Source organism: Anabrus simplex, chromosome 4 (genome assembly GCF_040414725.1).
Source record: "Anabrus simplex isolate iqAnaSimp1 chromosome 4, ASM4041472v1, whole genome shotgun sequence".
Taxonomy (NCBI): Eukaryota; Metazoa; Arthropoda; class Insecta; order Orthoptera; family Tettigoniidae; genus Anabrus; species Anabrus simplex.
This window is the reverse complement of record NC_090268.1, coordinates 132,413,380-132,557,558: the sequence shown is the minus strand read 5'-3', so window position 1 is coordinate 132,557,558 and position 144,179 is coordinate 132,413,380. Positions and strand designations below refer to the sequence as shown.

Below are 144,179 nucleotides of genomic sequence, written 5' to 3'. Positions count from 1 at the left end.
ATCCGAATTTCTGCCTTCCAATTTGACGTTAGGCATATCAGAGGTAATGAAAATGTTGTCGCAGACGGACTCAGCCGAATGTTTTCCAGCGACGTCGAGACCCATGAACCGGTCGATAGTTCATCACCTTGTTGATGTATATGTTGATTCCCATAGAGAATCTGAAATATTTGTCCCGAATGAGTAAATTTATAATACCAATATAAATGGTCCGTTATTGGACATTATAAATTTTCCAGCTAACTCATTCTTGGTTGCCAGCGTTTCGCCCTCGTGTGCTAGGGTGGGCTCATCAGTTGGTACCTAGCACACCTACCAATACGCTGGCTAGTGCATACCGTGGAGGCCACTGCATAGGCTACATGCAGCCACCGGCAGTGCCAATGCACTAAGAGACTTCGTCTCATTACCAAAAATTGATGCCTGCTTGGCCATCAGATGATGTATATGTTGATTCCCATAGAGAATCTGAAATATTTGTCCCGAATGAATAAATTTATAATACCAATATAAATGGTCCGTTATTGGACATTATAAATTTTCCAGCTAACTCATTCTTGGTTGCCAGCGTTTCACTTTCGTGTGCTAGGGTGGGCTCATCAGTTGGTACCCAGCACACCTACCAATACGCTGGCTAGTGCATACCGTGGAGGCCACTGCATAGGCTACATGCAGCCACCGGCAGTGCCACTGCACTAAGAGACTTCGTCTCATTACCAAAAATTGATGCCTTCTTGGCCATCAGATGATGTATATGTTGATTCCCATAGAGAATCTGAAATATTTGTCCCGAATGAGTAAATTTATAATACCAATATAAATGGTCCATTATTGGACATTATAAATTTTCCAGCTAACTCATTCTTGGTTGCCAGCGTTTCGCCCTCGTGTGCTAGGGTGTGCTAGGTACCAACTGATGAGCCCACCCTAGCACACGAGGGCGAAACGCTGGCAACCAAGAATGAGTTAGCTGGAAAATTTATAATGTCCAATAACGGACCATTTATATTGGTATTAGTTCATCACCTCCCGAGTCCATACTATCGGAGGTTAATGCCATCTTAACAGATGCTCCCATGCTCTTTAGGGATCTTGAGAAATATCAACGTGAAGATCCGACGCTGGCTCCGATCATGGAAACCCTTTCTTCTGGGGAACATGTCGTCCCTTATGTCTTGAGGAATGGTGTTCTATGTTGCCCGTCGAGGCATGATTAGAAGATGAAGGTTGTGGTTCCAGCCGTTTTTGTGCCAATGATCTTCAAGTACTATCATGAGACCCCATTAGGGGGGCATTTAGGCATCTTCAAAACCCGGGAAAAGATCCGTGAAATGTTTATTTGGAAGGGTATGGATGGTGAAATTCGTGAACTAGTTAAAGCTTGTAAATCTTGTTTGCTTAGTAAACCAACCATGTCCACCAAGGTAGGCCTTTTGTCTTCTCATCAAGCGTCGCGCCCAATGGAACGACTCTATATCGACTATGTAGGACCCTTCCCCCAGTCAAAGGGGAATGCCAACAAGTTCATCCTTGTATGTGTAGATGGTTTTACAAGATTTTCTTGGTTATTTCCGACTAAACTGGCTACCGCCCAGTCCACCATTACTTGTTTAAATTCCATTTTCGCTTCTTTTGGTCCGTGTCAATATATTGTATCTGATAATGCTAAAGCTTTCACCTCCAATCTTTTTCGTAAATTCTGTTTTGATCTGTCCATCTCTCATGTGACAACTTCTGTTTATTATCCTCAACCATCTCTGGCTGAATGGGTTAATCGTAATCTGAGGTCCGCGCTGATTGCCTATCATCATGAAGATCATTCTAGGTGGGACACGTCCCTACATTGGTTAGCTTTTGCCTTGAATTCGGTGGTTCACGAATCCCATAAGTTTACTCCAGCTTCTTTGCTTTAATGCTAGTTGCTTTAAGTCGCACCGACACAGATGGGTCTTACGGCGACGATGTGACAGGAAAGGGCTAGGAGTGGGAAGGAAGAGGGCGTGGCCTTAATTAAGGTACAGCCCCAGCATTTGCCTGGTGTGAAAATGGGAAACCACGGAAAACCATTTTCAGGGCTGCCGACATTGGGGTTTGAACCTACTATCTCCAGAATACTGGATACTGGCCGCACTTAAGCGACTGCAGCTATCGAGCTCGGTCAGCTTCTTTGATGTTCCAAACACGCCGCTCTCTAACCTTTGGTCTCTGAGTGACATTCTACCTGAGACAATAGATCCTGATAATATTAAAGATCTTTGGAAGAAGGCTAAAGCCAATCTTAAAGTGTCTCATGAAAAGGTTAGGGAAAGATATGATCGTTGACGGAGACCCACCAATTTGAAGGTAGGTGACCAGGTGATGGTCAAAAATTTTGTTCCCGTGGGCAAGCTTGCCCCCAGATTTCATGGGCCGTGCATAATCCTAGATTTTCTTACACCGGTTACGTTGTTATTAAGCAATCCAGCCACCGAGAGGATATTTAGGGTTCACCTGTCGCAGGTGAAACCTGTATAACTTCCGCGCTAATGTAGCTGATTGTATATTTGTTTTAACATTTTGGAAGTATTCGGAAGGTTATATATATATTTTTTTTTTGGGGGGGGGGTTCATTTTAAGGCCTTCTGCCCTTGGAATCTGGTTCTTTGTATTTAAGTATTTATTGTAAAACCTTCCCCGAACAGTTAAACTGCCATCCTGTCCTTGCCATGGCCATTACCATGCTCCCGTCTCCTGCTCACATAAAACAGTGGTTAAGTGAAATAAAAAACAAAACCTCCGCGCCGCTGGCCCCTCAACCTCACCACAAAGACTGTACCCTAAAATCATTCTGGTCCAACAAATTCTGTCGCCGAGATTTGAATGTTTCAGTGCCCCCGCAGCCGCGCGGCGCCGTACCGCCACTGAGGTGGGGTACGGGCCCGCCCCTCTCCAGTGAGGCCAACCAGTGTACGGCGAGCCAGAGTCCTCCTCCCGGCCAAGGCTGACGTGCGGCGCACAACCTGCAACTTGCCCGCGGCCTGTAAACGTTCGCCGCGTGTGCGGCGTGCTTCACCACCACTACTCCTCTCATAGTGCGGGCGAGCGGTATCTTAGGGTACTTGAGGGGTCCGAGCGGTCTCCTCCGGACACAAGCAGCGGCGGCTGGTCTGGCCGTCAAACTTAATCAACATTGAATGTACTTAATCAGCTACATGGACATTTAATATCAACAATTACTACATTCTTGGATTCAACTGCAATATTTGGTGGACTTAGAAAATATTTCTTCCCTTTCAAGAATTAAAAGTTTTTCCCTCTGAATTCAACTTCTACAAGCATAAAGACATTACATCAAAAGTAACTACAAAGAATTTTGAAACTGGATCCAATCATTTAAGAAAATTTGGTTGTAAATACTTCTGCAATTAACTTCTATATCAACATCATAACTTGGACCTTATTTTAAAACAAAAGTTTATGTTCTTCTGTGTTACCCCCTGTAGGGACTTTTGGGAGGGGAGGTCTGTACACCTCCGCTCCGCTAATTCAAACTTTGCGCCAGTTGAAACTCCTCTACTGGAGGAAGCCTGAACTCTAACAACCATGTTAATTCTAAAGTTTATCAGAAGATGTCATTACTATAAATTTTGAAGTGTTCTGAACTGTGTCTTTTTCGATTTATATTTGTTTTCTCTAGCAAGAAGTGTGAACATTCTCTTCTAGATGGCACCACTTAAGAACTACAATTGTGCACCCTAGTGCAAAGTGAAGGAACTTTTCTTTGAAGAAATTTAGTATTTATAAGTTTGTTCTTTATTAAATTTCTTTCAGCCCTTGTTTAAGTTGGCAATGTTAATCCGTTCTTTCCGCCAGTTTTGAAATTGGCCAATCGTAAATTTCTGTAATTAATTTTCCACCAATCCTGGTTTTCTTCTCCTGTTTTGATATGTAATCTTTTGGCCGTCCAATAAAAAGCTTGTGGGCGGGTGTTATCATTCATGAAAGGTCTCGAATGTTCCACGAGGGTATATAAACTGCTGATTTTCTGGTCTCCGGGCCACTTCAGTAACATCTATCATTGTGTAAATTATGTAGCAGGGGGCGGGAAGCGCCTCTTTCTTTGGGCAGCGGTTCATCAATAAGGTAATGGCCTTTTAATAACTTCTTTTCTTGCTAGCGCAGCAGTTTAACTCTCGGGGCAGGTTCGATACTTTTTACCATGTAACTTTCCTCTAAAATGTAAAGGACTCTTGGTATAAATTCTGTCTCTTTCAACTACAAATTGGGATAGAGAGTGCCTAACCCTCTCGAGCTCCCATTCATTTTGTTTTGAGGTGACTACGTTTTCATAACTGTTTCCCTTCTACTCGTAATGTCATAAAGTTTTCTATCGTGTCACCTCCGTAGAATGGGATTAGCCCTTGCATAAGCGGCCTAGGGCCAAATTAGGTTTTAATAAAGTGTATTAGGAGTGCAAGTACGCCTCCTCTCAAGTTGGTATTTTGGAGGCCATGTAATTATCCTGTTTCTTTATTGAGTAGGCCTCAGTAGGTTGGGTATTTTTACCCCTGTTTTCATGTGCTTGGAGGTCAGCTTGAAGGTGGAGTTTGGTGTGGCCTTTGATAGGCTTGAACTTTGAGAGTGGGTTGCTCTTTCTTAAATCGGTTTCTGTGTGCCTCGAGCAGGCTTTACTGAGTAATAGGGAGCGAGTGCTCCTGGGCATGATTGGGGTTTTCTGCCCCTTTGTTAAACCTTGTGTATAAATAAAGTTGGGCTCATTGCTCAGGGATTGTGTTTTGGAACTCGAAGCCCAATATACGTTAATAAACTGTAATTGTACATTCTTATTTTGTTGCTATATAACCAAGTTCCTGTTGTACTTGTTAGTTCTTGATCTTGAAAAGAAAATATAACCGTGTTGAATTTTAAATTAACTTTAATTTCGTAAGTTGAGACCTGTTCATCCCAGCACCTTCTTTCAGCTCTAACTACCACGGAGAACTCCTATGGTCTGGTCCAATAGGTTCCAAAATTCTCTAATTCACTAATTTTATTGAAAGTATTTACTAGGCTTTTTCTTTTAAAGACTATCTATCTGTTTTCTTGCATTCCAAAGTATCTTTCTTTGCAGTAATTAAAGAAAGCAGTAAGTCATTTTCTGTGTGATTAAAATTCTTACACTTCCCTTTTTACTGAATTCTCCATGATCAGCTGATAATAAAATAGAACTTGGAGCAAAAAAAAAAAAAAAAAAAAAAGCAAAAAAAAATATAAAGCAGGCACCAAACGAGCTAAATGTGGAACAGGAAAAAATCAAGCAGGTAGGAAAGTTTAAACATCTAGACGAGTGGATAGAACCCAACATGTCTGAGAAAGAAGCCTGTATGTCACACTTGAAATGACATACCATCTAACCAAGAGTGTGTACAATAAAAGATCAATATCCTTGAATGCCAAGTTCAGATACTACTACAGTCATTTGTCCGGAGGCTCTCTATGCAGCATAGTGCCTTGAAATTAACAAAAAATGCCTTGTTGAGAAACTTGAAATCAAGGAAAATCTTGGGCCCCATCAGAGACAAGCGCAAATATAGAAGGTGGCCCAAACATGAGCTATATTTCCACGTGGAATAGGTAACTAATACGATTTGGAAGAGAAGGATTGCCTTCTATAGTCACGTGACAAGAATGAGCCCTGCAAGGTCAAACAAGTGGACCTCCTCCTACTTCCATGATAAGAAGACAAAAGGGGCCTTGTTCAGTGAGGTACAAGAAGATCTACAAGTGGTGGGCATAACACACGATGATATTCTGGAGCGCAACCCACTTAAGAAGAAACTTTAAGACAACAAGAGCTTCCAAGAGAAGCTGAAGCTGAAAACAGGGAAGGCATGGACTGAAGAAAGGAATAACACTGGCAACTAATGCGAGAGTACTGGGCAAATGTTAAATACTGAGGAAGGAGACAATTGAAATGATGTGGTCCTTAGTTGGCTAAAACAACGTGAATGAATGTAATAATAATAATAATAATAATAATAATAATAATAATAATAATAATAATAATAATAATAGTAGGCCTGGGAAATTGTTTTGAATCTATGAAAAGTTGATGTTCTGAGGAAAGGAATATTGCTACAAGACCAGACAAGGTAAGATAATGCAGACGTCACAAAATACGTATTAGGCCCACGGTACTTCTTTATGGTAAAGCCTGTTAGAGAAAACTCACAAAATGCTTTCCAAGAAATTGTAGAAAACTATTTATTCACTACATACGAATTAATTCCCTACAAACAGCTGGTAATAAAACAGCAATGACTGTCATTAGTTGGCTTTAACAGGCCAATTCCAATTGACCATGTCTTCGAGTATTCTTTCAAAGCAGCCAACACTAGCACAGACTTGAGCTCTGAGAGGTAACATTACTTTAAATGGGCAGGCAGTTGTTAAAACTACATGAGTGTCAGAAATTGATGGAGAAAATGGAAACAGGTTTAAACTAGATATTAAAGTTTAACGGGTTTAATTTATACAGTACCAGGTTTAACTCCATTTGGAGAAAATGGCCCTTAAAGATGCAGATGCCTATCCACTTTTTGAGGGATTTTCATTTGTTTTTAATTTCAGTAAGCAATTTCATGACTTTTTCTGTATAGGTAACTAAGCTATCACAAGACAAATATTCACTACCCTTCACTGCCACTCAACACAGAATAAATTTCTAACTTCTGACTACAATACAAAATAAAATCAAAAAACAGGCTCACTGAGTTACTCAACAATCTCACTGCTAACCAGAAAGTGAAATTGAACTTCCCGAGGCTAACAGCTTGTTCCCCGAAGGTGCAATTTACCCTGTGAAGTTGAGGAGTTGTGAGTTTTCCTGTTGTCATGCAACTTTCCCCACCCTCCTCCTGTAGTGAGGTTTCTGATCTATGTTGGAAATCACATTCAAGAAAAATGTGATCGTATTAAGCAGTACTAGCAAAAATTTGTGATGTGCTAAGTGAGGTATTTTTATATAGATATGGTGCAATTTACCCTGTGAAGTGAACTTATATGGTGGGAATAGGGACTTTGAATTTATGAAGTGCTAAGTGAGAAAAATCTTAACAAGGAATGCACTAACGAGGTTTGTTACAAGATGCTTTACGTCGCACTGACATGGATAGGTCTTATGGTGACGATGGGATGGCTAGAAGTGGGAAGGAAGCGGCCGTGGCCTTAATGAAGGTACAGCCCCAGCAACGAGGTTTCACTTTACTCCATGAATGTAATAAACTCATGACCAACGAGGTATGCTGGGGATGTGTCCATTAAGAACAGTTTTGTCCTCTGAAAGAACATTACTTAGAGAAAAATTCCCTAAGCAAGATATAAGAGATGATTTTCCAATGAGACGGCAGGCAGCAAGGTGGGCCAATTTTGATAGGTTTATTCACCCAATCTCATCCAGAAAGCATATAGTATGTAAAGCAAATAAGAAGTGAAAGCCAATATGAATGCGATAAAAGTCTTGTGTCTTAGCACACCCCTGACTGCTTCAGAATTGTCCACACCATGAAAACCTACATTTACAAAATTCAAAGGTAGATTTATGATTCTTTCATTTTATAAACATAAGTTTGTATGAGAACCTACAGACAGCTGTAATTAAGAAACTGAAGTTCATATAAGAACCTATGAATAGCAGTGACTCATGTAAATTAAATACTAATTCTGGGCATGCAAAAGGCTAGAAAATTGGTAAGCCAATGGGTTAAAAATAACATTTCTCTCCATACTAGCCAAATGAGATTTAAAAAAAACAACAAAAAGCTCCTTTTATTTTAACTGAACTGTAAGTGACAATCTTCAACATGATGTAATGCATGGTCAAACTTTATCATGACTCAGTTGAAACAGAAATATAAAATTTTGGTTTAAAATAAGGATGCTATGAAGAAAAGGTTCGTTCTGTTTGTACTGTACTATATAATTCACTCACCCACTTTATGTAATTGAATCGTGCAGTCGAGTAAGGAACTAAGTCAAAATCGGCCATTTTCATTTTATTGCCTCTTTTACCTCACATAACCAAGCCCTATCGTTTGGTAAAGGAAAGAAATAAGTCAGCCTTCTCCTTGTGGGAGAAACAGTGGATGGACATCAGGCATATTGTGAAGAAACGCACTAAGTCGATGACTTAGTGCGTTTCTTCACCACTTGCTATTCATGACTTAGTTCCATTCTTTGCCGCACGTTGCATGCGATGTAGGTATAACAGGGGATATTTCAATTTACGGCGTTGGTACAACACAAAGGACAACATACTGGAGGGAAACAGAAATCGTACGGTACATGGTGGGTATTTCAGTTTGTATCTCGGTGGATGACAAAGTGATCTATGTATTACGTTTGAGAATATGACTCCAAAAAGGAAGGCACAGCCTGAGGGCCATAAACATAGTGTTCTGAAACACGCAAGACTCAGAGGACTGGCATATGTGAATAAACGTGGGAGAGTTGTGGAAGGCAAAGAAACCGGTTCTGACTGCAGGTAAGTAAGGAGCTTGAGAAGTATTACTAGGGATTGTTTAGTAAATAATATTCTAACATGCAACCAAACTTTCTACTCTTGTTTTAGATAACAATACGTATGGTACAGATTTATACTTAGTATTAATAATATGTTATTCTTCTAGATGCAGAAAGAAGTGCTTTGAGATTATAAACGAAGAGGCTCGCATGTCCATTCTTTCCAAGTTTCTTCAACTTCCTAGTAAGGATGCACAAGATTTACACTTGCAGCGCCTCATCGAGAAGAATGAAATTAAGACCAGAAGACCGAGGAATGAAAATTCAAAGCAGCGAGCAGCAAGTTTCACTTATTTTGTTATGGATGGCAACAATAGAAAGAAGGTATGCCGTTCAGCTTTTATGAGCATGCATGCCGTCACTCAGAAAAGAGTATTCCGTATCACAATGCTTCTTCTTCATGGAGAAATTCCCAGGGACAAGAGAGGAACCAATCCAAATACCAGAAAGATACCGGAAGATGTCACTAAACTGATATCCGATCATATTCAATCATTCCCTCTGAAACGGACTCATTACGGAGGGAAAGAAGTGCATTACTTAGATGCCCGCTTAACTATTAAAGAAATGCACAACATGTTTGTCACAAAATACCCGGAGTGTGGAGTCAAGTACAGCTTCTACAGGACTTATTTATTTTATTTCAATATAGGCACCTGAGCCAAGGCTCTTCTTGGTGCAATACAAATAAATGACAATGGCAGCTATATTCACAATCTGATTACAAAATAAAATACAGTAAGTATATAATTTAACATGGTGTAAGAGATAAGATAGGACAAAGCTTCCTAACCATAATTACCATACTACTTCAGGTATTTAGTTAGATTACTTTTGAAGATAGATAAATTTTGTTGAGAATTACAACTACCGATTCGGACGACCACAGATCGATGTCTGCAGCAAGTGTGAGGAGTTCACAGCTAAACTTAGGAGTCCACATATTTGTGAATCAGCAAAGCGTGCAGCTCAGGCTGAATATGATGTTCATAAAAGAAGAAGCAGGAAATTCTACAGGTCTTTGAAAGAAGTTGCAACACTATGCAGAACAAATGACAAAGTGACAGGCCTTGCCTTTGACTTTATGCAAAATCTGCCCCTGCCACACATACCGGTGCAAGAAGTGTTTTACATGAGACAGTTGTGGGTGAATGTGTTTTGTATTCATGATCTTGCAACGGACAAGTGTGTTGTGTATATGTATCATGAAGGCCAAGGAAAGAAGGGTGCGAATGAAGTTGCTTCTTTCCTGAAAGATTATATAGACGAATTTTGTGTCAGAAAATGTTGACCAGTTACACGTTTTCTCTGATGGTTCTCCAGGCCAAAATAAGAACCATACGGTCATAAGACTAATGCTAGGCCTGGCAGCTTCAAATCGATTTAAGGAGATTAGACAGTACTTTCCCGAGAGGGGTCATTCATTCCTACCATGCGACAGGGACTTGGGCTATTTAAGAAAAACATTTAAAAAAATAGACAGAGTTTATACTATCGAAGAGTATATGGCAATTATTGTAAACAGCAAAGCAAATGTTACAGTTAAGTTAGTAGACTCAAGTGCAGTATTTAATTTTGACAAGTGGTGGCCTGAGTTTTTAAAAAAAGTGACTGTATCAGCTGAAACATCGACAAAGAATACTCCTCGTGCTGGAAAGATTGCATTTTCTCCTTCTTCGTTTAAAGAATACAGGTATAGGGCAGAGAAACCAGGAGTTATTGTAGCACTTCCCTTCATAAACAGCATTGTGAAACGTACGTTTCATCTTGGGAAAGGTAACTTTTGCACATTTTCCTTGCAACCAATGGCAGCATATCCAGAGGGTGGGGTTCCAATAAAAGCTGAGAAAATAAAGGACTTGCGTAAACTGTTGAAATATGTTGCGAATGAGGATGCTTTGGCATTTTATTTGGACATTATTTCGCAGCCAATGAATTCCCCTTAAGTTAGTAGTCTCGGCTGTAATACTGTAGTTATTTGGCGCTTCAAGGTCATTTGTATTTGTTTTCCCTGTTTTTTTCTGTTGGATAAACTGTAAACAGTGCTTATGTATTGCATAAAGCTATGTTTAATATATAACAAAGGTTGGTGTAGTTTGTATGAGAGATTTATTCCCAAACTCCAAATTTTTTTCGGTATTATTGGAGAAAGGAACTAAGTCAAAAAAGTTTAAACGGTCATAAAATTTATAAATTTTTCTTGAACATTTTCCTGTTACCTCCATTACATATCTATCACTGGTCTAAATATTATATAAAATAATGGGAACTATTCATTGAAGCGTGTCGAAGAAAATCAGTTTTTTTGCTCTCCTGAAAAGTAGCAAAATCTGACTTAGTTCCTTACTCCACTGCACGATTCAATTGTATTGTAGGTTTGCGATTCATCTCCTTTTTAGAGTTAGTATTCATGAATTCCTGTGCTTTCCTGCACATAATTGTTTAATTACACAAAGCAATAAATGCAGTTCATTGTTTACTTGTGATCTTAAAAATCTTAATTGTGTACGGGACCAAAGCAAACTGAATTACTGTTCAGCTTTGGTTTCTGATTTAAGCTGCCAGTTTGTGCAATATTGCCCACTACGTGAGTTGCACTTAGAATGGCTGTACAGACTTTGAAAATTTGTGTAATTCAAAGGCATGGTCAGGAAAAAGCATGAATCAGGATTTTAGTTTCATGCATTTCTGGGGTACACACATCACCTGGTAGATGCAAACAGAGGGACTACTGACATATTCACTGATTACAGCCCACAATAAGAATGCTACACAGTAACCTTTTTGGTTGGTCTCTGCGAGAGTGGAACATTTAAAGAAATCTGTCACACATTCCCCAAGCCTTCTGACCAGGACTTAGTAATCATAGATAAAGTGGTACAAGACATATGTGAATGGACAACTCACCCTTATGATTAATGTACGTACCAGGATTTCATGGACAACACTAGTCACTTACTGCAATATTAAAGAGAAAAATTCTGCACTAAAAATTTGCAATCTCTAAGTACAAAAAATGAACTATCCACAAGCATTTCCTGAGCATGCTGCTACATATAAAGACCTGGCAAGGGATTCAATGAACTACTGATTCAACTTTGCGCAAACAAAATCCTTCCAAGTCAAATGTGATACTTATGTACTCACACATACCCAAAAGGAATTACTAAAGTAATATCACCATTTTACCACACCTTCTGTATTCATCTTATTCTCTATCATGTGATATCTATTTCCTTACTTGAAAGCAAAGATACATTGGTACAGATTTCAGTCAGCTGAGGATCTTGTTGCTACCACAAGGGTAGCCACATGAGATTCTTTGTCAGCAACTTTCAGCAGCTATATCATCATTAGCAGTCTTCCATAGAGGCCAATGGCAACCAGTTTGAGAGATGATTTGGATATGTATTTATGTATGTGTGTGATACCTTGCAATATGCCATGATAATACCACAATCCACAAAATTATTTATTTATTTATTTATTTATTTATTTATTTATTTATTTATTACAGTCTTGTTTTGTATGGTGTGGCTCAGGCAATAGAGCCTGTTATTAGGCCCAACCATAATCATCATCATCATTTCCCTTTATCCATCTGTAGCCGGGTAGGGGCAAATATGGTTCCTCTTCACTTTCTTCGGTCTTTCCACAACTCCTCCTCCAACACCGTGTCCCAGTCCAGGTTTCTTTCTATAATGCTGCGTTGGATGGTATCCTTCCATCTCAATCGTGGTCGTCCACGGCCTCTCCTTCCTTGGAATTGCATTTCCATCACCTTTAAATTTGTGTTGAATTTTACAACATACTGAAGTTATAGACTTATGGACTGAATGGGAAAGCTTATCATCTAGTTCCTACGGTTAATATTTACATGAAGAAAGTATCTTCAATTATCTTGGATATGTTCTATAGATTATGTTCTTATGTGTAAGTAATGTTTGTAACACCTTCTTTTGAACAGCTGAGTACTAGGAATGTCTCTAAATTCAGCCGGCAGGGAATTCCACAGGCGGATAGCAGCGGGGATGAATGAACACTGTAACTAGTAGTGTGATGGGTAGGGAAACTTAGCAGGGAGTTAGTTAATGACCTTGTTTGGTGACTATTTCTGGATGATAGGTACAGTAAACCAGTGTTTCACTCCATAGAACACTATGAATAACTGACACAGAGTGCAGCTTTCATCTCTCCTCTAAATATAGCCAAGATAACTGATTGAGGTTACTGACTGTATTCTGAAGAAAATATGAAATTAGTTATACATTCCAATCCATTATTGTTATACAAAATTAAAATTTCTTTCCTTTTTTTGCTCCCATTGTGCAGTAACTCGTGAAAATGCATGCCATACACTCTCGTATTTCTTCGTATCAATTTTCTGCACGAGACAGTAGCGTAGCCAGGATCGGCCGATGGTGGGGTTATAGCAAGAAAATGACAGAACAATGAAGGTGCTTGTGCGCATGCAAGACTTGTAATTATAAGAACACTAATACGAGTGAATTATGTTGATATTCAGATTGCAGTACACTACAAAATCTTACATTGAAATACAGATCAAGAACAATACGATCAAGGTCAACAGTTTTACAGCGAATGGTATGTTCAGTTTAAATCTAATATCCAAAGTTCGATGCTTCTTAGAAAATAGATTCAACAGATCTGTTGGTTCTTCTTCTTCTTCTTTTATGATTGCATAGGATCACTTTAGTCAGTCCATCGTTCAGGTCTCTTTGAAGGAATTGCTGGGGCCTTGCGGTCCTCCCAGTACTTCTTCAGACGCTCCGATCTTCGTGCCCTTTCCTCGGTTGAAAATATGCGTGTTGTTGGTTTGTTTCGTGTAAGGGTAAAGTGGAGGTTTGTATTCTTGGGTTTTGTATTCAATTTTATCTTATTTGTGGTGTCTTCTGTTGTAAGGCCTATTTTCTTCAGATCCTCTCTTACTTCTCTGATCCATTTACATCCTGTGGTGGTAATTTTTGAGACGAGATTGTGTTGTACCAGTTGTTTCAGAAGTCTCGAATCCTGCATCCTCATGATATGTCCAAAGAATCCCGGTCTCCTCTTACGCATAGTATCTGTAATGGATTCTAGCTCTTTGTACACAAATTTGTTAGGTATTATCAGCCACTGTCCATCTTTCTGGTATTTTTTGTTGATGTAGGTTCTTCCAATCCTCCTTTCAATTTTCTGAAGTCAGTCTGTCTATGATTGTTTATTCATGTGCAAATGTTTCTGCTGCATATGTAGCTTCTGGTTTTATAACTGTGTTGGAGTGTTTTATTTTTGCATTTATTGATAAATATTTCTTTTTGTAGATATCCCATGTTCATTCTTGTGCTTTAGCTAATCTATTTGTTCTTGTTTGGATTGAGATTTTTTCATTTAGGTTATGTGTTATTACTTCTCCAAGATATTTAAATTGAGTTACTATTTTGATTTTATTACCATTTATGGTAACTTCATTTAGCTGTGTTGGTTTTTGAGGCATAAGTTTTGTTTTTTTAAATAATATTTTGAGAGCAATTTTATTTTGCAATGTTTTGAAATTCTGATATCTGGGTTTTTGCTTCTTTTATGTTGGTTCTAAAGTTATGTCTCTGATTTTTTACTGTCTGTTTCTGTTTATTTTCCTTTTGTAAAATTTGCATTGGGGCTGGAGGTCTAAACCCTAGTAAATCCCGCTTGGCTTTGCCCCTGACAGGAGATGGCAATAAGGTTGAAGATTAAAGGAAGGGCTTGGTTTTTAGTATTACAGATGGATTTCAGAAGCTGAAAAAGAAAAAAATATTCAATGGCTATAACTACAGATACTCTACTAGAGATAATGACAATAAAAGTCTCTCAATTTGCATGATGGTTTAATTGCAAATAATTATTTTTAAAATTGTTTCAAATTAAAAGAAAACAATACTGTACATAACAAAATAGTAGGTACATAATTTAAAACAATTTTGAGATGTTTTTAACACAATAGGTGAACAGTGGAGAAGTTGATTGTAAAGATATCAAAGTCAATCACTTTCTATTTTAGTTATGAAAATTCATTGGAAATGTTTCTAAAAAAAATAAATATTTACTCTGACCAAAAGAAATATTATATGGACCAGTCAAGACTAAAGTCATAAGTATAACTTCAAGAAATCTGAGTTCAGTCAATTCACAGCAGTGTTGAAAATCGTTGTTTCTTTCAAGCAGTAGTGGACAGCAATACTTTATTATATAAATGTTTGGAATAAGCTGGAAATATGAAAACCAAAGTGGTGCAAGTCAGACACACCATTCTGACGGCACCTTTTGTGCTATGTGAGCAATGTGCATTGGGAAATGCATCTACGGTTGTTGTCGCTAGGTATTATTCACTGTGATAATAAAAGGGATTATGATTATTTAGACAAAATTGTAAGTGAGTCAGATATTCTAGCTGATTCTGGATCCAGGGATAAATCGAATCTCTAAAGCTATTTTATAAAGAAAGTATCGTAGGTTATGATTTTCATTTCCGTGTTGACGTATAACTCGAGTTTGAGGGATGTTCCACCATTCGACACATTGTAAAATATATTAAATTAATTGGATGAAGACCGGTTTAGACTCCCTTGGAGGCATCATCAGTTCTTGTTGAATATCAAATCAAGGGGAATCTGATATCAATCACCATTAGGGTTGGCCACGCACAACTCGATTGGTTGACATTAAGAGATCATAATAAAAAATTATGCACAGAATGATGATTGCCTAAAAACACATCAATGGGTTGCAAAACATACACCTTGAATTGTAACGTACACATGGTATGCAATACTTGGAACTTAAAAAGTTCTTAGTTCAGGTTTAAACTGTCGTGTGTTCAGGAACATGGAACACTGGAAACATATGCACTGATTGAAAATATATACAAATTGACATGAAACACATATAATATTGAAACACATGATGCTTTAAGAATGTTCTTGGAACTGTTGGTCTTGTTTCTATCTAATTAAACTGGATGAAATATATACACATTGTAATGAAATGCACAAAAAGATAAAAACTACTTGGCACTTAAAAAGTTCTTGGTTCTGGTTTAAAAACTGTCGTGTGTTCGCGGAATGTGGAATTCACTTGTTGGTCTTGTTTCATTCTATTGGAAACAAATGCACTACTTGAAATACACTCTGACATGAAAATTTATACACTGACATGAAACACCGGTCTTCACCCAATTAATATATTTTGCAATGTGTTGAATGGTGGAACATCCCTCATTCTCTATTACATAAAAAAAGTATGCGAGAGGACTTCCCCTTCGACAGTATTAACCTACAGAGATGCCCGCCTGGTGGTGGCTATGATTGTTAAGTCGTTAAGGTCAGACACCGTGGTTAACAGTTTCAAGTCCCATTGGAGGTTTACAATTTCTAATCACTAGATTGCATTACAAAAGCCTGGATTCAATTCCACACGTCACTGCAGTGTTCATATGAACTGAGGGCATATCATGTTGATGGTGATTCGTCTGCCTCTGTTTTATTTATTTTCAGTGAAACTCGGTTAAGAAGTTCCCGCATAAGAAGTTTTCCCGCCTAAGAAGTGTGATAATCTTGGTCCCTTGATCAGTTGCAATAAGATATATCTATATTTTTCCCGTTTAAAGTGCTCTGTTCTAAATATATTTCCCGGTTAAACAGTTCAGATTTCAGAGCCCCTTGAGATAGGAAACGTCCGCTCAAAGCAGCCCATGGTTAGAACCCTCCAGTCTCCACGCAAGTTGCACCCTGTGTTAGACCGTTCGCGCGCTCGCGGTGTGTCTCTGGTGTCATGGAACCTGTGCGGCACATTCTCTTTGCTGTGCGGGCTTGCCAAAGCCATACAACGTCACGCTATGACAACAAGGACACCAGATGCTCACTCTCACCTTGTGGAATCAAATCGAATCCATCAGTCGAAATTTCCACTCCACCGTTCCATCTAGCGGAACAGAATCGAACGGGATTCTACGTGGGAAACATAAAGCACGCAATGGATGGTTTGATAAAACTTTAATGCAGTAATTTGCAGGCCGCGACAGGGTGAAGTCATTAATCGAGGTGGCCTAAACATTAATTAAAAATCGTAAAATGTATTTATCCGCAACATTACTGTTAATCTACCACAAAATTGAATATTCTAACCTGTTTGATTTTTCGTTCCCTTGCTTATTTCCTTTCAGGCATTCTCTCTTACGTTGTTATTGCAATAATACTTATGGGTCTTGCCGTAGAGGAAATTACGTTTTTGAACTAAACTAATATTTTCCGTGTCCATTATTAGTGAGGTGAACAAAAACAACTTCCCAACTCTATGCAGGAAACAGCCGACTTGCCAGCAGCCAGCTGATACACATGCCGCCAAACAGCCGGCCGAAAGATCCCGATCGCTTACGAAGTTGAACAAATGTTGATAGCCAACTGCGGCCAATTGGGTGTTGGTGGGAGGCACACAGATGCATTGCAATACCATGTGTTGGCATAAAATTGAAAGTTATTTTTAATTATACCTTTATACAAGCTAAACATTGTATTATCGTGTCACTCGTAATTATTACATCGCATTATTAGAACGTAGCACAAGGATGAGGAGACATGAAATAAAATTCTCGCGGGGAAAGAAACTGTTTACATTTAGATGTGCTAGCATTGCTACTGCGCCTTTATCACTCCCACGTAATACTCCAGATACTTTTCCATGCACTCATTTCTGCAACTTCGAACCTGTGTTTCTTTTCTTCATTACTACAGCATGAAGAGGATTGAAGCAGTAAAATAAACTCAATATTGGCTTGGCCATGTGGTACTTGTGAAACAGCCAGAAACTACACCCGTTGCTGTGACAACCAATAGGAATGCAGGGGCAATTTAGGCCTAAGAATAAGTTGCCAGATTTCCCATTTGCTGCTGTTATCCTTGAAGCAGGTGTCGGGGGTGTGAGGAAGATAGAAAGCACATGCTAACAAACTGTAGTACACGTCTTGTCTTTGCGTCTTGTAAGCCTAAAGCTACGGATTGCCAAGCATAGTGTAGCGTCGTAATTAGTATGAATAGGAGTCGGTGAAGTTAGTTGTACTTGTAATATCAATGTACATACGTTTTAAGTGAAAATGAGTGGAACTCAGAGGAAAGAGATCAAGTGAAAGGCACTAACAATAAAAGACAAAGTGGAGATTATAAGGAAAGTGGAGTCATCTACACTTTCCCGTGCTGCTTTGGCAAAGGAGCTCGGGATGCCGCCGTCTACTTTGAACTACATAATAGCGAAGAAAGAAGAGATCTTTACTTCTGCAGGAATACTTCAGCAAATTGTAACGAAGTTAAATCTGAAAAGTACGATGAAATAGAACAAGCTCTACTAATATAGTTTAAACAGCAGCGAAGTTTAAACATACCTTTCAGTGGGACTATTGTGCAGGAGAAAGCTGCATGCAAATTAAGGGTACCTGTTACCGCGTCGAACGGGTGGCTGGACCGCTTTAAAAATCGAGCCGGCATCGCTTACAAAACAATTTGTGGCGAAGCAGAGAGTGTAAGTGCGGAGGAAAGGGAAACGTGAAAGGAAATGGTTCTGCCTGCTAAAATAAGCAAACCTTGCAACGTTTTTATATAATATGTTCCCTTCTCTTATCAAACATATTTATAATACGGTATGTTCAATTACTTTACTTTATCTCTAAAAATATTGTCATGATATTCAAATTTTTATGTTGTGGCTTTCTGTTAACAGCTCTTATAGATCGGCCATTTCGGTATTGTTCACAAACAAGGAAATCTGTTGGCTGTGTGTTTCACATGTATTTCAAAGTACAGAATAAATTTTTGGCCATTACCACTTTTAAGAAGTTTCCTGCTTAAGAAGTTTCTTTTTGCAGTCCCTTGAAAAACTTCTTAACAGAGTTTCATTATTTATTAAATATCTTGACAGTTTTAACCCTATTGTGCAAGAGTATATTAGGGTTACAGTTTTGATCAATTTTTTAAATTATTGGTCATTGACACAATATTAGGAAACTAAATTATTGAACATATGTGAATGTGAACTTAGGGAACTATTTGTAGCAGCAGGATTTCCTGAACGGATCGCATAATGGCTTTGAAAGTTCAACATTACAATTACAGTTTTTCCAGGAAGTGACAGTTCATCTCCAGTGTGGTTTCAAAAATTGGTGCAGGTGATATGTTTTTTTTTCATTAACGTGAGTTCAGCCGTTCCGATGGCAGTTAAGAACAGGGGTTCTATTCCAGTGATGACAAGGGCTGGTTGTGTAGACATTGTGTGATAGGCACGAGAAATACAAAGGATGACCCCTCTCTGAATCTGCAGAAGTGGTTCCTTAGCCCACTGCTTTTCAAGTGTAGAATGAAATGATGACGCACAATACAGTATTAATGGAACAACGGTTGTGTAGTATATAATGCGGAGAACTTCCAAGTTTATTCCCCACGATGGCTTGCAGGCAGTAGCAATGGGCTGAAGAAATTGATTTGATTTAAGCTTTAGTTTATTGAAATGTGGCCTAAAAGTTAAATTCTTGTCCAGTAGGACCCCCAGGTATAAAAGTTGATCTTCTAGTGTGATTTCCTGTTTATTCATCTTGAGTTGTGGCTTTATCAGGTTTTTTCTTCTTGTGAAAACCATAGGCTTAGTTTTCAGTGGATTAAATTGCAGCTTGTTTTTGGAACGTGTGCCACACCAAGTTTGTCCTTGTGTTGCACCATTCTGAAGTCACTCTTGTGGCAATGTCTCGAACGTATCAATTTGTTATATTCCCAAACATGACGTATCTTTAGCTTCTCTTTGACAGATGGCATCTCATGACATCAATATCTGACAAAGTATTTCTCTCTTGCGGCACCCTTTGCCTTCCGTTCTCTGTGAGAGACAATGTCTGATTCGAGGAAGGTGGAAACGTTAAGCTACAAAATAACTGTACTAGATTTTGTGTGGTTTATCAAGCGGATTTATCGTCCACCCTACGCAACTCTCTGCCCAGAGTCAATGATTTTTATTATATAGAATCCGTTGGTTCTATTCTTCGGGATGTACGGTATTTATTTTGATTTTTGGTTTGTCATAGTTATGCTGATCTCGTGTACTGAGACCCTGTTCTACAGGTTTTTAAATTTTCATTTGCTGTAGGTTTTATTGGTTTCTCGTGTGCGTTTGTTTTTTGTACAAATTATTCAACATGTAGGAACGGAAAATAGCTCTGCGTGAATGATGTATGTTTGCCTGTTGTTCTGAATTGAGACAGTATGCTATGTTTTCTTCGTGGTTACGAATGGCTGAACTTGTGTTGGTGTTGCGTTAGCCCTAATGTTGTGTAATTGATGTTCGTCCTAGGAGAGGCGATATGAATATGTCATCTGACGTGGATACTGGATAAAGGTCATGATCATAACGGGATGAGCCTATCTATCATACGGCGATCTTTGGGTTACGACCTGGTAAGTTTTAATCAAGCACGTGGGCCGGCATCTTATTTTTCTCGTAACGTGTCTTGATAGTAATATTCATCTTTGTCCTGCACACATTTGATTACTACACCATACGTGAGTGAGTTGGCGTGGATTTATTTGTTTGAATATATGTTATTTTTCTGTATCACAGGTGTCTATTTTAACACCACCCTTATTTTTCTTTTTATATGCTTGCGTTCTCGGCGTACACGCCGGTTTGATTGTTTATTTTAAAGATTTGCTCTCCATTTTACCTTCTTCATTGTTGGGTACATTTAACGATCTCGTATCTATGGCAGCCTCTCATCTATCATATACTGTCTTTTTACTTCTTTCTAGCCAGGCCATCTTCCCGGTGTTTTGTTTATTGTCTTGGGATGCGGATCCTTAGAGGTTTTTGTTGTGAACCGAGTCTTTTAAAATAAGATGATTTAAACTTGTGTCTGGTACTACCGAATGCTTGTTTGTGTGATTTAAGAATGTAAATGTTTGCTTTCATTTTACGTATCCAACTTCTCGCTTTGGTGAAAGAGGTGCTTCGTTCCAAATAATTCATTACTTCGCCAAGAAAGAGGTATGCTCTAATTCTAGTTGTAATTGCAATTCACAATGTTTCCTTACAATTTTGTTAATATCTACCAAACGGCACTTATTATGGGAAACACAACTGCGCGTTTTAAAGCCCTTACGTCTGTGATACGTAAGTAATCTCTTTTCTGTATTCCCACTTAACTCATTGGGCCCGAGCCACGGAACCGTTCCGTGCTTCGTCTCGGTGGACCAAATGCCGGACCACGGAACTGTTCCGTTGTCTCATTTTACTACGTAATACAACCTTTCCTCAAGAGATGGCAGAGTGGGTTGCATTTGTAATTTGTGTAGGGATTCTTTCTTTGCAATGTTATATGCTCTTTGCTAATATATATCGATAGTGTGCTTGGTAATATTAGTTTGAAGTGGGCTATCTCTCGACTTTGAGATTCGCTTGTAAACAAGATGGCTGCCAGTATGGAACTGATATTTACCGATATATAACCCCTTTTAGAAAGTAATGATGATTAGGAATGTATTTTTTTCAGTGAAATTAGTAGTAATATTAGTATTAGTGTTAGCAATGCTCCTGAAGAACAAATAGATGTGGAAATCGAAGAGGAAATGCTAAAAGAAGGCCGTGTTACAGCTCAGCAGGCGGACTGAGTACGGACCCGTGATGCTAATAAAATAAAATGTTTTACTGTATTCCTTGTTCTGCAGTTTGTGGTATGAAAGCCTTTTGTTTTCATGTATATTTAAATCTTTAATGGTCTTGTAAGTAAGAAATTTCTCACGACATGAATCGACACTATATTTCCTCCAAAATAATCCCAGCGCCAATGCAGTTTCAATCCAACAAATACGCAGGGCTCAATGGGTTAATTTTTGTTCACTTTACATTTTTATTTGAATTCCTATTTGTGTTAATAAATTTACGTTTTTGATCCCATTCTTTTAATAATAATGTTATTTGTTTTACGTCCCACTAACTACTTTTTAAGGTCTTTGGAGACGCCGAGGTGCCGGAATTTAGTCCCGCAGGAGTTCTTTTACGTGCCAGTAAATCTACCGACACGAGGCTGTCGTATTTGAGCACCTTCAAATACCACCAGACTGAGCCAGGATCGAACCTGCCACCCATTCTTTTATTTGGGAGTGCGGATTATCTCCTTTCTGCTTCCTATTGTTGATTGATGAGGTAAGAGTCCAGCTCTGGGCTGTTTTAGCCTGTTCCAACCAGTCCGAGACGTAAGTATTTGTGTTAGTAGGTGTGTGTGTGTGTGTGGTGAGGGGCACAAACCCCAGTCAAGCAGAATATATAGTGCTGTGTTCGCTTGAGTGTTTAAGTCAGCATCATTGTCCACTTCGATTAACGAAAGTGCATCGTCAGCGTAAGGGACAATCTTGCAGTCCGTGGGAAGAGGTACTTTCAGGACGTCATCATACAAGATATTCCAAAATTCTGGGCTGCAGGTAGAACCCTGGGGGCATACTTTGTTGACGTATTTAGTTGAAATTGCTGTTCCAACCTGAAGTTTCACTTTTCTGTTGCTGAAGTACGCTTGAGTGATTTTGTACACATTACGTGGGCATTGCTTTTCACTCAGGAGATACAAAATTTTCGGCCACCATGCGTTATCAAATACACCAGTTATGTCCAAAGAGATTAATAAGCCTATTTTTCACCTTGAGATGATGTTCTGAATCCAATCAATTGCAGAGAACAGTATCTTCAGTAGATTTTTGTGGGGTAAAGCTGTACTGAAATTGGGATAATAGGCCGTGACGAAGCATGTGGTACATAATTCTGTTGATTAATACCTTCTCCAGAATCTTTCATAGAACTGGCAGGAGGCAGATAGGTCTGAAGTACTTAGCCGTAAACTTTAAGGTTTGATTCTCCGTTTTTGGAGGGAACACAAAAAAAAGTAAAATACAGGAAAATGGAAAATCCAGGAATGAAAGAAAACCATAAAAATTTGGCTTAACATCACAAAAGTTAAATATGTATAATTATAATCTTACAAACACTCCTAAACCAAACCACAGCCCCAATGGACCTTTGCCTGCCAAGCCGCCGCTGCTCAGTCCGAAGGCCTGCAGATTATGAGGTGACGCATGGTCAGCGTGAAGAATCCTCTCGGCTGTTATTCCTGGCTCTCTAGACCGGGGTTGCCATCTCACCATTAGATAGCTCCTCAATTAAAGGTAATCACGTAGGCTGAGTGAACCTGGAACCAGCCCTTATATCCAGGTAAAAATGCCTGACCTGACCGCGAATCGAACCCTGGTCCTCCCGGTGAAAGGCAAGCACATTAGATCGTGGGACCAGCTTCAAACATTAATTGCCGGTACGCGAGTTAAAAATCTCAATACTTTATATTCAGTTTTACCGGAGAAACGTAGTTAGTTTCCCGTGAAAAATTCTTTCAGTTCAGCAATTTTTATCAGCGAAACTCTTCGAAAAATCTAACAACGCCAAGCTAAACAATAATCGACCACAAGTAGTTTTTAATTCTCTAATATAAAACAAAACACATTAGATACAAAAGCGCCCAATATGATGGCGAAATCCTTTCTTTTCTTAATCTTCCACTGTAATATGGTCACCAGCATACTGTTCGTAGTCAGTTTCTGGAATCTTGTACCACATAAATTAGGTTTTGAATGTAAGCATCGATTCTCAAAAGTTCTCGAATGCATTATATTCAATTCTGTCCGTCGCTAATCACAATGAAATTGGTAAGAGAAGAAATATCATCAAAACTTCAAAAATTATGGTTATTCGTGACACAACAAACTTTTTAAATGTAACATGCGCAAATAAAATGACTGCAAATTTTATGACATTTTAACACAAAAATGTAAAATTCCCAGTCTTATATTAGACTAAAACAGTAATAGGCAATCCCATGACCTCCCATGGCTTTATGTCTCTATAACATAATTATATACAATAATATTAAAATACTACTAGGTTTGTGTTAAGAAGGAGCAGTTTTGATTCCTGTCTGAAAACCCAGTGACTATACAGTGCCCCGAGGGAAGTGCCGAAAACCTGTTTGGTGATACAATCGAAAAAAGTAAAAATATAACTGTGGCATAATGGGGACGTTTTAGAAGAACTAACATTTGATGAAACTCCTTCCCTCTTCAGGTAGAGCTGTCAAAATGTGCTTTGTCTCCTTCCAATTGCTGTGGCCACTCTCTGCTTTATGATTTCTGAGGATTCTCTAAACAATACTACCCGAATGCAATGCCAAGACAGTCTCTTATACAAGTTCACCACCGATCGCTTTTCCAGTACAGTACTGGCTCTAATTATCACAATCACGGGGCGTTAACGTCAAGATCGATAAGTATGCTGTAGCCGTCTTTTCTTGAGATACAGTTTCTTGAAAAATGCTTGATCAAGGATTTAGCAATGATGGAACTGAAATTTCTGGGCAGCTGATCCGGGAAATCGTTTGTTTGAGGAATGGCTAATGAGGGATTTTTACATGATTTAATTAGGATGCTTGCGGGACCGCGTAATTTGAACAAATAATCCGGGAAAATGTAGTTTCCAGGAACGGATAATTGGGGTTCCACTGTATATCAACCAAGCTGTTCCCAAATTATACCTTCGACAGACAAAAATGGAACCTGCAATGTGGGAAAAATTGCCAAGATTTTGTAAGTTACCTGTTGATATAATAAATTATGAGGTTAACCTATCCTACAAACCACCTCAGATCTGTTCCTATTCTGTTCTATTAGACTCGACACAGAAATTAAAGTTATTTTGAAATATATTTCAAAATAGCTGTTCATAAAAGAATTTTCTTGTCAGATTCTTGGTATGATATGCATTATCACTTCCCACACCGTTTATGGATGCAAGATGTTGGCAACACTGTTTTGACCCTCAACAGTTTTGTTTTGGAGAGAAAATCACTTGCTACTTCGTGACTGAAAGTAACAGCTGGATTCTTGCTTCAGACAACTATGAAAATGTCATTGTTGGTGGAAAGTATTGTCGATAGGGAAGTACATATTAATTCTGAAGTATAACTACACAGTTTTATTTAATCAGTTGTTTCCTTTAGTGCTGTATTCAGTTAAATAGCATTTTTTGCATAATGGGGGAAGGCAGACATTTCTCCATGTAAAGTTGCACTTGTCAGTACTTTGCAAGGAAACTGTCTTTAAGTAAAAAAATCTGTGAGTAGGATAAGTGTAGAATTATATCTACCAGGTAACTTACAAAATCGTGGCATTTTTCCCACATTGCAGGATCCATTTTTGTCTATCGAAGGCATCATTTGGGAACAGCTTGGTTTCATCAAAATGAAGTGGGAAATTGTGGACGAAAATCAAAACTTTCTCCAGAAGCCATTAGAACGCTAAAACTTTGGCTCTTAACAACAGAAAATCAACTTTTAAAGGCTTGAGCATAAAAATGTCAAAGTATGGAGCAGCTGTTCAGGGAGTGTGTGGAGGATTCTGTGTAAAGAAGGTATCAATGTGCAGACTAGGGAGGGAGGGAGGGGGGGAGGGGGGGGGGGGGCGAAAGCAAAAATTACCCCATCCATGGCACAGAAGCGCTTGGAATGGCAAAGGGACTTTAAGGACTGGTCTTCTGATGATTGGGAGAGTGTGTTCTAGTGCTGAAACACATTTCAGAAGTGTTCAAGATACATTGTCGTTGGTGTGGAGAGTAGTTCAAGTTCAAGCGCATACAACAGACTGTGAAGCACCCAACCTCAGTGAGGGTGTGTGATGTCTATCTTTAGAACTCGAGGAATTCATGTTGTAGAGGGAATGAAACAGGACATATACAAGAAGGTTCTCCAAGAACAACTCCTTCCTCAGACCGAAGACTAGTTTGGTGATGGCCCTTTCATATTTATGCATGAAGGGGCACCCTGTCACATGGCCAAAACTGTCACAAAATATTTGAAGAAGGATATTAATGTTCTTCCACGGCTAAGCAACAGCCTGGATATGAATCGAATAGAAAATTTATGGAGCTTCATGAAACACAAAATGATGAAAATGAACATTGCCAACAAACAACAGCTGATAATGGGAAAGGAATCTGTAGTAGTGAAGGACATTTTTGTGTAAATCTTGTAAAGAGTATGCCAAACAGACCTAAATACGTAATTCTAATGTTAATGTTATTGGCTTTACGTCCCACTAACTACTTTTACGGTTTTTGGAGATGCAGAGGTGCCAGGATTTAGTCCTGGAGGAGTTCTTTTACATGCCAGTAAATCTACCGACATGAGGCTGACGTATTAAAATGCTCAGTTGTATGCAGGGATGTAACAAACTTTGTAAGTTGGTTAGGTTATTCGTATAAAGTACAAAAGTTGGTGTCACAAAGACAAAAATGGGCTAGATCAACTGGAGACAGTTCAAAACACCAAGCAACTTATTCGAGGGACTTGCAAATATACAAGTTTCATTAGTATTAGCATATTTCTCAAGATGATTGTGGGAAAGAGAAATAAAATTTTAGTTTAAAAAAAAAAAAAGAGGCTTGAGTCTAATAATTAGAACAGAGGTACTTTCAAATCCTGTTTGGTAATGTTCACTGATTTACTTGCATAGTCTTTTACATTACATAATTCAACTACCTATCATGCTACTTTGAAATTGTCAACTGCGCTGTAGTCTGAAAAAAATATGTCCAGCAGCATGCAAAATGTGGACTTAGCAATTTAACTGATGTTCAATTATCTCTAAACTAAACTTCTTAACTTGCACCACTTAGAATTTTCCCTGTCCATATAATAAATCCTTTGCCTATTATAAAAGTATAACATTTGAACAGATTCCTTCTCATTCTCAAATCTACATAAACTTGACTTGGACTATTCTTTCACAAATATCTCAACAAACCCCAACAGTTTGAAAGGAAGGAATGCACCATGCTAAATAATGAAGTCTTGTGTAGACTGACAGTCTTGACAAAAGCACCAAAGACCAGAAAGTGTCAATTCCCTTAGTAGAAACGTTCTTGAAGTAGCATGGTATTTAAGGGTTCTTCTAAAGTGACGATCTGTTGCATTTCCTTCTCTAGTCCTGGAAGAGATGCTTTTGCTGTCTAATAGAATATCACATCACATATATAACCGCACTGTCGCATCTGCACCTGCAGAGAAGACCCAAGGCTGTGTGGGATGAAATACAACATCAAATACACCAAAGTCTTCTGTAGACTCGTGGCTTTGAAGTCTTTTCAATGGTACAATAAGAGGATTCTGCAGAAGATCACTGAAATAACAAATAAATAAATTAATTAATAAATAAATAAGTTGAGTTAAATGTAACTACAGAATTAAGCTTTTTTTTTTTCACTTTTAAGAACACTCACTTATAAACCATGCCATGCGAGACTATAACACTGCAGTCATCTGAACCTGAGGCAAACAATGGATATCTCTTGTGAAAGGCAACACCACGTACGGCAGTTCCGTGCAACCTCAGAGTTTGATATGGCTTGGTGGACAAGTCCAAGTCAAACCATAGCATTTTGCGATCATATGTTCCAACCAAAAGGTTATCACCACCTAAAACCCACAACAATTTTATTATAAATTTAGTAGAAAAAATAAAATTATAACAAAAATACTGTAAATACAATATAATGAGAGAGACAGGATTTAGAGCCATAATCCCACTACAGTGGAACCTCGATTCTCTGTTTTTGGAGGGACCACAAAAAAAAAGTACAACACGAGAAAATGGAAAATCCGAGAATGAATGAAAACCATCAACAATTTGGCTAAACATCACCAAAATTAAATATGTATAATTATAATCTTACAAACCCTCCTAAACCAAAAAAAAACTACAGCCCCAATGGGCCTTTGCCTGCCAAGCGACCGCTGTTCAGCCCGAAGGCCTGCAAATTACGAGGTGACGCATGGTCGGTGTGACGAATTCTCTCTGACGTTATTCTTGGCTCCCTAGACCGGGGTCGCCATCTCACCATTAGATAGTTCCTCTATTAGAGGTATTTACGTAGGCTGAGTGGACTTGAAACCAGCCTTCATATCCAGGTAAAAATGCCTGACCTGGCTGGAAATTGAACCCGGGCCCTCCGGGTGAGAGGCAGGCAAGAAGACCGCGGAGCCAGCTCCAAACATTAATTACTGGTCAGTTACCCTTGAAAAATTCTTTCAGTTCAGCAACTATGATCAGCCAAAATTCGAAAAATTGAATGACGCCAAGCCAAACAACAATCGACCGCAAGTAGTTTTTAATTCTCTAATCTAATAAAATAAAGCACATTAGATACAAAAGCACCCATGATGGCAAAATCCCTTTTTTTTAATTTTTAAATCTTCAGTTGTTATTTGGTCTCCAGTATATGGTTCATAGCCAGTTTCTGGAAATTTGAACTGCAAAATTATTATTTTTTTTTTGCTATCTGCTTTACGTTGCACCAACACAGATAGGTCTTATGGCGATCATTAACCACGTAAATTAGGCCTACATCAACTTTAAAAAAGTTATGTTGAACTCTAGAATATGGTTTCGAATGTATCGATTCTCAAAATTTCTCAAATGCATTATATTCAATTCTGCCCGTCAGTAATCATAGATAGAAAAATAGATAGATAGATAGATATAGATAGATAAAAGCCTTTATTTTCTGTGGCGAAGTTAGGGCTCTTGGTCCTTTCTTACACTTAGCCACACGCATATTATTTGTTAATACAATGACACTAATTAACTTAAAATACTAAGAACTACAAATAACACTAACTTTAAAGACAAAAATATGAATATATACACACAAAGATGAAAGAAAGAAAAAGGAACTGCCTACATAATACATATTTGAAAAAATACTCATTTCAGTACACAACAAAAGAAATACAAAAGTAAAAATACTAGTAAGCTTAATAAAAAATTTAAATGAAATTCATAATCAAATAAAGTGAAAAAATATCAACGAAAGTTCAGAAATTAATGTTATTTGTGACCTTGAGCTCAGCTGGAAAGCGTGCTCGCTCCACAAGTCAGTATGAGTTGGAAATTATACAAACAATTTAAATGTAACATGCGCAAATAAAACGACTGCGGTTTTTATGACATTTTAACACAAAAACTTAAAAATGTCCAGTCTTATATTAGGACCAAAACAGTAATAGGCAATCCCAAGACCTCCCATGGCCTGTTGTATGTAAGGTGCAACATCAGTTCTGGTCTTGATAACATCATCGTATTCACAACTAAGTATTTTTTATTTTCTACCTTGTCGATACATTAGTTGCTTAAGGCAACTTATTGGTTAAAAGTGGTAGATGTTTCATACTTTATTAACATCTTCAGCCACATAACACTGTTTAGATGAAAAATTCATCTATTGACAAAGTATTAATGTTTTGAGAGAGTGTTACTTGGAATTACTAACAGAGTGGCTAGTTTCACTTTTGCCTACACCCATGTCAACGAATCACTCCCATTTCCGTCAGGCTATATAGCATCATCTTCAGTGCCATCAAGTGCATTGGAAATCCCAGTTTTCATAAAGCTCTTGAAGACTATCACTTCAGTTTATGTTACCCCAAGCCTGAATGATCCAATGGCAGATCAGCTGGAGTGACGGACACTTCAGCTTACCACCAGGCATATGTTCATGGGTTTCAGCAGCCATCCAGTCAGAATACTTTTGCCGCAAATGGTCCTTAAATTGCTTGTTCACCGACATGTCCAAAGGTTGCAGGATCAATGTTAGACCACCCGAAATCACAGCAAGATCGATTTTATTAGTTCTGAGCTCTTGCTTCACAGCATCAACATGGTAGCCTCTAAAGCTGTTCAGCACAATTCAGGATTGCTTTCGGAGCAGTGCACCAAGTCTTTGCTGCCACATGGAATGTATCCAATTGCACATTATTTTCTCGTCCATACAGCCTTTTACGATAGCAAGTACGTGGGTACCAATCGGGGAATGTGATGTTCTCTGGTAATGTCTTACATTTAAATATAACATACAAAGGTAGTTTTTGGCCATCAGCAGTAATAGCCAACATCACCATACAACGCAACTTTTCGATGCTGGTAGTTTTAAATAGAACACTCGCCATTCCCTTCTCAGAAACATCAGTGTTCCTTGGCATGTCAAAATACACAGGGGTTTGGTCAGCATTGCTGATCTGCGAGAGGAGGTACGCGTTCAGCTGCCTTAACTTGATCGCATGCCTGTAAAACACTAACTTTATCAGGGCAGTCTTTAGGGAGTTTTTGGCACAAAGAAGTTTTTCTGGTGCAATGGCAAGTTATTACACCGCATAAACCAAACCACCCAACCGCGACTTGCCTTAAATAAATTTCCCAGAATACCATGGCATCATGCAATTTCCTGTGCTTTTAGTTGTAAAGTTTCATGGGAAACACTGCAACCGTTGTTCCACATCGCTCTCACCTATTTCAGAAATGCTCCCTCAACACCTGGGAACTTGCCCTGTTTTGGACCACAAAATGCACGCCTGGATGAACTAGTGGTTTTTGATTCGACACGCTGTTTTCTCCAATTTCTCATTTGTTTTTCATAAACAGAAAACTCATGGCCCGCTGCTCTGCTACCATTTTCTTCTGTGAATTTCACCACTTTTCGCTTGAATGAAGCCCTAAAGTGTTATTCTTCCCTGTGACAAATATTTACTAACAAGCTCCACAATAGTTGAGACTGTGCATGGCAGTGGCCCTTACTGATTGTTAATGCAGACGTGCATTCTTGCAGCAAACCCGCAAATTGGATGTGCACCTCTTAATCGGCGAAAAAAAAAAAAATGCGAAAATTTCAGTCAAAAATTAGGGATGCAGCTGATACAAGAGTAAATACGGTATAAGTGAAAGAGAGAGATGAGGAAGGGGGTAAAATGCAGAGAAACCCTATTTACTCCCACCAATCTCCACCTAGGGGAAATTATGTTCATTGATCCCACCACTCCTATTCACTAAAAAGGAGAACAGATTGGCTGATATAACACAATGTTTCATATTAATGCAGTACAATCAACTTACCTGAGTGGACTGCCATTGAAGAGATCCATCTAGAATTAGACATTAATTTCTTGATCAGTTCTTGCTTTGCTAAATCGTAGACTCTGACATGCTTCTGGGTCTAAAGGAGGGGAGAAATAAAAACAAATGAATAGTAAAAGATTTTATTGCTATATGAATGTAAAATATACATTCTGAGGAATGGAAATGACACCTGAACTGTCTTAATTATGAGTGAAGATTCAGTGCAACGTGATTATCTTACTTTTGGTAGATGAGATAAATACAAAGATGAAAAATGTGATTGCAAGCATGAATTTCCTGTTCAATCCTGACTAATGGACTTATCTGCTGCACAAAAACACATCACACTTTGCCGAGTTCAGTGTCCCACCTGATTGGATGTGTGAACACTCAGACCATAATGTATAGGGTACTCATGGATGATTCCGTCTGATATTTTCACCAAGACAATTCATACATATACTGCTGTTCTAAAACTGGTACTGTTCACACCTACCAAATCACAGCATTAAAAAGCAACAGAAGCCTGGAATATTACCGGTGAAATCTTTGCAAGTGTTATTCAGCATGCTTTGAGAACCCGGATTACTGCCTCGAAAAACTTCCGGTGACAAAACTGAGAGACAAATGTTCAAAGTTTATTTTAAACCAAATCTCAAGCTGATAGTGCTATTACCATATTTTCTTGCACAATTAATGCTCCTGCATAATAGGGAACATGCATGATCCGGGGTTTTAATTAAAAATATGCTAATCTGATACAAAATTGCATGCAGAATTCAAAAATGTGATCAGAATGTACAAATAATAACTCCAAACATGATAAAAATCTACGAAAATGTCACGTCACGCAAGTACGCGATCTCATTGGCCTGACGTCATCGTACAGGTTGACTGAATTAGCAGACGAAATAACACGCAGTGTGCTGTGAGAAGCAGGATACACTTCGCGTATTTCTACTTTACGTTGGTGTCTAGTATGGTTAAATTCGAGGTCTATACATTGGATAATAATCTGAGTGGTATATTTTAGACTTAAAATTAATCCTGTGCAGACAGTGAGGCAGAAAACTTATAAATGGTGTAGAGTTCCGATGTGCAATAGCACATCGCATACCATCCCAAACAAATTGTTTATAAACGTTCCAAAGACGCTAAAACTAGGGAGAAATGGATTTTGGCGAGCTGGAGAAATGCTGGTGATATATCGGAAAAGTCTACAGTTTATTTTTTTGAAAATTTTAACGTAAGATGAATTTGTTTGAATTTTCAAATCACTTTTCCATGTCAGCTGTTCTAGTGGTAAAACTTTAAATTTTAATGTATGATGCTTTATTTAAATGCTTCAATTACATCTTGGAATATGAAAGTAATAAACGGTGCATTAAATAATGCTGATTATTAAAGTATTCTCCAAACCTAACCTATGTTTTGGGTGATCCATGTCAAGATAATAAATCAAAGGGGTTATGAACCATTTTGACAGCTCTAATTCTACCAATATATCTTGGCATGGGACAGTTATGTATGTCTTTATTGAAGAGCTTAATTGGTAAAGAAATTTAGGCTATATCTAAATACCCTATAATGTAGCAAAGAATAGGCGTGTACATCATGAAAGGAAACGACGTGAATTTAACAAATGTATAACTCTACACAAAACCAATGCTTGTCTGTTGGAGTCTTATAAGTTAACAATGCTCAATTATAATAATTATCATAATATTAATGAAATAAATAACATAATTGCACACAGGTGAAAAGAGTGATGTAGGTGTTTAAAATATAATCCAGCTTAGCCTAAGTTTTAGGTTTTACAAGCCAAGTCAATAAACCGAAGGGTAAAAATACCGCGCGAGTTGGCCGTGCGGTTAGGAGCGCGCAGCTGTGAGCTCGCATCCGGGAGGTAGTGGGTTTTGAACCCCACTGCCGGCAGCCCTGAAGATGGTTTTCCGTGGTTTCCCATTTTCACACCAGGCAAATGTTGAGGCTGTACCTAAGGCCACGGCCGCTTTGTTCCCATTCCTAGGCCTTTCCTGTCCCATCGTCGCCATTATGTGACGGTGTGACGTAAAGCAAACAGAAAAAAAATTAAAGTCACAGCACCCAAAGACATTCCTGTATTGAACGACTAAAATGTCACCAGGACACTTTTCTTTCCTGATATGCTCAGCTTGTTAAAAGCCAAATGTAATTAATGTTATTGGCTTCACGCCCCGCTAGCTACTTCTACGATTTTCGGAGACGCCGATGTGCAGGAATTTAGTCCTGCAGGAGTTATTTTACGTGCCAGTAAATCTACCGACACGAGGCTGACGTATTTGAGCACCTTCAACTACCACCGGACTGAACCAGGATCGAACCTGCCAAGTTGGGGTCAGAAGGCCAGCACCTCAACAGTCTGAACCACTCAGCCCGACTTGTGAAAACTAGATGAAGTCATATTTACCTTTATCATGTTTAACTTTTTCCCTCCACAAAGATATTTAATTCTCTTTCATGGGCCCCGGAAGTGAGTAGGCCAGTTGTCCCAACCATAAATATATATTTTTTTGGGAATGATAGATTATAGCCCTATAGTACTATGATCTTTCTTTCTTTCCTTCTTTCTTTCTTTCTTAATCAGTTTATCCTTCAGGGTTGGTTTTCTCTCGGACTCAGCGAGGGATTTCACCTCTACCACTTCAAGGGCAGTGTCCTGGAACGTGAGACTTTGAGTATGGTGATGCAGCTGGTGAGGAGGGCCATTACCTCGCCCAGGAGGCCTCACCTGTTATGCTCAACAGGGGCCTTGTTGGAGGATGGGAGGATCGGAAGGGATAGACAAGGAAGAGGGAAGGAAACGGCCGTGGCCTTAGGTGCCTGGAGGAGAAGTAGGAAAATACGAAAAACCACTTCGAGGATGGCTGAGGTGGGATTCGAAACCCTTCTACTCAGTTGACCTCCCGAGGCTGAGTAGACCCCGTTCCAGCCCTCGTACTATTTGTTTTCAACTTTCATGGCAGAGCCGGGAATCGAAACCGGGCCTCCGGGAATGGCACACATTAACCACTACACCACAGAAGCGGATTAGTACTATAATGCTACCTATATGTTTATGTTAGTGCTGAAATCCGATTTCTTACTTTACTAATGCTGAAAGCCCGAAAATGTAATGTTATTCTTTAATAGGGGAATCAGTCTAGAAGGAAATGTTGAAAGTGATGTGATATCTATCCAGGTTCAGTTGTTATCCTAATACTATGGGTTACAGTACATTGCACGTATATAAAAGATGCCACTTACAAACTTGCTTTTTATCCGCGAAATTCTGCGGCCACAAAAGTCACTATTTTTCAAGAATGATGACATCTACACATGATAGATTGTCTGATTGTGCTGTTTTGAACCTTTCTTCTGTCATTCTGAAGTTATTCGCGATCATGAATAATAAACAATCGGCTTTAGCAACGGCTGATGCACAACGGCTGGTAGAGCTCCATGCGATACGGGATCGTGACGTCACAGCGCGCCGCTTACGTCAGAGGCCGTTTCACTCGCCTTGCGGAAAGGCACTATTAAATATTTTTTTAATGGTAGAAAACAAGGCAACATACCACAATGTAATACGTTTACGTACTATTTCATTGGTGTACTTTTCAAAAAAAATCTTTTTGAAAATGATGCATGTTCCCAATTATGAATCCCGATTTTTTTGTTTAAAGTGGGGAAAAAGAAATGTATTTGACACACCCATTTACTTGATTTATCGCACTGTTCTGGATGAGTTTTGAAATAAAGATGTCAAGTAGCAGCCTTCCTGTTGCAAAATCTGGCACTCCAAATATTGCACAACTTCCTTTTATCACCCATTATTACTGTTATCAACGGCCACTGCATTACTTAAATTCAGTGAGTGAATCGCTGCAGATCTGACTAGTGATGCTCTATTACAATTTGGTACAGAGATATTTTACAAGTATTTCAGGTATACGCATTTTGTGATTTTAAAGTTGTTTGTTAATCCACAGTGAGCAAGTATTCGAGTAACACTGCATCATATAAATTTGCGTAGGTCAGTTACGCTGAAACACACGGGAACAGGGAACGAGCCCCATGTATTCAGTGTCAGAGTGCAATGAGGGCTACTGGCAGAAAGAGGAAAGCGACCAGTAAGTCTTGCAAGCATTTTGCGGCCCAAAAAGTGGCAAGTTCCTGCAAGTAGAGGACGACTTACTTAAATACGTAATTTTTTAATGCAACGATGGATATGCCGTTTCCCCTGAAATGTTGTATTTTAAAGGCAGCACACAGGATCATTATCTTGGATTTTAAGGTTAGCCGAGACTGAATGATTAATTTTATGAACAGAAATGGACCTTCTCTTTGACGAAGGACATAATTATGCCAAAGAATGCTGAATGATTTCAACCAAAAAGTTACAGTAGAAATCCTATTTAACGTTTTTACAGGGACTCGACTTTTAAACCTTAAATCAGGGTTTTCCTTAAATCGAGGTTTACCTTAAATCAAGGTTTCAGTAGAAGGACACCTTTTCCAGAGATCTTTGCCTGTATTAACATAAATTGTAGAATCATACGTTATTTATACAGTGACAGCAATAAAACAAGGAGATTATAAAGCGTACTTGACGGTGTTAGAAAGGGAAGGGCAGAGTCTGGGGTAGGGCTGTTTAACAGGAATACCATTGCATGAACATAGTTTCTGTTAGGCATGTAAATGAGCGAATGATGTGGGTAGATTTGTCAGTTGGAGGAATTAGGACGAGAATTGTCTCAGTGTATTTACAATGTGAGGGTGCAGATGAGGATGAAGTTGACAAGTTTTATGAAACATTGAGTGACATCGTGGACAGGGTCAACAGCAAGGATAGAATAGCGCTAATGGGCGATTTCAATGCGAGAGTGGAAATAGAACTGAAGGATACGAAAGGGTGATTGGTAAATGTGGGGAAGATATGGAAGCTAATGGGAATGGGAAGTGTTTGCTGGACTTCTGTGCTAGTATAGGCTTAGCAGTTACGAATACATTCTTCAAACATAAGGCTATTCACCACTACATGTGGGAGGCTAGGGGTACCAGATCCATAATAGACTATATCTTAACCGACTTTGAATTCAGGAAATCTGTTAGGAATGTACGAGTTTTCCGGGAATTTTTCGATGATCTGATCTGTAGTGAACTAAGTATCTCTAGGCCTAGGGTAGAGAAAGTGAATTCTGTCTGCAAACGAATAAGGGTAGAAAATCTCCAGGACGATTCATTCATTAAAATGATCATCTCCATCATCACTTTCTGCTGTGGTTAATACCTGAAAGATTCTGTGAACCGAAATAACATCGCTGCAAGAGCAAATAGATTGTTGTTCCGCCATGTTTGTTTACATCACAGATGAACTCCTCAGACGTCTACAAATAGCTCTGTAAGTTACTTCCCAAAGCTATAATCTCTCATCAATTAGTTCTACGTAATGCCCAACAGATGGCAGAATATGTTAGAGATCAAATTTGCATTCGAAAGTGAACCAGGAAACTGAGAAAAAATTAAAATTCGCTTGCGCCGTCTATAGACGGGCGTAGCAGTGGTGGACCAGCCGTGTCAGCACCTCTATAGGCGGGCGTAGCACTCATCGGGTTAGAAATGTTCTGAGCTCGGTAAATTCATGAAGCAGGATGCTACCCTACTTACTAGGATCTCTGGTGGATTGTATATTCCTAGCCGCCTGAGCACAAGGAGGGCCATGACTCAGAATATGTCCGAGATGCCCACTCCCAATCCATAGCAACTGGTATCCTGACTCTCAGGACCACTTACTAAGCCTCTCAGCCGTTGCCCATGCTTCACGAACTAGGACGTGACTACAGTAACCCACACCATGAATACTGATAACATATAAAAACTAAAACGCCAGAATTTGCCCGTAATAACGGATTAATCAGCAAAAGGATTCTCATTGTAACTGAAGGTTATTGCAAGATTAATATATGAATTTTCGAAAGTTATAATAACACTATCATTAAAACAGGGGTTTTCTTCTACTAGAGCGGCCGCGGTCAGATGCGTATCCGAGTCCGACATCTCTTATGGAATAATTTTCAGGACTGGAATTTCTTCCATTAAATGCGGGTTTACACTAAATCAAGGTCACATAAAATTGGGGAAGCAGAAAGTTAATAAAATATCCCCTTTCCCAATAGGAAATGCAGATCAGACGTCAATCAGCTTTGATATGCCACAAAGTCAAACAAACGATACGAAACGGATAGGGTTATTGTACGCACTACTGGAAGCGAGAAATAATGGGTTATTGTAGTAGCTGATGGCAGAAAACTTGCGCCTTATGTTGTTCTGAAATGAAAAAAAATATTGAAAGTAAAACATCTGCGAGGGGATCACATTTGTATCCAAGACCAAGGGAGGATGGACGTCACTCGTACAAGATTGGATTAGAACGGTTTGGGGAAATCGAGCAGGATCTCTCCTTTGACGCCCATCCTGCTTGTGTTGGACAGTTTTCGTGGGCACCTGACAGCAGACACTAAGAAATTAGAAACCACGAAAACCAATTGGGCAATGATTCCAGGTGGATTGACGTCGGTACTTCAACCCTTGGAAGTTTCGATAAATAAACCATTCAAGGACAATGTGTGGAAACACTTATCAGTGCTAGATAGTGGAAAGTGTGCACAAACTTACTTCATCTAAAAAAATTTTGAAACCATTGGTGGAAGTCCGTTGTGAGTCGATGTTGCATGCTTTGAACGCAATTTCTTCGATGGTGATTGAAAAGAGCTTCAAGAAAACGGAAATCTTAAATACATCAGATGGGACTGAAGATGATATTTTATGGAGAGGTGTGAGCAGTGATAGCAGCAGCTATTCTTCCTGCAGTGCTGGTAGCAATGTCGAAGACTGTAGTTTATAAAAGGCAACACTATTTTTTCCCTTTTGCCAGTATGTCATCATTACTGACCTGATTGGTTATTTAGTTAATTTGTATTTATTTCAATTCAGGTTGTATTATCAACTCTTAATGGGAAGAATATTTTCCAGTGTTCATAGTTCAAACCCGTGTGTTCTAATTGCCTGATGTAGGGCCTACACTATTTAACTGTTCAAAAGAAAACTTATCTTGTAATTTTATGCCAAATGTCGATAACTGCAAATGAGCTGAACCCATTTTGTGTATAGTATATTCGATTTATCTTTCTTCTTCTTGTTTTATGACTGCATAGGATCACTTTAGTCAGTCCATCGTTCAGGTCTCTTTGAAGGGATTGTTCGGGGTTTTCGGTCCCCTCAGTACTTCTTAAGACCCTCCGATCTTTGTGCCCTTTCCTCGATTGAAAATGTGCATGTTGTTGGTTTGTTTTGCGTAAGGGTAAAGCAGAGGTTTGTATTCTTGAGTTTTGTATTCAATTTTATCTTATTTGTGGCGTCTTCTGTTGTAACGCCTGTTTTCCTTCAGATCCTCTCTTAGTTCTCTGATCCATTTGATTTATCTTTCATACATAAATAAAATGTAAATAAAATATATATATATCCGAATTCTGTGAATAATTTACACACCCAAACTTTTTGCCTATATTTTTCATCAACAAAAGTGTGTTAATTATGCAAAATAATACGGTAGTTTATGGGAAAAGGAGCCGACCCCATGGTGTAGGGGTTACAGAATTAAAGAATACTTGTGGTCGATTGTTTGGCCTGATGTTATTAGGTTTTTTGAACAGTTTGACCGATCAAAGTTGCTGAACTGAAAGAAGTTTTCAGAGGAAACCGACAAAGTTTCCCCGGTAAAACTGAATGTAAGGTTCGATTCCCGGCCAGGTCAGGCATTTTTACCTGGATATGAGGGCTAGTTCCAGGTTCACTCATTCTACGATTACCTTTAATTGAGGCGCTATTTAATGGCGAGATGGCGACACTGGTCTAGAGAGCCAGGAATAACGGCCGAGAGGATTCGTCACACTGACCATGCGTCACGTCATAATCTGCAGGCGTTCGGACCGAGCAGCGGTCGCTTGGTAGGCGGAAGGCCCACTGGGCTGTAGTTTAGTTTGGTTTAGGGGTGTTTGTAAGATTTTAAGTATACATATTTCTTTTTTGTGATGTTTAGCCAAATTATTCATGGTTCATTCATTCCCGGATTTTCCGTTTTCCCGCGTTGTACGATTTTTTACGGGGGTCCCTCCAAAAACAGAGAATCGAGGTTCCACTGTATGAACTAACATACAAATGTGATAATTTTCAGAACAGTAGCAACCTGACATCCACATTATATTTAATTAAAAAATCACTATCGTATATTATTAGAAATACTTTATGGAAGCAAATATAAAGAGTACTTTTTTAAATTTATTTCAATTGGGTTGTTTAATTAGGGGCTGCCTAGGGAAGACAGAGGAATACATGGTTCACCTGGAAGAATGTGGGTTAAATTTCCCGCCAGGAAATCGAAAAATTTAAGAAACACAATTTCCACTTCAGGAGTGGCACATGGCCCTGAGGTTCACTCAGCCTGCACCAAAAATGATTACCAGATTAATTCCTGGGAGCAAAGGCAACCGGACAAGGGCACATCAATCTATCCCACTAAGTGCTGAGGTTATAAAAAGTAGAAGCCTTTACCTCCCACTCCTCCAAGGGCCTTCATGGCCTGCAAGGAGCTTGCTCTTCTTTGGGTTGTTTTATAATATGACAATTATTATATTTCTTTACTCACTCAAGTCAAAAGCAAGAACATACAAGCTATAGAGGAATGCTGCAATTATAAATGGGAAAATAAATGTCTCAGATTAGATGATCTTCACTCAGAAATGGGCCACTTTCATAGCACTATCACAGCCTACCATTAACTCTTGCAATGTGCAACAGTACGGGCACAGTTCACAGGTGCGCAGGTGTAGCATTATTTGTCTCCCCCCAAACTTTCAAAGATCTGATCCCTATAGGTATCCCCATTTATGTAAATGCACTCTTACATCTCCACACACCGCTCTGAAGTCTGTTGAGTGATCACCAGATTTCCCGGTTGTTGTCGTGTAGGAAGGCTTTCTTTGGCCTTCGTCCACTCTGGTGGTGTAGTGGATTGGCATAGCTGTGTCTTGGGTACCTCAGGTTTTGCAGTGAGCATTGTTATTGTCTGCACGAAGCTTTTCCTTGAACTGACCTGTCTCCTTGGAGGTTGGTGAGCAAAGAGTGGGTGAGCTTGATCCCCTACTGACTGGAGGGGCTATGGCTGCTAGGGGGTGTAGATTTCAGGCAGCCAGAAATTATTCTGTACGACTCATTGAGAGCAATATCCACTTGTTTCGCATGAGGTGAATGATACCATACAAGGTTAGCATACTCAGCAGCAGAATAACACAGAGCAAACTTGGTTTGAGTATGGGCGAACCAATTTGCCCCTACAAGTTTACGAAGTACGCTATTTCTCGGGATAACTTCTTGTTTTCATACAATGTGCCTTGTAAGACAGAGTGCGATCCAAAGTTACTCCTAAATGATTATATAATTATATATATATTTTGCCATGTACATGTAACATAAGTAATGGACTTACACTATGTGATCAAAAGAATCCGGACACCCCCAAAAGCATACGTTTTTCATCTTAGGTGCATTATCCTGCCACCTACTGCCAGGTACTCCATAGCAGCGACCTCAGAAGTCGTTAGACATCGTGAGAGAGCAGAATGGGGCGCTCCGCGGAACTCACGGATTTTGAACGTGGTCAGGTGATTGGGTGTCACTTGTGTCAGAAGTTTGTACGCGAGATTTCCACACTCCTAAACATCCCTAGGTTCACTGCTTCTGATGTGATAGTGAAGTGGAAACGTGAAGGGACATGTACAGTACAAAAGCGTACAGGCCGACCTCGTCTGTTGACCGACAGGGACCGCCGACAGTTGAAGAGGGTCGTCAAATGTAACAGGCAGGCATCTATCCAGACCATCACACAGGAATTCCAAACTGCATCAGGATCCACTCCAAGTACTATGACAGTTCGGCAGGAAGTAAGAAAACTTGGATTTCATGGTCGAGCGGCTGCCCATGAGCCGCACATCACGCAAGTCAATGCCAAATGATGCCTCGCTTGATGTAAGGAGCGTAAACATTGGACGACTGAACAGTGGAAAAATGTTGTGTGGAGTGACGAATCACGCTACACAATGTGGCGATCCGATGGCAGGGCGTGGGTATGGCGAATGCCCGGTGAACGTCATCTGCCAGCGTGTAGTGCCAACAGTAAAATTCGGAGGTGGTGGTGATATGGTGTGGTCGTGCTTTTCATGGAGAGGGGTTGCATCTCTTGTTGTTTTGCGTGGCACTATCACAGCACAGGCCTACATTGATGATTTAAACCCCTTCTTGCTTCTCAACTGTTGAACAGCACTTCGGGGATGGCGATTGCATCTTTCAACACGATCGAGCACCTGTTCATAATGCAAGGCCTGTGGCTGAGTGGTAACATGACAATAACATCCCTGTCATGGACTGGCCAGCAAAGAGTTCCGACATGGTGTATATAGGTAATGTAAGTACCGTATTTACTGTAAATAAAATTCGAACTGAATAATGTTTTCGTAATAAATGCACCAATAATGTGGCTGATAAGACTAACCTGTTAGAAATAAAGGCTGAAGTTTTTATTTTTAACAACTGGCTTTACGCCGCACCGACACAGATAGGTCTTATGGCGACGATGGGACAGGAAAGGGCTAGGAATGGGAAGGAAGTGGCCATGACCTTAATTAAGGTACAGCCCCAGCATTTGCCTGGTGTGAAAATGGGAAACCACGGAAAACAGTCTTCAGGGCTGCCAAGAGTGGTGTTTGAACTCACTATCTCCCAAATACAAGTTCACGGTTGAGCGCCCCTAACCTCACTCGGTAAAGGCTGAAGTAAACAATCTCTTAATTTTAACGCTATTTACTGAAATGAAGATAAAAATGTGATACACCTCAAGATATGGCAGAGTGCATCACTAATTTCAAAGGTTAATTTATATTTTCTCAAGCCTGGTTAAATTTCGGACAGGATATCCCCATGTTAATTTATAGCAAAAGATTATCATTACTCTCTCTTTGAGTAAGAAAACCGAAATGATTGTCACAGAAGCCTCTGGAGTGATACTATTACAGTTTTTAAGAATGAAATTGAACGTACGTGTTCACATAGTATCGGAATTAGAAAAATAACTAACAAGTAAGCCGCAGTATGGAAATCATCCGCGAAAATTCAAGTTTTGAACAAACTTATTGCGGATTCATACAGCTTTTAATGTGTCTTTTTATCAGACTTTTATGAAAAATCGGATATAACAATAATCTGCTATAGTGAGTAAATTTTTCGCCGTTATCAATTCTTGCTATAGCGGACTTCTACTGTACTTGAATTTTCATTGTCTAGCTTCTTCATCACACTGGTTTATAATGTTCCTGATCACTCCTTTAGGTTTACTATGAATCTTATTTCCCTCCTTGCATACAAAAGACACTACAGTGTCTTTACAAAACAGTTACAGAGACCAACAAGGGAAATGAAGAGCAACAACAATAACAAATAAATGGCCCACGATTATGTTGCATGCATTCGATTATCTTCGGTATCGTTTTTTCGCTATGTCCAAAAACGAGTTCTCTCGTCGACATTCGAAGGCGATGTCAGAGTCGATTAGTAATACCCATCGACTGCTGTTCTGTGAAGAAAATTCTAATTGAAAGAGAACATATTTTCGTAATACATGCGTAAATAACGTGTCCGATAACAGTTCTAAACTCGTTAAAAATAAAGGCTGACTAAACGATCACTTAATTTTAATGATAAATACTGCAATCATGTAAAAATGGGATACACCTCGAGATATGGTAGAGTGCGTAATTGATTCAGAGGTTAGTTTATATCTTCTCGCGTCTGGTTAAATTACGGAAAGGTTATTATCATGTAAATTTATAGCGAAAAGGTTATCATTTCTCTACTGGCGCTTAAGTATGTTTTCATCATATGTATAGTACGGTTAAGTTAAGGTGACGCTGTTTGAATAAGGAAACTGAAACGTTTGCCACAAAATACGATCGATAATCTTCGGTACGGTATAGTTTTCTCATTTGTGTATTTGCGAGCTCTCTCGTGGACATTCCAAGGCGATGTTGGAGTTCATTAGTAATACCCAACGACTGATGTTTTCTAAAGAAAATTCGAAATGAAAGAAGATAAGTTTTAGTAATAAATGCGTAAATAACGTGGCCGACAGCAGTTGTCAACTCATTAAAAATAACGGCTGAAGTAAACGACCTCTTAATTTTCATGTTATACATACATACATACATACATACATACATTATCATTATAGACTGTTATGCCTTTCAGCGTTCAGTCTGCAAGCCTCTGAGTTTTATAGTGAAATTAATTAAAAATGTGATACAACTCCATATACGGCAGAGTAGGCCTACGTCACTGATTTCAGAGGATAATTCATATTTTCTCGCGTCTAGCTAAATTTTGGAAAGACTATTCACATGCAAATTTTTAGCGAGGATAAATCGGCTCTACATGCGTTTCAAATATGTTTTCACGACACGTATACGGTTAGGTTAGGTGACGCCATTTGAAGAAGGAAACTCTGGAGTGATGCCATATTTCTCCGAATCCAAGACGACATTTTTTCCCCTCGAATCTCACGCAAAGGAAAATCAAGGGTTGTCTTCCATTCGCGGCCTAACAGGAATGAATACGACTGCCAACTACCGTGGTAACCACGCCGCTTTTCACCCCCGCACGCACACACAAAATTCGTTGACAATAAATGACCGCCTCTTTATTATACGCCGGGCTGAGTGGCTCAGACGGTTCAGGCGCTGGCCTTCTGACCCCAACTTGGCAGGTTCGATCCTGGCTCAGTCCGGTGGTATTGAAAGGTGCTCAAATACGTCAGCCTCGTGTCGGTAGATTTACTGGCACGGAAAAGAACTCCCGCGGGACTAAATTCCGGCACGTTGGCGTCTCCGAAAACCGTAAAAAGTAGTTAGTGGGACGTAAATCAAATAACATCATTCTTTATTATACATCGCTATCCGTGACAGCCGGTTGTACGGTGCCTGTGTGTAACATCACTGGATCTCGGGAAATAGTGAAGAGAGAATCACATTCTACTAGCCTCTACAAAAACGCTTCTCAAATCTGCAGAATGGCATCAAAACATGCGAGCCTTCGAATTCTTAGAAAGGCCATGGCTACTCAATGGCAGAGTTATAACGCGTCTAATGTACCTGACTCTTAGTAAAATTAAGTTTTGTAGACACCAGGAACATTTTCGTGATGGATAGTCGTAAAGATACGTGGAACAGGTATTGCCGGCAAATTTTCAACGGGTTCTCGTCGATACCGTATTATGATGCCAATTTTAAGTTAATTGTTATTAAACACTCGGAAATGTAGAATAATTGTGCAGCAGCAAGAAAATATGGCATAGGCCTAAGTAAAACCAATATTTGACGTCAGCGTGAAGACAACGATAGCTAAAAAAATATGAGTACTGAACAAAAAGAGCATTCAGTGGTCCACAAAAGGACGCTTTAAAGAAGTCGAAAATGAAATTGCGAGGTATGTGCACGAAAACAAAAGGGTCGCATGGCCATACCGTGGCGCAATAACCTCGTTCGTTGACTTTCAGCGTCCGCGATTAGGCCTATACATCGCCAGCCGCTGAAGTTGGCCAAACCCGGCAAGCGAGATGTGTGTGTAGCGGTAGTTGGTTATATCTGACGCTGAGTAAAAGTACCGTAACAGTTTTATAGACACCAAGAATATTTTCCTGGCAGATCGCCGTATTGTAGAGATACATGGAATAGGTATTGCCGGCAAATTTTCAACGGGTTTTCTTCAGTATTATGATGCCAATTTTAAGTAAATGGCCATTAAACCCGCAGAATAAAGAATAATTGTGCAGCCGCAAAAAATGCGTTATAACGAAAGCCGATGTTCGGCGTCTAAAATGCGTACTGTACAACAAAATTTTACAAAGCACTTTTTGAGCCTGATTAAATTTTTTTGTAGGAAAAAGTTTGGTTCGGCATGGATTCGGAGAAGTACGGTACTGTAATTTTTTCAGAATGAAATTAAACACACACTTTTACGTAGCATCAGATTTCGAAAAATAACTAACAAGTAAGCCGTTGTGTGGATATCATCTGCGGAAATGCACCTTCTGAACAAACTGATCGCCATTTCATACTGATTTTAATGTGTATGGGGGGGTTTTCCGACTTTTATACAAAGTCGGATATAACGACAATCCGTTATAGCGAGTAAATTTTCCGCTGTTGTGAATTCTCGCTATAACGGACTTCTACTGTATTTAATTCACTAGTCATGAGTCCCTGTATAGTCATGTATTTTTTTTTTTTTACCAAGCAAAGAAAAAGCTTGTGTTTCAAAGGATACAAATTAAATGCAGCATATAACATCAGCACCATACTTTTAAAGATAGGCCAAATGTAGATTTATGATTTTTGTAACTTTCTATCAAATGAACAGTGTAATAGAAATTAAAATGACACTGGCCATCTGATTCATAGTTTCAACAACGGAAGAAGATAAAATTGTAGATTTTTATAAGGGTACCGGCGTGCAGCAAGATGCTAGATACCCAATAGAATTTATGGCATGCAATATTGCAAAATAAAGAAAAGTTGGATCAACATTAAGTTCAGAAGAGGACATTAGGACATTTTATGCACTAGTAAAATATAAAACAGATGAGCAGTGGAGTGATTAGACAGAGTAGAGGCAACATTAACACAAACAAGTACTGTGAAAGTCATAAAATACTTACTGCAACAAAGAAAATTGGCCGAATAGGATGAAAGAGTACACACTGTACTAGACCCTTTGATTTATTGAAAGGTACTTGAGAGCGGCGCTTGGATAACTGGTGAATGAGCACAGAACGATTCTGTCCATCAGGCATCACAGTAGCAAAGTAGTCACCACGACCATGCCACGTCACCTAGAATTAGAATATGATTTATCATAGCACGCTTTCTCATTGCATAGGATATTTTCACAATTTCAATAATACTGTATTTACTCACATATAACTCGCCAACGTGTATATCTCGCACCCCATTTTTAACAGTTGAAATTGCGGGAAAAAATCCCCAAACATAACTCGCATTAATTTCTGATGTTTTCATAAAGACACGAAAGAAAGTTTGGGTATTCCGTGGATGTGCCTACATTAAATATTGGGACTGTACCGACTGCTGTTACGGTACTTTGTACATGATAGTACAAGAAGAAGCTGCATGTCTTTCTACCTGCAGAATGGTTGAGGCTAGCAGTTGTAACAAAGATACCTAACTCACAAACCCCTGCCCCAAGGCCGCGCATTCCCAGCCAGTCAGTCACTCTCAGCCATCCCTCTCACTTTTCTCTATTTGTCAATATGCTTATTGCTACCCGTCCGGCAGAGCTGATCACGTGAACTGGGAGTGTTTCCCTGTCCAGGCAGTCAAGTGATAACTGTATTAGGTATCGTCCATCTGTTATATTATTGACAAGTACCAGTATTCTGTCTTCACGTTTCATTGTTGTTTCTCAGTTAAGTTTTCTTGCGTAGGTCGATCTTAAAGTTATGGAGAAACGTGGGAGTTATACGGCTGGGTTTGAACTCAAAGTGATAAAATATGCTAAAGAACATGATGACAGAGCTGCTGGTCGAGAATTCAGTGTGACTGAGTTTAACGTTCACTACTGGCGTAAACAGAAAGCTGCGCTAGAAACCACCAGCCGAATATGTAAGGCATTCAGAGGGCCGAAAACTGGCAAGTTTCTTGAGCTGGAAGACGAGTTGCTTCATTATATTACAGAGTTGCAAAATGATGGCTTTAGTATCTCGCATGAGATGTTACATTTCAAACCACGCGAACTAGCGATTCAAGGAGGAATCAGCTATTTGGATCTGAATGTGAGCACTTTTTTGACTAAAAATAAGTGTGAACATAATCGGTGCGTGATATATGCAGGGATTTGTGTGCGTAAGATCGTATTCCCGAAAAAACGTAAAATATGCATTAGGCTATTGAAACAAGTCAACTGGCATACTTACCCTATTCATTGTCACTGCCTTCAATTCCCGAGCTATTCTCGTGTACATCATTCTGGTCACCATCCAACACTGCATCATACTGACTTCCATCCAACGCATTTGCGATGCCTTTCTTCAAGAAACTCTTCACAGTAACGTCTGTTGACACCATAATCCATGCCTGCATAACCCAATCACACACAAGTTCAACTGACGGCCTCTTTATTTTCCCTGCTGGCGTCAGCTCATGCTCCCCTTCTGCCATCCATTCGGCGTACAATTTACGTATATTGTCCGTGAAGGGCTTGTTGATGGAAACATCTAAGGGCTGTAGACAATGTGAGAGTCTACCAGGAATTACAAGATCAATTTTCAATTCCTGAAGACTTTTCTTCGTGTCTTCCACCAAGTTTCTGTGAAAACTGTCCTACACTAGCATTGCTGGGCGTCAAAACAGTGCCCCCGGCCGTGCTCCCCACACCGTACGGACCCAGTCCTGGACAAGAGCCGTATCCACCCATCCTTTCTCTCGAACCCGTACATGAATGCTTTTGGGAAACCTTAGGCACTGTTTTGTCTTTTGAAAATAACGTACGGTGGCAATATTCCGTCTGCGGTTATTGCTAGCATTACAGTGCAATGCTGTATTTCACACCCAGTTGTACGTACAAGCATGCCAGATTCTCCCTTCTTGTTGATGGTGGTGTTGCATGATATGTTGAAGTTTATCGGGGTTTGATCTGAATTGCCAATTTGAGATAAGAGGTAATGGCTTTTCTTCCACACTGCTATCATATGGCAATGAAAATCTATGATTTTGTAGCTGAAATCTCGTGGCATTCTCTGACAGACAGATGTTCACCTTCGCAGACGCAATCCCTTTCATGTCATTAACCTACAGATCCAACCCCGGCTCACTTTCAGATCCGAACAGCTGATTCCGCCTTTGATCGCTAGTTCGGGCGCTTTGAAATGTAATATCTCGTGTGAGATACTAAACCCATCATTTCGCAACTCTGTAACGTAATGAGGCAACTCGTCTTCCAGCTCAGGAAAATTACCAGTTTTCAGCCCTCTGAATGTCTTACGCGTTCAGATGGTGGTTTCTAGTGCAGATTTCTGTTTACACCAGTAGCGAACATTAAACTCACGTCACACCGAATTCTCGACCGGCCGCTCTGTCACCATGTTCTTCAGCATATTTGATCACTTTGAGTTTAAACCCAGCAGTATAATTCCCACGTTTCTCCATAACTTAAAGATCGACCTACACAAGAAAACTTAACTGAGAAACAACAATGAAACGTGTCGACAATACAATACAACAGATGGAAGATACTTAATACCGTGATCCCTTGACTGCCTGGACAGGGAAACACTCCCAGTTCATGTGATCAGCTCTACCGGACGGGTAGCGATAAGCATACTGACAAAGACGGAAGAGTAAGAGGGACAGAAGAGTGTGACTGACTGCCTAGGAATGCGCGGCCTTGGGGCGGGGGTTTGCGAGTTAGGTATTATTGTTACAACAGCTAACTTCAACCGTTCTGCAGGTAGAAAGAAATGTAGCTTCTTCTGTACTGTCACGTACAAAGTACCGTTACAGCTATTGGCACAGTCCCAATATTTAATGTAGGTACGTCGACGGAATACCCAAACTTTCTTTCGTGTATGTACCGTATGTCTTTATGATGTCAGAAATTAATGCGAGTTATGTGAGGGGATTTTTTTTCTGCAATTTCAAATATTAAAAATGGGGTGCGAGATATAAGCAGTGACAAGTTATATTCAAGCAAATATGGTAGAATGTAATGTTTTTCATAATATGACTGAACTATGTTACTGAGTAAGTCTTTTAAACTTTTAATTATTAATGATCAGAAAAATCAAGCACTGAAAAAGCCTTTGAACAAGCCAAAATAATATTAGACTGACTTCAAAAAGGCCCATGACTCTGTTGACCACGAGTTGTCGTTCAACATCCTTCACAGACAAGGTTTGGATAGCAAGATCAAACAGACATTGATAGACACGACATCTAAAGTGAAATTCATGGGGGAAATATCTGAACCCTTTGAGATCAAGACAGGCGTTCATCAAGGTGATGGTCTTTCACTGCTCCTCTTCAACCTAGTGTTAGATAAAAGTCAACAAAGAATGGGAGAAAGAGCTGAAGATACAAAACCACTGGAAGCCAGTGGGACTAGGACAAAGCAAGGATGGACTAGAGGTCAACTGTCTTGCTCTCGCGGACGATCTCGCACTACTAACATATAACAAAACCATTACAATCAGACAGATAGAAGTACTTAAAGAGTGTGCAGCAAAAGTAGGCCTACGTATCTCCTACCAAAAGACTAGAGTTCTTCTGCACAAAATTCGATATATTGGTTTTGAACACGAAATATGGCAAGATCAACAGAGTCCCACACTTTCCTATGCGAATTGCTCGAACCGACCAGAAAAGAGAAAATTGAGCAGAAAACTAGCTTAAAGAAGATTAAGAGAGCCTTATACAAAACACAGGGTATCTACAATAAAAAATGTTTGTCCACTTCCGCCAAATTTCGTCACAATTAGAAATAGCAAAGGACTTCCACCATTATCAATACTTATTTATTGCACTTATTATACTACAGTACCGGTTTCGACCCCCTATATTGGGTCATCTTCAGCTGAACAATACATTCACATATAGATCATGAAGCTATGATTGAAATTACACTGTCTGGGGGATGCCATATGATAACCAATATTTGGTCACGTCCAAATGGGGAATGTCAAAGCAGGAACTGGCGTGTATGTCACTATGTGTGACAATGCAGTTATATGTCTATAATGATATACTTTAGGTCTTAAAATTAGTTTATAAAACACTATCTCCACTTAAAACTAACTTATAAGTATATATGACAAAAACAATATATGTAGGAACACTTCATGCATGTCTTGCGTGTTATTCAGTTCATCGGTTGACTTCTGTGTTCAAGTCTTTTTTCATAGTTGTACACTTGGTTGATGTTTTTGGAGCTTGAATAATATGATTTGGTTGTAAAATTATAACATTATATGTATAAAAGATTTTGTCTTCATATAATTATATACATAGAATAAAAACACTTTCCAAGTTAAAAAAAGAGTACCAGGCGTATGGATACAATTAGGATAAAAATATGTATATTCAGCTCTGCTGTGTGTTGAATCTTGTTGTTTTATGTTAAAATTGAAACATGTTGTCCTGTTACATTCGTAAAATTTTGAGTGGTATTAGATTCAAAGTGGTGGCTCCTTTCCCATCTGTAGCTGTGCAGTGATGTTATAATTATCTGTGGAAGATAAAATTAAGCTGTGAGTGATATTTTATGTTGGAAGAATGTCTAAGGATTGTGTGTGCTAATTTGAATATGTACTTACTGTTATTGGTGTGGTTGAGTTGCGTTTGATATGTGAGCTCGTTGTGTACTGCTTCGTGTTCGTCTTGGGCTCATACCAGCTGCTGTGAGGGGAAGGGAAGGAGGGGTAGGGAGAGTTGCTGTTGCGTGGGTAGGGGTGGAGCTAAGTGTGCCGTTTGATGTTTTTCTGTCGCGTGTCATGTTTTGTTTATTGATTATCTTAAGGTAATAGTTTTTTAGGGCGGGGATGACTGTATTGTTACACACCAAAAGCGATCTGGAGAACCTTAAAGAGGAAAGAAAAATCATCAGAAAAATTATCCTCCTCCAGGGATACCATAGAGAGGCTGTCTAACCTCACAGCAGACATCAGAAAAAAGGCGACTAAAATTTTATGGACATGTAAGCAGACTCCCACAATCTAGACTTATGTTCAGAATCCTCAGATACATCCCGGGGGTCAAGACCACTACACCATGGATGACGCACGTAAAACTCAATCTGGAAAGGGCGCAGGTAGATTCAGTGGACATTGCAGACAAAAACATCTATAGACACAAGATATACAAGTGGGAAGTAATGTCAGAGAATGCAGCACCTAAAGCACCAAGGCCGAAGTGAACCAAAGAACGGAAGAGGACCTTTAGTGACCAAATGAATGAACACTGGAAGAACAGGAAGAACAAGCAGTCATGAATGCTTCATGTGGTCTGATATCTGCCTAATACGTGTGGAGTAGTAGCAATATTAGACTGAACAGATTGTATGTATGTACATCCAGTCCTTACCCCGTTTCTCTACGGGGTTGGGTATGAAGTGAGGTAAATCTTCATAGGAAGGGACAGGGTGAAACATGGTGCCAGCACATAGTAGACTCCTGTCGAATAGCACCAAGGGCTCTGCTTAAGGCTCAACGTCTCCATCCAATGGACAAATCACTGTCAACAGTGTCATATGGCCTCACTCCATATGAACAGTGCAGAGAGGTCTGGAATTTAATCCAGGCTTTTTGAACACAATCTAGTGATTATAAATTGTATACCACCACCTCTCCTACCCTGCTGGCCAACATTCTGATGGTGGAAATTTTTTTGACCAGTGGGACTTGAACAGACTAACCATGGTCTCAGACCATACAGAAGTGATGCCTTAATGATCATGACCACCAGACTGTAAGCATATTTACTTTTATTTAAGATTAACTTTATTTAAGATTAACTGAACATGACTTTCTTTTTTTATTATGGGTTCTTCTTTAGCCAGAAACAGCCTATAACAGCTGGCAAAATACAAATATCAAGATTAAGGTACTGTAAGTCAGGAACATAGCATCAACTTAGGTGCAAATAATACCTGTACCACAATATTCTACCACTATATTTTGAAAAAGAAAACAGAAAGTTTTGCAAACACAATTGGCACCTCAACAAGCCAGTTGAGTACATTTATGTTCTCCTCCAGTTTAAATGTCACAATTTCTACTGTCATAAAAGAAAGGGTGAGAAACAGAATAGCAACAATTCCTACTTTTTTTTTTTAAATCAACAGTTTCAAACCAACAAGGATAGTTAATGAATAAATAAATTAATGTACTTGTCTGATTTCCTTGAAGTGATTGATTATGATCCGGATGCCTTTATCCCAGTCTTCCCCAGTTGCTTGCTCCCACTGTACAGCAGTTTTGACTCGCTCTGGAACTAGATAAAAAAATAAAATTATGATATTAGAGTTTACATTTTAATAACAGATTTATTAAACACACTGTGTACTTTTAACAAAGAATGGTTATAAGGTCTCTTGAGAGTTATCATCGTTTGCATAGAAATTCAGGGAATTTATCCTCTCCTTACAATCAATCAAGTGGTACTGAGGGCAATACAAGCCGCAGAGCGTACAGGAACACTGGGTTGAAGCATGATGGTAACCTTGTTGGTGACAAATTCTGTGGTGAAAGCCATGCGCTGCAGTCCGTGTGAAGACATGTCGGAGTTCAAAGTTGGACTCTTTTCATACATCTGTGTTCATTGCAGGAGTTTCATAAAAGTCTGGATCTATTGCTGCAAGCTTTTGCTGTCTTTGTTCGATGTGGGCCTCATATGCTGGGGTGGATTCTATATTATTACTTATCATTATCTCCCTTATGAAAAAGTCCGTGTCTACCAGTTTGTACACTAACTGTGTCCGAACTGTTCTGTGTAGCCGTAATGCTCTTTTCAAGTAGGTGGCTTTCACAGCTTCCAGTCTCCCCAGGTTGGCCATAGTGAGATGCATCCATATTTTGCTGATGGCAAAGCAGGCTATTGGAGCTATCTTAATGTTAAAGAGAATGAGGGCGGTTTTTATTGATAGTTTCTCAATGCTCTTTATTTCAAATATGGATTTGATCGCTCTATGTGTTTAGTAAACGTCTTCCCAGTTACTTGCAAGGTTAAGCCTAAATAACGATGTGAGTTTACCAGCTCTAGTTTGTTATTGCTGCACTCAAAGACATCTTCTGTAGAGATATTTCCTCCTCACCTAAATTTCATAACTTTTGTTTTCCTGGTATTTATCTCTAAATCATTTCTCAGAGACCATTCGTTTAGCTTACCGAGTCCTTGCTGCAGGGATTTTCTGTTTTTTGATAGCAATATCACGTCATCAGCGTACAGGAACATTGCAATATCTTCCGAGGCCACCTCACTGATGACATCGTGAGTCAACAGATTAAAAAGCACTGGACTAAGAGGGTCCCCTTGGAGTACGCCATTAGTCTGGGTTATAAGTCCAGACCAGCCTACTTTATCACTAACCGTAAATCAGTTAGAACTTAGTATATCTTCCAATAAGTGCAATAGTGGATTCCCTGGTCCTAAGATAAAAGACAGTTTCCTAAATAGAATGGTTCTGTTAACTCCATCAAACGCTTTAGTATAATCCATGAAGATAGCGTAAACAAAGCCTCCAGTTATGCTTGTAGCATCCCGTATGATGCTAAGTATCCTCTCAATTGCTTGGATTGTTGATCTATCAGCAGTAAATCCATATTGTTCTTCTGGTATGTACATCATGGCTTCTGGTAGGATGCGATCTAATATTAACTTGGTAAATACTTTAAAAGTAGCACATTCGAGGGCTATCCCACGATAAGAATCTGGTGAGTTCTTTGGCCCTTTTCCTTTATATAGCACCTGGATAGATTCCCTCCACCTCCAAGGGATTTTCCTCTGTACGATGCATTCATTGAATATTGCTGTGTATACAGTATATAACTACAGTTAGAGAAACTGATTCTTTTAGAAGCTCATTTGTGAGGTTGTCCGGACCTGGCGCTTTTCCTTGTTTACATCTTTGAAATGCGTTCCATACTTCTTCCACTGTGATTGGCACGATTGGATCCTGCTGTGTGGTTCGAGTCTGTATGTCGGCCATATGGGTCCTTTGATATATACTTGAGAAATGCTCCTCCCATATTTTCATCGGTAGAGTGGGATTCACTTTCGTTCTGTAGGGTTCAAGTATTCTATACGGTTTTTGATTCTGCGACTACTATTGTCTACAGCTCTTGCTTTACAATGAAGTCTTGTCGCTTCTTTCTGATTAATTCTTAGTATTTACTCCTTTCTTCTGAATATTCTTTCAGCGTTATTTCTGTTTTGTGTTCTCTCCTTCTGTGGAGTTTCTCCAAGGTTACTTTCCTTTGGGTGTAACAATCCTCGTCAAACCAGGGCTTGCTTATTCTTTTCAGGGGCATCTTTCCCGCTGAGTTAAGTAAGGTATTTTCTAGTAGGTCTAAGGCCTTATCGATATTCCCTCTAGATAGACATGAAGTTATTGCGTTTTTATCTACTGACTGTTCCAGTAATGCTATGTTGATGTGTCGTGCGGCCCTTTGTTGCTTAATGTCAATGATTTCCAAGTCATCTATTTTGAAACTAGTATGTATTGGAATGTGCTTTCTGATCGGTAACCAAATGTGTTTCTGTTGTAGTATGTGAAATTCGTTACCTCTGAAGAATATTAAGTCTATGACACTCAAGCCATTGTAAACTATGTACATTGGGAGTTGTTCTTGGTTGACCAGGGAAAATCCTCTTCTTTAAGGGCTTCGAAAACAGTTAGAGCCTTAGGGTTGGGTTTGTCCAGATGGCAATTAAAGTCCCCTGTTAGTAGTATTGGCATGTTATTACTCACTTTCTCTAAAGCATGCAAAATAGTTTCTATGACAACTTCTGTAGAAACGTTGGGTCTTATGTACATTCTGATTATTCTGATTACAGCAAAGTGTCTAAAAGTGACGATCACGATGTTGAATTCTGAGTATTCACTAACTATTTGACCCATAGACGGCTTGTAGAAACAGGATACTCCTCCTGACGGTCTGCCTTGATGTCCTATCGTTGCCAGTGAGTGAACCGAATAGTAGCCCTTGATGCTGACTGGTTCCAGGAGGAAAGTTTCAGTTAGGATTATTAAATCTTGAACTAATATGGATATCTCAGGAGTGCGCATAAGTGACTTGAGGCCTTCCGACGTTCCATAGGAGGCATGTAAGTTCAATGCTGTCGGATACGAAAGGAGCGAAATGTCACATCTTCTGGCCAAAAATCAGGGCTGAATATTCTCTCCTTAAACTTGATGGGAACTCCAACCTTAAAGGCTTTGTTTGATCCTTGGGTGGTCAACATGGAACATTCGGTGACTTTATCAATACCATTCTCCTTCAGATATTGAGTGATGTCAGACGCAGTTGTTTCGCTGCTAAAGTGACCCACATATATCCATACATTTCTTTCTGCTGCTTTCAGTACTCCAACTGTTGCAGTACCTCTTTGAGCATCTGGTGGTCTTCTGCGTCTTGATTGCACCTGATGGTCTGGATATTGATTGTATTGTCCACGTGTGCATCCAATGACTGTGCTCCATGGGGCTTCCTCTTTACCAAGTTGTACAACTACCTCATCTACATCCGCCTCTCTCTCTACGCCGACTGGCGCAGTAACTCTTTGGATGTCTGGTGAATTTCCGATTTTTTATTGCAATTCCTGTTCTGGATATTGACTATTTTGTCTACGCTTAAGTCCCATAGCTGTGGGCGTCCCTTTCAACAAATTGGTCACCTGTATCTTCTGTTTCTGTCACCAAAGTTTGTGGTGCAAATGTGACAGCATTTAAGGAACTCCTACGTGTAGACACAGCTGGTGACTCTGTCAATATTCTTCTCGACTTCTGATTTTCCTGTATTCTCCGAGCGTCCAATTTCTTGTAATTTGCAACGTCTGTTTGTCCTTGAGGGCGAGTGATTTTGTCCATTTCTAACGCTATTATTTCTTGAACTTTTCCTGTAAGTAAAGTTTCCATATATTGCTACATATGATCTATAGCAGATTGCATAGATTCCATGGATCTTACAAGTTTATGAATAAATACCTCTTGATCCTTCATTTGTCTCATTTTTGGCTTACACTTGTTACATAACCATGTGAGTTTACAATTAGCCCTTTTAAGTGTGTCAAATTCGGCTTGAGTCAAGCCCGCACACTTCCTGCGATCCCATTTCTCACATGCTTCGCATTCCACCGAGTCCTCATCGTCTTCAAAACTACGCCTACATATTCTGCAAGGCTCCACTAGATCACTCTGTACCTCTACGTCGGGCATTTTCAGCGTTCGGTGAATCTAGTTGACCGTGACTTCCGTGAGAATGGCGACTGTCTTTTAGTGACTCTTTTGTTCTAACCTGTATCGGTTTACGATATCGTTTCTTGTGGCCTATAAATTTAATTCATAAATACCAATATATCCACTTGTGCCTTAAATATTGCTAGTGTACTTACACACAAATAAAGCGCTGTATCGGAAAGATAAACGACTTTAGAAGTACGTAATACTGCAGTTCGCTTCTAACGCGTCCGCCATTAACATTTTAAAACAGGGGTTTACAAGAATATGACCAAAACTCTATCCACACTACAAGCAGTGTAACAGCCAGTGGTGACGCGTGACGTTTTGAAAAGTGTTACCATATTCCTTCTGAGAGTAAATCTATCTAAATCGTCCACACCATCTTTATTCCAAGCATTATTTTCTGAGGAAAATAGAATACATGCTCAACAGTACTGAGCCGTACCCTGCCGGCCCATAATAATAATTAGAGTATTATTTGACCCAATATGTAAAATTTATTCACAAAAGTTACAGTCTAACATGTTAAAGCATCGTAACCCAAGATAGTTGATACCGGATGTTGAGCAAGACAGTGAGTCGCTGGATATTGCTTCATATTTCCGTATGACCGTGAGAAAGGGTGGCGTAACTAAGAGTTGGCAAGGATCGACACGTGTATTAGATGCTGACCAAGCAAGATATTTCAGCCAATGGGAACTTAAGGATTTGGCAAACCTGGAGGCCACACCCCGCCAAATCTTAATTCCAGGATGACCAACGTGCTCAGTTGCTAAAGTCAGTTTCTGTCGGAAATTGGTTTTCCACAGTTTCAGAAGTCAGATATATTTGGAAAAAAAATATAAAAATTGGTGGAAGCGATTTGCTAGTGTTTGAGCTGTGTTTTGTGAATATATCACAAATAATATTGTGTCATCATATACGACGAATTTTCTGATTGGTGGTTGGTTCAGACACCTGGGAACCCCAGTATTAATATGGCGTCACCGAAGCCTCCTCAGTAATCCTAGCTCTGGAGAGCGTCACTCTGTGTTAAATGCTTGGATAGTGCGGAAGCACAAACTCTGATTGGTGATCATGATTAACGTGGTGTTATTCCAGTAACAGTAACTGGTTCTCAATGATACTTTAAATTGTGCAGTTGGAAGATTTTACTGTTCTTGAGTAAATGGAATAGTATAATTTTGGCAGAGTTTACTTTCAATATATAAAGACAGTGTTTAGTGACCGCTGTGTAACAAGTGTAGTGGAAACGTGCTATTGTTTCACTACTTCGCGACGGACGCGTTTCGTGAGAAACTTCTGTAACGAACCGTGTGCTGCTTTTCAAACTGTATTTTTACCCTTTAAGTGAAGTGTGTATTAAAAATGTATCAGTGTGCTTAGCTGATCTTGTAAAGAGAAAGGGTATTTCGGCTCGTAGCATTAAGCAGTGAAGATATTGTCAACTGAAGTCTTCTGTGTTCCAGTGAATTATTTCCAGCAAGATGATGGATACGCCTGCAGAAGAAGGAAGTGCATTCCCACATGTTAATACTGTGATTAACATGGTGTAGATCCCTAAATCAGCGGGGATGTAAGCTGCTATCCTGGTATTTCGAGAGCCGTCGATTCAGTTAATGCGCATGTGTTATTTATGGCATGATATGTAAATTATGTTAAGGTACTAGGGCAGTGTAGATAGAATTTTTATTTTCATGTAAAGTAAGCCTGACAGCATGAGTTTGTTTAATTTTGTTACTATGATAGTTTCGGATACGAGAATAATGCATGTTTATTTTATTTTCATTTTGCTTTATGATTAGATGTTTGGGAAAATGAGGGATTGATAGGATTAGTTGTTGTTTATTTATGCATGCTACTTAGCGTAGGATATTCCGAGTTTTCATTAAATATATGCTAGAAGGGCTAGATTGACAGGTTCATCTTTATACAACGTTAAACACGTATTAGTTCATTTTATTTCGGTTATTCAGAGAGACAGGTATAGCTATTCTGCATGATGCATGGTTTTACAGAAGCTAACAGAAGGAGCTCCAGAACGTCGTTGTTAAAATAAGATCTTTGAAGTTAAGTTGGATTCTGTTTGCCTGATGGTCTGCAAAGGACACGAACTGCGTCTCATTATGTGGAAGGCCAATGGGATTCATGAGAAATAATGGGATAAAGATTGCATGCTGGATTATAATGTATTGGTGCAGGCTGATTGTATGCCTGACAAGATAAAAAGTATTGTGCAGATGTGTGTGCCTGCCTAGTGTCTTCTGAGTGTATATTGTGATCAGAATGGACAATGTTAATTCCAGACTATTGAGTCTGATGTTGTTAAATGGCCCAAGCATGCTAAGAAGGAATGAATATACGTGAGTTTCCGTGTAGCCGATGAAAGGCGTTATCTCATGGCAAGCTGATTCCTGGCCTGTGTTTATCTGTAGGTGTGAAGGAGACGGTATTTCCTTGTGGCGGCCTCGGGAGACAAAATCCAATCTTTAGCATAGTGGAGTTCAACATTTCTTTTCAGCTCGTAATCTACCCGGAAGTACATGACGGATAACCGCGCTGTTGAGCGCTCAAATGCAGCAGAAGGAGGCAATGTTGCCCATTGCCTTCTTCATGATATCAAGGGTTATTTATATGTTTTTCCCTTACAGGATGATATTTTACATCGTTATTTGTGATTGTATACCTTGTCTCGTTGTTTTTAAAGGGAACAGCCAGAGTGCTGAAATATTGTTGGTTTATCTAGTTCTGTCTAGATCTTTTGCAGTGAGCCAGGATTCACATTAGAATCAGTGTAGCATTTAAGATTTTACTCGATATCCGATGTATATATATGTGTTTAGTTTGATTATTTGTATTGTTGTAAATACAGTATAGGATGTGCCCCTAGTATTTTGCATAACTTACATAGCGTCCATTGCGTCTTAATTATTTTTCTTTTCGTCGTAACTTTTCTTTATAATGTAACTTTTATTTAATTGTAATTTCGGCGACTCTCGGAATTAACTTAACTTTTGAAACTGTATCGTTGGGATGCAATAGTGTGAAACTCCATACGGAAATACCACATGTCAGTGTTTGTGTACACTTGTTGCCATAAATTATAAACATTGGATTATTAGAAGAAGCTCAGTCTTGATGTATATAAGTGTTCTTTGTTGAAATTGATTTTGATGTCAAATTTGGTATTATCATTCAAGTAACGTTCCAACTTTGACTTATTTCTAATATTTTGAGTTCATTTTTTTACAATTTTTTTTTTTTTGGATTTACTTGTTTTCTCATGATATGATCGGGGATATTTATCAATAAATCCATCTTACCCCCTATGATTGTTTCTCATTCGTGTTATATCTCCATTTCCTGTCATTGATTGATATTTAGAGTAGAACTTTGACTTTTTATCCTGACCCAACCGACAACCAACCCCCTCTCTGCCCAACCCTGAGTTAGTCGGATGTTCATACAGGAATGGAGGCATCGTCCTAGAGGGTATTTACCCCTGGGTACGGTATAGTACAGTTTATTAATTCCTGCACAACCACGTAACCAATCCAGATCTATGTACCACAAGTCACAGCTGCACCATCATATGTCTCTGCTACTAACTTTTCACCACACTGTTATTCTTGTAACATTCCAAAGAGAGGTTTAGAGAGAGAAGCAGCAGAACGCTCACCGCTTACATCACTGAATCTCAAAAAGCTCTTGAATTTCGCCTTCGGGACTAACATATCTAAATACAGTCGAAAGACGGACTCTGTTAGAAACGCCTGTACTTTCATCCAAAATAACAGAAATAAAGTTTGCCTTGTCTTTAATTTTGCTGGTCATAAAAGTAGCTATGGCGTCTATAATATCATTTTGAATGTCAGATGGAAGTCCTGAGAACACTGTAGATGTTTCTAAGTTGTGCCGAAATGTCATCTTTCTTAGCTATTAATGCTAGTAACTCCCTGTAATTAGCTCTGTTATGAGATTCTTCAGTTTCTCGAGGACCACTGAAAGGTAATTCTTTCTTTGAAAGAAAACACACAGTATCTATTAAAGTGCTCATAATATATGTGTTTCTTTTTACCCGCTCATTATGCTCGTTAATGTTCTTTCTGTGAGCTGTACTCTAATCTGGACCTTCCAAACTGAATCATATCGGTAACAGCGTTGATGTGTGCTTGAGACACTTCATGGTGTCGCTTTAAAACTCTAAAATAATATAAATTGTCCAAACCATCTTTATTCCAAGCATTCTTTCCTGAGGAAAACAGAATACATGGCAAACAGTACAATTTATTCATTTTTGCACAACCACGTAACCAATCCAGATCTATGTAGCACGAGTCATGGAAAAATAGTACTATTCTTTTCAATTCCTTGACTAAATTTTTAAGAGAAGGCATGGGTCTAGCTTTTTCAATTATCTTTTTTCTTTTCTTCAAAAGTTCTTAACGAAAATGGAGTGTTCATTAAGCTTTCTGTTATACATGAATATTCTGGGCCTGCCAACTCACTTATTTTTGAGATGGAAGTGACAGCACTCATGTTTAATACGTTGTGCAGTACTACAGGCTATCCTTACCTAACAAAATAAATATAAATGCCAACTTTTACAAGGAAAGACACCTTGTATTATAATAGAAAACAATAACAATATAAAAATGCACTGTTGAGCGCGGCAGGACAAACGGACGGAGCAGCTTAGCATTGATGTTATGAGCTTTTTTTTTCCACTTTCCACAGTGGTAACACGACTGGAGAATGTAGCAGGATACATCTCAGTGTCGAGGGGATAGGGGTCTTGCTTAGTGCAGGCGCAGTAATACTCGTCTAGCTGATAGAAGAGAGTCAAAGCGTAACCACTGCATGGAGTGGTAACAGTCTCTCCCTCAGCTTTGACGGTGGGAAACTGCTGCAGTACAGTTCTCGCGACACGTCCAGGCGAAGAAACAAAAATATTAAATATTAAAGAATATTCGATTTTTACAATTTCAAACTTACCAGTGAACAGTGGATACTAGCACGCTTCGCCACTGGTAACAGCATCTACCTACCACATCAAAAGGAGAAGACATTTTGAATTGGACCATCCTTTTATTGAAACAGACAGCTGAAGACAAAATGTTGATATTTTCCGATTTGTATTTAGACACTCATTCTTCATTTCTTGTAGAAAATGTACAATTAAAAAAAAGCTCAATAAATGCAGGAGAGGCCGTGGACGACCACGATTGAGATGGAAGGATACCATCCAACGCAGCATTATAGAAAGAAACCTGGACTGGGACACAGTGTTGGAGGAGGAGTGGTGGAAAGACCGAAGAAAGTGGAGAGGAACCATATTTGCCCCTACCCGGCTACAGCTGGATAAAGGGAAATGATGATGATGATGATGATGATGATGAAATGCAGAAAATGGGAAGAATTGATGAGGAGAGCACTAATCTACTTGAAGATGGCAATACTTGAAAATATTGAGATTGTCTTTGTCTCCTTTTTCCACTGCTCCCGCTTCTCATGCTGACTTGTCATTGTGTTCATCCTAATATGTATTCCTTCTCATGACCCCCCCCCCCTCCCTCTGGCACTTGCTTGTTCCTTTCCAATGAAAAAAAATGAAAACCTACAACCTGTTTTCCATTCATTGACCGGGTCAGGGATGTGATGAATGAAGCAGATATAGGCTATTAGTACGATGGGGTCGCCACTCCCAAAGTGATATATTAATGACTGATAAATGCTATGAAATGAGAATGGAGAGTGTTGCTGGAATGAAAGATGACAGGGAAAACCGGAGTACCCGGAGAAAAACCTGTCCCGCCTCCGCTTTGTCCAGCACAAATCTCACATGGAGTGACTGGGATTTGAACCACGGTATCCAGCGGTGAGAGGCCGACGCGCTGCCGTCTGAGCCACGGAGGCTTTGTTCCTTTCCAATATGTAACTATAATTAACTCTTTCACCCTCTAATTTTGTTAAACATGCAACAGTGATTTGAAGATGCTTTCAATAACAACGGAGAACTATCTGGAGAGCTATGCAAATACTTTTTTTTTTTTATGTACATTTTCTAAAAGAAATGAAGAATGAGTCAAAATAAAACTTCACATTGAAAATATTCAAAAGACTATTCTTTGCAAAGAGCCCATGCAGTACAGATTGATGGGACAAGATTTCGTTCCGAGACGATGCAATTTTAGATTGGAAATGAGCCCACTGTTTACCTTGAAATCTCAAGAGTGGGATCCCTGGAGCTAGGACAGCAGAAATTATGCATGAATTTCTTACACCTCAGTTTTGGGACCACTGTAGTATACAGTGGCATAGCAATATTAACCCATTTGCATCCTATTTAAATACCGTAGCAGTTCACTGAGAAAACACATTTAAATCCCGCACTACGGCACACACTGTGAGGATGTGGGCCATGGTGAAGTCAGCACCACAAAAACACACTGAGGGGTCTTACCCCTTTAGCAGATAAAAGCGCATAGATCTTCAATGACATATCCCCAGCCTAAACAAAACTACGGCCTCTTGGGAGGTCACGTGGTCTCGCTGTATACTTGCCCAACGTCATCATTTGTATTACTTTCCATGTCATCGGCACTAATATACGCATCACTCAAACTTGAACTAAGACCTTCAGGGTCTATTTCGTCATCACAAACATCACTGTCTTCATAATCACTCTCTAAAACACCATCTATTAGCTTTCGCATTCCATCTTCATCAACACCAACACATCTGCTTGACGCCATGATTGCAACTGACATCAGCGAAATAACATGAACAAAGATTCTTTTATGTCTTGTTCCAGAAGTGTGTGATAACCTGGAGCGCAGGAAATAACTGAAGCCACATGTCTAAACTTCAGCTCAGAATGCATACAAGTGGCATCTGTGAGTTAGTAACTGAACTACATATATTGATATACAGCAGTGCATTGCCGCGAGCTGAGCTCATCATTGGATTCATATGCCACGAATAACTTTTGCGAGCTAGGGTCGTCAAATGATGCAATTGGGTTAAGGTGGCCAAAATAAGAAACAACATTTTTCTGATATTATTAGCCATATCAAAAAACTGTACACAATAAAATTGGTGTAAAATATAATTTCCAATCTTTTATGTTTCACATGCTTTTATCGTGAGGTGAAAAATACAGGAAAATTGGTATAAAATATAATTTCCAATCTTTTATGTTTCACATGCTTTTATCGCGAGATGAAAAATACAGAGATATTTGCATTTATTATATTTTTCACAAACTTCCAAATTTCTCCAAAAATATTAGTTCTATATTAAAAGTGTTAAAACAATAGTTATAGAAAACTAGCAGTTACCCGCGGCTTCGCTCGCATGGATTTCGTAATTTGTTAAAAGTAATCGTTCCTCAGTACTGTACCAAGAGATTACCTGAAAATCCCTAAAGAATAAACGCTCACCGGAAAATTGAGTTTCATATACCCCAGAAACTCTTCGTAAATCACGTTTGTGATATTGCCTTTTGGGGCTAAGATGAATATTCGATATAGAACTGTACATGTGAGAAACGGTCTTCTCTCAAGTCGAAAAAAAAAAAAAAAAAAAAAAAAAAATCATGTTTCTCTATTTATAAAAGAGATTCCAAATACCTATTTTCATGCCTGTAACATCTTAAGTTTTTGAGATATAAGTATCCCCATAAAAATAATTCAACCCCTTTATCTGTCCTTCCCCCATCGTCATCCCACTCAAGTGGATTTCCAAAAACAAAACAAAAATACACGTTCCGTTATTTTCAAAGAAGATTCCAAATACCAATTTTCACGTCTGTAACATGTTACGTTTTTGACATATACTGTAGATATACTGGTACTCAAAATTAAAATTCACCCGCCTTTTCAATTCTTTTCAACCCTTAAGTGAATTTTCCGAAAACAAAAAAGTACTTGCTCCTTTATTTTTAAAGGAGATGCCAAAAAAACAGTTTTCATGTCTGTGACATCTTCAATTTTTGAGATATAGGTATCCTCATAAAAGGAATTCAACTTCTTCACTTCTTTCCACCCCTCTCCCCCTGAAGTGGACTTTCCAGTTTCTTGATTTTTAAAGGAGATTCAAAATACCAACTTTCACATCTATAACATCTTCAGTTTCTGACATATAAGTATAGATGCGAGCTGAAGAGAAGACTAGCGGGACGTGAGGTGGGACACGGGGGAGCAGCTTTCTCTCTCTGTCGTCTCGGCTATGGCTCTTCCTAAAAGTATCGTCAGCCAGCCAGCATCCAGTCTCCCTTTGATGATACAAGTGGCCAGTCAAACAGTTTGTTAGCGTCGATCTTGTCTGTGTGTTGTAAGTGTTGAACAGCGATTTATATATTGAGGCTTACCTAACTGTGTTATAAAACATTTATGTTATTATAGTGCTACTTTGTATTACTATTATGGAACCCTGGCGGAGGAAAGGAAATACTATCCACAGCGAAGCTAGGGAGGTTATCAGACATGTTATCCAAGAATGTGATGAAGAGGCACGAGAAGGGCAACTGAATCACTTAATGTTGTATGTTGGGTACTCAGCCCGAAGGCTGGTTTGATCCTCTACAGCTCTACCAACAGCTGTCATAGATGGCCTAGGTGTCACTGAAGAGGTATACTAGGGAAGTGAGGAGTGAGGTAGTTTCACTTAATGAGGCAAACTAATTTGTGTGTATCTAATTACACAGGCATTTCAGTGAGCACAGCGAGTAGAATTCGCAAGGAAAGTACAGCAGCTGGCGATACGTCACTATCAACACCAGAGAAGCATCGCCCACAGCCCGAAGAAAGAAAAGTGCAGTGTGATGGCTGCCAAATGCAAGATCTAGTGTGGTGTAAGAGCATCAAATATCTATATATATATAAAGGGAACTGTGCTTTGTTAGCGGCTTCCTGGCAGTATTTATGACACTGTGGCATATATTTACTGTGTGTGAGTGTTGCCTAGTGAATTTGTGATCATTTGATATTGATTTTTAACGTAAGTCTATTGTGCTTTTATGCCACAGGCGATAGTCATCTTGTTTTGCCCTCAGTCCACAGACAACATTACTAAGAGAGACACTCGATATAATTATTTACTATATTTGCATTGCCCTAAGTGTCAGCCATTTTGTTCTATCTGCCATCAATGCCATGGAAACTGTGACAAAGACGGAAACTATGCATGCTCTTATCGGCGTTGCCAAGGAACTGGAGTCTACACCTGTTGGCACCATTACAATGGATGTATTTTTGACGGTATGGAGTAGGCTGTACAGCCAGTGACTCCACACCGAGTGTTAGGCGGCGAGAAATAACCTGACACTCTCAGGGAGCCAATGGCTTCGGGCAGATGAGCTCCTTGAGGAAGGGTGGTGATCCATCAGTGGAGGAAATGCCACTGGATTCCACTGAAAACCTGATGTCAGGCAGTAGCGCCATCAGTATCGACTTGATGCACCGAGCAATTCATGCTCGAGCTGCGTCAAGAATGGGGAGACTCAAGGGTCACCAGAATGACTGGTTTTTCGGCTATGGTACTGCGGTTTGGAAGAGAGAGGGACCTCAATAAACTATTATTCCCATGAACACTATCATGATACCTGCTTTAAATGGATCTAATTCGTCATGTGACCTGGCTGACAACCGGCGCTTTTGCGGTTCCAGGCTGCAAAGTGTGAAATGTGCTACTGGGCATGTGTATGTAGGCAACCAGGCTGCATATGCGAAATTTGCGACCCGAAGAACAAAGCAGAATGTGGCTACTTGGAATGTCAAAGGACTTTTAGCTTCAGGAAAACTTCTCCTATTAATACAAGAGCTGGAAAGGTATAATATAGGAGTGGCCGGGCTAAGTGAAACTCACTGGAAAAACAATGGCCATTTTAGAAGAGGTAATCATTGGGTCTACTTTTCTGGAAATGAAGAAAGATGATGATGATGATGCTTGTTGTTTAAAGGGGCCTAACATCGAGGTCATCGGCCCCTAATGGTACGAAATGAAACGACAAAGTAAAAGTTCAAAATTATCCACTGACCAAAATAAAAAATGACATGAAGAATGAATGAACGAATGAATGAATGAATGAATGAACATAAATTTAAAACAATCAGTGGATCCGACTCAAAAAACTATCATAGTTAATAGTATTACTGACCAAGGGACCACTTCCAAGGCAAATCGAGGATGCTTGGTGTCTAAATGGGTCCAAAATACAAGTCAAAGGCCCCTCAGAATGGTACTTATCGCTAGTAATGTAGAACCATGGTATCTGTCCTGTTGCGGTACTAATCAATGGTAGCAGAGACTTGCGGTATTCCACACATTATTGTACTACTAAAAGCTTATGAAATTCGACATTAATACAGACCTATGTTTTTCTCACTCTGCGGCGCCATTCACAGGCAGCGCAAACCTATGATGTTCATCACATAAGAGTACTAACCACAGGGACCTCTCCCTATCCCGTGGTGTTCCTCATATAGTGGGTACTAATCACAGGTAAGGCAGGTCCATGGTAGCTATCATCCCATGGTCCCGCTCATATGGTGGTACTAATCACAGGTACTGCAAAAGCCGACCGCGCGGTGCTCCTGTGTGCTACTAATCACAAACCTATTTCGTACCTAATATAGTGGTACTACGCACAAGTAAAAGTCACCCTTGGTGTTCTCCGCGTGGTGGTACTAATCACATGTAGTTGCATGGTTCGAATACAACCATCCCTTGGTCTCCCCTTTTAGTCGGCTCTCACGACAGGCAGGGGATACCGTGGGTGTATTATTCGTCTGCCTCCCCCACCCACAGGGGGTGTGTGTTTGGTCCGCGAGAGGTATTTTATTTCCCTCAAGTCCGCCGGCAAGCCGGTTAGGACCCCCCTATCCGCCACCTGGGACGCGCCACGTGGGAGTATCACCTCTCCCCCTGCTACGCCTGCGTAGCAGGTTCGTGGAATGAAGAAAGAAGCAGTAACGGGGTTGCAATTGTGATCAGTGACAAACTGAATGGCCTCTATCAAGATCTTGATGCTACTGTTTCAGCTTTTCCAAGCAGAAACTAACTATTGTTATGGGAGACTTCAATGCCAAAATTGGTTCAACACAACATGATGAGCATGTCAGAACATCAATAGGAAGATATGGAATTGGAGAAAGAAATGAACGGGGGAACAGGCTTCTTGAGTTTGCAATTCAGAACAGGTTCCCTATAACTAATACAGTCTTCAAGCATCACATAGGCACATGTACACATGGACTTTGCCTGATGGTCAATATAAAAATCAGATTGACTACATCCTGATCAGTTCAAGATGAAGGTCTTCTGTAATGGACACCAAAACCTGTCCAGGTGCATTATGTGGCAGTGTTCATCAGCTTCTTAGAACAGAAATAAGAATAAAACTTCAAACAAAAGTTAAAAGATCACACAGGATACCACAAGTAGTTAATATGTCGTCATTCAAGGAATCATTGGCGCAAAGAGCCTCCATATTACAGGATCCAGTAACAACAGCAGAAGGGCTGTGGAATGTGACTCAAAACTGGATAGAGTCCTCTTTGAATGAATCTCGAGTACCAAACACTAGAAGGCAACAGTGAATCTCTGACTTGACTCTTCAGCTTCTAGAAGAAAGAAGGTACGTTAAAAAATCTGGCATTAACACTAAAGAAAAAAGAGAGCAAATGTTTGATCTTGATAGGATTCAGTCTTCTTGTAGAAGAGATAAGAATAATTTCCTTAGTAACATTTGTTTTGAGATTGAAGACCATGCAAATCAAAACCACAGCAAGGATCTTTTTGACAAAATTAGAATAATCACTCAAGAATTCAAACCATATTCCTGGAATGTACAGAACTCACAGGGTAATGATGATGTGGATATAAAGAATGTTCTGGAAACATGGAGATTGTACTGCCAGGATCTGTACAGTGAACAATGTAATGCACAAGACCAAGTGAAGATAGACAAACAGTCAGATCCTGAACCTGACATCCTCCGAGATGAAGTAGAAATGGCTTTGAAAATGCTGAGAACTGGCAAAGAGTGTGAACCTGATGGAATAAGTGCAGAAGTCTTCAAAGCTACAGGCGATGCTGGAATTGAAATGCTGTTGAAAATCTGCCAAGCAATATGGAATTCTAGAAGCTGGCCCGAGGAATAGGTACAGTCAATCTTTGTCCCAATCCACAAGAAAGGATCGAGGAAAAAAATTTGGAAATAATCGCCTAATTGCTTTGATTTCACATGCCAGTAAAGTTATGCTTCATATCCTGCATAAGAGACTCCGAGCATTCCTAGAGTATCAAATTCCTGAAGTCCAGCCTGGATTCATGAAAGGAAAAGGCACTCGAGAACAGATCTTAAGCCTAAGACAAATCATAGAAAAGGCTAGAGAATTCAATGTTCCGGTATGCCTGTGCTTTATTGATTACCATTCAATACTGTCAAATGGAACCATCTTTGGAAAATTTTGGATGACATGGGTTCGCCACTCCATTTGATTGATCTCCTCAAGTCCTTGTATAAGGAAAATACAGCCACTGTGAATATTCAAAACAAACAGTCTCAACAGTTTCGTACGAGGGCTGGAGTTCGTCAGGGATGTAGCCTGTCACCGTTACTTTTGAATCTCTATGGTGAAATATGCAATGAGAACTGCATCAGTATATGTACCGTACCAGTATATGTAGTTATATATCATCTTCTTATTATTATTATTATTATTATTGGGAGGAAGGAAGCTTGTAGTTTTCTGTAACCAATAATCACACTATCATAAGCGATGGAACCTCATATTTTACGTGAAATCCGAACCACCGGACGTGACTTTCACGTCGAAAATCACAGATGCATTAATCGGGATTCGAACCCAGTCCGTCTTGATGGTTGTAAGCAGTTTGACCGCTGTGCCATCTCGCCCCTTCTCTATTATTACTTGCTGCGATATTAAATATACGTTTTATCATTCAGTGATCGTATTTGATGCGGAGTTAAAGATTTATTAGCCCCTCATGCCATGTTGCCATAGCGCAGATTCGCATGTGTAATCCCGCAACGCTGTCAAGTAAACACGCGATGATCGCTTTTAAATATATTACGCAGACATTACGCAACTTACACATGTGGTTTTTTCCACAAAATGTACATTTGTCCTTCTTGTAAACAATATATTAACATTACTACTAAAAGTTACCACAATTCGCAGAATTTAGAAAAAACGTAAAGGTATGTGAAGTTTAAAGTCCGTCCCATGTAAACACCGATCGCTACGTTTAAAAGTTTATAAAATCTTATACATCAGGTTTATAATAATGAAATTTGTGGGGATTATTAAGTATCATCTAGGCAATATTAGGCATAAATCTCAATTTGTTTCGGTGGTAAGTTTCATATATATGTTAAAAAGAAATGTACAAATGTAAACACGCGACGCCTGGAATTGGCCGTGTGCTACTTTTCTTTATATGTACTTTTATTTATAACTAGGTCAAACCAGTTCCAAGTCCCTTAGAAATGTCTGGCAAAGGGCATCTAAATCACTTCAGAATGCTTGGCAGTGAATGTGTTAATAATCTTAACAACACATGCCAGGTTTGTCTACAAGTATGCAAGAATTGCACTATTTTAAAATGTTATCTATAAACATTCCAAGGTATGAGCTGATTCCACTTCCTGTGCTCAAATGATGTAACTCGTACAATAAGCTCTGAACTATTAGGTAGAGAGAGATAACATGCTGAAGAGAGGAAAGCGCGAGGACAGAAACTTCCTTTTAATCACTTATGAATGTGCAGACAGATAGATCCATCAAAGTGAGGGAAGGGGTTAAAGTGTAAATCATACTGAACCTGTGTATATAAAAAAATCAAACAGTTCCTATCATCACTTCAAGAGCATTTGGGTTAACTAACTCCAAGGGCTCCACAGTACATATTGATGGACACAAAGTACAGCAATGCAGATGTGTTGCATGCAGTTTGCCACAATCACAGAACTCTGTGTTGGTTGGGAAGTGCCACTTCTGTAAGATCCCCTGGGATCTGCTTACTTCTATGCTTCGTCTGCTTAAGGACATCTAGATCGTCCATTTTGCTGTGTGGCTATGAGCTAGCTAGGAAATGTGGAAGGAGCCTCTCCTAAGAGTACGCTACACCAGACCTTCAGGTATCTCCTGGGCAATGATAATATACTGGCTGATTCTTCCTCTCCAGAAGTACTACAGAAATAGGCTGCAGTAACCAATGAGAGATATGTAAATGCCAGTACTTACAAAGGGACTAAATTAATATATATTAAGCCCACTTACTCAACACATCCTGTTCAGGAGGATCCTCTAAAAGTGAATCTGTCTTCTTGACTACCAAATGGTCTACGAGACCAGGGTTCACCAACAGTAGTTTACGGTCTGCAGCAATAGCCAAGAGAGATAGAGCCTGGTTGGGACACCAACTCACACTTCGAACGACTCCTCCTGCAGAAATGGTCTTCATGCACCGGCCAGTTGACACTTCCCAAACTGCAAAGACAAGGTTGTTTTTTCAATTCATAAAATGTACATTTAGTCTTCAGTTCTGAAATGCAAAATGGTCTATAATTATGATAGCTTCTTAATATTACAATATGCAGGGAGACTCACTGTAGTTTTTCACCACAAATATCTTCCGACTAGTTTAAGATAGTGAAAAGCAGTTTTTGTGAAGATGAATAACAATAAGAGGCACAGGAGAAAGCATGTTTTAATAAGCACTGAGTAAGTGATGTCAAGTCTTTTTCCTGAAAATGGAACTATACCGATTTCTGTCGCATACATAGTGCGTCGTAGATAGCGTAAGGCTTTAATAGCTCAAACGTCAAGAAAACAAGGGCTATGAATAACTTGTATCTTGAGATACAAACTCTACAACCTCCCTACATCTTCCTCGTTGACATCGGTTGTGAAGTTTGAATGTATATACCCCTTACTTCCTTAGTTCTGAAAGTCCATATTGCTGCTAGATGTGCTGCAATAGCCCCAGAAACATTGACAACAGTTTGAGGATAGGTGATGGTGCATGCAGAAGCATGTTATACTACAATAAGGTCATCTCTTCCAACACACACTCTAAAGCATCATTATGAGGCACGTAAATACACACCACATGGATATTCTACCCTTCCAGAATAATTAGGTTCACGTTTTCTTTTTGCACATAACTTTAATAGAAGAAGGATGTTGATCTCCACAGCCTGAAACTTATTTATTAATGTAAAAAACACGCATCAGCTCTCCCCTGTGATATGGCATGTTTATTTGTTACTTTAAAACATTCTCGGTGACTAGTTCAATGAGCCATGCAACCTTCACTTGCGACTTACACATTCAGAACTTTGAAGACATGGGGAGGGCGATGTGTCACAGGTTGTTTGTATGTGCACTCTCCTCAGAGACAACAACACAAGGTACGAGTTATATGCAGCCCTTGTTGTCTTCACCTCTGGGCAACTAATTTCCGACTATGACAAATTTGATAATGCACACATTTTAATACCTCTTATCGCCAGGGCTACACGTCTGACTGGAAATAATGTGTATGTGAAAGGAACGGTTATTTTTACATATGAATAAAGGAAGTTGGCATCGCTATCTTAGGGCTTATTAAAGCATGGGACACATTGCACATTCCTTCAAGTGCCTCTTTTTGTTTTACATTTAGATGAAATACCCCTATTTGCTATCTTCAACTAGGTAGTCAGAAGATATCAGAGGTGAAAAAACTTTGGTGGACTTCCCTATAAACACTGAAAGCATGAAAATTATTTCCATTAACCGTAAGTAGCAAGTGTACAGCTTGGGTTACACTAGAGAATATAACATACAGTAAAACTTCCTTTATACGTTTCACACTTATATGCTTTTTCAGCGGTCTGGACAAAATCCTATACATATTACGACGAGTTATTTCATTTATACGTCTTTCACTTTTGAGTTTTATGCTGATACTCTTATATTCTAAGTCCTTGAAGGCAAAATGCTTCGTTTATACATTTACAATGGTTTCAGTCTTCAAAATCGCAAGAAATATTCTAAACACAAACTTATGATTCGCACTGTACTTCTATTGGAAATCGTACATCTATGCGGATGTTTGGTAGTGTGAGCGACCTGGAAGCTATTTTCGAGCTTACTCTTTGGTGTTCTGTGCTTCAGGAGTGACCAGTTTTGATTAGCATCGTGAGATTCGTGAGTAGTGACAATGGTATTTAAGGTAGACTGAGCAGTCCCCATTTTCTTAGCAATTTTAACTCTTCTCATGTTGCCACTTTCCTTCGCTACACTCAAAATTCGTAATTTTTCAGCAATCGTAATGCTCGTTCTTTCACTTAGTACAGTTTATAGCATTCTGAAATGGAATCCATAATGTGAAGGAACATGAAATGTACAATCGATGAAGGGATTTCTGAACAGAATGCAACTGAAGAATGTGAAGATCCCAGTGGAAGATTGTTTATTACAGTGGTTCAGGCAACAGAGGGCAGAAGGCATTCCAATCAGCAGATCAATGCTTTGCGAAAAGGCAAGTAAAGCTATCAGACTTGGTGTCGAAAATTTTAGTGCTACCTCGGGCTGGCTACACGAATTTAAGGTTAGCCATGGTATCGGCAGTCATAATGTGTGTGGGGAAAGCAGAAGTATCGATGTCGAGACTGTGCAAGATTGGAAGGAAAATCGTTTGAAGGAACTGAACTCTCGATTTGCTCCTAAGGACATTTTCAGTGTGGATGAGTCAGGCCTTTTTAAAATTTAATGCATGGGTGAACAATGGCATTCAAAGGGGAAAAATGTCATGGTGGAAACAAAGCAAACGAGTAACAGTTCTGTTATGTGCCAATAGTGATGGAAGTGCAAAACTGCTTCCATTGACAATTGGCAATTTTCAAAGCCACATTCTTTTAAAAACATTGCTACACTCCCATGAAATACACCAACAATAAGAAATCCTGGGTCACTGGAAATTTTTCCTACGAATTGCACGAGTGAGCTGCAGCCGCCCGATCTTGGATTGATACATAACATAAGTTGCATTAACCTAAGATACTGGTGCAGCAAGCAATCAGATGTGTACACTTTGGAAAGGACGAAAGGAAGCTCAAGATATTACAGGTAAGATTTCTCTCATTTATTTCCTCTTTTCATATGTTTACTCATGTTTATATGAAATATTTGCCTAGGACTTCGCACAGTACCATGCATTAAGGGCCGTTTCACACTAGGAGGCAGGAATCGGCTACCAGCCGCCCACGCTTGTGGAACATTATTTTAAATGGAGCTCTTCACACAGGGTTACTCTGTCTTGGTGACCGGCCTTGAAGTAGTTCACTCACGCTACCGGCAGCCAAGGCAAATTTTGCAACCCCGACTGGCGACTGCTGGTAAACTATCGTTGTGCACTGGGGTCTTCACATTCTTCAGTTGCATTCCGTTCAGAAATCCTTTCAGCGATTGTGCATTTAATGTTCCTTCACATTATGGAATCCGTTTCAAAACACTATAAACTGAAATTATATTCAGTATGAATGATGTCCAGCTCCTTGGCTAAATGGTTAACCTATTGGCATTCGGTTTAACTCATTCCACGGTATGCACTAGCCGTGTGTCTTTGTGGGTGTGCTATTTACCAACTGATGAGCCCAACTTAACATGCTGGGGCGAAACGCTGACAACCAAGAATGAGTTAGCTGGAAAATCTATAATGTCCAATAAAGGACCAACTATAGTGGTATTATAAATTTACTCATTCGGAACAAATATTTCAGGTTCCCTATGGGAATCAACATCTGTATAATCTGATGGTCAGGCAGGCATCAATTTTTGAAAATGAGACAAAGTCTCTCATAGTACATTGGGACTGCCAGTTGCTCCAAGTAGCCTACGCAGTACCTCCATGGTATGTACTAATTATGTGTCTTGGTGGGTATGCTATTTACCAACTGATGAGTCCAATTTAGCACACTGGGGCGAAACGCTGGCAACCAGGAATGAGTTAGCTGGAAAATTTATAATGTCCAATAATGGACCAACTATATTGGTATTATGAATCCTAGGTGTCGACAGGCTCTGCTCCATTCGCTTGTCGCGATTTAACCTATATTCTTTGAGCACGCGAGTGTTGTTCTTTGTTCACAAAGTTGGCGTTCCTTGAATGTTTTGGTCTTTAAAGGTTATGACATATTTTAATGAAGTGTTAGAGTTTTTGTGTTACAACTTCATCCTTTGCCGTTTCCTGTATTCGTTGGACTAATTACATTCATTCCAATGACTGGGTATACCGCTATTAGCGAAGCCCATTAAATTATGAAGAACAAGAATTACATTTGTTTCACATGTGTGTATGTTCTTTACCATGTGCATATTCTCTGTTCACGAGGTTGGTATCGTGTTCATTTAATGGTTTAAGACTTTGTGTGCTTTGCTATTTTTTAACGAAGTGTTTGACTGCCTTGAGTGTTTGTTATAATTTTATGTGACGTTCAGTGATCCAGGTTCCTTCCGATGTTTCAGTAGATATCAAGACATTTGTTCTCGGACATTTTCATACACTATATTCCTATTTTAGATTATCATGAATAAATCCAACAAGAAACAGTACTTGATTCAAAATCAAAGAAGTGATGATGAGTTAGTTGTTGGCATTCAGACTTCGAACATAGTGAATGATCTCCAGGATACAGATAAATCCCTTTTCTTTTCATCAGTGAGAAACTACTTTCATACTGCCTGTGACTACATCATGAACAAGTTTTCCAATCAAGGATGATGTATTAAAGCATGCTCAGGTTGCTAGGTTAGACAAAATTGGAGATGCACAGTTTTCTTCCATTTGCTCTTTCTTGGGAAAGTTTCCTATCATGTTATGCAAGGAAGAGAATGAAACTACAGATGAGGTGGTGAGTGAGCTTCAGAGTCAGTTCACAGGTCTTCAGGTAGATGACACTGGTTGCAAATAGAGATGCTGCAAGTGATTCCAGTTGGGCACAAATATAAAGAATTCATGGAGCCGATGGACTTCTTAAGTATAACTGTTTTTCTAGAGTAATGCTCTCTATTCTCACCATACCCCACAGCAATGCAGAATGTGAACGTGTTTTCAGCCTTATGAAGAAAGAGTTCAGATCATCCATATCCAATGAATCTCTGTAGTCTATTTCTATTTTGAATACCAGGAGTTCTGGCCCCTGTTATGACAAAACATTTTCTCAAGACTTTTTTGCAGGAAGCTAAGAAGGCCGCAACTATGACTTTAAATTTGAACTAGCGTGTGATTTGCAGTGTGTATTATTTCTTGCCTGTGTTACATTAAACAAGTTTTATTGTGCAAAGCCTTTTTCAATTATCACATATCTGCTTAATTTATCACGGAAGACCTGTCATGTATGCTCCAAACTAACATTCACCACGTCTGCTGCTGTTTAACATGGATTTCTTCTTGATTATGTTCATCTACAAATCATTGGCCTATGATGTAAGTAGATATGGTTTCATTGAAGTATCCTGTTAAAAGCATAATTTATTGTATTTTGTAGCATTGTACCACTGTTCAAAAAACAAAATATGAAGAAATGTGAAAATTACAGAGGTATAAACCTATTAACACATGGCTAAAAATAATGGAGAATGTCATAGACAAAAGACTAAGGGTATCGTTGTAAGTCGCGATTTTATTTTACGTAAATAAATATCAAACAAGAACACGTTCACTTCCTTCTTAAATTACTTTATTTACACTGTACGTCACAACACACAATTACACACAGTAGCAAATGACACTATATACAACACTCAATAGCGGAGTACCCTGAAGTCGATTCTGACAAGTACAGATATCAACAACACTGACGCACGCACTATAACATACTCTCTCTTGAATTCCCCGCCTCACTCACTCACTCACTCGAGTCCAATGATCTGACTCCACCTCGGAGCCCAACAGTCACTCCCAGATCCATCACTTGCCTGAGTCCCAAGAACTAAGATCTGTGAACTTAGAACTGACTTTACTGACTGACAGCTCGATATTTATACTACTCGATCAACCGTCTAGAATGATCGACTTCTGGAAGAGTTCTTACAACACTCTAAGGGACACACTCGAAACATCGATCGACCAGCTAGTCAAATGGGTCCTCGAATGTTCCTTCGCTATTTAAAAATGTACATGAAAATATCTACAACATTCGTAATGTCTCTACATGTATCTGGATAATAAAAGCTTACAGTAAGTTTCCAGAACCCTTCATATATACCAAATTATAGTACAATAAGTCTAACATACGAACATTATGGAATTTTCTACTGCTTTCGACTCTATAGATTTTGAAGTTATACAATTTTATACTACATATTTCCAGAGAAACCATATACTAGTCATGTTTAACACTTAATAAAAGATAATTTAGCATTAAATCGACTATAATTAAAATATATTAAACATACTAATAATAATGTTATTTGTTTTACGTCCCACTACTTTTTAAGGTCTTCGGAGACGCCGAGGTGCCGGAATTTAGTCCCGCAGGAGTTCTTTTACGTGCCAGTAAATCTACCGACACGGGGCAGTCGTATTTGAGCACCTTCAAATACCACCGGACTGAGCCAGGATCGAACCTGCCAAGTTGGGGTTAGAAGGCCAGCGCCTTAACCGTCTGAGCCACTCAGCCCGGCATTAAACATACTAATTGAAGGTTTTACACCAATTACGATGGTGTACCTACGACAATTATCCCCCCTAAAAACCTTCAATATCAACCCTGTACATTCCTTATTCTAGGTCTTAAATTATATCTAGGTGTCCTTACATCTATTTCTATGCCTCTCTTAGTCCTCACTATTCAAATTACACCTAGACTACCTCAATCACACTGTCTTCTCGTTGGCGTTGTTGAAGTTCACATACTGCAGCTAGATAGTTCAATCGATGGCCACCACCTTCCCGTGGGGGTTCCGCTGGGTCTGGCTGACGGTGTCCCTGTTCTCCGTAGCAAAGATCCGCACGTCCTCGCGTGGCAGTTGACACTCCACTGACTTTCCCCTTGGTCACGCCTTTGTGCTCTGCCACGACGTACGCGTCTTCGCAGTCCACCGGTGTGATGCACGGGAGAGGCTCGCACGTTGTGGTCTTGGTCCCGTTGAGTCTCCTCTTTTTCCGGGGTGCTAGATTAAACGTTCCTACCGGCATATGATTTTGTACCAGGACTAATGCATACCTGCCAACTTTTAGAAACCAAAAATAGGAAGATTTTTTTATTCCTGGATTTCATCACATATATTCCACCACGGTCTAGGTGAAAAAAGGTCAAGATAAAAGGCATACATATCTACAGTTACAATGCGAATTGACCGTTAAATTTCAAATCTTAAACTACCAAAACATAAAAATGGTTACAAGAAAATGTACCTTATCATTATCATTTATGACACTTAAACGAATAATAATATTTATGTCACACCGACACACGCAACAAAATGCATAATATCGTATTTTCTCGCGTAATTAACGCACTTTTTGACGAAAAATACAGGCGAAAACTTTGGATGCGTAAATTATTCAAGGAATTAAGATATTTACAATTCATTTACATTTAAAAGATGCATCAAATATAATATAAAAACACAACTGGTTCAACTCGTTTGCGGTTATCGTCATTTGGCGTAAAATTCCGGAGTGAGATTTTTCCTGAAAATTCAAATAGGGTATATCAGGTAAGTTAGACACGTGGGATTGAAGTACCGACTGGAAAACATTCTTCCCATTACGAGCTGACAATACGACCTGGAGTGAAAACATGAACTAATAAAAGTACAATTCATGTAATGCCATAACAATGACATACCGGCAAAAAAACTATCCAACACGAGAAGGGCCGGGCATCGAAGGAGGGACCCTGCTACATTACCCCAAACCGTTTGTATCCAATCGTGTACGAGTGACGTGTCCATCCATCCTCCTTCTTGAATACGAACGTGGATCACTCGCGGAAATTTTGCTTTGGGCATTGTTTTTCGTTTTAGATCAATGTAAAGTGTAAGCTTTCTGAGATCAGCTGTTATAGCAAGCATTGCAGTACATCGTTGTTTTTTGCTTCCAGTAGCGCGTACGATAACACTGTATGATCCTTTCTTATCGATTGTTCGACTTTATTCCTCACTTTACGCTTCTCAATCACAAAACGATGAAAATCGTTTAAATCGTTCGTCATTTTTTGGCATGATGATGTTCTTCGCTGAAGAGGAAGTCCATTTCTCTTCATAAAATTAATCAAGACTCGGCTAACCTTCAAATCCGAGACACTGATTCCATGTGCAGCGGTTATTTCACATTCTTTAAAATACTGCATTTCGTGAGAAATTGCTTATCCAACGTTGCGTCACAAAATCATATATTTAAGCAGATCCTTCTCTACTTGCGGAAACTTGCCGCTTTTTGGTCCGCGAAATGCTTTGCGAGACATGTTGGCCGCTTGACGTGCACTTCTGTTACCGCGGTAGCCAACGTTTCATTTGGGCATTGAATACACGCTGCCCTCTTCCCGTATGTTTCGGTGTAACTGATCACCGCGAGTTAGTATGATGCAGTATTACTCGAATACTGTGGACTGACAATTTTGAGATCACAGAATGTCCCGTACCCGAAACACTCGTAAAACTAGTGCCGGCTAATAACAGGACGTTGCCCTGTATCTGGAATGCCCGCTTTCGCAATAGGAAGCCTGCTACTTGAGTAGATGACATCTTTATTTCGAAACGCATCCGGAGCTGCGTGATGGATGTTCGAAGTTGTGGGAGCGTCATATACGTGAACATTTGTTTTTGTCCACTTTGGACCCAAAAATATTGGGATGCGTAAATTATGCAAGGGCGTTAATTACGCGAAAGAATATGGTAGTTTCTTTATCAGACGGTAAAATGAACGGAAAATTATAGGTATCTCTGAACACTTGGAGATAACGTTTGTTATATTTTTGGCCTTAACGAGAAAATAAACTACCTGAAACTGTCACCGACACAACCCACTTAAAAACATTCAACTCATTAAAATGATGCACTTAAATACGCGAAACTACCACATACAAAACAATTCTATATGTCCCATACATTATTAACATACGACTTTGGCAGTGGGGGAAAGCATGCAAATGCAAGAAAAAAAGGGGCCTAAAACTCCGACGAAACTACACACAGAAACGATGTTAACAGCGCGCGAACAACAATAATAAACTCGTTCTTTCATCCCGATTAACTGAGTCGCTAGCGCGCGCCAGCCTGTCTTGCTTGCAGAACAATTGCCGCCCCGAATCCCCAGCTGTATAAAGCGGACACGCTGCTGTGGTGAGCGGGAAACACGATACACGAAGGCGCAGGACGAAATACTCATGAAATAAAGCATCAAATAAATACTCTTGAAAATGAGGTTTCGTAAATTACACAAACACATAAGAATTTATAGTAGGGGAAGAGTATTGGCCGTACTAGAAGTTATATTGGTCAAAAATAGGAAGAAGTAAAAATAAATCGGAAAATCGGAAGACGAGTTAAAAACCGGAAAGTTTCCGGGTCAATCGGAAGGGTTGGCAGGTATGCTAATGTCTTGGTTACGTGGCACCCTCGCTTGTCGGTTGCCGTCGCCACAATGATCCCGTCGTCCCGTGGAGTTGTCATTTCACAACGCCGGAGCCGCCATCACTGCTTGCGGGCTTCACCCGTGTCTCCAAATTTAGCCAAATAATTGTATAAAGGAAATAAGTTATAATATGTCGCATAAAATATGCTACCAATTTTAATCTAAGGTTTTATGGTGTACACCAAATTTTAATAGTCATGTAAGAATATGTTCAATTTTTTTAATATATATATATATATGTTGTAAGTTATGTTAATATTATACTTAGGCCTTGTCACAAAGTTTCCTATGGCTGATGATGGCATACAAATAATGCCGAAACCGGTCCCAATGTTTGAAAGGTAATATGTGATGTGTTAATGACGTCACATTGTTTTTGTATTGAAAAGGTGGACATAATTATCCTCAATTTATAGTGTATCTCCAGAGCTGCTGTGCTTTCACACAGGGCACTCGACTTTTCCGCTAGGTCTTGGACTACGGACTCCACCATCGCTGCAATGATCCCGTCGTCCTACGGAGCTGCCATCTTCACGACGCCGGAGCCGCTATCACTGCTTGCAGGCTTCACCCGTGTCTCCGGAGCTGTCGTACTTTCACACAGCGCACTCGCTATTTCCGCTGGGCCTTGAACTACGGACTCCACCGTGGCTCGTACTTCGTTGTCCAATGACTTGATTTGGTCCTTTATTCCTTAAGACTGGGCCTCGATTTTCCACCCGAGTTTTTCAGACTGGGTCTCAATTTTCCGCCCGAGTTTTTCGTATTGGGCATCAATTTTAGCCGAGTTTTTCGGACTGGGCCTGAATCAACACAGTTAGTTGTGCGAACATACTGCATACCCGATCGTTGGTTTCTTCCTCCAAGGTGACTTCGAAGTCGAAACTGTCTGAGTCCTCTCCGTTGTCTATCAAATCCTGGCGCAGCATCTCTTGTAAGTTCGCTTTTCTTCCGGCCGTCGGTAAACCTTGGGATGTCAGCGCTTTCCGTAACACCAGCAAGCTCATTTGGTCGATCTTCATTGCTGAAGTCTTGAAGCGTCCTGTCACGGTCGCCAATTTATCGTTCTATTTTATTTTACTTAACGTTAAGAATTTCATTCTTCAGGTTCCGTATTGAATCAAGATTCACAATAAAGAAAGAAAAAGATAATATCCACCTTTTCAATACTATATATTACGTGACAATTTTACATTTTTGTTAAATCATCACGTTTTTTTGTACATCTGGTACCAGTTTCAACAAGATTCCATGTCATCATCAACCAAGAACAAATTACACAAAGACAAAATACATTGATCATGACTCCCATAGTAATATCAGAATAATAGTTCAAGAAATATACATGATAAAGCTAAAATGATATTTATATATACAAGGTGATTGTCAGCGAGATAAAAATGGTTGTTTTTCTATAGGGTGTACACCTTAGTATTAGTAATAAAAGATTGACTGGTTAAAAGAAATTAATTCTACTTGTAGCAAAAAACAATTGTCTGCTTTTGATCTATGTTGCTTCTACATGTTGAACAGTCGGATTCATTTTGTAAGGCTTTATGGTGATGTTTGACATATTAAAAGAAGTGAACAAACACTTAAGTGTTCCATATGAATAAGTGCACAAGTAAAATTATTCCAATGGGGCTGCAACTTGGACTTAACAAATGAAGAATTTTAATGTATTGTCCAATGTAACCAATGGATTAGTTGTCACTGCAAGTTGAAATTGACAAGCAAAGTGTCCATTAGAAAGTTCTATATATCGGTTTGTACTCTGATATGTTTGTTTATATCGTATTAAGGAGTAGGTTGAATATAGTAAAGTAGCCGAGGTTCTTGTTGAATTGGTACTTGAAGAAAGGCTCTTATGATGCGAGTTGTAAATACATAAGTTGATCTAGAAAGGTCCTGAACCAAGACGGAACCTCAGGTGCCAAGTTGATAGCAGATGTAACAGGGAGGAACTGACCTAGTTCCTCCCCATTACATCTGCTCCCCGTTACATCTGCTATCAACTTGGCACCTGAGGCAACATGCTCCTGCCATAATCCTCGTATCTACGCCTCTACGTGATCATCTACTTTCTATGTTGATATCCTAACCTGCTTCTGCGATCTATGCCTCTACACGTTCATCTGCGTTCTTCGTCAACGTATGAATTATTTGATGTTATTTTATACTGAACATTGTGTGCTCACCTATCTCCCATATCTCCGTCTGCTCCTGCAATTTACTGTATACTGACTGGTCGTCTGCTATCTACCCTGTACTACCTACGTCACCAGTATCGAGAGAGAGAGAGAGAGAGAGAGAAAGAGAGAGAGAGAGAGAGAGATATATCCTTGCCCATCAGGCATGCTTTTCATAGACTTTTTTGGAGGCCTTGATCTATGTTTTAATGGTTTTTCCATTATTGGAAAATTTTTCTTACCTTCGGCAGGTTACTCATAATTTCAGGACTTGTGTTTTGAAAACCTTAACTGTGGACTGAGAGGGATCTTTGTGGGGATGACTGTTCAAAGCATCTGATACTAACAGTAACGGGTGAAAGTACTTTTTTAAGTTACGCAGTCGGAATCGAACTTTTACTCTCCTTTCCTATCTTCAGTTGTTACTTTCATCCTACCTCCCTTCTTTGATATCTTTAGCTATGTTTTTAGGTTTTTATAAAACACCCTGGAGGTGATGAGGAATAATGTACGCACAATTTTTTAAATTGTTACCTTGGCTAGTTTGTTGTTTCATTGTCTTCTCTATTATACTTCCACCTTCAAGGTGAATGTTGTAACTCCTGTTTTTTCAGAAAAGGGAAATTAGAAAAAGAAATGGACTTTGTCCATGTTTACCTGTGATATATCAAATCTTTTATATATATATATATGAATGTTGTGGGAAGTCATTTATTGTTCATGTAATACAGTTGTTAATCCTTGTTATCAAATGGTGGCCACTTTTCTTTGTTGTGTACCTACCACGGACCTATTCCTGTCCTTCCCAATGCAGCTTCCTGTCACTCTGCTCATTTACCGTTGTATTAAGCTCTTACTTTCCACATTGGTGGAAAAATATCTAATTTCCTCCATGGGAACTTAGAATTTCCATTCGAAATTGCTAGGCGGGCATTAATTCCATTGTGGAGTTTTATCTCCCGTATGCAGTTATCAGACTGTGCCTCTTAAATAGGCTTCTGATAAGTTCACCTGCACACACCCAGCATCAGTGGGTAGGGTCTGACACATCCCACTCTGATGAGTCTAGTGTCAGACCTAAGACGAAACGCTGGTTAATAGAGCAAATGCCTGAAAAGCCATACAACTAAATTTTTATCCGAGCATGATATGTCAGATAAAGACGGCATTATCACTTCATTTTTCTTAAAGGAGCTGTATCGTCTTCAGAAGAATCTCGTAGTGAAACCGGTCCGGAATTTAGCGAGGAAGAACGTCGAACCAAGTTCTATTGAAAAGATGAATGTACTCTATGCTGTGCAAGTGTTCTCACTGCCAGTCACAGCAGCTTTGCAGTTCCTAATGGAAAACTCATCGCTCCTGACGGCAAGAGTCGATTTTTCGGAGACTGGACCTACTGTATGATTTATGAAATCTGTGTATAAATTCTTCAGTGTCCATGACACAGGCGATAAAACACAGCACTTGAGGCAAAATAATCCGGACAAAATGAGGTGGTTCTCTCCAGCAGATGAGAGTCTCCAGTGGCTGAAAGACGATTTCTGTCAATATCTTGAAGAGATACAAGAAACATCCAAAGCTCTCAATAAAAAGGGACTTACCAAATAAACACATCAAGCTACACTAGAGTCCCGTTAATCCGAAAGTCCGGTTAATCCGAACTGAAATATTCAATTTAAAAAAAATTATCCTTATTGAAATGAAAGAACATATTACAAAATGAAGATTTACTTGCATTTTATTAGTCATACTTTACTACAACAACTTAATGTAAATATAATTACACGTCATTCATAAACCATCAATCACTGGTCGTTTATTTTTACAAAGTCTGTTTCTTTTGGCATAGTGATTGGAACCTACTCGAAAATGCAGTGTTAAACCAGCTTCTCATAAACATCACATTAGTGGGCGTAGCAGCGGAGTGTTGCTCGATGTAGCATATGGCAAGTTCTATGGCGGCGGTGCATCTGCATGTGTGTTACCATATTTTAGCAGTTTTAGGAGTTTCCTCCTCTACGGGTTCTTAACTACCATACTGTAATTTTATATAGTATTTTATTAATGTAACTGCTAAAGAATGGACATTTCAAATTATAGTACAGTATGTACTGTACTGTACTGTACTGTATTGTAGAAACTATTTTCCTCAGACGGTTGAGGCGCTGGCCTTCTGACCCCAACTTGGCAGGTTCGATCCTGGCTCAGTCCGGTGGTATATGAAGGTGCTCAAATACGTCAGCCTCGTGTAAGTATATTTACTGACACGTAAAAGAACTCCTGTGGGAGAAAATCCTGGCACCTAGGCGTCTCCGGAAACCGTAAAAGTAGTTAGCGAGACATTAAAACAATAACATTATTATTAGATAATATTTTCCGGTTAATCCGAAAATTTTGTAATCCGAACAGACTCCGGTTCCAATTAGTTCGGATTAACGAGACTCTACTGTATTATTTTTACTACTTTTTCATGTATTGTTCATCTTCTACAGAATGGATTTTTTTATGTGCTGACACGGACCTTTTCAGGAGATCCAGTTGAAGCCATGTTTAGTGCTATAAGAATGGGAGAAGGGTGCAATGACATGACTGACTCCCCGGGCTGCTTAGAATTCCAAAAAGAAAATTCTGAAATCCGGTATTTTAATGTCCGCCGATGGTGTTAACCTTATCCGCAAGCAAAATTCAAAATTTTCTGCCTCAGTATCCTCTCCCGGACTTGACGAAACAGAACTAGTGTTGCTCCCTGAGTACGTACTTGATTTACTGGAAGATGTTCGTGAGCCCCGTGAGTCAGTGTGTATCACTTTGGAAACTGCTTCCCAGGCATTGGTGTATGGTTATTTAGTGCATATAATCAAAGAAAAAACAGAATGCAGCACATGCTTGAATATCGTTTTCACCTCAGTTAATGCATCCCCATTGATGAACTTAATCAGACAATCGAACAGAGGAGGCCTGTGCTATCCCCAGCCACGCTTTATTGGCCTAATTATGGAGCTACAGAAATTTGTTGAGGCGGCTCTACCGTACTGCAAGAAATCTGCAAGTCTGCTCCAGACTATAAAAAAACTATGTTCTACCTTCTTTGTGTCAGTGTAACATTTTAAAGTGTTTTAGTAACAATAAACACCAGGAACTTGTGTCAGAAACCTTGGTGGCCAAATTCATGAAACCTCTACTTAGTAATGTAGGAAAGTACCACACAAAGTTTCCAGGTGTTCTTGTTCGTCGAAACCTCTTTCTCGAAAAGTCCTGAAGCTATAACTCTCTAGAGCACCACTTTATAGGTAAAATTCTTTAACTTTTCTGTTACTTTCAGATCTTAAATTTTGTTTGTATGCTTATCTAGTTGTATCCACGCGATAACTGGGGCTGTCTGGTGCTGCCATCTAGTGGCAGATTGTTTGTAAGTCGTGTTACACGTTTGAATATGGAATGAGCAGGCAGTATAAGCAGCCATCGGATGCAGATCGAGCAGACAGTGATTTCTTGCTTCCCAGGAAGCTAATTTAGCGATAATCAATATACTATATCTTAGCTTTCGATATACAGTATATCGAACAGGTATAAAGTCGACTGTGGCATCGATCATCAGACTTCATTGCCGCAACTCGTCTCAAATCTCCGTCGTTAACTTCAAATGATGCAATTCCAAATAATTTCATAAATTATTTTGCGATTTTGCTTAAAACGTAAATAGTTTCGCGATTTTTCACTTTGCAAAAAACAGGTGCCTCTGACAATAACTATATTACAAACGAACTAATGGAATACCTGTTACAAGAAAATCGGGAAGAAGAAATAGATCGTAGAACACAAGGACAGAGAATTCTCCTGCACAAAATTCATGTGATTCAGTTACTGCCTTCGTTGCTTATAAATACTACGGTATATACTGTACAGGGTGAGGTAAGGACACTTTTCCTCAAAATTCATTCCTTCTTTTCGCATCTGTTCATGCATTAACAAACAAACATACAGGTGCCATTACTTGCACAAACAAATACTTTATGTGCAAGAGGTAGGAGTTTGCAATAATGCTGTTTGTGTTTCATTTGCTTCCTATGTGGGATTGTCATTATTCAGTGTGTTAGGTTGTGCCTGTAATAAATGCACATGTCCCTTGTAATGATGTACAAAATAATCAAAGATCAATGTATTTTTGAGCTATAGTGTTGGTGGAAACACAAACACAATGTATGTGATAAGAGAATTCAAGCAGATCTTTCCTAGTGTTCAATCACACAATGAAAAATTCAAACTGAAACTGAGACCATTGACCAAAACTTTTGCAAGGCCTACATGAAGGTGACCCACACCATCAGGAGTTCTGTGAAAGATTTCTCATTTGATATGAAACTGATCCTGACTTTTGGAAAACAATTGTATGGATGGAGGTCAAAGGTTTGGATCAACTAAATGGTAAGGATGAACTTTCAACATACTATTAATGTTCAGTCCAATCTTATATATAAGCATGGCAGCTGGAATGACTTTGGCTGATAATGAACAGATTTTATTAGGATTTCCTTCTTGTTTGGCTGAAACTATTCGCATACCTTTAAATTTTGCTGAAGGTAGATCAGAATTTAAAGAACCAGCGCATGTAAACAACATGCATAAAATTAATGTCCGTTGACCAGTGTGTGGCACATGATATAGACATTATCTTCAGAATTGTAAGCTATAAATTTCATTTTTCTTCCGTACTAAACATTAAGTAAATAATCTTATTAAATATTATTTACTTGATATATTGTCAATTTATTTCTTATATATATCTTCAGAATGTGAAAGTTGTGCTGCTGCACAAATCACCTGCAACCTCTCGATCAGGGTATCATATGAAGTATAAAGCAAAGCAAAGCAAGCAAAGCAAAATCTTCATTTTGAACAAACTTTGTACAGAAATGAGCATTCTAAGATTTTAACTCTTCGCGGGTGACAACATATGTATAGAAGAACCTCGATAATTCGAAATCAGTTCATTCAAAATCCCGCCCAATTCGAAGAAGCTCTCGTTCCTGGAAACATGAGATATGGTTTTTCATGTTATTTAAATTGTTTAATTCAAAATATACGTTTAATTCATAATTAGAAGTACAATGTCGGCCCCATTACCGAAATTCAGACTTTTAATTCGAAACTGCCTTTACATTTCAAAACAATAGTATGTTACAGTGTAATTTAAATTCAAAATTTATCCTCATCATGATAGAACACGCGTTCCGGAACGAGCAGGGGTAGCTTTCCGCACATACACTCACTTTGGTACCTCTACAGTGTGCTTCATAATTGCTAAGTTGAAGGAAATTGGAATTCTTTTGTATTCAACCTTTTAAGGAACGCCGTAATATCACGCAGCAAGCAGTGTGCGAAAAAACAGATTCCGCTAATACTGGCGATGCTGACAATTGACGAAAAAGCGCGGCTCATATAATAAATTCGTAGGCACCGAACAATATCATCATTGCCGATGAAAATGCATTGCTTTCTTTTAATGCAGAGCCCAAACTGTCTTATGGTTTTAAAGGAGAAAGTGCCAGCCGGGGGAATCGTACAAGGGTGGGGCTCATTGTACTGTGCTGCAATGCACACGGAAGCGAGAAAATTTATCCCCTCGTCATAGGAAAGTTCATAATACCAATATAATGGTCCGTTATTGGACATTATAAATTTTCCAGCTAACTCATTCTTGGTTGCCTGCGTTTCGCCCTCGTGTGCTAAGTTGGGCTCGTCAGTTGGGACTTAGCACACCTCCCAAGACGCAAGGCTAGTGTATATCGTGGAGGCCACTGCATAGGCTACTTGAAGCCACCAGCAGTGCCAATGCACTACGAGAGCTATATCTCATTTCAAAAAATGCGTTGGGCATTTTCCGTACAGGTACGAGACATCTAAAAATGCAAACAGTACAGTAATCCAAAAAATAAAGCATTTGCACAGGGGAACCAGCATAATTTACCCTCGTCTTTGAATTGTGTGATTTTTTTCTGCTCAGAGATGGCAGGAGCTGTTCTCTCAACTCTTCCGGTAAGGGAAATCCCTCTTGCTGAGTTTATTCTCCTGTTGGTGGGACTTACATAATACATACTTTGCGTGACGCAATTTTCTCATGTATGTACTTCTTGCATATTTTTGCGTTTTTGCGGTAAAATGGCATCGCAAAAACAGATCCGTGATACAGATAGTGTGTCAATATTGGATTATTTGGTCGAAGAAGTGTCTGATTTATTCAAGTGCATTATTTGAACATTGTAAATGCACCTTGTTGGATACATTTTGGAAATAGTTTTTTTCCATGGCATTTGAAAGGTTTAAACTGTGAATTAAGGTGATTGCATGCAATAATGGGTCTTAGAATACTTTGTGACACGTCAAGTGTTTACATTTCTGAAGTACGAAAGAAGTGCCATGGCGGGAAATCGTATAGGGATAGAGTCATAGGAAAATTCGATTAGCCACGATGTTTTAAGGGCATCGGGTACTTTCTGTGTAAGTACAAGACATCTAAGATGCATACAGTGGGTACATTAATCCAATGAATAAAGCACTTGCACATGGGAGCCAGCATAGATTCCTCCTCACCTTTGAATCATGCTTTTTTTTTCTTTCTTTCTTTCGTTGCGTGAGGTTATGTTTGTCAGCGAGTTATCCGAGTGCATTATTTGAATACTGTAAATGCACCTTCTTGCATACATTTTGGAAATAGTTTTTATTTTTCATGGCATTTGAAAAGTTTAAACTGTGAATCAAGGTTAACTGCATGCAGTAATGGGCCTTAGAATATTTTGTAATGCGGCAAGGGTTGGCACTTCTGAATGACGAATTTGCGGTTAATTCGAAATCACGTAATTCAAAGTCCAATTTTTTAGTCCCAACGACTTTGAATTAACGAGGTTTTACTATATATGGTCGACTTTTCCTACACTCCGGGCGAAAACATATATATATGTTCCGTTCGAAGATCGCGGGTTTATTAGCCAAAGAGGTACCCAAATATGCTCAGAGATGGCAGGAGCTGTTCTCTGAACTCTTCCGGTAAGGGATATTCCTGCAGGATCTTGCCGAGTTTGTTCTCCTGTTGGTGGGACTTCTTACGTATTTTTGCGGTTTTCCGGTAAAATGGCATCGCAGAAACAGACCAGTGATACAGATATAGTGTCAATATTGGATTATACGGTCGAACAAGTGTCTGATTTTAGTGAAAATTCTTTCCCCAGTTCGTCTGAGTGCAACAACGACGCAAGTGACGCTGACACAGATAGCGACAGAGCGGATGTAAGTAATAGCGACCTGGGCCAAAAATAATATTCCCATTCATAATATTGTACAATATTTTCATCTATTTATTGAATATTTGATGATATTCTCAGTGAAACTAAATTACATGGAGAATAAAGAAAAATACAGGCAACATCGACCACAAAAAAAAAAAAAAGCAGAATGAGAAATTGGCATCACCCAACACTGCGTGACATAAAGGCATTTATTGGTGCCATCATCAACATGGGGCTTCACCCCTTGCCAGATGTCCAAGACTCAACGACCTGGGTTAACAAAATGCAATTTTTTAGTGATTTATTTTTGGTTGCCATTTGCTTTACGTCGCACTGACACAGATACGTCTCATGGTGACGATGGGATGGGAAAGGCCTAGGATTTGGAAGGAAGCGGCCGTGGCCTTAATTAAGGTACAGCCTCGGCATTTGCCTGGTCTGAAAATGGGAAACCACGGAAAACCATCTTCAAGGCTCAGTGGGGCTCTGAATCCACTATCTCCTGATTACTAAATACTGGCCGCACTTAAGCGAATGCAGCTATCGAGCTCGGTTAGTGATGTTTTCTCCCGGGATGAAATTTTACTTATTTTCTGGAATCTGCACTTTGCTCATGGGGAAGGAAATATGCCTCTGAAAAAGGGTGAACACATACAGGATGTTCTAGAGAAAAGGTATTATTTGTGTACAGTGTAGGTTCAACTGCTATGACTATTTTCTGAGGGATTTTTTCACTTTTGATGGAATAAGACAAAATATTAAACCAAAATATCTGAAAGAAGTTTTTTGTACATATATTTCATAACAGCAGACTACAGTGTACTTCAAGTTAACCACTGTCACATCATAAAGTGGAGTGTGCCTTGTGCCGCTCTTTCAATGAAAAAATGATATTACGATTTTTATTTTGCCTTCAAACTGCTTCAAATTTGGATTTCCACTCCTAAACATGGTATGTGATATATTTAGGCATATTTTCAGGTTTTAGTAAATTTCCCAAAATTTTGCAGGTATTTTAATTTTTGAAATTTTCTTTGCCGCCTACAGCCATAAATGACCGCCGCCCGCGAAGGATTAAATTTTTGGCGAAGGTGACTTATCCCATCCCGTATGTTGAGTGTGGAAAATAATGTTATTTACTTTTGTCCCACTAACTACTATCTAATTTGACGGTTTTGCGAGACACCGGGGTGCTGAAATTTAGCCCTGCAAGAGTTCTTTTACGTGCCAGTAAATATACCGACACGAGGCTGACGTATATGAGCGCCTTGAAATACCACCGGACTGAGCCAGGATCAAACTTGCCAAGTTGGGGTCAGAAGGCCAGCGCCTCAACCGCCTGAGCCAATCAGCTCGGCGAGTGTGGAAAACATAAGCACAGAGACAATGCAAGTGTGAATACAGTAGTATATAACATACTAAAGGTCTCTGGAAAGACCACCTCATCCTTCCTTAGAATTTTAATGCTCTCATTCCAATATTGTCCTTGGAGCCAATGAAGACTCCATGTAACAAAATGAGTCAAACACACGATATACTCACTCTTGACAGTCATGTCATCTGACCCAGACACAATGAACTCCCCTTTAGGCTCCACAGTTAAAGTGCGGATCATGTCTGTATGGCCCTTGTATATTATAGTATTGGCAGTAGGGAAGGGCTGCAAATCCTTTGGATCAGGCAGCTTTGGTACCAGTTCTTCAGGTTCAATTGTTAACTGAAAGAGAAGACAGTAATAAGAATTAGTAGGATGTCATTAAAAAACCATAAGGAAATAAATATATTTTAAAAATCATATCACTTACTCGCATTTTTCGTGCTCTAGGACACAAATACAAATCCATACATCGAAGAAAACGCTCCTTAATGTAACGACTATATGCTGGGACTTGCCGTAACGATGAGTATTTCTGAGGAATGAAATGAAGTTTCCTCTTCCAAGGAGTAGCCTTCAGCTTTCTCCATTCCTTCAACTGAAAAAGAGAGATTTTTTTTACTACATTATCAAGCAATTCGTCTTCTGAACCTACGGTGAATCCTCATTCCAAAGGCTGGTTGGATCTCTAGTAGTTCTATCAGCTTGTATAAAGAGCCTAGATGACACAAGAATAATACAATATGAAAATTCAGAGTGAGGTTGTTTCCAATATTGCTTTCTCACCATGCCATCAGTGTTATTAGTGTGTCAATCTCCCTGAACACACAGTGAATTCTCATTTGCACGTTTTTGAAGGGATTATGTGTCATACGCAGGGGGGAAAAAATCAATTTATTGTGTGTTTAGGCTGGTGATGTGATTAAAAAAAAAAAAGACTGACTAACCACAACACTGTTGTCACATTCTGTGTACTTGGTAAAGGTTATGTTGTCTTCCTCCCCCACATCGCACTAATTATCTCCTTCCACTATGTTTTCACTTATGGGCATAACACCATCGGCGACAAGACGACTACTGAGCAAGTTAGGCATGCGGTTAGGGTCGTGCAGCGGTTAGCTTGCATTTGGGAGATAGCCGGTCCACTGTCAGTAGCCCTGAAGATACTTTATCGTGGTTTCCTCATTTTCACACTGGGCTGTACCTTAATGAAAGCCACAACTGCTTCCTTCCCACTCCTAGCTCTCTCCTATACAATCGTTGCCATAAGACCTACCTGTCGGTGCGACATAACACACGTTTGAAAAAAAAAAAAAAAAGGACAATGAAAGCCTGGTTTATCAAAACAGTTCCTTAGGATATTTTCATGAACTGAATTTCAAGTGGATTTTATGAAATGCATCGTGTTCAAGTTGTTAGTTTCTCATTGTGGAATGAAGAGAAGCCAACCCGCATTTCAACACACCTCTTTCCACAATTTTGCTTTCCTAGGCGAGAGGCTGCAGATGACTTGTGCAACAACACAACTTTCACATTCTAAAAATATGTCGTATTGGTAGGATGTGCTGCACACCGGTCAACAAACAATAGGATTTTACGGTGTTTTAGCACCCATCTGGTCATCCAGCCCACGTACAAATTGCTCAAATACTGTGGCTATTACCCATGCTTTCGGATTTGAAGTGTACTTGCATGGAAATTGCACATTTTTAAAACAAAGTGGAATCTTTACTTTCCCTACTACTAGGGGAATCAACTATTCCGTTTCACTTCCACTGCAACAAAACAGAACTGTCTGTCCTACTGTAACATTTCTCGCCCTCGTCAGTTACAGGTGAAAACATCATTTGGACAGTAATCCTTAAGAAGCGACTGCAGTGAACACTCTCTCTCTCCCCTCCAGGTTTCTATGATCCCTGGGTTCATGGTAACAGCCTCGCCTCGCATACATCTTTATACTACACTAGATTATGCCTATTCTTAACACATTGTGGACGGGAGACAAGTTAACTCGTCTGGCTGGCCGAGCATTGTGGACGGGAGACGAGTTAACTCGTCTTCACAAGACTCGTATGTTCGGTGACATCTATCGAAACTTCCGAAATTAGCTGCTGGTCAAGATTTCTAGAATTTCGGTGTTGAAGCTTTTGTGTTATTCCATGATAGCTTTGCGTTACATTCTTCTTCTGTTTTATGATTCATTTGCTAAGTTTTCCGACCACATGTTTACATCGTTCAAGGAGCCATGTGATGGGTAAGATGGCGCTTCCCAGACTGAACACGAGCTTAGATGCAGATGAGAATTTTAATTATATCCAGATAAGTAACCGGATTGCCCCAGTGATGTTGATGACCGCGAGTTCGACATTGAAAGATATTCTAACAAAAGTGTTTCGGTTGATAATGATGTACGCCCTCCAAAACAACGTGACGTAGAGGTGGTCGAGAACGAAGCTGAAAGTGATATTGTGAGCATAAATGGAAGTATATGCCTAATAATTCTGATGAATGGGTAGAAAATTATAGTTCACCGACTTTAGAGGATTTCCCAGGAGTTCCTGGCAAAACGGTAAGACTTGATGAACTTCAAAATATTGAGTAGTAGGGCTTACTTTTTGTGATGATTTCTTTGAACTTGTTGCTGAGCATATGAAATTTTATCACGAGCAAACTTCTTCATCACACAAAATATCCCCTAAGAGCTTGAAGTGGCCTGATGTAATGATACGACACAATGATTTTTTGCTTTGTTTACAATGATGGACAGGTAAAAATGTCGTATTGGAAAGACTACTGGTCAACTGATACCCTCATTTAAACCACCATATACAGTGTGTAGAAATATATTTGAGCAGATATCACACCAGGAAACGTTATTAAGACTCTTACCAAAGGTCTCCTGTAAATTTCACCATAATCAGTACAAGGTTAGTGAAGCTCGACTCATTTGTTTATGCGCATGCACTGTAGCAATATATTACACAGAAAATGTCCGGCCACAGGGATTGTGCAGTGTGATGGTCACCCGGTCCGCAATGTGTTAAATCTATTAATCCAAGACTGTAAACTTGAAAGTTTGACAGTCACACCTGCTGTGCTATATGAACTGCTGAGCTTGAACCACGGTTCCATGAAAGTGGTATATTAGATGCATGAGCATGTTTAATCCACTTCAGTAACACACTTTCCACTTTCATGCATAGATTTCCTTTTTTCACTTACTCCTTTGCAAGGATGTTTAATGTCTTTCCACTTGCAAAGTATAGGTTTAGGATGGATGGAAGAATATTCAATTTCCATGCAATATCCACATGCTTTATGCGAGGATTATGGTCCACTTCTAGAATGAACATCAGTTTTTCATCATCTGTTGCAACTTCTTTTTATCTATAATTAAAAACACTAAGACACTGAATGAATTAGCAAACACAACATACATCAAGTGGAACAGTCACAAGCTGCTCTCAGGTAGAGGGACAAAGTTCAAAATTTTGTACTCGCCTCTTGTATGATGTAAAATTTTTCCTTAGTTTTTGACAGCCTGAGGGCTCTGTACTGGATGAAGAAGTAAAAGTAACACTGTCTCTCCCTCCCTCTGTGGGAAGAGGCACTTTGAGGATGTCGTCATACAAGATATTCCAAAATCCTGGGCTGCAGTTAGATCCCTGGGGATATCCTTTGTTGATGTATTTAGTTGAAATTGCTGTTCTGACTTGAAGTTTCACTTTTCTGTTTCAGAAGTTCGCTTGAGTGCTTTTGCACAGATTACATTGACATTGTTTCCTGTAGCTGGCTGAATGGTAAACATTGCAGCCTTCGTTCATAGGATCCCAGGTTCAATTCTTGTCAGTGTCCAGTTAATTCACCTCAATCAGTGACGGGGTGTTTTGTCTTAATATTCACCTCTTCATTTGCATACAATTTATCACACCACCAAACACTACAAAAAAAAACACACAATAGTGAATACATCCCTCTACGTAGGTTTGGTATCAGGAATTGACCGTAAAAACAAGCTAAGCTTGCAGATAGTACCAAGCCCAAGTAACTGGGAATAAAGCCAAGAAAGAAAGAAAGAATGAAAGAAAGAAAGAAAGAAAGGCTACCTTTTTTTTCCCCCCTTTACATAATTTTCAATGAAATTTTTCAAATCAATTGATTTGACCTCAAGATCCTGCCAAAAATGACGAATCTGCATTCTACTGTACAATTACTGTAGAACAAAAATACCTCTGAACCACCCAGAAAGGGAAGAACAAAGTGAACATCTAACAAGAAAACTTTCATATACAAATGTAATGAGCCATATTTAATAGTATAGTACACTTAGAGAAGACAGTGGGCTGAATTCATAGATAGCACTTATAAGTGCCTCTTCTATGTAAGCTAGGTTTCATTTCATATTACTTACTTAAGCGTCCCTCCTTCACACACTTGAGAATCACTTATGTTGTTTGGTAGCAACATGGAAGATAAGGATTTTGCTAAATCTGTTGCAATTCATACACATAGACCTAATGCTTTCCGTGCACCAAAAAGGTATTTGAGCCACATGGAAAATCCTGTCAAAATGGTTTGTGACTAACAATTTAAAAGAAGGTTCCAATTTACTAAACTGACAGTTATGAACATTCTTGTTCCCTTGGCTGTCAGGACAAACATATCCTCCCTAACTCACCATTAATGGGAATATTAGTTGCTTTGAGATTTTATGCCACCTCTTCATTTCAGGAGAGTATTATTAATTTTATTACTAGAGGACCCGCGCTGCTCTGCAGCATTCGTTATAAATAGGTCAGACGACTCGTCTTGATATGCCTATCGTAGCCATATTGTTTTGCCTGCCCTCATCAATGGTTTTATGAACATTTAAAGGAAGCGTGTTATGGTACGCCGCAGTTCGTAGTCAGAATCCATCCATTCCGATGTTGGTTTGTGATGTTAAGTTTGGTATTGCGTCGTAGAAGACAATGGTATTTTTAATCGCAGTTCTTCTGTATATTGTGAGCTCATAGGTTAGTTGAAGCCTTTTTTTTTTTTTTTTTTGTGTCAGGCAGAGAACGTTTTTAAAGATACAGGGCCTTCACTCTTTCTCGTATAGCTAGGTTATCCTTTGATAGGTGTTCCCAAGTAATGTCTAAGGCGTATGTCATGATGGAGTCTGTTTATACGAAGACCTTTTCTCTTAGCAGGATGTAAGTTATTAGGAACGCTCTGCCATTTGTTGAATATATTTGGAAGTTGGGAAGGGTTAGAGAATCAAAGAGTATCTAGCAGGGAATAGTATTCTTCCGTGATCAGGCTTGACAGGTAGTATTATTATTAGCGTATGGCAATGTAGGCTACACAAAACAATACAAAGATTAAATATACATGAAGAGTAAGCACAAACTATTATAAACATAATTACGAGATATACACATTATAACATTGAAAACAATCATGCAAGCAAAAGGGTTCAAAGAGTTAGATCCACATTCTCTAGCCATTGTATGGCCTCAGCAGAAGCCACCACAAAGTCCTGGCTGCATGCAATGACATTACTTAAGATAAAAATCGCACATATCAGAATACAATGAAAATGTTAGTCGCTTAGCAACCTAAGTACAGAATGTATTGCGGATTAGGGCAGGCCTTCGCCTGCAATTATTAGAGTGATGATTTAATGATTTGATTCTATGATTACTCAAAGTTGCCTGAACTTAGAGATCTATCATTGTCTCATGATTCAATGCCAATTCTGGAGAGAATAAAACAAAAATGAAGCAGATCGGTCCAGTAGAACGGAGGATGGATTCGCCAAAGCTGTTTTTAGATAACTTTTAATATATGGATTATTATTTGGCTTAATTAATTGGAAACATATTAAAAATTTATAAGTTGCCAAGTAGGCCTAGAGAATAGTAAAGAACACTATTGACTTATCTTGAAAAATGAACTTAGAAACAAAGTTACAGTATTACAAAAAAAAATCCGGTTGGTTTGTACAGATTTATATCAGGTTAGTCAAGTCAACCATTTGTCAGATTGCATCAGTAGTTTCTGAAATTATGACATGCCACATCATATTTCCTTCAGACCAGATTGTATTATTTTCTTTTAGGCATTCTGACAACCAAATAAGTATATACTATTTTCTAACCTCAAAAATAGCTACAAATGGCGTGTGATGTCTTTCGATAAACAAAACACAATTGGAAATATACGACCCAGGAAGCACGAGCACAATATACAGCATTGCCACACCTCCAGTGAATACTCATTGTACAAATGTGTGTGCTCTGTAAGTGTAGTGTATGAAATGTAAACTCATATAAGTGATACCTTATTATTTAAGGGTTTCACGTATGTGTAAGTGCTGTCTATGAATTTGGCCAAGAAAAACTTACCTCTTTCTTATCAAAGAGATATTCTGGAGGTGGATTATAAGATTCAGCATGGCCTGGCAGATGCCTTTTTGGGGCTGGAATGTGATCATGAATTCTTCGCATATGCTCGGCTGTATCATCCGTTTGCCACAGCATATAAAACTTTGGCTCCCGTTCTTTCTCTTGATGAGGCTTGATCCAACCCATTTTTATAGCATGAACGATTTTACCAACCTTCTGCTTCTCCACTTTGCTTGGTAAAAATGAACGTTTATGCTCAGGAAATTTCCGAAGGGGAGTTTTCATTACCTCTGAAGTGAACCATTCAATCCATGGCTGAAAAAACAAGAAGATCCTTCTCACCACATGAGCAAAAAACCAGCATTAAAATAATGACACATGCAAACATACTTACACCATATTCTTCATATTCAGCATCAGGTATTTTCTGAGACTGCAGTCTCTGAATGAGTTCTGCATCAGCATCACACAGTACAACATCTTGGCCAGTTTGTGGATCCTTAACAGTCCGCCTGAGATAGACGATAAGTCAATTATTACAATGAACAGGAAATAACCTCCAAGTCTCCACAGTGTACTATATACTGAAGGAATGATTACGTATAAAATCAGAAAACTCAAAATTTAGATTTCTATGTCATTGCTCTTCGTTAGGTAGATGATATCAGCTTACTTCTAAAACTAGTGCACACAGGAATATGAAGTAACACTGGCATTTTGCTTATATTTGTGTCATGGGAATCAAGCAATTATCCTCTAACGCAGGTATTCAGACTCAAATTCAGGCTAATAAAATTCCTACACTGGTTAGAATATTCTACAACTTTAAGGTTTTCAACTTCTGCCATATGAAGTTCATATGTCTTGCAGAAGTTATTTAACTCTTTCCGTCTAACTGCGAGCATAGCGCAGCGGCCGAAATTACGTTTGGGCCGCGCTGCGGGCATAGCCCGTAGTAAGGTTTCACAATTCACTAAAAATCGAGAATGAGATATGCACGCATTCTGGTGGTTACATCGTGTTTCTTCATGTATTATTTACGAGAGTATTTAATCAGATGGCAGTATTATATGTCTAAGTCAGAGAATTTTTGATATTTTCGATCAGCATGCATCAGTAGATGTTGTACCTTAGTGAGCTCTAAGACAGGGCTTCTCGCAGTAAACATGTGCTTGACGAAAGTGATATTTTCGATATTTTATGATATAAGTTTATGCGCAAATAAACATTTTATTGACATATGAATTCGAAACAACTTCTTACATCTCATTATGATTGGAGTTCATTTTACGGCCTAGCGCATGTTCCCGCGTATTTCATATTTGCGTGAATACGTAAGATGGTCTACATATTAGTCAAGTTGTCTGTTTAGAAGACTGTATTTTCTCTTTTTCAGAAGTCTTTTATAGCAAATGGAACAATAATTTTACATTTGAGTACCTTTTGACAAAATTTATCAATTAAAATAAAATTTCATAAGAGCTCCCATTTTCATTATTGTAATTATTACTATTATTATTATTGAAAAATTATTATTTTTATATCGTACTCATTATTGTTGTTTTGTAATTGCAATGCACAATTTATATTAGCAAAATAGGGTAAATATAGCAGTATTTCAAAAAACTGTACTTGCTTAGTTATCTGTCAAACCTTTCCTCCATTCGCAAAACATGGTATAATATGTAAACAATTTTAAAATATCATGTGATAGTTGACATGATACAAACAGCACTTTTCAAAATTAGATGCTCAAACAAGCACAAAGATAAAAGAATCGTGCAAATATCTCCTACCGGTACAGAGATATTATGTTTTAAAAATCCTTGAAAATGCCCAGTCCAGAACGTTTGTTAGGGATATTAAGGCCCAGATTGGAATGGGTTAAGAGATCCAGTTCTTTTATAAGAACAGCAAGAAAATTTAGTATATTATTACTGATTTTCATTCATACAGTGGAATCCCATTAAAACATTCCTCAATAACATGTTTTTCGTGTTAATCATGTCTAATTATAAAAGTCCCAGTCCCAAAGCACTAAATTTTATGTAAAATATTGCTTTAGCAAGTTTTCGTGCTCCTGCTTACTACGTTCAAATTTTTACTTTCTTCATTCAATATTTTGGTAGTCCTTATGCATTTGTCAGTCCAGTTGGACATGCAGCCACGACATGAGTGCATGTTAGTGATGCGATGTGTGTTAGGGTGAGAGAGAATGCTTAATTACCCTTACAGACAGCTGATACCATGCATTTTATGTTATAAACAATGGAACATGCCCTGGAGCATTGACGTTTCATGACGTCCCACACATTCGGTTTTCTCCGCTAGAATTCAGAAACGAGTCAAGAGAACAACCGTGGTCTACCTTCACATCGCTTTGTATTGTACAATATTGGAGCGATTGGCATTTGAATTCTGTTGTGGTAGCTTTCACTTCTAAGATAATACAGACATCGGTATTGCTCATTAAGTACTACAAGTTTGATCTCTGTTCCACTCCAACAGTATGTACATTCCTGTAAGTGCCAACAACCTCATTAGAGCGGCATCGGTTCAGATCGTTTCACTTCGGCCAAGCATGGCGCGGGAGCAGTCAAAAGCTCAGCTCAGTTTAGCAGCAAATGTGCTCCCTGTAGTGTCACCTATTAATTCAGTGATGATAGCTTGCCATATAGCGATATAGTATTTTTGGCTATTTTTATCTGAGCATTTGTTTGCAATGGAGAGGAAGAAAGTAAAAGGACAGTAAAGACAGTAAAAAACTACAAATCCTTCAAGATGTGGATCGCAGTGTGAAAATTAAATATTCCTCTGTCAGCTTTAAATAAAATTGTTAGCAAACGTAAACTGATTGAAACTGCTTTTGAAGAAAGGAAAAAAAGTGCTTAAAGTAAACTTAACTGCCAGGATTAGTTTCCAGAACTAGAAAAAACTGTTCTAAAGTGGTTTGTGCAAGCGTGAGGTTCAAATGTGCCAGTAGACTGTACTGTGTTTTGAGCTCAGGCAACACTTACTGCACAGAAGATGGGACTTAATGATTTTAAAGTATCTAATGGCTGGGCAGACAGATTCAAGAATCAACATGACCTAGTTTATAGATGTGTGCGAGGCGAAGCTGCTGCCCAGGATTTCGACACTACACTGTACGAAACTATTGAAACACAGAAAACTACAACGCTTCCTGCAATTTTGAAAGACTGTACTCCTGACGATATTTTTAATGCAGATAAAACGGAGCTGTTTTTTCATCTTCTTCCAGATAAAACCCTGGATTTTAAGGGCGCGAAGTGTTACGGTGACAAACTTAACTAGGAAAGGCTTACAGTTCTCCTGTGCTGTAATGAAAGTGGAACTGAAAAGTTGGTACCACTGGTTATTGGACAAACAAGCAAGCAATCCACGATGTTTCAAGAATGTGCAATCTTTTCTATGCAAGTACCCTTCTAACATGAAAGCGTGGCAACTTCTGCAGTATTTGAAAATTTCTTACGCGCATGGGATGCAATGCGTGGCATTGATCAGTGCCCCACTCATTTCCCAAATCAAGATTATTTTCCTCCCAGCAAACTGCACGAGTAAGCTACAGCCATTAGACCAAGGCATAATACGGTGCATGAAGTAGAAGTATTGTAAGAGGCTGGTACAGAAAAGATTGACTGCGGTGAAATCTACAACGAGAAATATCACTGTCTTAGATGCCATGCATTTCATTAAAGCTGCCTGGGATTCTGTGGAGCAGAACACTATTCGGAACTGCTTCAACGCAACCGGATTTTGTCGTGTTTACACTGATGACATCATGCTAGATGATTTTTTCTGAGTGAAGAATGACACCGAATAGCAGGAGAGATCACTTTTGAAACATATATCAACGTTGAAGACCATGTTCTGGTGTGTGAAACTATGACAATAGATGAAATACTTGAAGAACAGAAGATGGAAAAAATGTCAGTGCAGGATGAAAGTGATGACGAGCCAGATCCTGAGCCAGTTCTCACGTTGTCAAAAGTGATAGAGGCAATGGACATAGATGGAAGGCGCAAGATCCAGGCTGTAGGGTTAACGAGGAAGAACAGTCCACTTAAGTTTGTGAGCTCCTGTCAGGTGCGCAGACTTGTGTGAGGTCTTGCATTGTCGAGGAGAAGGAGAAGTTAGTTTGTATTTTTGTGGCTACGAACACAAAGTCGTTTCTTCAATTTCCTTAGAGTAGCACAATACACTTCAGAGTTGATCTTTTCTCCATGAAGGAGAACATCGAACAGAATAACCCTTTCAGAGTCCCAGAAGACCGTAGCTGTTGTATGTCCGGCGCTCTCTTCTCGCTCAGCCAGCCAGCTGCACGCGCGCCTGTGTATCATTCTGCTAGCTTCGACGCGCAGCCCTCAGTGCGCGTGCCTGACCATCGAGTGTACTATAAATAGGAGCTCCCTGTCTGCTCACTTGCCCACTTGCCCCGGTGTCCAGCTCCAGAATACACCCTACGTCGAGCACGGAGGCTACTCCTCTTGAAAATGTGCTTCGACCAGGTGGACTGAATTTCTGGCAGTACGAGGTTTCACCTCTGGTCACCGTTCCCTTACCTGTTTCCGCTGCCTATGTTCCGTAACTCTTTGACAAGCCATTTTCATTCCCTAATCTATGCAAGCTCCCTTAGTTTCGCTAGGTGGAATTTCTTCAATCAATTGAACTTGCTTTTTAGGAATTCAGGCACTTCAACAAACAAGGACTCTCATGAACATTTATGTTAGTGTGCCAGATAGTTCTCGACTATCAACGTGTCAATTCACAAAGACTATCTTTTCAAGATAGAAGTGTATATAAAGACTGCAAACCTGTACATATTGTATAAAGACAGACTTTTCTCAAGATTCAATATTCCTTTTTGCTTCAAAATAAATTTCTGTTATTTGTATAAATATCATAAAGTGAAGCAATAAAAGTTGTGTTCTGTAAACTTCAACCTTGGTTACAACAGTAGCCATGACTTTACCAGCTGAGGGTACAATTTTGATCTTTTTCTTTATGGGAGAGTTGATGTGGCACCACTCCATGGATTGTCATTTTGTTTCTGGTTCAAAGTGATGAATCTATGTTTCATAGCCTGTGACAATGTTTGACAAGAAATTGTCACCTTCAGCCTCATAATGAGCAAGCAATTCCACACAGATGTTTCTACTTTGCTATTTATGGTCTTCCATTAGGTGTCGAGAAACCCAGCGGGAACAAAGCTTTGAATACTGCAACTGGTGGATAAATGTGTCAGCACTACCAACGTCAAGTTTAGCAGCAAGGTGTTTGACTGTGATCCAACGATCACCTCTAATAAGGGTGTCCGCACGTTCCAACTTTGCAGGTGTCACAGCTGTGTGCGGCCGGCCGGCACAGGGGAGATCGGACAGGTTTGTTTGACCTTGTTGTGATGTGACGACTCACCGTGGTTTTGTCCACAGCCAGGTCTCTGTAGACATTCTGCAAGCGCCTATGAATATCTGTGATGCCCTGGTTTTCCAGCAAATGAAACTCAATAATTGCTCAGCGTTTGGCACGTACCTCTGTCGCAGACACCATTTTGAAGGCTAGTTATAGCGCTGCCACCTAGAGGAAATTAATGAAACTGTACGAGACAAAGCGGGAATATTCAAAGATGTCCCAAACAAAATTCCAATTTTTTAAAACTGAAATTGGCCGAGAAATAAATTGTGTTGCATTATATATTGAATGTCCTTTGTATTATTAGAATTGAAGTTCATATACTGTAATTCATTTTTATGTTATTTATTCCCCCTGTAAGTTACTGACATACCTATGTTGATGTTGTGACTGTAGTAGTGCATGTAACTAATTCTTAAGGTCGGCAATTTCACATGCATATCTATGACGTACCTTTATAAATTATTGTTACACGTTGTAAATACAGTATAGCATTTTTGGTAGTAAGTTTTCCCACTTTTGATGTCCAATTTTTTCAGTCCATTTGAAAATGTACTACTTCTTTGTCGTTTAGGCCTACTGAAGACCACGGGGCTCGTTATCTACTCTTCGGTCAAGTTGTTGCTTCCTTCTTTCAATACTTCATTTGCCGACTACGAATGTCCACTGTATTTTTTCATAATCTCTAATCAGGAACATCTCCAGTTAATCTTACATGTATGATTTTCAGTGGATGATATTTATCGTTTGACTTTTAGTCCTGGGAGTGTTCGAGAACACGTAAACTAAACTGTTACCTTGTGAATAACTGTAAGCCTTAAACTCTAATTCCATTAAATTTCTGGCCAAGTAGTCTTAACTAGTAAAGTCATGCTCTATGAAGAACATCCTAAGTGCTAATATTGTGTAATGGAAATCTTAAAAAGGGCGAAATCAATTGGAAAACTAAGCCTCAGATTACTAAAGAAGAATCACTGACAGCTGAAGAGCTTTTCAATGCAACTGTAGCCATGTCCAATTAATATCCTGTATACTTACTTCTGAGAACAGTTTCAGTAAACAGGATACATATAGTCCTGGTTTAATATTACAAGATATTAAAATATCCAGAAATAGTAAATACAGGAACTAAATATATCTCACGCTAGGTGCAACAAATATTCTGTCACTCTAAATATTTGTACAGCACTGGGTGATCTACTGTCCCATTGGCCTTACAGTGAAAGATAACAGAAGTAAAACAGTCACCAAGATTACAATGGGTTGAACAGCTAACAGTTGAGTCTATGCATTGATCAGCTACAATTCAGCCAGTTCATCCATCTTTTATCATCATAGGCTCAAGAATTGGGATAAAGTAAGTTGGACACCATTTGTGATGCAGATCATGATTGTCACTTAGCCATTTTGGTGTTATTTCCATACAAGGTCCCAAAAATACAGATTAAATCTGTAGTTAAAATTCCTTTTCTTTATTCAAAAGTTTAAGATATAAAAATTCTGATGTACTTTTGTAGTAGACAGGCGGATGAATTCATATCTTCTGATTCATATACTGATGACTGAACAGATCAGTTAGATATAAATAAAAACATGGCATACATTCATAAAGACAAAGAAAGATAGGAACATGAAAAGGAACACATAATAGGATACATATGAGACAAGTCAGTATGGGGAGACTGAGCAAAAGAAAGAGGAGGAAAGGACATCTTTAAATAGATTGGCTAGCTCTCTTGTTTCTGTCCTGTAGAGTTTTTCATGTTTGTCCTTGTCTCTTCATTTTATTGCTTCCTCATCCCACACTAACCTACGAAGGTAATCCCTAAAATAAGGTCTCCTATTTTTTATGAATGCATAGACCTGTTTATTTCTATGATGGTTTACATCATTTTACAGCATGAACATTTAGCTATTTTTCTACATAATCACCATTTCGGTCTATGCATTTTTGTAGACGCTGTGACAGTTTTTGTATGCCCATGTCATATCAGTTTGCCACCATACTGTTCAGGAAGTTGTGAGCGGCGCTTCAGGAAACCTCGCCAACCAAAAGTGCAGAGATCTTCCAGGGTGATCCACCAATCTTCCCGCATGATTTGCTCAACCTTCACGACTGTCTCGATGAAAATTGACGATCTCCTGCTCCTTTGTTCGTTCATCGTGAATTTCAGTCTGTCCGGCTGCAAACGCTCTACACCACTTATGAACATTTTTGACATCCATTCATGACTCACCATACATTCATAGGATATAGACTTCATGGTTTTGGTCCGAATTGAATTGTGATCACAACAATGATTATTAAATTAATGTCGTAACGGTCCACCTTTTCAATACTATAATATGCAAAATATTTGAATTACATGTAATAATTATTATTGTTGTCACCTACGCTTCCGTCAATTGGCGATGGATTTCAATCGGTTCAGTACCTTTCGCGTTCAAAAACCGAATAACTGCACGCACTCAGCGCAGCATGTGCATGTTTATGTGCGAGTGTGGGAAACACTCTTCACAATATTGTGACCAACAGCCACACGAACAGAGTTCTGTATTTATAAAAAGATACACCTTATTTTTGGGATTACCATCGTATTTCGAGTTCCTTTCTATATACAACTATCTGGCACTTGTTTAGCTCTTTCTTTCATATACATACTGTACAAACATAAGGTTTTTAATTAAATACATTCTAAAATAAAAATGGACATACCAGAAGTTTGGATCCTCCATTCTTCTCAGGAAATTATCCAACTCGTCACCTCTTTCTGGTTTCATGATCTTCTTTCCCTCCCAATCATATCCAATGTGGGGATAATCATCATACCAACTCATAGGAATATTACCCACTGTATTTCGAATGTCCTAAACAGTAAATATTACGTATCATTATTAAGGATATCACTATGAACTAAATGCACAGAAATTAAATTTTAAAAAATACATATAGAAATCTGTGATGTTTGATTTCAGGGGAAATAGAACAAAATACTAATGACCATCAATGTAAATCAAAGTTGTGCCTACTTTTATAGTAGATGGCTAGGTGGACACACACAACCTAATACATATACAGTAAAGCCTTGGATTCCAAGCATAAACCATTCTGTAAACATGCTTGTAATCCAAAGCACTCTTACATCAAAGCAAATTTTCCCATACAAAATAACTGAAACGCTGATGATTCATTCCACAACTCAATAATATGTATTGATATAACATGATTCACATGGGAAGCAATTGCCCTACATATTCTCATCTTTTGGAACATGTGGCCATTGCTTTTGATACACTCATGACTCCCCTTGCTACATCCAGAACCTTTAGTTCTTCTTTAATATTGTTTAATAAGGCGATGTAGACTTAGTGTAAAATCTCATGATATCGGGCAAAAGTATACCTTGTTCATAGGCTACTTCTCGATTATTTTCCTTCTTAACTTTCACCATAATCATCTACTTTTTCTTACTGCCTTCCTCTTCAATTCTTTTCTTCTCAGGGCCCATTGCTGTAGTAAAATTTGGCAGGGTTGCCTAATCCATAGCATGGAAATCCTCTAATCAAGCTCTAACAATCTTCAGCTTTTTAACTATTCAAACTCCTTACTTCTAACCTCTGACCCTGTTGTTTCCCCTCTGACAGACATTAAAAACCTTCAGAATCAGAGGAAAAAGAATACCCACAATTCCACAGCATGAGGGAAAGGGGAGGAGTAAAGAAATGACTTAGTTTTGGTCAACTGACTGTCAGCAGACAGATCAGTACTACTCGTAGTGCAAAACTTCACTCGTTTATCAAGTTAAAATTCATTTAAAATTTTTGCTCATCTTGCAAAACACTTTTAGACCAACATGCTTGCAATCCAAGGTTTTACTGTACTTCCTTATGATTCAGCACAAGGTACCAAAAATAAAGACTAAATCAATAATTTACTGCAATTTTGTACTTTTTGATTAAATTTCAGATTGATATCTACAATTTAAAACAAGGTACATAAAAATTATCTCAAATCGTCACCATACCAATACAGATTACACTTTAAATTTTTTCTTACGGATAAACGCATCACCAGAATACAAAATACAAGAGAAAATGCTTGAAGTGATGAGTCTCTTCTGCATATCCATTAATCAATAACCAGGAGATCCAGCCTCAGTGGCTAGCAAGCTGATTTGTAAAGGCTGCGGTTCAGTATGTGCAATAAAGAAAAGAAAACCTTCTCACGTGCATGTGTATCATTACTTAAGTAGTGCTAGATATTTCTGGCATTTTCATATTTGTACCAACATTAATTTCTACGGGAAAGCTCTAAACTAAATTTTCTCTTCAATAAGTTGTGTTCCAGCTCTTTCTTTTTCTAGTCAAGAGCAGTCCTTTCTACGAGCCTGAATGGTTGTGCCTAACTCCACTCCCAGGAAGAATGTGTCAATTTTGTTGCCAAGTTATAGGTAGAAAAAATATGGATATGTGAAGGTCATTACATGAATAAGCATAATCTGGGAAGCCACTATTCATTCATACTCCGGGATGCTACCTCTACCTACTAGAATTCCCCTAAGTAAATGTCACAACTGTTAAGAAGGCAGGAACATTTTGGTAGTGGTAATAAAATAATAATAGAGGTAGCTTTTTCTGAAAACAAATAAAACACTGCAAAATTCACTTTGAGTTCAGAGTTCTTAAGATGAGACATGATACTTCAACGGGCACAAAGAATGGCAATAACAGAGTCTGTTGTTAAACCTACTGAACGGAGTTTATCTAATGCATAAGTGAATGGTGGGTACAAGACTTATCTGAGAAAAAGAGAATCTGGACGAGCCTCAGACTACTACTATGTTAATCACCTATTGGCTGAAGAGCTATCCGTTTTCCTACACACTTACCTGCTGTTTCTAATATGAAATATCTATATGACCTCAGTGAAAATACTACATCAGTTAGAAACCAGTCCAATTTAGACACTGAGCAGCTACAATTCAGCCAGTTCATCAGTACTTATCATCACAGGCTCGAGTAAACTTTTAAATTAATATCTCTTGATCAAAGAGTGCCTAAAATTTGAAAAATATTATCCATCATTCACTTTACTGTATGACAATTTACAGAGTCTTACCGAGTTCATCTGTTCTTGATTTACTAATCTAAAGCCTTCTTTGTCATGGGATGTCATTTGCCTATATTTCTCTGCCTTTTATTTCATTCTCAAACCTTCCATCTATATATAAGATATTTCTTATTCGCTCAGTTAACACCTGTTTACTTCTCAGACTTTTCACCACCGACCGGGTTGGCCGTGCGGGTAGGGGAGCACAGCTGTGAGCTTGAATTTGGGAGACAATGAGTTTGAACCCCATTTTTGGCAGCCCTGAAGATCGTTTTTTGTGGTTTCCCATTCTCACACCATGCAAATGATGGCGCTGTACCTTAAGGCCAAGGCTACTTCCTTTCCACTCCTAGCCCTTACCTATCCCATCGTTACCATAAGACTTCTCTGTGTCACTGCGGTGTGAAGCCAATTGTAAAAAAAGACCTTTCTCCAACCTTCATAAGCCCCCATTAACCACCCATTACGATTCCAATTATTTCCATTTTATTTATATCACAGACTTGCCAATCATTCTCATTATTGATCTATAGTGTTCTGCCAATGCTAACACTTTAAATATTCACCATTAACATTTGGTTTTCTACAACTGTTACTCTCCTTAGAATTCAAATGCACCCTTCCATTACAATCTAACTGTACCCATTGTGTCCATTCTTTTGTATTCTGATCACATAGGTGTGCATGGTAAATTGCTATTCTAAGTCTTTCTCCTATGGAATTAAGAGCGGTTAGCTCGGACTTGGATTGGAGCACGGGAACTGCTGGAGTTGCCTATGGCAAGGAAGTACATTAAAGGCCGTTCACCCATGAAGGTTGCAGTCCTACACATGTCCCTTTCAGTTACTCACTTGACTGTGCAGCATAAAGTTCTCAAAATTCAATCTAGGTGTTAATATAAGGAAAGATCTTCATTGGCATAATCACATAAATGGGATAGTAAATAAAGGGTACAGACCTCTGCACATGGTTATGAGCGTGTTTAGGGGTTGTAGTAAGGATGTAAAGGAGAGGGCATATAAGTTTCTGGTTAAGACCCCAACTCATGAACTGGAAAAAATCCAAAGAAAAGCAGCTTGATTTGTTCTGGGTGATTTCCGACAAAAGAGTAGCGTTACAAAAATGCTGCAAAGTTTGCGCTGGGAAGACTTGGGAGAAAGAAGACAAGCTGCTCAACAGATCTTTCTAGAATTCTGACATCCCCTTCTCAAAATTCTCTCGCATGATGTTAGCACTCCGCTGTGACGTAGTCCATGTGTCCTTGACCGCTCGACCCAGTTCCATTCCACATTTCCCTCAATGGGACGGCCTGGCTATTGGCTGATAACTTGACCGTGCGTATACATGAATAAAATGCAAATTAAACCAAATATCCTTTTGTTCTCCTAATGTACCATTCGGATGGGCACAATATTTAGCCTGGTTAGCAAAGATTTTGTATTGCAGTGATATCCAAATCACATTAAATTAAAAGGTTGTGTCTCTCCTAAGGGAATGTTTTGTATTTTATCTTCTTCCCTTATTTTATGGTTAACCCTCTCTTCTTTCTGTCTTGTTATTGACAGTGGATCCATCTATTTCATATATATTTCACTCGTGTTTGTTTTCTTGCATGATAATTTGTAAATTTAAGGTAGTTGTCGGTTCCTGCTTAACAGCTGGAGGTATGCAGAGTAGTTTGAACACCATAGCTGAATACTATAATAAATTAAAATTAATACGGGAAGTATTAAAGTAATGATGTGTAAAAAGCTAGCTATTTATGAGAAGGAATTTACATTCAAATAGAATATCTAGATCTTTTTTTATTGGAGAGAATATACAGTGGGCAAATAAAATTAAGAATTCAAAATGGAAGGCCTAGAATCAGTGTCAAAAAATAAGGTTATAGGCAGCAGAGTTCCAAATATGGTTCATAAAAATCAAGATAATGTGTTTAATGCCGTAGTGAAATGAAGATGTTGCGTGGGGAAGAAGTTTGGATAGCAGTGCTCAATTTCTCAAAATAATAAAATGTAATTGGAAACAAATAAATTTATTTTGAAATGTAACAATGTTGTTTGAGATGGTAAGAATTTTCACTAATGTTGAAAATTTTGATTGATTTACAGTTATGTATTATGATTCACCTTTGATGCCTGGAAGTGGAATACACAGACGATAATTTATTTTTTGGTTCATGTGTAAAAATCATAGGGAAGTTCAAGAAGTATAAGCACTTGTAAATATTTTTTTTCCTTCACTCAAGAAAAAGTTAACATTTTATTTCGAGAAATGTTCTTTGTGTTCAATAAATGTCCATTTATTTCGTTTTTGTGTAATTCTTGTGCCAGCCACCACCTATCCTGCCACCAAAAATTGCCCTGCGAATATAAATTTTATTAAAAATGTCCTGATATAGCAATTTCGGCTCTACGAACGTTCCACCCTTGGAACTCTCATGCAGCCGGCTGAGCGACTCTGGAAAAGGGGATCTTTTCCTTTTTGTTTTTTCTTTTATGCAAATTAATATTATTATTTACAATTAATAAAGAAACAAATACAATACACTTTAAATTCAGGAAACTCTGGATGAGAGTAAGTGCAGGTATAATTCAAATTTACTACAAGTGTCATGGCAGTTTACAGCAAAAAAGCTTGCAGTTTAATAAAAATGTTACTGATTTTACATCGTACAAACTACTTTGGAGAGGCCAAGGTATCAGTATTTCATCTTGCAGGAATTCTATTATGTACCAGTACATTTAACAACACATGGATGGTGTATTTGAGCACACAATATACCACTTAAGGAACTTACCGGCTTGAGCTAAAAAAAAACAAACAGCACTCTAACGTCTGAGCTAATAAGCCTGATGACGGCAGTCTCACAATATATTCCGACATTTTAAATAGTTTGGTTAAAAATGCCTTTAGAATGAATTTACAGTGGATAAGTTGAAAGATTTAAGTATTCTTTAAAAAGCAGATTGATGGCTTAATACTACCGAGTCAAATAACTGAAATGAAAAATAGTGTGAACGTATTACTTTGAATCGTTCTTGTTCAAAATACTAAAATAAGAAGGAGAAATGTATTCATAAGTGTATTAAATCAATATACCATGACTAGCTGAGTAGCTCAGGCAGTTAAGGTGCTGGCTTTCTGAGCCCAAGTTAGTAGGTTCAATCCTGGCCTAGTCCAGTGGTATTTCAAGGGGCTCAAATATATCAGCCCCATGGCAGTAGATTTACTTGTACATAAAAGAACTTGTGCAGGACACAATTCCAGAACTTCAACATCTTCGAAAACCATGTAAGTAGTAACTGGGACGTAAAACCAATAATACTTCTAAATAGACCATGTTTCTTTAATCTAAACAACCTAACTTTGACCTGGAATACAAAAATACACTATACCAGAGGCGTCAACCTTTGAAGTGGATTATCAGTAATCGCCTTCCGCCCCCGAGAAAAATTTCATGTCAAGTCCAAAGCATAATAATGATACTCCTTTTGCCCTTCCTTCTAGCAATCTATTCTAAAGTAGACTCTGAAGCATCCCTCCCACTGTGATGACATTTTCGTCTTCTGAACCATAAGCAATTCCAGTGCAGATGTGCTTAATGTAGGCCTCACTTCTTTCTCAATCTTTCTGTCAACTATCAGGTACACCTAACACACTTAACACAGCAAATACAACATTACTGAAGGATTTATAGTGGAGAAGAGCAGCGCCTGAGCTCCTTCATTCACAATGAATTTTACAACACTTATGGGTAGCAAAAAGAAGTCACGATCGAATAAGTATCATTGCCAACTCACAAGCATTGAAATGAGGACGATTTAGGAGAAAGGTTCGAAAGGATTGAACATTTTTCCTTCTTTTCTTTTTTACCGTAGAAAATTAATTTCACAATTAAGTATTTATTATTTTCCAGCTAGTCGATACAATGATAATTGTCAGCTTTTCCGTAATAATTTCCCTTTTGACCGCAATTCCGTAATCGCGAGGTGAAATCCGTAATAGTTAGCACCTCTGCTATACATAAACTACAATTTCAGTTATATCTTACAGGAACAAAGAACTATTATATTTACAAATATTTAAAATCTACTAAGTCATAGTCAGCAGAATATTTTTCTTTCCTGATATATATATTAACCTGAACTTCAGGCCTGTCTGGAATGCTAAAGAATTCAATGCAACAACCTGAAGGCACTTTAATAATAAGAGAGCTTAAAATACACTAAAAATTGGCTGTGAGAATGTGTGAAATATTCTACTTGTTTAATCTCAAATTGGTAGACTGATAGATATTCAGGTAAGAGGACATTAACACAGAAGACAGCTGTCCTCTATAAGAGTAAGGGAGTCGAGTACAGCACAAGAAGGCTAGAAAAACAACACTTCAGGTTTTGTGATCCCAGCATCACTGAAGTTCAGAAACAGCAAGAGTTGAATGAGGAAGGTTTCTGCAATAGCTTGGTAGAAGTGGAAACTAAGGTGAGATTCAGCAAAGGTTCCGTAATCACTCTCAAAATGTATGAGCTCCAGATAGATAATTTACAAACTGTGCAGATTTCTAGTTCCCTGTCTAGTCTAGACAAGTTTCAATAGAGTAAAATAATATATTATTATTAGTCCACCTTTTCAATACAAAATGAAAATTACATAGGGACTAGTTTCGACCTAGTAATAGGTCATCATCAGCCTGAAGTAAATTAAAGCGTAAATATCGAAGAAAACATAAACAATGTAAACACAAGTACAGGCTTTTTAAAGGTACATACCATGTGGGAAGTTGAGTAGAGATATATTAAAAATAAAAACTCTTCCAATTGACGAAGCACTGAGCGGAAGTTATGTAAAGTTCGGTGCGCCGTATATTATAAAAGACCACTATGCACTAAATGATGTAATAAAGAAGAATAGTAGGATGAATGCTGGCTTCTTCTTAGCTGTTGTATATTCGAAGAAGATTACGTCGTATTTTATAAGGTATTGATAGACGTCAAATTACATGGATGTTGGAAAGGCTCTTCAGTTTTTTGGAACAAGGCAATTGTTGCGCGTGGAGGCTTAGGAAACCAGAGAAGTGCTATATTATGTTAAAAAATAGAGATCCTTAAAAAAGTCCCGTGCGTCGTATAAATTGTGGAAATGGAAATCGAAAAAACTTGGTTCTTAAGCGATAATGTTGTTCATTCAGAGATCAATTGAAAATAAAGAATCGTAACATTGTCTTCTCAAGATGTTTATAAACTAGAATAGACGATGCGAAGTATGATACTAGGAGAAAGCTCTTCTGCTTCTGGAATCTTGAAGGACGATGGATGTTTCACGAGGTGGAATAACATATATGGAGTTAAATAAAGGTGGATATAAATTCGCAGTTCAATGCGGACCATAAATTTGATTCTGAATAAAAGACAGTAAGATTTTTTTTATATGTCAAAAGGATCTCTATTTTTTAACATAATATAGCGCTTCTCTGGTTTCCTAAGCCTCCACGCGCAACAATTGCCTTGTTCCAAAAAACTGAAGAGCCTTTCCAACATCCATGTAATTTGACGTCTATCAATACCTTATAAAATACGACGTAATCTTCTTCGAATATACAACAGCTAAGAAGAAGCCAGCATTCATCCTACTATTCTTCTTTATTACATCATTTAGTGCATAGTGGTCTTTTATAATATACGGCGCACCGAACTTTACATAACTTCCGCTCAGTGCTTCATCAATTGGAAGAGTTATTATTTTTAATATATCTCTGCTCAACTTCCCACATGGTATGTACCTTTAAAAAGACTGTACTTGTGTTTACATTGTTTATGTTTTCTTCGATATTTACGCTTTAATTTACTTCAGGCTGATGATGACCTATTACTAGGTCCAAACTAGTCCCTATGTAATTTTCATTTTGTATTGAAAAGGTGGACCAATAATAATATATTATTTTACTCTATTGTAATCACAGTTTAATACGGATCTATCATTATGAAACTTATTTCTTTTAATAGACAAGTTTCAACCATTCATATGAGAGACCCAAGGTGTCAAATGCTGGTTTGCTGCATAAAAATTTTGTGCTGGTAAGCTTGATTTCTAGATCCATTTGACAAGGTGGAATGTGAACTATACTAAGGCCCACGGGAGTCAGAGTCTGACGTTTAGTGCCTCCAGCGAGATAAAGTTTACTAAGCCCAGCTCGAAAATGGCCTGTAGCTATGGCAACGACAACAGCGGTGCCACATTTAGGGAAGCCATCACCACATGGGTTGGCTTGCACTCAGTCGCTTCCCCCTGTGGGTGGGGGCAGTAGAATAACACCTACGGTATCCCCTGCCTGTCGTAAGAGGCAACTAAAAGGGGCTCCAGGGGCTCTGAACTTTGGAACGTGGGTTGGCGGCCATGGCGCCCTTAGCTGAGTTGTGGCATTGCTTCCACTTACTCGTGCCAGGCTCCTCACTTTAATCTGTCCTATCCGACCTCAATTGGTCAACTCTTGTTCTTTTCTGACCCCAACGGTATTACGTATGGAGGCCTAGGGAGTCTTTCATTTTCACGCCCTTCGTGGCCCTTGTCTTCCTTTGGCCGACAGCTTCATTTTTCGAAATGTCGGATCCCTTCCATTTTTCCCTCTGATTAGTGTTATATAGAGGATGGTTGCCTAGTTGTACTTCCTCTTAAAACAATAATCACCACCACCACCACCTCTCAGTCGCTTTTGTGATATTATTCGGAGTGGGTCTGTGTTAGATGTGTTAGCCTAGTTGACGCTACTTTATGTATTTACATGTTGGTTTTCTAAATATTATTTTCGTTTTAGTAAGTTAATCATCAGTGGCAGGTTGTACAGTTCTATTCTGTACTGAACATGTGCATTCGTTAAGGTTATTGTCAGAAACTGATGATTTTGTTGGCGATTATGAAATCTCATATTTATCAGCAATGATGTGTTCTGTCTTAAAGGCTGGAATTGTTAGCATGAGCTTAGGAACGGGTCAAAGTTTATTCAACTGCATTAGCAAAACTACGTTTTATTAAACACTCAGCCAGTATGAAAGGGTGATATGCCACAGATGAAGGTAATTACGACAACACAGCATACTTCGTAGTTACTGCTTTTGCCACTCAAATCTCAGACTTCAACTCTCGTAGACCCAACTCTACAATAATCTCACTATTTCCACCCTTAAACAAAGATCTACTATTGAATATGCTTTAATACACTTACCTCACCTGAAAACACTTGCCTTTTTTAATATGTTTCTGATATGTGGATACCATGCATATGAAAAACAGATTACTATCACTCATCACAGCCATGTCACAACACTTCAAAATTTACTGGAAAACCAAATAGAATAAAAACAGGAAGTTATATAAACCTGTTCCTCACAGGTTAAGTAAATTTGGCAACTGATAAATATCAATTTAAGTTGAAACAAAATATCAGTTACAATAATTAACTTCCATCATTTCATTTCCACACAACTGAAAACCAGGCTCGGGAAAATATCATTCGTCCCCACTTTTATCTGTCCACCCATGCACCCCAGTGCATAGCATGTTGTTTCACATCATTCTTTACCGGTTCATCCATCATAATTAGTAGTTATGTCACTCATTTTGGCATCCTTTAGACATGTATTTTATTGGACAAGTCATTTTGATTTAAATTTTCTTATATTATTGTCCAATTTTCCACTTTGACTTCTTAATACTACTTATCTTCACAACTCAATTTCCTATCCTCTTTCCACCAGCATAACACACGCTCTGGCAGTACACTTGCTATCCCTCTCAGCAGGTCAGCAGCATTCAGCCGTTCCTTTGTTGCAAATGGAGCTAGAATATGGAATTCTCTCCCCCACAACAGTAGAGCCATACAATCCTTAAATTCCTTCAAGTTGTCTTGCCGTGAGCATTTCCTCGATGTGTGCCGCCAGGCTGAATGAATCTGGTAGAGTGAATGTGTGTATGAATGTACGTTTACTGTGCTTAGTTTATTTAGAGTCAATCAACTTTTAATTTGTAATGATAGTTTAAGACATGACTAAGAATATTTATAGAGTTTATGTTATTTTGTTTCATATTTTGTTTCTAGTTTGAAATGGTAGTTTTAAGATCATATTTTGTTTCTAGTTTGAAATGGTAGTTTTAAGATAAGATTATGAATATTGCTCTCAGATGTACAATGTTAATGAAGTGTGGTTAAGTGTAAGAGAGGACCACGAGTCCTAACTTCGCCACTACAAATAAAGGCAAATATAATAATAATAATAATAATAATAATAATAATAATAATAATATAATATGGAAGTTCATTTTTCCATTCTCCCTACTCTTGTTTCCTATAAAGAAGGAAAGATAGATAGATAGATAGAAAGAAAAGAAGAGCTTATATTAACGTCCATGTTAATGTGATGTTTCTCTTTTCTGTATCACATTCTTAGCATGTTCAGTTATGAATTGTAAAGCAATATGAAGTGACTGTATTAATTACAACTGCAGATTTTTACTTCAACATTTAGAAGTGGCAGGGCTGATATCTGTTTTAAAGGAAAGCACAATTAGATAATTATCACCTCAAAATTCTAATAACAGGTGAAAGAACAAAAGATCCAACCTTACAACGAATGAAGGTATTGGCAAGAGATGAAAATGAAAGACTTCTTAGCTCTCACAAAGCTAATATCATACAGGATAGAAAGAGAACAAGAGCTGGCCATGGAAGGTAAGATAGGAAACATGAAAGTGACGAGTCCGACCCACCACACACTTACCTGAGTACTTGGGTGGTTTCCCTTTTTGGTAGTTTCTTACAATAAGCTTTGAATTAAAGCAATAAATACCGTTGAGGCAACATACAAATTAAGAGCTACTTATGCTAGGGGAAAAACAGTCTGTCCATACTTCTTTCTATCTTTTTGCCTTCTTTCAACCATTTTGTACCGGGAGGTACACCTCAACTCCGCTCATTCAAAAGAAGCACCTTAATGAACTCTATCTAGCCAACAAAATGTGAAACTGCTGCAGCATGAAGTTGGGACGTTAATCAGAAGATGTCACTACTGAATAATTGAGAAGTTTGGCATTTCTAAGTTTCCTAAACTGATTAGATTTATTTTGTTTTGCTGTACATCAAGAAGTTTGAACATTTCTCAATAGATGTCATTACAAAAACTGAGGTCATGCACTCTGGTACAAGGTAAAAGAATTTGTTATTGAAAGAAATTTTGTGTTTATGGGATTCCTTCAAGTAAATTATTTTCATTTTATATATATATATATTTCAAGGTTTGCAACACTTCCTTCTCATTCTGCCAGTTTTGAATCTGGCCAACAGGAAATTTCTGTAATTATTTTTCATCCTACCACAGGCTTCTTGTTGGTTTTTTGGGTGTAACTTTTGATTCTGCCAATAAAATCGAGAGGGTGTATGCGGATTAGTCCAGAACCCTTTAGAACCGTCCCCTCGCGTATATATGCTGTGGCCTTTCCTGCTACCTTGTTTCTTGATCGACGTATTTCTGAGAGTGTGTGTGTGTGTGTGTGTGTGTCTCTCTTCGCCAGGCACACCAGCAGCCAAGGTAATGACATACATAGATACATTATCATTATAGACTTATGCCTTTCAGCGTTCAGTCTGCAAGCCTCTGTGAATTTACTAAACGTCGCCACAATCCTCGATTTGCAACTAGTGTTGTGGCCTCATTTAGTTCTATACCTCTTATCTTTAAATCGTTAGAAACCGAGTCTAACCATCGTCGTCTTGGCCTACCTCTACATCTTTTACCCTCCATAGCAGAGTCCATTATTCTCCTAGGTAACCCATCCTCCTCCATTCGCCTCACATGACCCACCACCGAAGCCGGTTTATGCGTACAGCTTCATCCATCGAGTTCATTCCTAAATTAGCCTTTATCTCCTCATTCCGAGTACCCTACTGCCATTGTTCTCACCTGTTTGTCCCAGCAATCATTCTTGCTACTTTCAAGTCTGTTACTTCTAACTTATGAATAAGGTATCCTGAGTCCACCCAGCTTTCGCTCCCGTAAAGCAAAGTTGGTCTGAAAACAGACCGATGTAAAAATAGTTTCGTCTGGGAGCTGACTTCCTTCTTACAGAATACTGTTGATCGCAACTGCGAGCTCACTGCATTAGCTTTACAACACCTTGATTCAATCTCACTTACTATATTACCATCCTGGGAGAACACACAACCTAAATACTTGAAATTATCCACCTGTTCTAGCTTTGTATCGCTGATCTGACATTCAATTCTGTCGAATTTCTTACCTACTGACATCAATTTAGTCTTCGAGAGGCTAATTTTCATACCATACTCATTGCACCTATTTTCTAGTTCCAAGATATTAGACTGTAGGCTTTCGGCACAGTCTGCCATTAAGACCAAGTCGTCAGCATAGGCCAAACTGCTTAATTTCCACCTAACTGAATCCCTCCCTGCCATTTTATACCTTTCAGCAGATGATCCATGTAAACTACAAACAGCAAAGGTGAAAGATTACAGCCTTGTCTAACCCCTGTAGGTACCCTGAACCAAGAACTCATTCTACCATCAATTCTCACTGAAGCCCAATTGTCAACATAAATGCCTTTGATTGATTTTAATAATCTACCTTTAATTCCATAGTCCCCAGTATAGTGAACAGCTTTTCCCTCGGTACCCTGTCATATGCTTTCTCTAGATCTACGAAACATGAACACAACTGACTATTCCTCTCGTAGCATTTTTCAATTACCTGGCGCATACTGAAAATCTGATCCTGACAGCCTCTCTGTGGTCTGAAACCACACTGGTTTTCATCCAACTTCCTCTCAACGACTGATCGCACCCTCCCTTCCAAAATGCCAGTGAATACTTTGCCTGGTATACTAATCAATGAGATACCTCGATAGTTGTTGCAATCCTTCCTGTTCCCTTGCTTATAGATAGGTGCAATTACTGCTTTTGCCCAATCTGAAGGTACCTTACCAACACTCCATGCTAATTTTACTACTCTATGAAGCCATTTCATCCCTGCCTTCCCACTATACTTCACCATTTCAGGTCTAATTTCATCTATTCGTGCTGCCTTATGACAATGGAGTTTATTTACCATCCTTTCCACTTCCTCAAGCATAATTTCACCAACATCATTTTCCTCCTCCCCATGAGCTTGGCTGTTCACAACACCACCAGGATGATTTTCTTTTACATTGAGAATATGTTCAAAATATTCCTGTTGTATGTCCGGCGCTCCCTTTCTCGCCCCGCCAGCCAGCTGCACGCGCGCCTGTGTATCATTCTGCTAGCTTCGACGCGCAGCCCTCAGTGCGCGTGCCTGACCATCGAGTGTAGTATAAATAGGAGCTCCCTTCCTGCTCAATCGCCCACTTTCCCCGGTGTCCAGCTCCAGAATACACCCTACGTCGAGCACGGAGGCTACTCCTCTTGAAAATGTGCTTCGACCAGGTGGACTGAATTTCTGGCAGTACGAGGTTTCACCTCTGGTCACCGCTCCCTTACCTGTTTCCGCTGCCCATGTTCCGTAATTCTTTTACAAGCCATTTTCATTCCCTAATTTACGCAAGCTCCCTTAGTTTCGCTAGGTGGAATTTCTTCAATCAATTGAACTTGCTTTTTAGGAATTCAGGCACTTCAACAAACAAGGACTCTTATAAACATTTATATTAGTGTGCCAGATAGTTCTCGACTATCAACGTGTCAATTCACAAAGACTATCTTTTCAAGATAGAAGTGTATATAAAGACTGCAAACCTGTACATATTGTATAAAAACAGACTTTTCTCAAGATTCAATATTCCTTTTTGCTTCAAGATAAATTTCTGTTATTTGTGTAAATATCATAAAGTGAAGCAATAAAAGTTGTGTTCTGTAAACTTCAACCTTGGTTACAACACAACTCTATGGCGACGAGGTAAAAAGGCACCAAAATACAATTCATCGGCCCCAGTCGCCAACTCTATGGCGACGAGGTAAAAAAGCGACACTACACTTCATCGACCCCAGTTGCCAACTCTATAGTGACGAGGTAAAGCAACAAACTACAATTCTACGGTCCCAGTTGCCAACTCTATAGCGACGAAATACACACGAAGCCAACACTACAATTCAACGGGCCCAGTTGTCAACTCTACGGCGACGTGCTAAACAACAACGACACTCCAACCAGTTCTGACACACAGCTTACCTTACTATTTCTTGCACGCATCTCGCAATGGCTACTGCGGAACAACTCACTACGATCTTCCAAGCCTTACAGCAGCAACAACAACAGTTTATGCAACAACAACAGGCAGCATTAATTCAGGCTATTCAAGCTATTTCTATCTCTACACAGCCATCAGCTATTCCTCCGTTCTCTGCTTTTGACCCGGCTAAGGAAGAATGGTCAGTTTATTTAGCCCGCTTGCAACAGCATTTCATCTGCCATTCTGTCACAGATGATCAACGCCGCCGCGCACTATTTCTTAGTTCGGTTGGCAATGCTACGTGTGAATTACTACGTAAATTAAGTCCAGAAGAACACTTATCTGAGGTACCCTTCACACAGCTCTTGGCCCGTCTCACGGAACACTATGCCAAAGCTCCTCACATAGTGGCTGCTCGCTATAAATTTTTTCAGAGCAGAAAGCAACCCCATCAGACACATACTGAATGGATAACTGAATTGCGTGGTCTAGCTAAACCCTGCCAGTTCATCTGCTCCAAGGACGGTTGTGGTTCATCCTACACTGATTCTCTCATTCGGGACATGATAATTTTACATACTCCTGAAGACAAAATACGTTTTGACGCTGTCAAGCACAGTAACCCTTCTTTAGAAGACGTCCAGCGTATTGCTACGATTTATGAGCTTACTACCAAGACTGCCGCAGCCATAGCTTCTCCACACGAAGTTGCACAAGTCTCGCCTCAGGCCCGCAAGTCCTCTGCTACAGTGAACCGTACGGATAAGGCGCTCTCCACCAAGCATTCTCGCCAGGTTCCCTCTCGTAATGCTACACGGAAGCCCAATTCTAAAAGCACCTCGAAACTTCTGCCTTCCTGCCGAGGTTGTTTCAAGCATCATGAACGTCGTGACTGTCGTTTTTTCAAAGCTACTTGTCAACGATGTAATAAACTTGGACACATTCAGACTGTCTGTCAAAGTTCGCTCCGCCCTGCTAAGACTACTGCAGCGCGCCGGAAGCATATACAGCCCCGCCAAGACATGGAAGTTGATCAGATCAATCTTATTCTTCCCACAAAGGATTCTCACAAAATCATCATTCCTCTCTCATTCTCTGATCGATCTGTCGATTTTCAATTAGACACTGGATCACCTGTCTCTATTATTAACCTGACTACCTACCACGACTTAGGTTCACCTTCATGCTCTCCAGCTGACATCCAGCTCGTGACATTTAACAAGAAGAAAATTGACATCAAAGGTCAAATTAAGCTTCAGGCTAGTTATAAAGGAATTCAGAAGGCCATTCCTCTTCTCGTAGTTAACAACTACACTGCATCAAACATTATGGGCATGGATCTATTCAACTTATTTGGTTTCCAGATACATGACAACATTAACGTCGTATCTACATTGCATCCTACTTCTGACGTTACCGCTCTCCTAGCGCAGTTTCCTGAAGTCTTCGACTCTCAGCTCGGAACAGCAAAAGACTATACAGCTCACATACAGCTGAAATCCGGAGCTAAGCCTCGCTTCCTCAAAGCACGTCCAGTACCCTTAGCACTTCACGACCAGGTCACGAAAGAATTAGAAAGATGGATACAAACTGGAATTGTAGTACCAGTTACTTCTAGTCAATGGGCTACTCCACTCGTGGTAATCAAGAAACCTGATGGTAATGTTCGACTTTGTGGCGATTTTCGATCTACAGTCAACGCACAACTCGACACCGATATTTTTCCTATTCCACGTCCAGAAGACTTATTCCGTCGTCTCTCTGGTGGACAATTCTTCTCTCGAGTTGATCTTAAAGAAGCATATCTCCAGCTACTTTTAGACGAAGAATCTAAGACATTTTTCACACTCAACACTCCTCTCGGACTGCTCCAGCTCCAGCGGCTCCCATTCGGTGTTTCATCCTCAGCGGCTATTTTTCAGCGCTATTTGGCTCAACTCACCGCCTCCATTCCCGGTTGTGCTAACTACCTGGATGATATTATTGTTACTGGAAAAGATCATCAGGAACATCTAACCAATCTCCGCCTTCTTCTCCAGAAATTGAAAGACAATGGCCTACGAGCGAATCTCGCTAAATGTACCTTCTTTCAGCCTCAAGTTCACTACCTCGGACATATACTTGATAAGAATGGAATTCGTCCTAGTCTACAGAATGTCTCCGCGATAGTAAACATGCCAGCACCTCAGAACCTCAAGCAGCTTCAGTCCTTCATAGGCAAAGCGAACTATTATAATAAGTTCATTCCACGCTTCGCTACAGTGGCAGCTCCATTAAACGCTCTACGTAAAAAAGGTGTTAAGTTTCAGTGGACTCCGCAATGCCAACAGGCATGGAAAACAATCAACAACGCCTTAATTCAAGCTATACAACTCACTCATTTTCAGCCCGACAAGATCATCACGCTAGCTACTGACGCTTCAGACTATGGTGTCGGTGCAGTTCTCTCCCAGAAGGATCGTCATGGACAAGAACGCCCCATCGCCTTCGCTTCGAAAACACTTAATGACCATCAACGTCGATACTCACAGATAGAGAAAGAAGCTTTAGCCATCATCTTTGGTATTCGCCGTTTCAATGAATATCTTTATGGCAACCATTTCCTGATCATTACCGATCATAAGCCTCTCGTACACTTATTCCATCCTGGTAATAAGATTCCAGAGAATTCCCTCAGAAAGCTTCAAAGATGGTCCATGTTCCTTTCTGATTATTCCTATCAGATTGTATATCGAGCCACATCCCAGCATTGTAATGCTGCTGCCCTCTCCCGCTTACCCGTTGGTCCTGATACTGCCTTCGATTCTCAAGAATCTGAATGTCTTCAGTTGGACATAGAACTTGAAGATACTGTATACAGTTTTCCTATTGATGCTACCTGCATAGCTAAAGCTACGGATAAGGACAGTACACTTGCTACTGTACGTACTTACATCCGCAACGGTTGGCCTCTTCAGAGCACACTTCCTGCCCACATGGCACCTTATCATCGTATGCAGCATCGTCTCACGACTCGTGCCGGAGTTGTACTACTAGAAGCAGGCACCATCTTCCGAGTGGTTATCCCACTTAGCCTACGAAAACAAGTTCTCGAATTATTACACCAAAGCCATTGGGGTATCTCCAGAACAAAGCAACTCGCCCGTCAACACTGCTACTGGCCCGGTATTGATGCCGCCATCGAAAAGCTAATACGTCATTGTGAACAATGTCAAACGAATCAGAACGCCCCGTCTTCTGATCTTGCTTCATGGCCTCCTGCTACTACTCCATGGGAACGAGTTCACATCGATTTCGCAGGTCCTTTCCTCAATTCCATGTGGTTAATAGTCATCGATTCACTGTCAAACTTTCCATATGTAGTGGATATGCATTCGACTACTACAACCGAAGCTACCATTCGTGCTCTCCAGAAAATCTTTACTACAGAAGGTTTACCGCAAGTACTCATTTCGGACAACGGACCTCAATTTACAGCTACTGCTTTTCAGAACTTTTGTACACATAATGGCATTCGTCATATCCTAGCACCACCTTTTCACCCTCAATCTAATGGTGAAGCTGAACGCTTCGTACAGACATTTAAAAGAAGTATGAAGAAAGCTGTCTCTTCAGGCTTAACTAAAGACCAAGCCTTGCTCCAACTCTTAAACAACTACAGAACTCTACCCGGCGCTGATAATATCACTCCTGCACAGAAGCTCCATGGACGACCTCACAGAACTTTACTTTCTCTGTTACAGCCTCTTCCGGCCCAGCATAAGACCTCACCAACGAAGTTCTCCCTCAACGACAAGGTCTACACCAGGACATTCAAATCCAACCCACTCTGGATACCTGGAGTCATCTGCAGATCTTTGGGTCATCGTCTATACGAGATACAGACTACGGAGAAACGTATCTGCCGCCATCAAGATCAGATACGTCTGCGCTACCGCCCCTGTCCTGCTATTGATGCTATTGCTAAACCAGATAAATCTATTGCTGAACGAGCCTTAGATCATTTAATAACAATGGGTTCCTTTCAGGACGAGACAGCGCCACTCCGCCCAGTTCCAGCTCCGGACAATACAACAGTGCCATCAGCAGTTCCGCCCCAGCATCGCAGTCGCCGCCAGCGCCGCAGCCGTTTCACGCCGTACCGGCGCATTTAGGAGGGGAGGGTGTTGTATGTCCGGCGCTCCCTTTCTCGCCCCGCCAGCCAGCTGCACGCGCGCCTGTGTATCATTCTGCTAGCTTCGACGCGCAGCCCTCAGTGCGCGTGCCTGACCATCGAGTGTAGTATAAATAGGAGCTCCCTTCCTGCTCAATCGCCCACTTTCCCCGGTGTCCAGCTCCAGAATACACCCTACGTCGAGCACGGAGGCTACTCCTCTTGAAAATGTGCTTCGACCAGGTGGACTGAATTTCTGGCAGTACGAGGTTTCACCTCTGGTCACCGCTCCCTTACCTGTTTCCGCTGCCCATGTTCCGTAATTCTTTTACAAGCCATTTTCATTCCCTAATTTACGCAAGCTCCCTTAGTTTCGCTAGGTGGAATTTCTTCAATCAATTGAACTTGCTTTTTAGGAATTCAGGCACTTCAACAAACAAGGACTCTTATAAACATTTATATTAGTGTGCCAGATAGTTCTCGACTATCAACGTGTCAATTCACAAAGACTATCTTTTCAAGATAGAAGTGTATATAAAGACTGCAAACCTGTACATATTGTATAAAAACAGACTTTTCTCAAGATTCAATATTCCTTTTTGCTTCAAGATAAATTTCTGTTATTTGTGTAAATATCATAAAGTGAAGCAATAAAAGTTGTGTTCTGTAAACTTCAACCTTGGTTACAACAATTCCCTCCACCTCTCCAGTGATTCCCTGGGATCTATTATGAGTTCACCTGAATTACTCAAAACACTGTTCATTTCCTTTTTACCTCCCTTCCTAAGATTCTTTATTACTGTCCAAAAAGGTTTCCCTGCTGCTTGACCTAGCCTTTCCAGGTTGTTACCAAAATCTTCCCAGGACTTCTTTTTGGATTCAACAACTATTTGTTTCGCTCTGTTTCTTTCATCTACATACAACTCCCTGTCTGGAGCCATTTCTGATAAGCCTTCTTTTTACGTTTACAAGCTGCTCTCACTTCATCATTCCACCAAGATGTTCGCCTTTTCCCATCTTTAAACACAGTTGTTCCTAGGCATTCCCTTGCTGTTATTTCTCTGTAGCCACCTCCGCAGACTTATACGAGGGGAAGGTTCAAATTTCTAATTATGTAACCTTCTGTTTTCTAAAATGCAAACCTCATTTCGGCTAATGTAAAATTTCATAAATTCTTAAAACTGTAAATCGGGCATAGAGAGTGCGTTAACCTCTCGAGTTCCCCTTCAACTTGGTTTGAGGTGACTAAGACCTTGTAATTTGTTTCTTTTCTGTAACACATTAAATTAACTTTCATTCGAGTCACCTCAGTAGCTTGGGACTAGCCTCTGCATTATCGGGCCGAGAGCCCAATTAGGGTTTTAAAAGGTACTTAGGAGTGCAAGTGTACGCCTCGATTCATTTTGTGTTCGGGCCAGTAATCTAACCTGTTCTTTTTCCACGAAGGCCCAGTAGTTTGGGTAATAGATACCCCTGTGTAAAAGTAATTTCAATTGTAAATTGTGCTGAGAGGGGCCAGAGATTGTAAGATTTTTTTGATGTAATGTTGCCTTGAGTAGGCTCTAAGAAATTTGTTATTGTTGGAGAGCATGTAAGCTCTTTTCTAAGTTTTCTGCAATATTGAGGGGTGCCTTTGGAAGGCCGTACTTGTAATCCTTGGAGCAAAGTGCTCTTAAATTGGGATATTCCCGTCCTGGTCTAAACATTGAGATTTTGCAGATTTTGTAAATTGGATCTTGTAGCTCAAAAACTAGTAAATTGGGGGCTTGAAGTCCAAAATTGTTAAATTCCCTATTCTGGGGCTCTCTAATTTCATCCCCAATTTGTCATTGTTATTTCACAAAGTGAAAAGTTGTGAAGTTTGTTTTTAGAAAAGAAATATAACCTTTATTTAAAGTTTTAAATTAATTTTTGATATTGTAGTTAGACCTATTCTACCCAGCACCTTCTTTCACCTCTGCGCTCCACAGATACCCCGGAACACATTTAACAGAATCAAAAACCACGATGTAACATTATTATACTTGGCCATATGAAGGAGCTAAACCTGTGGTTGAAGTGTGGCCACTAGGGCATGAACAATGTTTGTAATAGGTATAGTATTTAATTAAATACAATTCAACAAATTTTAGCCAATATGATATTAAAAAAGTGAGCCTCAGATTACTAAAGAAAAATCACTGATAGCTGAAGAGTTATTCAATGCTACTGTAGCCATGTCCAATGTGGTCTCCTACATACCTAATCCTGGGAACAGTTTCAGTATGTAGAACACAGACAGTCAACTGATCTAATCTTTCTGGCCATTAAAATGTCCAGAAATAAAAAATACAGAGACTGAACATATCTCATACTAAGAGCCTCAAATATTCTGTTACTCCCAATATTTGTACAGCACAGTATGATTCACTGTCCCATTGGCCTTACAGTGAAAGTTCAAAAAACAAAACAGTCACCAAGATTACAATGGGTTGGATTGCTAACAGTTGAGTCTTTGCACTGAATAGCTACAATTCAGCCAGTTCATCCAGCATTCATCATCACAGGCTCAAGAACGGACATCACAAAATTTTGGTTGCAAATCAAATATGTATAAAAATAATTATATGAACAAAGAGAGATATGTTGCTACTATTTCTGTTTACACATAAAGATGGTATTATTAATTATATTTTTTACAATAAGGCCCAGTTTCTTCAACTAATGTTAACACTGCTGTTACGGAGACTTAAAGCATAATTTAACAAAATGGTCATCTCATCAAGAATTGTTAACTCTAACAAATTGTTAATACTTGTGTTAAATTAACATGGCAACAGCTGCTAAAATTTCAAAATGTAGACATGTAGAAGATGTAAGTTTGAAGCTTTACTGCTGTATGAAGACTACTTATAAACTGAGGAAGGCAAAGGACGACCCATGCAAAGAAAAAAAAAAAAAAAAAAAAAAACGACTTTTTAGAGTTGTCAGAAGAAATATTTCTAATTACCAAAGCCATAATGAACAAGGTACCAGAAGATATTGCAAATAGGTTAGAGTTTCCAACAGATTGAAACTTATCAGTGTCTCCCGTGCAGCAGTTGTTTATAGATTTTACAAGGAGAGGTCAGACCCTGCGTCCAATCGATTCCAACGAGCTAATTAATGTATCTGTTGGGATATACTCAACAGTAACTTGTGTATAAGGGTTTACATCAATACGCTTTCGTTTTTTTTTTTAATGAGTACAAATGTCATGATGCTTCGGACCACGTGGGGGTCATAGAACACTAAAAGGTGAACACATTTTACTTGAACTTGTCAGGTCCACAACCTAATAATTTCCAAAAAAAAAAACTGATGAATCCCCAGATTCTAATACAACGCGTATATAATTGAGAGTTGCAACACACACAAGTGGAGCAGTGGCCGAGCGGTCATCGTACTTGTCTACGATCCGTGACGACGTGAGTTCGAATCCTGCCTTCGCTATATTTTTTAAATACAAATTAAATTATTTTAGGGAATGTGAAGGTAAAAATGCGAATAAAAATATTGAGCAAATTGCAGTGGAACTTTATTTTCTATCTCAAATTTATATATAGGCCTACAGTAGAATTCCATTAGTCTGGCATCCAACAATCTGGAACGCCCGATGGTCCGGCACCATTCTAGGATATTTTAATGTTATTATCTTTTAATAATGATCTCTCGTGAACAATTTGATGCATTATTTGTCAAAACCAATGGAAGTGTATTTTTTATTATTTCAAAGTTAATAGTGCAAGTGTATCTGATACAATCCATTTGTTATGCATTGACTTGCTTAAATATCTCTACCTCTGGAAATATTCAGACTAGAAGGCTGTGTGCTATACTGAGTACTGGAAAGTCAACCATATGATAAAAAAACAGAATTCAAAAATTGAATGTATGGGCCACGTTCAAAAACGGATGGGAACATGCCTTCAAAAACCGAAGCAGACAGAAGGAAAAGAGAAATTGTAGATGGAAAGACTCAATGTTAAAGGAAGACCCTCAGATAAAAACATCGATGAACTCCGGCATTATAATGGAATGGCAATAAGAAACAACACGTTTGAAAAGAGGAGTGTGTTATTAAACTAATGCTTCTGCTGATTAAAATTTTACCGAAAAACACTGTGTTACAGCTGTTTTCGCTTTAGGCCTTAACCTATATCGTAGTAAGAGGTACCGCCCGATAGTCCAGCATTTCCGCTAATCCGGCACTGGGCCAGTCCCGAACGTGCCGGACTATCGGACTTCTACTGTATGTACAGAGAAGGAGATCCAGCAGTAACTGTGAGAACATTTAGGCCTATATTAATTTCAGGTAGGAAATAAAGTGTACTGCAATTTGCATACTATTTTTGTTCCAATTTTTATCTTAATGTTCCCTCAAATATGAATTTATTTTGTACAACAATTATAGCTCACGTCTACGAGGTTTGCAAACAAGTACAGTGGCCCCTAGACCACCACTCCGTTTGACTGTCACGTAACTCCAAGTATATATGCGTTGCATTGTCATCAGGGATTCACCAATTTTTCAGAAATTATTAGGTTGTGGACCCGACATATTTAAGTAAAATTGGTTCGCCTTTTAGTGTTCTATCACCACCACTTTGTCCAAAGCGGATCCTGTGTAATGACATCTGACCACTTTTTTCTTCCTTTCTTTCCGAAAACGAAAGTGTACTGACAAACCCTTACACACGAGTTACTGTTGAGTATCCCCCTACAGGTACATTGAAGCTCAGTGAAATGGGTTGACTGCAGGGTCTGACCTCTCCTTGTTAGATATTATGCTTGAGACACTTTTCATGTAATTATAGGTGACTATGTTCACGAGTGCATGACAAGAGTGTGTAGAATTCTGCAAAGAATTCCTGCTGCCATTACAGCATTAACAAGGCATTACATTATTTACCTCGCAGTAAAAGAATGCCCGAAAATAATTCAAGACACATCAATTATCACATTTTCCCGGTGATGTAGGAGCCTTAGATTGCACTCATATAAGAATAAGCTATATCAAATGTTGTGATATAACATTCCGTTTTATCATTTTTTTAAAGCACACTCGCATACTTTCAAATTAAAACTATAACAACATTTGTCTCCCATTCATCACAACGCCTTTGTTGCCTCTTACTTTACATGTTTACGTCTTAGCGGTCTTATGTAAAGAAACAAAAGATGCTCACTCGCGTTCAGAAATCTCACGGAAACATGCTAATTTGTCTTTAACAATTGTTTTGTAACAAATTTGGAAATGTATTCGTGAAACAGGGGACTTTTAACCGAAGTGTTAAATTAATAACAATTGTTAGTTAACATTTGTTAAGTATAATTTAACATAGAGTTGAAGAAACTGGGCCTAAGCTTTGTACTGTTTATATTCCTTCATCATCGAGATTGAACTATGCCACAGTATGATATACCCTATATAAAATGTGCAAATGTTCTGAGTGTATTACATTCCTCCTCATCACAAGTGTGAATACTCAACTGAATACATAACTGTTTAACATAGAGACATAAGATCAGAACAAACTGTTAACTTCAGAACCAGTAGCACAAGTACTCTCATCTTGCTAAAATCTCAAAGCATGAGCAGACGTATTTATTAATTTGACCAACCTACAAATGGTGCAGTCACCTTATAATTACATCCTGAACCTTTATTTTAGCTTCTTTGTACAAGTTAATTGTTTCATTAGTCAGTATAATGGAATTCATTGTTTTCTAAATGTTTGGAATTAATCTTTAATAACAGTTAATGTAAGACAGGGAGGAAAAAGCCTAGATACATTGTATTGTGGTTGGCGATGTTGGCAGAGGGCTCCGCCGGACAGACCATACACGCGCCTGCAATCTTCCTTCCCCGGACAAGCCCATATTTTCCTTCCAGGCTCCTCCCCGCACACTTGTTAACTCTAGGAACCTCCTGCCTCAACCAGAGCGCCTCAAGACTAAAGAGAAAACATTGTGCTTGCTGGACAGCAGCCACAGTCTGAAGCCTTTGCCATATCTTTGAAAATAGAAATGCAAAATATTTACAGCCAAAATAATAAAGATAACATTGTATAACTGAATAGCACACCACCATAAGTTTGAATTTGCTACATTTGTCCTTTCCATGTAATCAGTTACAGAGTGAAATTATGTTTAAGTGTCTTTGAAAAGACGGCAGGGCGGCGCCCAAAAGCCCTTCATGCACCAACTGCCACAGCATGGTGTTAATGTACAAGCAGTGAGCATAGAAATGACATGTTTATCCTCATGAAGCCAACAGCCAATGAACTGGTAAGCTGTGGTTTGTACATTGGCCTGTGTATAGGTTTCCTTCATTTTATGCAAACTTAAACATACCAGTGTTTTATTGGTCAAATGTGACAAAAGACTGGACTGTGTTCACAAAATGAAGCCAAAAAAGTAAAAGATATCTATGAAATATGAGGACTTGAACTACGAAGCCTACTCAGTCTAGCACTCGTGATACTTATCCCACTTGGCTAGCGAACAGATGTGCAAAAAGTTTGTATTAAGCCGTAAACTCTCTTCCAACTTGCTGTTTCATAATATTATTGTATCATGGTTTCAAGCATTAATAGCACATTTTACACAACCTAATCACTTGGCATGACCTTAAACTACATCCTTTGTTAGAAGAATATAAGATGACTGATTGAAAGAATGTCATTATTGGAATAGTCTTGGTGTGAAAGGTTTAGAGTCCAGTGTGTGCTTTGCAAGATATGCTTGCAGTGAGTTGTTACCATACGTGCGGCACGCAGAGAAATATAAACCATCACGACTAAGGTATATTCCTGGATTACATATCTTCAAAAATTTTAAGGGACAGCTGGTTTACCCTGTTTATTACCTATATTACTTGCTGAAAAACATTGATGCTCCCAAGATAATTTATTAACTGCAGTAGTATTTTTAAGGTTTATGATCACATACATTCCTGGTCTTGCCAGCAGTAGCTTGACCTCAAGTAAATGTCTGCAAACCTCAGAGTCTGCCTTCAGAATTTATTAATGGTCTTTGTGAAGCATACACTCACCAGGAACTACCGAAATGTAAATTGGAATGGGAAGAACTTCGGGATTTCGGGAATATGGGGATGAACTCATTTCCCTTTTCCATATCCTGTGAATATCACAGCCTGATTGAGGTTTCTCTGGAAAATCCTTATACACAAGAAAGTGCCATTACAATGCTTAAGAGCACTCAAATTCTACAGCAGTACAACTTGACATTCAAACATATTTTGTGACGAGGAAGTCCAGACACAGTGAGAGAATTGATAAACTCAGTTGTAACTTATGGTGCAATAATGTGTGTGTGTAGGCACCAAAAATCAATGGGAAGCCACTTTAATACAAAAGAGAAAAACCCAGAAATCCAATGAGAACTTGATTATTTAGTAAGAAACCACTATACTACCCCAATGAGAATGAGTGCATACCCTTATAATCAAAGCATGCCATAAACAGTAGGCAACTGGCAAGCAGACAAGCTCATCTACTGTGCCGACAAGTTACAGGGAATGGCACATTGAACTATGGTGTGGTGCTGAGCTAAGAGAGCTCTGTATCTCAAAAATGATTTTCTGGATCCTAAGGATACAAAAGTTTCGTTCCTCATGTGGAAACTATTAATGTGTCCGACTCGTTGGCTGAATGGTCAGCGTACTGGCCTTCAGTTCAGAGGGTCCCGGGTTCGATTCGCGGCCGGGTCGGGGATTTTAACCTTCATTGGTTAATTCCAATGGCCTGGGGGCTGGGTGTTTGTGCTGTCCTCAACATCCCTGCAACTCTCACATAACACTATCCTCCACCACAATAACATACACAGTTACCTACAAATGGCAGATGCCGCCCACCCTCATTGGAGGGTCTGCCTTACAAGGGCTGCACTCTGATAGAAATAGCCACATAAAATTTAAAAAAAAACTATTAACGTAATATAATTTTGTGCGACTATTTCTAGCCTGGTGCAGCCCTTGTAAGGCATACCCTCCGACGAGGGTGCGTGGCATCTGCCGTGTATAGAAAACTGAGTGTTATTGTAGTGGAGGATACTGTGTGTGGTATATGAGTTGCAGGGATGTTGGGGACAGTAAAAATAGCCAGTCCCCAAACCAAGGGAATTAACAATTTAAGGTTAAAATCTTCAACCCAGCCGGGAATCAAACTCAGGGCTCTCTGAAACGAAGAACACTATGCTTGACCATTCAGCCAAGGAGCCAGACACTTAACATGAACTTCATTTAGCTGTACTTAGGAGGAGGAGCAATAGCAGCAGCAGGAATGAGGTGGGGAGGGGACTAGACACTTTTGCAGTAAGAGAGGTAAAACTTTACTAATGAGGGTGGAAAAGAGAGGTTAGGAATTCAACATGACCCGGCCTGCATGACATCATAACACACTACACAAGGCTGCTAACTAAGGTGCAGCTAGTGACATAATCATTGGTCTTCTTTGATTAGATCAGAGTTGTGCAGCTGAGCACCCACTGAGACTAGCCAAACTGCAGCTGGGTTTGCTTGACTTAAATGCGGGCAGCTTACATGCCAAGCATATGTCACTAGTACCATTATATAATACTGTATATCAAATATAAATTGTACTGATTATGAGGAACATCCACCAATCTTATTTTTATTTATTTTTCATAGTCAAGCGAGAGAGCGAACACAGTCAGCATGGCACAGCAGCACTGACGTTCGACTGCGACTAAGAAGTTTTCAATACCAATTTTTCCTCGCACCATTTTTAACTAAATCGACATTTTGCTCAACATGGCTTTATTTTCTATGATTACACATTCAAAGAAAAATGACACACAGTCTCATGTTACAATGCACAAAGATAGAGACAGTGTGCAAGCTACAATTTATAATTTCTTGGATGAGAATGACAGAATTTCAACTACTACAAAAAAAAAAAGGAAAAAAAAATTACAATCATGTTATTCGTTCAGCAAACAGCAGTCCGGCTTCTTGGGTGAATGGTCAGCATACTGCTTTTCGATTCATTCGTTTGTGCCTCAATTTCGAGCTCTGGTACCGCCACAATGATTCAAACTGATTGCCAGATCCCCACCCCAACCCCCCTCCAAACCATTAATCTTCATGGCCTATGCCGTAACCTCAATGTTACTGTGGCTCAAGCATGCACACGCACATGCACACACTGATTACCTGCCCGCGTATATGCTGCATGCCCGCAGGATGAAAAGCCCAGCGTATGCAAGACTGGGTTAGATAACTGGTTAGTGACAAGCAAAGCGGCTGCCTGGCCACTAGTATCCCCTGTGACGGTACTGGCTAATGACAAGACCATTGGTCTGGATAGGTTAGACCATTGGCTAGTGACAAGAACATGAGATCGGCACATTACACGTTTAACAGTGGACAAACCTTAATTTAATGAACACTGACTAACCCACTATGGCAACGGATGCAATGTACTCGCTGCTAGAAAAAATTCATAGAATTGCTCTTCGCATGGGTGGCAGTATTTGAATAAATGTTCTGCCAAGTAGCCGATGAATTGGTTTTTCTTATGGCCTGATGTGGGATTTCCTCTTTATTGTGTTTGTGTGCACTGCTAGATCCCCCTCCCCAGAGACATTCTTGGTTCAGTTCGAGCATGTGTCCACTATCAACAGCGACCAGAAATTCAACTGATTCATCTTCAAATGCAGAGGCACTGGAGGTAGTTGTAAGCCTTCCGACAGTCTGAAATTATTGTAGTCCTGGCCAATACGTATTTCCTAACAAGTTTCAGTAATATTGCACTGCTGCAAGATTCCACAGGCACAAGAAAGAACTTTCTATTGTTTCCCTATTCTACACCACTAAAAGACAAATGCTCTGCAATAAAACAACCAGTTACATAATGCTCTAAAACTAGCTTTAGTTCCTGATGGATTAACAGGTACAGGTGCCTGTTTCCCAGTAACTTAACAGGCTATGGAACATAACACATTTATGACGAAAAGGTTCTCCTCCAAAAACATACCCGTTTTGGCTGAGTGCTTGAACTTGCATGCACATTTCTAGCACATGAAAATTATTTTATTTATCCACACTTTAACTTCGAGATCTTTGCCAAAATGTGTACCTATGTGAAACATGAATGGCAAGTTGGTCATAACCAGTTTGGTTTTGGAAACGGACTGGGAACTTGCAAGGCTATTTTCTCTTTGAACCTTTTGACTCTGTGATGCCTGGATATGAATGTAGACGTGTATGCATGTGTCAAACTACCGGAAAGCTTTTGAATGCGTATCTTGTGTAAAACTTGCTGAGATGTCAAAACTACTGCTGTTGATCTATGCCTAATCATTCCGGTCTACTGCAACCAAACAGCAGAGATCAAAATAGAGAGATCCACAACTGAGGACATAGCTATAGAGAGAGTCACGTTACAGGGCTGTGTCCTGTCCCGTCCCCTATAACATCTACTCTGAGGTTGTAGTCAGAGAAGCTGTCGAGGATGCTAACTTAGGCCTCAGGATCAATGGCAATTATCATTAATAACATCTGCTGTGCTGATGATATGGTTGTGTTTGCCAGTAGCCTTACTAATCTTCAAATTATGATTAACACTGTAAGAATCAGTGCAGCATTTGGTCTGTTCATAAATACTATCTACATCTTACGAGAAGTCGTGGCAGCTTGCAGGTATGGCATGAGTAACGGATACTACACTAAGCTACAAACATTAGTCGTGAAAGACAGTGCCATCTCTCTGAAAGAGATTTGTGTGTTCATTATTAAACTTTTCATTATGCAGTACTTGCAGTAAATGTGTAACTAAAGCACAGTTGCACTACCAATTTGAAACTTTACAGCCACACCTTAGTTCACAAGAATCACCACAGACAGAACCAATGTTTCTTGTCACGCTTTGAGACTTGAGATTGGCGCATGCACAGCAGCCATATACACGATTTTTGGTTGTAAGTCTAGTGCTGTCATCTATTAACAGTACAGGGAAGCTGTAATGCCTTAAGGCAGGTACAGACATGCGTGCCAAACTCTGTAACGTGCACTACGTCGCTTGCTAATGTTAAATGGGGCAAGCACATCTCTACGCGCATCTTCTGTGGTGTTTGTCGAGATGTGAACCGTCAGTTCCGATCGGTAGAGCTGTGAAGTTGCACTTGGCAGGTTTCGTATTTAAAACGCCGGGTAAAAGGAAATAAAGTGTGCTTTTCGAAGGAAAGAAGGGTGTACCAAAGTCGTATTCGTCAGAAACAAAAGTTAAAAGTTTTGGATTGCTATGAGAATGGTGAGCGTATTGTTGACATTTAGTGTGTTTTGGGACTTAGTGAAACCACTGTGAGAACTATTCGTGACAATGCGGAATTAATTTGGAAAAACTGCTCAGTCATCTACTAACTTAGCCTAAGTGTGACTAGAGTGACCAAAATCTCGCTTGGAAGCGATGGAAAGAATGGACTGGATTGAGTATCACAACCAACAACACATGCTATTCAAGCTAAAGCCAAGAGCTTGTATGCAGAGTTTAGTTTTTTTTTTTTTTTTTTTTCAGTGTTAAATTTTTAAGTGTATAAAGTGCGATAAAATGCGTTTCAGAAACATGATAATGGTTATTTTTTGTAAAAATACTAAGAATCACTGCTATTTTAAACTTAGTATGTGAGTAAACGGTAACATAACTCTATATTTTACATACTGTACATAGGTATAAAATAACTCTTGATTTACGCGAATTTGGTGTCCACAACAATTCCTCGGAACGTAAGTATTGTGTATAATGATGTCTACCTGTAACTTAAAAGCTCTCCAGTCTGTCGAACACACAGATTAAATATAAATATACTAAAACATAGGCCTACCCGTTAAAAAAAAAAACCACGTTATTAAACAAGGGATATATCTAACCTGTGTGTTCGACAGACTGAAGAGCTTTTAAGTTATATTTAACTGAGTTGACACTGGAATGTATGGCTTCCTTCTTAAATTTTTGAAAACAGCAAAGCAGCCCTTCCTGCACATCAACGAAATTTTTCAGCAATTCCAAGAATTAAATCTTATCCAGGATTGGGTAAACTAAAAATATGTTCAATAGTATGAGGACTATTCATCAGCAGAGATCTCAACCTTCAGTGATATCAGATGTTGCAATGTTTTCCCTGTCCTTCTGTATGGTTTTGAATGCTGGACACTCAGCCCTCTGTTGAAGAGGCAGATTGAAGCCTTCAAAATGTACTTTTAAAGAAGAATGCTCCAGGGTAGAAACAGAAGACTACTGAGGAAGTTCTCAACTTGCTAAATAAAGAAAAAGCTTCTAACAATAACAAGGAGCGAAAGCTCAGGTACATTGGGCACATTATGAGAGGTGAACAATATGAAATTCTCCCCACTCATCACCAAGAGGAAAATTGAAGGACGAAGGTCTATAGGGGAGACTGAGAAATTCGCGGATTAAAGACTTGTGCCGGTGTCAAAGAACTTCTATAGAAATCTTTCAAGCCCCTATTTCATGGGTAATCAATCAAACAGATTACCAACATTCATAGGGAGATGGCATCCTTAACCCTCTCCAGGCCGATGATTCCAATTGGAATCATTAACTTTCATACTTTCTGTGATTTTACTAAGTAACTCTTTGCCAGATATCTTTTATTCCTTGGAAGTTTTGGCTACATGTGTAGAGATGAGTCAAGCTGTCAGGATGATCTACACAAGCATTTGTGAGTAATAGCAGCGAATGTATTGTAATACAGTAAGACACCGTTTCTTAGGTCACACGGGTCCTATATTTACAAAATTTAGTAACGCTGAACACGTAACGCATCTAGTAGATGAAGTGGTGCGAATAAATTCACGCCCACGACGTGGAATGGGCGTCTTTCAAAGCTGACAAATGAAAACGAATGTTCGTCCATTCCTGGGATCGTAGTATGTAAGTGAAAATGGTTTGTAGAGGACCCGCTGCAATCGCTGTTGACGATTAAGGTGCCAGATACCGTACCATCTGGACTACATTTACTAAATAAAAAACATACCTATCAACCCAGGATCGACCTCTCGACCTCCTGCACGCTAACCCAAAACTCTATCCACTGCTCCAACTGTACAGCATGACTATTTCGTGCTGACAGAGGTAGTTACCCTACATGTGGTTGCAGTGTTGCCAGATTGCCACTCTTCAACGACCTTTTTCTCCTGGATACACTCGCAGGACGAACGTTTGTGAGAGACATGTTTTTATTGCTGGCATGTGAGGAGTAGCGCTGCGACACCCGAGTGCGCGAATTTCGCTTCACCCTGTATATAAGGTTGTGGATACTGCAGTTGTTGCATCCGGCACAGACCATGACATGAACATTCAAACTTCACAGTTTCATTATTTTCACAGAAGGAGGCAGCCGTGGGCCACAAATGATGCGAGCTCAATTGGAGATAATAGCAAACAGCTCTCCAGCTAATCGAAACTATGAAAAATTGATGCATTTCAGAGACAGAAATAGTCAGTTTTAATTTTTCTATATTAAAAAAAACACTTCTAGGGTCAGGTTGGAGAGTCCCTGGCAAGCATTAAGGAAGGATCATTCCTCTGTACAACTCAAGGTAACATTTCACATAATTTTTGTATAATTTTCGGTAAAAATATAGAGTCCAACCCGCAAGGATTATAGCATGTTAGTTTCAGTGCTGCTATTCTTACCTAGAAATGATTCTGGAGGAGAGATGTGTTCATTATGCCTGCCAGGGTCCAACCTACCCGCCCCTAAAAGTTTATTTACTTTTATAACCTAAAGTAGTGGTCCAGGCTCCATTGTCCATTGCTTCTGCCAAGGATCATGGGCACTGGTCGTTGATACCAACCACTGCAAAACGGAAAAAAACTAAAGAGGTACGCGAATTTTGAAAGTGTCATGGCGTTAGAGAGTAACCTTACACTTTCTCAAATCCTCCTTTAATCTCAGGGTTTACAGCAAGAAAAAAATGGTTGGTTATGTGAACGAATCCGATCCATGAAATGTCACTGTAATATTTGTCCCAAATGGAAGATAATAATTGCTTTTACTGAAAGAAAGTGTAAAATCTGCAGTAAATTACGAAATACCATCGTTGCTAGAGAAACATGTATACGTACTTACGGGCTGTAGACAGGGCTCCCTTGTGTTGCATTCCGCTGCTCGTGCCCATCTTTTGTTTCTTGAGGTCCAGGGCTTGCATCAACGAATGGGAGTGCTATGTCTGTGAATTCTCATTATCTTTGTCCATGTGCCTAGCGCGGGCAGTTCAAACAGCAAAATAGCATGATCCCCGGACGAATAAATATATTACTGTTTTGTTGAAAGGAAAATAGCATGATCGCTAGACCAATAATAATGAATGTAGGGCACAAAACGAATGAGCAACATGAAGAAAACAACACCTAATTAATTCAAACAACTTCAGTGAGCAAAGAGATCACACACGAAAGTGTTAGACAAACAAAACATGTATGGAAGCACTGCAATTTATTTTTACAAATTGCTTTACGCCGCACCGACACAGATAGGTCTTCTGGCAACGATGGGATAGGAAAGGGGCAGGAGTGGGAAGGGAGCGGTCGTGGCCTTAATTAAGGTACAGTCCCAGCATTTGCCTGGTGTGAAAATGGGAAACCACGGAAAACCATCTTCAGGACTGCCGACGGTGGGGTTCGAACCCACTATCTCCTGAATACCGGATACTGGCTGCACGGAAGCGCTGCAACGCAGCAGAATAAATATTTGTAAGGTAGTAAAGTATGTATCCATATTATTCTCTACAAGTAAAATATTTCATACTTTTTCTTAATTTACTGCAGATTTTACATTTTATTTCAGTAAAAGGAATTATCTTCCATTTGGGACAAATAATACCATGACATTTCGTGGATCGGATTTATTCACGTAACCAAAAAGGTAATTTATCAGCTTTAACATACTTTTGCACATCCAGACCACTGTCATGAGAACTGTGCCCATTATAATTTTACCTTTTGCAGCCCAGCACTCGCTACATTCAGCTGCGCGTGGAATGACTGTCATTTGTTTACACACTCGGGAAGGATGTTGTCAAGAAGCGCTCAGCGCTGCCAACCTCTGTACTTAGGAACTAACGAGCGGTACTTCGATAGCTGGTGGTGGTGATTATTGTTATACTGGTTAGACCTTACGTCTGGATTGGTTCTTGCCGTGCAGACGGTTAGGATCTGGGCAAGACCATTGGTCTGAATGGTTAGAAGCCACGAAGCGGCAGGCCCCTAGTTTCGTGAGGAAACACGACTGGTCTGGATGGAAGACAATTGGTCTGGACGGTTAGGATTCTTGCCGTGGACAAGACGATTGGTCTGGACGGTTAGGATTCTTGCCGTGGACAAGACCATTGGTCTGGATGGTTAGAAGCCGTGAAGCGGCCCTACGCCCCTAGCTTCATGAGGAGAAATGATTGGTCTGAATGGTCAGGATTCTTGCCGTGGACAAGACCATTGATCTGGACGGTTAGGATTCTTGCTGTGGACAAGACCATTGGTTTGATGGTTAGAAGCCACGAAACGGCCCTAGGCCTCTAGTTTCGTGTGGGAACACGATTGGTCTGGACATGCGGACAGTTAGCATAGAACCTGGACAAGACCATTTAAAGTAAGTATTAAATTAACTTACTGATGTTGTGTATTTCACATTGTTTCCTTTACATGGTGTTTTTTCATTGTGCTTTTATTCAGCCGGGGTTGGTAACACAATGTATTTATCGGCATTGAAAGCAATGATGTCACATTCAGTTCACGTTGACCAATGAGAATGCAAGTAGTTACTTTAGCCATGGCCGATGGCGGGTGCTGCTCTTATTAGGTTATAAAACTAAATGTACTTCTGTGGGCGGGACGGTGGGTTCCTAGACATCGCAATGAACACATCTCTCCTCTAAAAGGAATTCCAAGTTAAAATTTGCATTTTTTTTGCTTTGTTATAATGTCAAAAACTCTGGGCTGTGGAAGGAAAAATTATACCGTGGCCCCTTCTGGGCCACCCTCCCTTCGAGAGGCTCTTTCATATCGCCGCAGCGCATACTGTCTGCACAGAAAGGACAATCACTTCGCATGCGCCACAGTGATGCCTCGTGTTACTAACATTGCGTGGCGGACTCTATAGTTATGACTAATTTTCTCCTACCTAAACATGCACCTCTGCTAGTATAGTGGAATGTTCTCCTTTATGAGGAAGAATGCAATTAAGAAAAAACTGTAAACAGGAAAATTATACATGGCTGACAGAGAAGTAGGTAAAGCCTTGGTACCCTTCCCATGAAATATACGTTTCTTGTCATTCAAACATGCACTGTGGCCAATAGAAAAGAGCCTCTCGAAGGGAGTGTGACCCTGGGGGCCATTTCTGTGACAGACATTGGCCTGGACACTAGCTTACTACAAAGTGAAAACAGACTAAAGATAAACTTAAGTTTGAGATCAGCTCACATCAAAGACAGACTTATCACAATCATCACATGCCATGACAGTTTCAAATTTTGCAGTTTAGTTTTCTATCAATGTGGCAGCCCAATAGTCTGTCTCTATTGGCGACAATAGGAAACGTATCTTCAAAGCTGGTCCAAGTTGACCAATAACACAGATAATGGTCATATTTCTCAGATTGACACAGTCTCCGGTTCAGGAATATTTCTAAGGACAGATTGTTGGGTCCCTGGCAAGCATAACAGAATGATCTCTCCTCTTAGCTACTTCAGGTAACATAAAACATCACTTTTCTATGATTCCCAACATGCAGGATGGGTACCAAAACACCACCGAGAAGTATAAGTACTTAAAATGTATATGAATTAATATAAGAAATCATTGATGTAACTACAGTCAAAATCTTACCTCTTCATCAGATGTATCACTCTTGTATTCATCTTCATCATTCTTCCCTACTGTGGATGCGTTCCTTGATATCACAGATTTTTTAGAAGAATTTAAATTTTCACTTTTGGTTTTTGACTTTCCTTTCGTTGACGTTACATTTGAAAGAGAACTGATGTCTTTCACATGTCTGGACTTTTCACTGTCTGATTCCTCTCCATCACTTTCATCTTTCCCACTGTCTACAGTCTCCTCTTCCTCCTCTTCTTCCACTTCATCACCACTAGATTCATCTTCTTCAAAAGAGAGTTCTTCACTTTCTTCATCTTCCACATCCTGAAATACATCACTTTCGTTGCCTGATTCTACATCTGATTCAGCTTCGTCGTCCGAGCTGTCTTCGTCCACGTTAGTCACACCTCCTAACAAATCAACGTCCTAAAAAAATTAAAAAGACAATTACATTACAGGGATACTTTACAAAAATCCAGTTCATGTTACACAAACTTAGGTTAAACACGACGAATATTTGTTAATCAAAGCAAAAGTTCCGGATAATTTAAACACACCTCATCATCCTCTTCCTTTTCAGAACTGCTTGAAGGAGTGAAATTTGTTACTGAATGTTTGCGCTTCAGTTTAATTTCCTTATTCGGCACAGCCATTCCGCCATGTGTTTTCATAATTACCATGTTTACACGCAGAATCAAGGAATAAATACACGAAAAACAGAATATAGATTTATGAAACACATGTTGACAGAATTACAACCGGTCGAACATTAAACGTAAAAAAACCTATTACTGACGATACTAAATACTCTGATGCCTTCTTTTCATCCTAACAGAGTATAGTGTGAACAAACACCATACATCAGTGCATTTACCCATTCGCCTTGTAGGAATCAAAGAAGGAAGAGTCTTGTCTTGTCCGGCGGATATATCTTCTTCTTCTTTCGTAGTGTTGTTGGGCGCTGCACACACGCAATTTACGCAGTCACCAATTGTATACTCGCTTGAACACTTTAGTCTCTATGTTTTATTATTATATGGAAAGGACATTTATACGATTAGACAATTGATTATTAGTAACAAGAAAAGGAATGTTGAAATTACGTAGAGCTAGATACATCACATTGAGGAATTTCAAGTGTGTGTGGGAGGATTCATAGACAAATATTACACTGGTTTAAGTAGTCCGTGATGGCTAGTACAATTTCCGGTGTGGGATTGGATACCAGGCATGAGACACATGTGGGAAAGGCAAACTTTTGTTCTAATAATCTACGAAAGAGAATATTTTGTTGTGAGTTAAATGTTTTACATTGAAGAATAATGTGATTAGCATCCCCAATAGCGTTACCACAGTTACATAGCTGTGAGTCAGTTAATTGTATTTGAAATTTATAAGCCGGTGTTAGTACATGGTTGAAACGAAGGCGAATGATAGTAGTAACATGCCGACGTGTGTAGTTCCCTTTAGCAAACCATGGCCGTAAACAGATAGAAGATTGCACACTAAAATAAAAACCACCCTTAAAAGTCGCAAATCCTTTCCAATCGTCCTGCCATTCCTGACATAGTGCTTGTTTGATGGGAGGTTGAATATCAGTAGCGGGAAGAGCGATGTTACATTTGAACCCATTTCCTAAAGCAGCGTCTTTGGCAAGAAAATCGGCTTTAAGATTACCATGGATATTAGAATGTCCTGGAATACAGACCAACGTTATATCCTGATGGTTTTGATCTAGGTTAAATAATAGTTTTTTTAATATTGAGTACATACCACGAACTGTGATTTTGAGTTGAATGTATACATTTCAGAACACTCAGGGAATCAGAAAATATGATGGTTTTGGGTATAGCATGAAGTTTGACATATAATAGGGCCTGCCGAATAGCAAATGCTTCAGCAGTGAAGACAGAAGCATGTTTGGGGAGTGAGAATTTACCGGATGTATTGGAGGAAGGTATACAGTAAGCTGCTCCAACACCTTGGTCATTTCGAGAACCATCCGTATAAATGCTTAAGATATCCTGGTGAGGAGATAGGCATACTGGGAAGGGAAAAGAAATATTATGAGACGATTGTATACGTTCATGGGTATTGAATCCGAAATGGGAGATAATAAGTTGTGGTTTGTACAATGATATAGAGTATGGGAAAGAATAATGAGGTAAAGAGGGACATTTAATGACTTGAATGTTATAATCCCGGATGTTTTCAAAGGCTGTTAAGAGAGCAGGTGGTTTTAATTTAGTATTAGGGTATTTTTGAAAATATTCCGAAAGAAGTTGTAATTTAGGAAATAACAAATAGGAGGTAAGCGAAATTTTTCTTAGTAAGAACTTATTTGCTAGAAACTTTCTACGTAAGAACAACGGCATTTCTCCAGTTTCAACCAGCAACGCATTAGTGGGGGTTGATTGCAATGCACCAATACATAGTCGTATCGCTTTGTATTGAATTACGTCTAATTTATGAACAAGGGTGTCAGCTGCCATGTTAAAAAAGAAGCAACCGTAATCTAACCTGGATCTTATGGTATTCTTATATATTGTCAACGCCATGACTGGGTCCGCCCCCCAGTTCCGCCTGACGATAGCTTTGAGAATATTTAAAAAAAGGTTTGTTGTATAAGATATGGATTCAAAATGATATTTCCATGTTAACTTATTATCTAAATATATACCTAAATATTTATAGGTTGTACGAATTGGAATGCTTAAAGTACTACTTTGTATCGGTGATTGATCATAACGTCGTTTATTGGTGAATACCATGGCAGCACACTTATTCTGTGAAACTTCAAATCCATGTTCATTGAACCACTGATGTGCGTTGTCGAGTACATGTGAGATGGTTTCTCTGGCTTCCAAAACGGAACTTTTAGTAACATATATTAGGACATCATCAGCATACGTAATTATACGAGCATCACGAGTAATGAGTGTTTCTAGATCCTTTAGGTATAATGCGAATGAAAGACCACTTAGGACATCACCTTGGGGTAGGCCCTTGGAACTATAACGCAAGGGGGTGACACTTCATAGGGAGCGTCCGAAGCTGTTCCGAGATGGGCTCCTCAATCTCCGCCAACTAGTGAAAACTAAAATTCTCTTATAGAGGGTTAATTTAGAAGGCAGTGATTGGCATTACTCATTCAGTTGCGCGGTACAGCAAATTCAAAACACAACACTGTTATCGTTGCGCGTGAAGGGAACTTGGTCGTACGGTAAGTAATAGTGCTTGTTAGACGAAAATTTGTTGAGATTCTTTCGCATTGAACGAGATTTTTGATCCAGTTTTTTGAGAGTATGGAGTGAAATTACAATTATACGCGTTCTTAGTGTGAAGAAATAGTATTATTATCATGAACGTATTTCACATTGAACTACCTAGCTGTTGCAGGTAACCGTGTGTGTGATTGTGCTTCTTACCTGCTGTTTGCAATAAAATTCAAAATATAAACTGTGTGCATTATGCTGTGTTTTACTTCTTCCTTTCCTTCTCCTGTTTTCCATTCCCATACATAAAAGTCGTGGGAAGGGTTTAACGAACGAGCGAAAGAATGAGGTTACGTTAGATCGTGATTTAGGCAAATATGGGCGTTTTGGGGTTTTATATGAATTGCATTAACATTTTCAGTAATCAATGTTGCATTTATTATCTAATAGATGTAAATGTACATTACAATGCGAACGGCGAAACAACGATACAAGCTAGCATTATAGCA

At 39.2% G+C, this 144,179-nt stretch overlaps 1 protein-coding gene across 1 annotated transcript; it reads right to left on the bottom strand.

Moving 5' to 3' along the window:
- Window positions 1–26,106: 26,106 nt before the first annotated feature.
- LOC136872496 (ribosome biogenesis protein BOP1 homolog) lies at window positions 26,107–141,364 on the bottom strand. Its single transcript, XM_067146304.2, has 13 exons — window positions 141,013–141,364; window positions 140,465–140,881; window positions 104,798–104,949; window positions 97,043–97,160; window positions 96,649–96,963; window positions 90,690–90,857; window positions 90,427–90,601; window positions 70,064–70,273; window positions 51,684–51,787; window positions 45,445–45,618; window positions 30,603–30,702; window positions 26,938–27,133; window positions 26,107–26,837 (listed from the first exon to the last, which is right to left on the bottom strand). Exons 1-13 carry the CDS (start codon window positions 141,133–141,135, stop codon window positions 26,684–26,686), a joined length of 2,406 nt encoding a protein of 801 aa, XP_067002405.2. The 5' UTR covers window positions 141,136–141,364; the 3' UTR covers window positions 26,107–26,683.
- Window positions 141,365–144,179: the final 2,815 nt, after the last annotated feature.

Coding starts and splice junctions, on each gene's coding strand:
- LOC136872496 (XM_067146304.2), bottom strand. CDS start 141,135: ATGGTAATTATGAAAACACATGGCGGAATGGCTGTGCCGAATAAGGAA. Junction 90,858..96,648: donor ATCTCTTTGATAAGAAAGAG/GTAAGTTTTTCT, acceptor TCTCTTTTTCAG/TTGAAGGAATGGAGAAAGCT. Junction 27,134..30,602: donor TTCAATGGCAGTCCACTCAG/GTAAGTTGATTG, acceptor TGTGGGTTTTAG/GTGGTGATAACCTTTTGGTT.